This window comes from Tyto alba, unplaced genomic scaffold (genome assembly GCF_018691265.1).
Source record: "Tyto alba isolate M040663 unplaced genomic scaffold, T.alba_DEE_v4.0 Super-Scaffold_14, whole genome shotgun sequence".
Lineage (NCBI taxonomy): Eukaryota > Metazoa > Chordata > Aves > Strigiformes > Tytonidae > Tyto > Tyto alba.
Window position 1 is genome coordinate 60292281 of NW_024881276.1, and position 142989 is coordinate 60435269.

The 142989-nt window shown below is 44.1% G+C and overlaps 3 protein-coding genes across 10 annotated transcripts; 2 read left to right on the forward strand and 1 right to left on the reverse strand.

Moving 5' to 3' along the window:
• Positions 1 to 471: 471 nt before the first annotated feature.
• On the forward strand, positions 472 to 35149 carry USF3 (upstream transcription factor family member 3). 4 transcript variants are annotated; one of them, XM_032995620.2, is made up of 7 exons: positions 472 to 572; positions 15616 to 15751; positions 16618 to 16682; positions 18823 to 18851; positions 21166 to 21248; positions 22805 to 22901; positions 24025 to 31137. In XM_032995620.2, the coding sequence occupies exons 3-7, from the start codon at positions 16636 to 16638 to the stop codon at positions 30495 to 30497; spliced, it is 6729 nt and encodes a 2242-aa protein (XP_032851511.2). In that variant the 5' UTR covers positions 472 to 572; positions 15616 to 15751; positions 16618 to 16635; the 3' UTR covers positions 30498 to 31137. The 4 variants fall into 4 exon arrangements, 2 of the variants coding, with proteins under 2 accessions (XP_032851511.2, XP_032851510.2); XR_004407508.2 differs by lacking the exon at positions 15616 to 15751 and adding an exon at positions 35074 to 35149 and having other exon boundaries at positions 477 to 572; positions 24025 to 30615; XR_006164910.1 differs by lacking the exon at positions 15616 to 15751 and adding an exon at positions 31431 to 34217 and having other exon boundaries at positions 477 to 572; positions 24025 to 30615.
• An 8238-nt stretch (positions 35150 to 43387) lies between these two features.
• Positions 43388 to 90515, reverse strand: SIDT1 (SID1 transmembrane family member 1). 4 transcript variants are annotated; one of them, XM_032995676.2, is made up of 27 exons: positions 90085 to 90141; positions 81898 to 81958; positions 72076 to 72197; positions 70995 to 71165; positions 70752 to 70797; positions 67845 to 67946; positions 66598 to 66681; positions 65898 to 65991; positions 64625 to 64696; positions 64142 to 64235; positions 62267 to 62310; positions 58270 to 58341; positions 56527 to 56675; positions 55828 to 55901; positions 55208 to 55274; positions 54457 to 54530; positions 53753 to 53876; positions 52572 to 52689; positions 51436 to 51572; positions 49645 to 49753; positions 49214 to 49228; positions 48340 to 48416; positions 47148 to 47194; positions 46240 to 46345; positions 45818 to 45928; positions 44956 to 45069; positions 43388 to 44659 (listed from the first exon to the last, which is right to left on the reverse strand). In XM_032995676.2, exons 3-27 carry the CDS (start codon positions 72186 to 72188, stop codon positions 44597 to 44599), a joined length of 2277 nt encoding a protein of 758 aa, XP_032851567.2. In that variant the 5' UTR covers positions 72189 to 72197; positions 81898 to 81958; positions 90085 to 90141; the 3' UTR covers positions 43388 to 44596. The 4 variants fall into 4 exon arrangements, with proteins under 4 accessions (XP_032851567.2, XP_032851569.2, XP_032851568.2 ...); XM_032995678.2 differs by lacking the exon at positions 81898 to 81958 and having other exon boundaries at positions 90085 to 90515; XM_032995677.2 differs by lacking the exons at positions 49214 to 49228; positions 81898 to 81958 and having other exon boundaries at positions 90085 to 90515.
• A 5255-nt stretch (positions 90516 to 95770) lies between these two features.
• On the forward strand, positions 95771 to 120971 carry SPICE1 (spindle and centriole associated protein 1). 2 transcript variants are annotated; one of them, XM_032995609.2, is made up of 17 exons: positions 95771 to 95952; positions 96456 to 96503; positions 97564 to 97710; positions 101613 to 101715; positions 102478 to 102599; positions 104177 to 104268; positions 104586 to 104728; positions 104964 to 105104; positions 105904 to 106169; positions 110110 to 110241; positions 110904 to 111051; positions 113302 to 113526; positions 115598 to 115998; positions 117302 to 117473; positions 118610 to 118712; positions 119047 to 119134; positions 119981 to 120971. In XM_032995609.2, exons 1-17 carry the CDS (start codon positions 95794 to 95796, stop codon positions 120032 to 120034), a joined length of 2544 nt encoding a protein of 847 aa, XP_032851500.2. In that variant the 5' UTR covers positions 95771 to 95793; the 3' UTR covers positions 120035 to 120971. The 2 variants fall into 2 exon arrangements, with proteins under 2 accessions (XP_032851500.2, XP_042644767.1); XM_042788833.1 differs by having other exon boundaries at positions 104964 to 105017.
• The last annotated feature ends 22018 nt before the right edge of the window (positions 120972 to 142989 follow it).

Consider the following 142989-nt stretch of genomic DNA (forward strand, 5'->3'; position numbering starts at 1 on the left):
GGCTGCGGCCCGGGGTAGGACCCCGCGGCGGGGGCTGCCAGCCGGTGCGGGGAGAGGCGGTTTAAACCGGCGCCGAGGTAACGGCGGCACGACACGGAGCACGGCAGCCGCCGCTTCCCCTTTAAGGATTTTTTTCCCCGCGCCTCCCTCCCCTCCGGTCTGCCCTTTCCGCTCTTCTCATTGGCCGACTGAGGTGCCGGTCTCCGGCAGTTCCTGTTTCGGCCACCTTAACTTGTTGACGGTTCGCACGCCAGTCTCCATCTCTCCGGCGCTTGATTGGGCGGTACCGCCAATGTTTCTGGTGCCGATTGGTCCGTGCCGGCCTCGCACCGCCCAGTTGCGGCGAGCAACGCCTTCCCGGTCCCGGCCTGCTTGATTGGCCTCGGGGGCTCAATCCGTGCGCTCGGATTGGCCATTCTGCGCCGAGCGTGCGAGCAGCAGGGTGGGCTGCGCGGGAGGGGCGGTGTGTGGGATTGGAGTGGAGGCAGCGGCGGAGCGCTTGGCACGGGGTGTCCGCTCGGAGGATGGTCCCCGCGGTGGGGCTGCCGCTGCTCAGCCCGCCCAGCCCCGCTGTGAGTGCCGGGCGCTGCCGCGGGGGTGGGCCCGCTGCCTGCGCTCCGAGCGGAGCCTGGGGAGCGGGAGCGGGGAGGAGGAGGAGGAGGAGGAGGGGCGGGCCGGGCCGGGCCGGGCCGGGGCGCAGCAGCGAGGCCGGGGGTGAGGGGGGCGCGGGCCGGGGCTGCCGGTGGTCCCGCGGCCGGCCCCTCCCTCCCCTCCCCCGCGGCGACCGTTGCCACCAGGAGGCAGTTGGCGGAGGGCGCCCGCCGCGCGCGCGGGGCTTCGGCCCTGTCGCCGTGGCGACGGCGGGGCCGCGCCCCCCCCCCCGCTTCCCCGCCATCACCGCCAGGAGCCGCCGCCGCCGCCGCCGCGGGGGGGCCGGGGGCCGCTCCCCGCCCGTTACGCCTTGGGACGCCGGTGGCGACTGCGCCGTGGGGGGCGGCCGGCGGCCCTTTGTCTGCCCGGGCCGCTCGGGTTGCCCAGGTGCGCCCGGCCCGGCCCGGCCCGGCCTCCCCGCGGGGGGCCTCGGGCCCCGCTCGGGTGGGGACTGCGGAGCCCGAACAGGCCGGAGCGGTGCAGCCCCTGCCCCGCGCCGCGGGGAGGCGGCGGGAGGGTGCGGGCGGCCCTTCTGTGGCGCGGGTGCTGCTGCGGGCACCGCCGTGGTGGCGGCGGCCGCCGGGCTTTTGCTCCGCAGAAGTTTTGCCGCTGCGGTTGCGAGCGTCGGCCTCCCCCCCTCCCCTGCCCCGCGTGGGTGAGGTCTCGGAGTGCTGGTGCGTGTGATTGGGGAAAGCGTAACGATGAGGGCACCCGGGTTTTGGAGGTTGGGGTGTTTTTATCCTTTTGAAATCTCGATGATCTGAGGCAATTGACCATAAATGGCTCTTCAGAAAGTTAGCTCTGGAGAGAACAAACCGTGGGCACGGCTTCTCAACCGTGACATCTTTTCAGCATAATCCAGGATAGGAAATGTGCTAAGCATCACCTCTGCGTGCTCTTGTTGTATGACATCTCAACCTGGAAGTTGGGCAGCTTCAGAGTACAGTGTAAAAGTTCAGCTTTTTTATTTAGAATTAGGTCCCTGGAAACTAACTTTTCCTGCTGTGTGTGTTTTCAGCTTGGTCTCCCAAGTAAAAAGGCTTATGGATGCACTCTGTCTGTTCCTTCTCCACCTAGTAATTTTAGCTCTCCTGACGATTTCAATCAAATTTGCCAGCGACAGAGGTCTTAAAGAGATTGAAGCCTTTGAGTTTCATGGAAATCACCATTTGGCAACTGCAGAAGTTCACGGTTATTGCTCACACTAAGGGCAGGGCACCTAGAATCCAGCGCCTTGTGACAGACAGCACGGGTGAACTGATCAGCATACACACCCAGCTGAACACCGCTGCACCACACAATGCCGTTTGTCCAGGGAAGTTTGTAGGGAGAAGGTGGAAGTAAGGTGAAAAAGAAGAGAATAGTGGTGTGTTGAGTCACTGGCAATAAGTACATAGAAAATCTTTATTTTTGCTTTTCACATTGTAGCTTGGCCTTCTGTCAGACTCCACCCAGACATACGATGATTATTAAATACCTTTAACAAAAATAATGTAGCGATTGCACAGTTAAGCATTCAGAGCTCAGGTAGTGTAGTAGCTTGGTGTGGAAGCATGGTTTTAGCTTTGCTTTTTAATATACAATGCACTGGGACGATCTTATTTATGTGATTGCGTTACATAGCACTTAAACTGCAGAGTATCATTTGTCACTCGTGAATTGTATGCAGTTATCAGACAAATAAGAAGGAAGAAACTTCCTGGGGGAAACAGTTATAAGGATTTAGAATTTTTAATTTTTACTTCCAATTAGTGTGATGATAATAATAATTCATAGATACATTTTGGGGTGAAATAGATCTGACAACTGAAAATACTTTTGTCACTGAATGGGAAATAAGCTTAGAAAATGCTCATGTTGTGATCATGATTTTAAGATGCATATATTTTAAATAACATCAGGTATGTGAAGCAGTACGCAAATGTTGCAAACTTTGAAGTATTTGGATATTACTTATTCCCTTAGGTTATGGATAAATGGGAAGATTTTAATGGAGTAGATGAAAAATGGTGGTGGATTGTGGGGGAGTCTGAGAACTTCAAATTGAGGATTAGGATGTAAGTGCTTGATGGCGGCTTTGCTGCTTTGATTCCTGGTTTTCTAAGCAGTGTTCCCAGGAGCTGACCGGGGACAGACTGAAGTGACTGTCACTCAAGTGGCACTGTGATGTGTGCCTGGCATGTGCCTGCCGTGTGCATTGCAGACTGCCTTTGTAGCTGAAGTTTAGTCATAGTCTGAAATTCTAAAGACATCTGATGAACAAGAAGGCAAAAATGCCGTGTACGTGTTCTCCTGACATTGCTGTCTGACCTACCCCAGCTGCTTTTCACCTTGTCTCTTCTTGGGTGAACGTAGAGTACGCCTCCGACTTTTTTAAAGGGAGGAATTAAAGAGCTACTTTTATGTGGGTTGTTTTGTTGTTGGTGGTGTTTTTTTCTCCCCTGTATGCTGAAATCAAATGAGCACCTCCAGCTTCCAGATACTGAAGTATAATGAATTAGGCAACAAATATATTTGGAATGGTGCCGTTCCAAATATTCAAGCATGCTTTTAATTTGCAAAGTGGGTTGGCATAAGTTGTGTGACTTTGTAACCAAGTGTATCCAGCTTGGTTGTGAAGTAATACAATGTATGGGTTGAAGAAAAAAAATAAATAGGTAAGGAAGTCAAGGGCTGGGACGTGCTGGATTTGACAGGAACCATTCTGTTTTAAGTTTTATACAGTAATGCTGGTGTTTTTGTAATAAGTCTTTGGATTCAAGATGGTCTTAAAAATAACTTTGCAAATAACATGTGACTGAGGGAAGGTATAAGTAGCGTAGCACTTGATATGAAGGTATTCTCAATGAATCATAGTTGTTTGCATCGTAAGAACTTGTAAAAAATATCATGAGGTCTATGCCACTTTGAAGGATAGTGAGTAAATGTCACAGCACAGTGTTTCAGCTGAGACAGTTTTCAGTCTTGTTGAATCAATATTGAGTATTGTCCCTGATTATCAAAACTCCAGCGGAGATGTATGGTTAGCTGTGTGTACAAACTATGTTTTAAAATGAAAACAGATATGTAAAATGTGTGCGTGCATAGCATCTGACAGCTGTAATGCTCCTAATCATTTTGTAACGGGCCAGTTATCATTCTCACACTTCTGAAGCAGCATTATACTTGTCTTCAGCCTGAAGGACTGCTCGCCCTTAGTACTACCAGTCACTTTATAACTTAGTTCCTGTTCTAGCATTCTTCATCTCTGTCATGTTTGTGACTCCTTTATTGAAGTTAAGTCCCTCAGAAACACGTTTTCCTATTCTGAAGGGTATCAATCATAATGTGAATGGTGTGTGTGTGTGTGTGTGTGTGTTCTGGAAAGTCGAGTGAAAATATCTCAGATTGAATGGTTGAGCAGTAGGGCTTCCTTTGTTTCAGATTGACGTAAAACATGTAAAGGTCACAACTGCCTGATTAAGAAACGTTGTGCAGTGTCCAGTTTATATAGTGCTAACCTAACTTGCTTGTTAAAATACAATTCCAGCTTTTATATGTGCATATTGTGTGTCCAAAGTATACTTTGGTTTGACCTTACCAGTGCTGCACTCTTGCCATGCTCTGAATAAGCATGAAAGTGGTGTGTGCACAGGATCAACAAATTGTGTGTAAACTAAGTTTCTTTCCTGTATGAAAAGCTGTGGCATTAGTCTCTTAAGGTGAATGAGTGAGTTTTGCAACCATGACATAAGATAGCAGTCTCTTAACATCAGCCACGCTGTGTGCCACTGTGATTCAGATAAGAAAGTAGTAGACTGTTAAAAATGTTTCAGGCTTCCTGTTAACAAGTGCCTTTCTCACCCAGTTACCTGAACTTCTGTCAGGTTAATTGACTGAGATGAAGGCCATGAAGTGAGAGCAATGCCATCTAAAAGCACATCTCAATTATGCCAGTACTCTGATACCAAAATGGGTTCTTTGTGGTCCATCTCTAGTGCGGCTGGACTGATCGGAGTATGGATCCATTAACTTTTAGGTCTAAACGTAGGTTTCTCAGGTCTTGTGATCTGAAAGTCATTGATGTGGTAAGCAGTGCCAAGAGAAAATTATTTGTTATTTAGGCTGCTGACACTATTAAAAGTAGTGTGGAGGTGTTATGGGAAGAAGAGAGCTTAACTTTCTAAAGCTTTGTTTCTCCTTCATGTATCTGAAGTTTAAAGTGAAAATAATGTCCATTTGGGGTGTCTGCCTGCATCTGTAGTCTGTAATGAGTGGTTGGCTTAAGGGACGCTTAATTCATGCCAGCCTTCAACCTTTGAAGTTGGATTCTGCTTTGCTTTCATGCATCAGTGAAGTTGTTACCTAGAAATGGAACACAAATCTTGGATGGGGTGGAAATTGACTTTTGCTCTGTACTACAGGTCTTCTTACTCATTTACTACAATAATGAGTAAGTGCCAAATAATGGTGCTAGTCTAACACTGAGCAACTCCAAATCAGCAACAAGAGAAGGAACACCATTTCATTTTTTTTACTACTAGAGGATCTGTAATATTCAGAGGTGCTGTTTAAATATTAGTTATCTATAATTCAAGTGCTTGGTTCTTCTATGTAAGTCTCTCACTTGTAAATTCTCAGACTTCCTGTGTGATTGGAGAAGTTTAACTAGTTTTGACATCATATTGGGTCATAGTTCCATAAGCATTAAACCAGTGCTGCCACCCCAAGAAGCACTCCTGTACCAACAAAAGCAGTTTCAGTGTACTTGTTTGGGAGTGGGGGGGGTGTCTTTGCAATTCTTTTGCAGAGTAAATTTTCAGTTGAAGTAACGTTCTTGTCTGGCTTCCTGTGTGAGTGCCAGTGAAGTGAGGGAGAGGCTACATTTCTCGGCATTATTCTGGAGCAGGTAGAACAGTAGGGAAAGGTAACCATCTTATAGATTTTCCTATTACTGCTATGAGGTCAATTTGTTACTAAGGATAGTTAGGTAGCTAGTTCAGCATATGTTGCAGTGTAACTCATTGACTCCGTTAGCATTCAGATTTGATAATTAATACAAGCAAAAAAATTTATTTTGCAATGAGTTAGATTTCAACTGTTAGTTACCTTTCAGAACTCTGTGTAGCTTACATCTCAACATAAGGAAAATTAGGTTGAATGTCTGGGCCCAGAGGGTGGTGATCAGTGACACAAAGTCTAGTTGGAGGCCAGTAACTAGCCAGGTACCCCAGCAGTCAGTTTTGGGTCCAGTCCTGTTTAACATCTTCATTAATGATCTGAATGATGGGACAGAGTGGGCCGTCAGCAAATTTGCTGATGATACCAAACTGAGAGGAGTGGCTGGTACACCAGAGGGTTGTGCTGCCATCCAGAAGGACCTTGACAGCCCGGAGAAATGGGCTGACAGGAACCTCGTGCAGTTCAACAAGGGTAAGGTCAAAGTCCTCCACCTGGGGAAGAACAACCCCATGCACCAGTATATCCTGGGGGCCACCCAGCTGAAAAGCAGCTTTGCAAAAAAGGACCCGAGGGTCCTGGTGGACACCAAGTTGAACATGAAACAACAATGTGCCCTTATGGCAAAGGTGGTGAGTGGTATCCTGGGCTGCGTTAGAAAAAGTATTGCCAGCAGGTCAAGGAAGGTGATTCTTCCAGTGGCTCAGCACTAGTGAGGCCACACCTGGATTCCTGTGGCCAGTTCTGGGTTCCCCAGGACAAGAGAGACATGGCCATACTGGGGAGAGTCCAACAAAGGGCTACAAAGGTGATTAAGGTGCTGGAGCATCTCTCAACTGAGGAGAGGCTGAGGGAGCTGGAACTGTTCAGCCTGGAGAAGAGAAGGCTTGGGAGGGGTGGATGTTGTTAATGTATATAAATTTCTGAAGGAAGGGTGTGAAGAGGATTGGAGTCAGGCTCTTTTCAGTGGTGCCCAGTGACAGCACCAGAGGCAGTGGGCACAAACTGAAATACAAGAGGCTCCATCTGAACATCAGGAAACCCTTACTGTGAGGGGACCGAGCACTGGAAAAGGTTGCGCCGGGAGGTCATGGAGTCTCCATCCTTGGAGGTACTCAAAAGCTGTCTGGACATGGTCTTGGGCAACTGGCTCTGTATGCCCCAGCTGGAGCAGAGGGAGGTTGGAACAGATGACCTCCAGAAGTCCCTTCCAACCTCAACCATTCTGTGAATCTGTAATACCGTAACCTACTTCAGAACCTAAGAAACTCTCAGAAGAGCGCATAAAACTAAAAAAGTTAATATTTATAGTGCTGTAATTGCATCTTGCCTACATGACCATTGGTCTGTCATCACTGTCTTTAGTTACAACTGCAGCAGTTACCATTTGTATCCAAACTATAAAAAAATTGTGATGATTTCTATTTGGTATAGTATTTGCATGCATTCAGTCAGCGTGCATGTGCTCTGTACTTCTGAGTTGCAGTTTCCTTGCTCTGCAATATTATCTGGGGGCTGCAGCTCTGCCCTTTGAGCCTCTAACCAATGGTGCCCGTAACCCTTGCGCACCCTTTCTTTCTGTCTAACTCTCCATGGCTCAAGTTCAGAACTTCTGTTGGAGGTAGTTGTCAGGTACTTAGCTGGTGTTTGTGTTCACTTAAATGAAAGTGAGGAAGAGTTGAAGGCTTCTTGGGTTTGTTTTTGTTTAAGTCTGTAACCAAAAGTGATGCACAGTCTCAACATCTGATGATTTGGACTATTAAGTGTTGCCTTTATCTGAAGCAGTGGTGTATGTCAAGGTTGTGTTTCATACTTTCTGTGATTGGCAAGTTATAGAGAATCCCACCTGTAAATTGTCTCAAGAGGCTTTACAGTCCATTTTACTTGCTTTGTCTGTGGTTTTTCAGTTTTATTCTGGGAGAGGATGGGAAGACCATGTGCTTTTTAACTTGGAAAAATTAACTGTTTGAACTATCCTTTGCTAAGGAATGCAATGGAGCTCTCCTTCTAGTTTCACTTCAAGATATTCTTGCCAAGTCAGTCTTGAGTGACAATAGGGAGGTGATTTCAGACAGAGATAGAAAAAGAAGATGGAGGTAAGGCATTTCAATTTTATAGAATGAGTTTCTAATGAATTAAAGCTTGCAGGATCATGATATTAGTATGTCCTTTTTCTTTACCCATTCCTTTCAGAGCTCAGCAAAGTAGTAAGTTGGAAATCTGGTTTTAGTTTTTGCTCCTTTGTCAGTGCTAAATTTCTACAGTAGACTTACTTGCTTTTTCTAGTGCTTTCAGAACTGCTTATTTACCCCTCGATAGCCCATGTACAGTAATTCTCCTAAGCTAAATAAGTAGTTCCTAAATTGGTAGAATGAATGATTTCTGGTTTCCTATGAATTTTAACCTAGTGGTTTCATTTTCTGGTGTCTAACATACATTGATCTTGCTTTTAAATTTCATCTTTGGAAGTGTTAAGAAAACACGCCTGCTTTCGCTGGTCACCTGGGCTCAAGTATCTTTAGTTTGGACCTCTCTGTTAAATCTAATTTAAAACACTTTTCAGCTTTATTCCTGCCAGTATTCAAAACTGTCAAATATCCAGATCACAAGATGAGTCCTTTACTCCTGCAACTGAAGCATTTGCACAGTGGACCCACTTTATATACAAAAAACTCTGAAGAGCAAAGGTGCAAACTAGCATTGAGGTTGTGAAGGAGAGGGAGCCTTCTTTGAGCCTGCTAAAACCTTTTGTGAGAAGTCTGGAATGAAATGTACGTTGCAAAGTTGTGGGGTTTATGTTTGGTTTTGTTGGCTTTGGGGAAAGCTTTCATACAGTTGCCAGTCTCCATGATTCTGAAAGTTTAAGGGAAGCTTCATGAACTAATTCTTATAAAGTCAGTGTACTTAGAAATTGTGTGTCTTAACAGTGGAGTGGGGGAGTAAGTTTGATCAGGTAGTACATTAAAACTGCAATACTGTTTTTTGGTATCTTTTACCTCATCCATTTTTGCCTTTAGTGCCATTAATATTGATGGGGAAATCCTTTACTCTGGAAGGTGAGTGTTTGTAACCAAATCTCAGGATGGATCTCCATGTTGTAAAGGAGCTTTGTAGTGAAGACCCATACAATACTACTTCCTGTATCGTGAACCCTTGACGTGTTCTTAGTTTGTGTCAGATTTCTCAAGCCTATAAATTATTCAAGATCTTGACTGTGTAATCCTTTGTACTTAATGATTTACATCTGAAAAGATGAATTTAAAAAATTGACACATGAACTCTCTGGATGCCCTGCACATTTCAGTTCTAGGATATTTTGCACTGCTTGCTAGTTAGGGTCCTCAGGAGAGAACAGCAAGTCGGTTTACCATGTGTTGCGTCTGGTGTAGCTATCAGAGAATCACTTGATACCTCTTCAATATCTTATGCAATTTTATAAACAGACTATGTGATCATCCTTTGTAGTTGCAGAACAAAAACCAGCTCAGGTTAAAACCAAAACACAAAGCAGAGAACAATATTCTGGCCAAAATGAAAGTTTTTATGATTTGATTCTAAATTGGTTATTAAGCCCTGTGATGAAGTACTGTTCATTGACTAGAGATTTAATTTGGAGATAAGGTCACATCAGAAAGCAGAATTAGACTGGCTCTTGCCGAAATTGTAGGTTCTACATTTGTCCAGTCGGACCTTTGGTGTTTCAAACACAGCTTTCATATGTGGATGGCTTAGTTATAAATAATCATCTTGGTCTCAGTATTCAGAGACCATGATGATTTACATGTTACAGCTTTTTTCAGGAAAAATAAATTATTTGTTGTTTAGACAACGTGCTGACAACAAGGTTTGGCTCACCAACAGATACTCTTGCACCAAAGTGGGAACACACACACCCTCAGCTGTGCTACAGGCAATCTTTGTCATCTAATAGAGGTAACCCAACCCACATAGAGATGCTGACCTGTTCTAGGAGGAAGTTGTCTGCAACCCACTTTCTATCCACTTAGCTTTCACCATCAGAACAGACTTTTTGACTCATTTGTCAAGCATAGCTTAATTAGATATCTATCTTCTATTTGAAAATAATTTTCTATTTTGAAGTGGTCTGGAGATCACCGAACATTGAAAACTAGGGAGATTAATGCTATCTTGCATTTTAGATACATTCGTTATACTTTCGCACTTCCTTCATGAAATTGGCATGTGGTAACTTGTGAATCTTAACAAAATACATGAAGAACATGGGAATAGTGAGGATTGCCTTGGTCACTGTTTTCTGATTTCCTAAAGAGTAATGTTCCCCTTATTTTGATCTAAAGTAGCTGAGGACACTCCTTCAGATGACAGCTCTGGTCTTTGTGATTCTAGCTTGTGCACTGATTGTGTAATTACAACTCTTTAACGCCCAAATGCCTGCTTCCATATAGCAGTTCATCCAGATCTCATGAGATAGTTCACATAAGCATCTTCCTTTACTAGCACTGTGTGCTGTTTCAGTCTCTTCTTAGTACCAAGATCATCCACACAATGTGTGAGGGTGGCAGCAGCTCACATTGGGATGCAAAATGTCCAGAGATACGTCTCCTTAAATAGTTTTCAGAACTTCATCAGCAAGTAAGAGTCTTGGTTCAGTTGGTATGATCTCCCTCTCTCTCTCTCTGCACCTCCTCTTAGGTTTAAAAGTAAGTGAGGCCATACTAACCTTGGAAGTCTTGAGGGGCAACAACAGTAGAGCAAGAAGAATAAACATGAGAGATGGATATTTAGATGATGAATAGAGAAGTTTGGTTTTTTCCTGAAGTTTCTTAAGCAGATCCGGTCAGGATTTCTCAGGATGTCCCTGCAGCTGTGCTGTCCTGAAACTGCATGTTAGTAAATGATCACAAGCAATTATGTCTTTAATATTATGAAAATTATAAATGAAAACAAAAGTGAATGTAGATATGGGGGATTATCACTTGAGTGATAACCCTGCTTCTTCCTCCAGTGCTCTTAACAAAAAAATATAGGAAGTTTTCTTTGTAGTTCTCTTCAGTAAGGCTGTTAAGAACACGTAAACTTTATTACTTTTAGTCATCAGGAAGAAAAACACCAATGTATTTGAGTTTAGATGGTACAAACAAAAGAGGTAAAGAAAAAAATACTAAAAACAGGGATTTTTTTCCATCTGTTGTTATTTGCAGACGCCTTGGGAAAAAAAAAAAAAAAGTGGCTTGTGTAACAAGTTTTAGCTTATTTCCAATGCTTTTCTTTTCCTAACTTTTGCAGAAGCTCTGGGAATACTCTGGTTGCCCTAGGAAACTGTCAGCTGGTTTGCATCGAGAATGTGTATTTTGTGAAAAGTAGAGATGGCACTCTCCTGCCCTTTAATCCTTCGTACATCTTCCCCAGCAAAAGGTGGTGCATGTTGTGACCAGTCTGACACCAGCTGCTCAGCCAGTGCAAACGTGCTATGGAGCTGGTCACAGATCCAAGCAGTACCGTGTCACCACTGACCTCACTCCTCCTCTGCTCAGTTGCAGGTTTTTGTAAACATCTGGGAACTTCATTTCTTTGAGAGGTTTCATTTAGGTCTGTCTGTGGGCCCAGCTGTTGTTGTGAGTGGGTGGATGAAGAGACATGGTGCAGTAACAAGAAAACCTTGTTTTTTTCAGAAACCAAACTGAAAGATATCAAAGGGATTTTTACCCTTATCAGGAAAAACAGTCCTTTTCAATTTCCTGTACAGTAGTCTTAACAGGTTACTTTTACAAACAAAAGTAGTTGGTTTATGTAGGTAAAAATCACAAATGTAAACTTTCGAGTTTAATTTCCTGCAGTCGTTTTGTTAGGTAAATGCAAAATTGGAATAGAATTGTTTCAAGGGGGAATAAAGAAAAGGCAGCAAATTGTGTCTTTTTAATCTCAGGGGCACTCTGCTTGTGATTAAAAGCTTGGATTAAGTCCCTGTTTGAATCAGGACTTGTTGTAAAACATGCATGGAAGACGGGAAAAGGCAGTCCCAGCAGTCACTCAAATGAAGAGGACACTGTCTTGCAGGAAAAAGATTCGCATTTGAGTAGTTATTATCTATGCCTTGGAACTGATCTTAGTTTGCAGCCAACTACATGATTACATAATTATATGGCTAACTATGAGGTGTACAAAACTAGTAAGAACTGCGAAATTGTAGCAATGTAACAGCATAAGCTTGCTGAAATATTTTAAGAGGAAGAAAGATTTGGACTGCTGGTAGTTTTACAGAATATGCATGGTTGCATATTAAAAAGATTCTTTCTGCCTCACAAAGAGAAATGGAGTAGCTTTATTACTTTGAGGAAGATTGGTTTGTACAGCCAAAGATAACAGATTGGAAGAATTATTTTCTTATAAAATTAATATTAAGGTTGGAAACACTTCCTAAATAAAGAGTGAAAAGTTAATATCAAAAAAAATAAACTAACTTTTTCTTAAAAAGCTAAATCTGCTGAGTGCATATGTTTTGAAGAAAATATTTCATAAAATAAGTTGCCAAAAAAGATTATTTGTTTTTGAATCTTCTACCCTATTTTTTTCAGAACTCTAGAGGAGATTAAATTACATTAAATTTACATATCTAGAACACACAATATCTTTTCATTTCTGGGGATGACATTGCATTTAAATTAAAATCGATATTTCAGGTTGATATTGTAACAGCTGTAAACTACATAAAGCTTGAGGGAGCCTTGGTGCTAAATAAATAAAATGTTTAATTGCTTCTCCTTCATCTGGCTAAAGAATTTGGAATGTGCTATGTTCTCTCTGCAGAAGGCTTTCAGCTGAGTCAAGTGCGCGTATTTCACGAGTGAACTTAAAATCCATTTGCCCCTGAGCTTATAAAGCAAATACATGTCGTCTGCTTTAGAGAATCAGTGAAGGAATCTCTCTGTGAAGAAGTATTAATTGAGATGGAGTGAGTAAAGAAAAACCCATTGCCAAAGCTCTGGTGATACAACAGCTGTGAAGAAGAAATTGAGACAGTATAAACATTATCTGTCAGTCCACAGAGGTCTCTACCTAGGCAGCATTTTTTTTTTTTTCTAATTTGCAGAGCCCATATTTTCAGCAGCTCTTAAGAATAATACCACCTCCCTGGTGTTGCCAGCTCTAACTGTTTTGAGGTGCATCAAGTAAAATACAAAGGTTTTTGTCCTTACAGAATAAGACTAGAAAAAAAAAAAAATCAGTTCACTGTATTTCTTGTGGTACAATTTAGCAGTAGAAACCTCAGAGTCATATACAAGTGCTGTTTAATAAACTTAACCACCTCTTTTCAGACAGAAAATCGGAAATTGAAATAAACTAACTGGTAAATTAGATAATGTGTGCAGCCTTGTTTTTTTCCTATTGGTCCCACAAAACTGCTTTGAGACACTTAGGGAAACATTGGTTGAATTGTGTGAATCTTGATAAACTTCTGACCAAAACAAATTCCACAGTAAAATGGAGTTAAAATAATATTAATTGCATTCCTAGGCCCTGTTTTCTATATGAAATGGGCTGTAGATCCCAGCAGAACTGAAGCATATCAAATAGAAACTTAAAGTTGTTTATGTCTAATAGTTTGTGAGGCTTATACACTCAGTGTGGTGGCATCTGGCTTGAAATGTGCAGGGAATGGCATCACTCGGAGAAACACTTAGTGACATGATTTTAAATGGGCAGGGAGGAAGAAAGAAGTGGGAAATCTTTGACATGTTGTAATAAAGAATTTTCTTAGGATCAAGAAAATGTTTACAAACTATTAAATTTCAGCACAACTTCCACTCAGGCCTTGCCTGTCTTCCCAAATGTTGTATACAGTGTATTGCTGAATCATTCAAGGCATCTGCTGAGGAGAAAGAAGTAAGGCAGTTGGAAAATTGTGTAGATCATGACTTTGGGAGATAGGGAGGGATGCTGCTATTAGGAATAAGAATTTTTCTGAGGGGAAACCGATCCTGGGCAGAAGCAGGTTGAATATAGGAGCATGGAGAGCCCATGTCAGGATGACGAAGCGGGTGCTCTGCCTCAGGGTGGGGGGAAGTTGAGGCTGTGGATATGATCTGGACTGTGTGCAGGAAGAAGCAGGTGGAGTCAGAACAGCTGTGTCTGTTCTGGGGGAGGGTGTTTGTGGGCCGGTTTTTTACACCCCTTACCTTCAGAGAGTTGTGATTTATCTGTAGCCTTGCATCGTAACTGGCCATCTGAATTCACACCAATGCTTTCTATATTAAATACACTGGAATACAGAAATACTCCTTTGGTTCTGAGGTTTTATAAATTTGCAAGATTAAAAAAGTATGGTTGCTTGGTGAATGCATGAGTCTTTTAAAAATGCCAAGCTCACCAAAACTGAGACTTACTTCATCATTTTGCTCGGATTTCCAGCATACTTGCCATGGTTTAGTAATGCCCAATAATGGATACATCAGTTCTGTCCTTACAAAAGGTGCAGAAAAGTGAAGCAACAGAGTATGTGACTGCCACATGATGCAATCCAGCATCTTCTTTTTTACTGAGCATAATTTTGTGAGCTTTGCTGTACCAGATCTATGTCCACATACTCTGTGCTCACATCCTTACCCAACTACACAGAAACAGTACTGTATACGCTAACTTAAATGACCTCTTTGCCCACTTGGATAGCTATTTTACCCGATACACAAGGTATTGTCTTAATGATGGATAAGTGATAATTTAGCATTACTGGCTAGCTGCTCTGCTTCTCATGTCTTTGCTGGTAGCCTTAATGGATATAGATTCTGCTGGGCCGCTTTGACACCACTGAAAAAAACCTGCTAAAACGAGGTGTGCTGACCTCGGTCTCTCAGTGTATATGTGGACATCTCTCTGGTTGCCAACAGTGTAAGAGATGGCTGGGCTCTAATCAGATTTACTTCTTTTTTTTTTTTTTTTTTTTTCTTCCTAATAATCAGAATTGCATACCTGCTAAACTCTCCCAGCTAACCCCTTCATCATCACCTGATACAATGAATGCAGCTAGAATAAGTGAGTAAGTACTACTGACCATCACCAGCTACGCACAGGAAGGAAAACTTGTAGTGCCTTGGGTGAGAAACTGTCTTTCGTGGATTTTGAAGTTGTGAATTTTCACTGGCTTGGAGGACCTGAGATACCAATTGGACTAGTCTTACTATGTAAATTAAAAAATAAATTAAAAAATATATATATATGGTTAGTGAATTAAGCTAAATGGATTTAAAGAAGAAGAAATCTGATTTTAAGATGAAGTAACACAAGGTAATTTAGAAGAGTGAACAAAAGTGCTGAAGTTGCACCACTGCTTTCTCTCACAATAAAAGACTCTGTTAACTGTCAAGTTTTTTCATAATTTATGCAGAGCATGGTCAGTGAGAACGGAAAAGGCAAAGCCTGTGGGGAAATACAAAGTGATATGCTCCCGTTGATAGGCTAGGGAAGTCTCTGGTGATTGTGTTTCAGGTAGGCTGGATGTAATGCCCAGTGGAGTGATGTAACATGGAAGTGTGAACATTGTTGTGTAGGTGGAGGAGTTTAATTACGTTCCTGAAAAGTTCAGGCACTTTGAGTTCCCCACGCTGGATCTATTTGCAGGATATTGCCTGTTTACTTTACTTCATGGTTTGCCATTTCCTATGTCTTCACAGGAATAGAGAAAGTACTTAAATAAGTGGTAGAGTGGTAAACAGCATTAGCCCTAATGTTTCTCCTCAGTGAGTCTTTACAGAACAAGAGCGCGACATCCAATTAACCTTTTAGAGAATAAAGACTGGAGAACAGCATCCGAGTTCTGTTCTGGTATGATACAGATTATTTCTGTTAACTTTACACATACATACACACAGATGTGTGCATAGAGCCCTTTCTAAAGTGCATGCTTTGGGAGCTCTATAGATGGCTGGCTTTCTGGTTCATAAGGCTGTTTTGTTCTTGAGGTCAGTGTCAGTAATGGTAGGCTTGGTTTACATTAAGAACTGCTTGGTGTTGAAAGTTATATTAAAAACCATCCCCACTTCCTTACAGTACAAACAAAACAAACAAAAAAATACCCTAAAGATACGAAGCCTGTTAAAAGAAGCCGATGAGCTTTCCAGGAGGAGCCAGGGAGAGGTGAAGTCACGAGGAGTCTGAGGGCCCATGGGAAGAGTTGCAATAACAGGTTGGTTGGTGAGAGAATGAGCAGAAGCATGAAACTAAATACAGAGCTCAGCCTTATCAAAAACAGATTTTTATTTCTTTCTGTTGTCATCTACAATATGCTTCATATTACTTGCTCTCTAAAATTCATTCCTCTGGTAGATGCATGTTTGACCATCACTGACTTAATCTCATCTTTTGTTTATTTTTTTCATAATGTTTGTGTTTGTCTAAATACAGGCTACTGATGTGTTCAAGCTGAGGACAGATTAGGTGCAATTTATTAGGCTGTTATGTATACCTGCATTTCATAACTTTAATTTTAACTGAATTTTATATAACTGAGAACATAGGGTGTCACTTTTGGCCATTTTAAGCTGCACGTGACTTAAATACAAGTAAGTTTTGTAATTTGGTATGTTAATAGCACTCTAAATTTGTATTTAATAAAATGTCCTCATTGTAGCTTGTATTTTGCTTAGCATTCATGCTTTATTTAGAACTAGGAATTGAATGCATATTCAGTTAGGAAGGGCTGATGAGGGAGAGTTCAGCTGTACCTCCTCCCATTCAAAAACCAAACACATACTCTTTCTTCTTGCTTCCTTAAAGTAATTGGGATTATAATTGTTTTTATATTTAAAGTACTTGAGGAAATGGAAACCACTTCATCATAGACAGTGGGGTTCACAAAGCACCCCATTAGGTAACGTACTTCATTTTTAATGCTCACATGACCAGTGGCTCTACATCAAGGTGATGGACTTGTGTGTACATTGTAGAATGGCCCTGTACTTTTGGTCAAAAGCAAAACGTTGTAACAAATGTTGTGTGCTACGAATTCAGAAGAACGCAGGAGTTGTTAATTCCTTCCACAATTTTCTTCAGGCTCTCTTCTCCGAAACCATGCCAGAGATGACAGAGAATGAGACGCCTACTAAGAAGCAACATCGGTGAGTTTCTGTGGGAAAATGGCTGTTTTGTAGTTCTGTAGTTAGAATTTTTAGCTACAAATTCATCAATAAAAATATTGACAAGAAGTTCTGAGGACAGACCAGAGTTGATCCAAAAGTTTTGGAGCTATGGGTACAAAACTCTCTTTTCCTCTATCTATGCTGAATTATTTGTTGAAGACATGTCTACCGGGGCCACCTAGGCAATGGAGATTCTTTGATTATTACACTGACTACCCCAATGTGTATAAAACTCTGTCGCCACCTTGGTTAGAGTGCAACCTGTATTATTGTGGAGACTCCTGGTAGATATTGGAGGGGGCTCACTGTACTAATTTTGACAGAGTAATTTAGATGCCTTCCTCAACTCCCAGTGGAATCTGGATCTTCTCAAATCTCTGCTGGAACAAAACATACATCTTGAAGTTGTATAGCAACACTATGATCAAAATTTGTAACCAGGTGACTTGGATCTCGTTACAGCTTTTCCAGATTTTTATTCCTTTGTAGTAGCACCTTGATCTAACACCTGATTGGCAGGGGAATCCTTCAGTCCCTAGTTAAATACAGCATTCATCGTATGCTAGCTGGCCACATAGGATATGATTTATGATAAGAAAAGCTCAGAGAGAACATAGATTTGTCCTACAGAAATTTTTCCACTCTTTGTGGATTTTGTGACTCTTTCCCCACTAATAGAGTATTTTGAATTCTGTATTGGTAATGGGAATCCAAGGGCAGCTGGGTCCCTCCAGCCCATATATTATTGTGCATATTTAGGATATGTGATCAGTTCTGACTGGCAGATGCTTGTTTTGGATATAAGTGGGAGAACTGTAGTTTACTGTAAAATAAGAAAGCATTTTAAGTGATAGTTTACATGCATTCCTGGTCTGGTGGCACCCGTTCTCAATGTACAGAAGATTCATCACTTCTTGAATAGTTGTAGAACAGATGTGCAGGCTTCAGCCGGAATTTAGTTGACTTGAAGATGTTCATTTTTAGGCATTATTTTTTAGCAAACATCTCCAGGTCTGATCATCAGCAGTAACATTACTGTCTTGTAATCACTAAGTTGCTCAAATACACACTACTTTTGGTGAGTTACCAGAAATAAACGTGTATCAACTCAAAGTGTAAAGGATACGTGCCCCATAGTAATCATGTGTGTCATCCACATGTATCTTGCATTCTCACTTCAGATTTCTTGTTACCTCTGGACTGTGCTATAACAGTGGAGAAGGAGAGCAGAAGATGCTACTCTGCTTTTTACATGCTCTAGCCAAATATCTGGACTGAGAGTGTGCTGCCGGACAGAAATCTTTTGAAAGATTTCTGGAATGTTTCTTTTTACAGAAAACATGTGCTTTGCTTTATGTCACTTCCTGAAAGTATTTGGCTTACTGTATGTATACAGTACATCTGATTTTTGTGTGGAGTACACATTTGGAATATTGACTTCCAGCAAAGCCATTGGAGGTACTGCACAGTGATTCTGACCTGGTTGCCATCAGTCCAGAAATCCCAGGTGGACATCGGAAAACAGTGCCCAAATTATACCTAGACAGAATTTTGAGGCACAACTGCAGTGGAATGGTAATTCTGTTTTCTTTTACACAAAGGAAGCATGTTTGATACCAAAAGATATGATATCTGAAGATAACATGTCTGGAAAATCAATTTGCATGGTAACATTTTTTCCTATTTCATTGATCCAGTGAACATAAAAGCAACATTTCAAACAAATACCTAACTACCTCGTTGCTCAGAAATAGAACTAATTTTTGTACTATTTGGCCTTATCAAACACTGGATAGTGTAATAGTTGCCAGTGAAAAGAAACATAAAAATCAAGCTCTGCCCTATAAATGTGTAACAATAAGCAAATTAAGTATTACACTGTGCCTTCTTATACTGAAATTGATTTAAGTCTGAATACGAATGAATTTTTGTTAGAAAATATTTAATACCAATGTCTAAGACCAGTCCTTGTGAGTGAGGCTTCTACATTCTTGTTCACAGAGCAGAATATAATATTTAGTATTTTCAGCTGTAATGGAAATAATAAAGGAGATATTTGTTCGTGTGCAGATTTTTTCTCTTTTGTTTCACATCTTTGTTTTCCCTTTATGTTTCACAGAAAGAAAAACCGTGAGACACATAATGCAGGTAGGAGCATTATGCTTTGTTGTTGGGTCTGGAAATAACACAGATGTTTTCAACTAGTAAAATATATTTTGAGTGGAGAAGGTTCCTCCGTAGGGGTTTGGTACACTTAAAAAACCCCACCCTACCAAACACCTTTCTCTGTCTTTGCATAGAATATCTGGGCAGAAGGGCTCCTTGATTGTTTCTAGTTCACTGTTTCCCACAGCACAAGGTTACAGTAGCATGCCCAGGTGTGAAAGTAGGACTGTGCCCCTGGCTTTCCAATGCCAGTAATCTAAGTAGTAAACAGTTTAAGTTGTGTTCAATTCTAAAGGAAAATAAAAAGCACAGGCATTCACACACAAATAATATCCACCTCTCTTAAAACAGAGACAGATACTTGACCTAAGAGTTTTAGAGGTTCCCTGGATTAGAAATATCCCTGTAGCCTGTCCCTGAGGCACACACCTCGATGTTGGTATCTCAGAAATTCTGTATGGATACTGACTGTATGTTGCAGGAGTCACATCCCTCCAGCAGCAGCTAGTCAGTGTCTAGCTCCGATGCCATCTTCTGCAAGTAGCAGCAGAAGGATGAACTGGGGAAGAGTCTGAGAGGTTTTAGCCTGATTTATCCTAAGAAATTGTTCCCAGCTCTTCTTTGTTTCCAGTTCTTCTTTTACTAAACAGCACTATTGTGTGGTCTTCACAAACTCAACTGGAAAAATCAGAGTAGTTTCCATGTGAAGGCTGTGGAATATCGTGCTTGGCAGGCTGTGCCCAGGGCATGGCCAGTTTCTTAAGGATTAGGAAGTATCAGGAAATAGCCTTATCAAGTCTACTTTTAAGATTGCTGACCTCATTCTAATTATCAGTTCCTGTTTTACTTGACAATAGCTTTCCAAAGTCTTTGTCTACTGGGCTGAACTCTGCAAGATGTGGGGACCAGCTCCTTCCAACCCTGTAGCTTGCTTAGTCATTAATATCTGGATAATCTGAGTAAAGCATGGAAAGTATTATCAGAACAAAGAATTAAGTCCCAAGGATCATGTGTTTTAATTATTTATACAGCTTCCCTGATTTATATGGTAAATTTCTTGAAGAAGAGACTTTGTCTTTCTGAGCTTAGTATATTTAGGCCCGTCCCTTTCAATGCCACTGGTCGGTCCTGAAGTACAAAAAAAAAATTTAGTAGTTGAAAAAATATAAATTGAAGTGACAGATTACTGACATAAAACTGTTTAAATTAAATCCATATATCCTCTGTAAAGGAGCACAATAAAATATAATTATCTGCAGGTCACTCTGTTTCTGTGTGCTGCCAAAATCAGCCCAGCTGCACAAACCACAAGGCAATACTCAGCATGATGAACGAAGATACATTGATTAGAATCTTGACAAAGCCATGACAGAATTTCTTTTCAGGCTCTTTGGGAAAAAGGCATCTAATAGTTTTAGTTTGCACAGAACACCAAAATAGTCAAAAAAATAACTACATGAAAGTGAACTATATTTGAATGAAGCTGACTATGGTGGGTGGAAAACAGAGATTAATACTATCTGAAAAAAACATGCCCAGAGGTATTTACACAGCTAGGCTTGTGGTATAGAGCCTTTGTGCCAGTGTTTAGGCCTCATGAAAAGGTAAATTATGTCACTGGAGGACTATAAATGAAGCATTTTCTGACCTGCTACAAAATAGGTAATTCACTGGGAATACTGTTCATTCAATATTTTCTTTACTCCCAGTCATAATTAGACCTTGTGGAGCAGTTATACCTTTGAACATAAAAAAGAATAACTGATAGTCCACATACATAGTGCTTCAGCAATATTCAGTGTTGGCTGCTCCATCAATATAGATTGAGAACTGGTTAAATCTAAATTATTTCTCTTGGTGCTAAAGTTGACATTACTGTTTAAGAGAGACAGATTTCCTTCCCAAATATGAAACCGATTCTTTCCATAATCTTTGTTCATTTGTTTTCTGTATGCCTAAATTTAATCAATCTGCTTTGTGAAAAGAGTTTCATAAAACTCAGCTAGAAAGCATTATCAAAACCTGAAATTTGAGTTGCAGTAACTCTTCTTTTCCACAAAGGGGTCCAGAGCATCCCCACCTTTTAAAGATATTGCTGGTTATGTTGCAGCTCTCAATTCCCCTCAGTAACTGAGGTTTACTTTAGAGAACTTTTTTTTTTTCCTCTCTCAAGTTACTAAGGGTTCCAATACATCATGAAATAATGTATTTATGAGCCATTCCATTGGTAGTAGTTGTGCTGCTGCTGTGCTGACTTGCCCAACTGGATGACACAGCACATATTATTTTTGCTTAGTGGAGAGACATCGAAAGAAGAAGATTAATGCTGGGATAAACAGAATTGGAGAACTCATTCCCTGCTCTCCAGCACTTAAGCAGGTGAGTATCCATTCAGACATGCATACAATTTTCTTGTAAAATGCTTGTGTGTTTCCTTGTCTGTAGAAGTATAAATACTTATTTTGCTGTTTGTCTTAAGAAGAAGGCAAAACTGCCTGAATTAATATGCTCAAAAATCTTACCAGTTATTAGTATGTAAAAAATTATATGACATATAATAGAATTCCTTTTTGGAAGTGCGGAGCCACATGAACGTAATTATGCAGATTTTGAACTTTTTATCTGGAAGTGTTGTGTATGACTGCTGAAGGAATGAAATGGTATGAGCTGGACATGTGACTGACTTTCTCCACAGTTCATGCATGCAGTATTTTTGAGCAGGTGCAAGCTAGACTAATTTGTCCATAGCGATTTGGTCAGCTTGCTGATGTCTGCTGGTGTGTCTGATTCACACGAAGTTCTAGTTCAGGGTGCCTGAACATTGGTAACAGAAGGTGAAAATCCTATCTCAGCTGCTGCCAGCCCTGTTGCGTTGTAGCTGTTCACCCTTGCCTCTGTAGTAGGGGTGAGCCAGAAGTAGGCTGGATCTGGCCAGTGGGCTGCTGGTTACATTGTGCAACTCCTTTTTGTCAAGTCATTTTCTACTGATGCTGTTTAATGTCATCTGTTTGATGCTTGAGTGGTAAAAGCCATGGGTTAAGCAAGATCATATTTTAGGTAATTCTCCAGTCCCTTTGCTGGTGATCCCTTCACGTCCTAAGATGTAAATAGAATTGCATGCATGCTTATTTTTATTGTCTTTCATACAATGAGACGAAAGCAATTCAGAAGGTGAAATAATAATAGCAATTTAAGGCACTGTCGTTGTGAAAGATGAAGCAAGACAAATGTTTTGAGATTGATGCACAGAAGCATCTTTTTCAGGACAGAGGAATCTATAACAGAGGCTGTTCCTACAGAACAGTAGAAGAAGAAATTAAGATCGCAAGCAGAATAAGCATAGTTTCATAAAAGGAAGAAGATGGTGAGGTTATGGCATATTTTCTCTTCCCATATTCTCCAGTATATTACTTTCAAAATTATGCATACACCTCCCTGGATAATTTTTCCATGTTTGTTTCTTTGCTAATAAAATATTTACAAGGCAGTATCCTGGAAATTTCATGTGATATATGTGTTTATTAGAGAACACAAATTTCAGGCTGCTCAGCAAGAAATGGTGCTTGCTGTTCAGGTTCTGTGGCCTTAGTATCTAGCTTCAGGCATCAGAAGATGTCAGCTCCAGCACTGAAAATGTCATTCTGTAAAAACTCGTGGCATTTTAGAGAGAGTATCACTCATGAAACCCATGGTTCATCTTAAAAAACCAAAACCAAACAAACAAAACCCCGCCACACACACTCACAAAAAACAACAAACAAACAAAAAAACCCCAACAAAACCAAAAAAAACCCCACCCAACAATATTCAGAGAATCATTCAGGTTAGCACATTTTTAAAATAAAGACCTCTCGGAGCAAGTGCAATCTGATCATTAATGGATCTACCAATGATAGACTCTTCTCCTAATTTTGTATGTATGTTTTCTTTTAAAGAGCAAGAACATGATCCTGGATCAGGCCTTTAAGTATATAACAGAAATGAAAAGACAGAATGATGAACTTCTCTTAAATGGAGGGAACAATGAACAGGGTAAGTACAGATGCTGCTGGAGGCTCTAGAATTTCTGTCACTCACTTCCACTGTGTGTCTGTTAGTGCTGACTGACAACAAAGCCTGGATCGACAAACTCGAGAATCCCAGGAGATACAGCTGCTTAGAATATCTTGAAACAAGAAGCCAACAGAATACTCAAGTGTGTGTTCTTGCACATAGCTGTGAGATAATGAAGCAATCACATTGTGATGTAAAGTAATTACAGAGCTTCAAGGTGATGTGACACCATCTAGTACATTCTGTCCTGATTTATTCTGCTGTAGAGACTTAAATGATTTCTGACAAACTTCAGTGTTAGATTTTTTTTCTTTGAAAATATGGAGTTTCCTTCATGCATAGAGCTTTTTATTTTTCCTTTCAAATGCTGTAAAAATGATAACACCTTATTTAAAAAAATACAATGTATCATGTAAAATATTCTTGAACAGATGCATGAATATACAGTGAAGAAAGTACGACAGAAATAATCTCAGAGCTAATGTTGTGGTTTGTGATTTTTAATTCTACCCATAGAATGCAGTTCTAAATAGTTTATTTTTACCTTGTCAATGTAACTGGGTTTGAAAAAACGATGTGATTTTTCTAGTTAGGTGAGCTGTCTCGAAGTGCATTGCTGGTTTCTGTGGCTTTTCTTAAGTGCTTTGTATTTAATTTTGCATATAATTTTTAGATGTAATGAAAGTTAATTGTCCTTGAAAGTCATGAGTTTATCAATTAAATAAAAACAGTTTTAATATTTGAAAAGCATCAGGGAAAAGAAAAAGATAAATTAATGTACTTGTCTTTCCTTCAGTAATTAAACAATGTGATTAGTGTTCATTTTCATCTGAGTTAGTCCTGATGGTTTTTTTAACCAAATAATTTGACATATCCTGCTACTGGTAACAGAGTAGTCTGAAGTTCATTCACTTTCCCGCTCAGTAAAGAGGCTTATCAGGATAAGAGTCTTCATTTCTGCTACGTTAACCATTTGAAGAGAGCATACATTATTAACAATTTATTTCAATCCTGCTTAGTAGTTACTCTCCAAGTGGTGTGGTAACATTACCTAGTGCTTGCTCTGGTGCTGATGTAATGGAGTGCTCTCACTGTTTTGTAGCTGAAGAGATAAAAAAACTCCGGAAACAGTTGGATGAACTGCAAAAGGAAAATGGGAGATACATCGAACTACTGAAAGCAAATGATATTTGCCTGTACGATGACCCTACAATCCACTGGAAGGGAAATCTCAAAAACGCAAAGGTCTCGGTTGTTATTCCTGGTGATCAGGTTCAAAAGAACATCATTGTCTATTCAAATGGGAGTCAACCCAATGGAAATAACCAGGGAGCGCCTGTCCAGGGAATAACATTTAATGTCGGTCATAATTTACAAAAGCAAACAGCCAATGTTGTGCCAGTCCAGAGAACTTGCAACCTAGTGACTCCAGTGACAATTTCTGGTATTTACCCCGCAGAAAACAAGCCATGGTCGCAAGCTACAGTTTCTCCGCTGGCATCTGCTCAAACAGCTCCAGCAGGGAATATTCTGGAGCTCCCCACCCCAGAGGACGAGCGAGGCGTGCTCACCGCTGCTACTGCCAGCTCTCAGAGCACATCTCGAGCTGGAACAGAGCAGGAGCTACAGTGTTCCTCAAGTAACGCACCACAGAATGATCAGAATCTCCCCAAAAGCAAAAATGATGAGGAGGGCACTAAATTAACAAAGAAAACGCTCCTGCAGGGAATCAGCCTTCCTTCTAGTGCCTCCACGGAAGCCTCCCAGGTTCAGCAGGTGAATGCAACTTGCTCAAGTACACACAGTTCTAGGAGTGACCTTCAGGAAAGCTGTGTCATTTCAACCACAGACACAACTTGTGTGCCCTCTGTGAGACTGTCTACTGCAGATAGTTTTTCCTCTGTAAATGTCCTCAAAAGTACAGATTTAGTAAGTAGTGCTGGCATGCCCGTGACTTCTGCAGAAGGAGTTAAGGCTGTGACGGCAATAAGCACTCTGCCTGCCAGTCCCTTAGAGAACTGCTGGTCTTTTTCAGGCTCTTCAGGTGTTGGCACTTCAGACTTGAAAAACATGAGTAGCCTTACACGGATGCCTTCAGCTGGAAACACACAGACCACGTGGACGACTCTGCAGCTAGCGGGAAATACTGTTCAGCCACTAAGCCAAACCCCGTCCAGTCTAATGACTGCACTATTAAATGAGCCAGCTAACGGTGCTGGTACTCTGTCTTCTGCTCACAGCAGGCCTCTGACTACAAGTATCAGTTTGAATACTTCTCTTCCTGGGGATGGCCAGGCAGCTGAACAGATTGTAGTTACCTTGCCCTCATGCCCTCCCTTACCTATGCAGCCATTAATCAGCCAGCCACAGGTTAAAACTCAGGCTGCAGGAAATATCCTTCCATTAAATTCAGCTATGCAGGTGATTCAGATGGCTCAGCCGGTGGCATCAGCCGTTACAGGAGCACCAGCTAACCAGAATGTCATCATTCTCCAGCCTCCGAACCCAGCTCCGTGCCCTCCAATTGTGAGAGCAGAAGTACCCAGCCAAAACGTTAGTCAGCAGATTGTAATTATACAAGCTGCTAACCAGAATCCTCTTCCCCTCCTCTCCGCTCAGCCTTCTGCTTCTGTGAGAGCTTCCATGAATGGGCCGACTGCCATTGCGAACTCTAGCAGCTCCGTGCAAAACGCCTCTCTTCCACAGACATTTGGAGGGAAACACCTTGTCCATATATTACCAAGACCATCTTCTTTGCCATCTTCTAGTTCTACACAGACGTTTTCAGTTACAGTGTCCAATCAACAGCATCCGCAAACTATCTCATTAAACGGGCAGCTTTTTGCACTGCAGCCTGTGATGTCTTCATCTGGAGCTTCAAGTCAAGCCCCTATGCAAATTATTCAACCCACCACCAGCGAAGATCCAAATACCAATGTTGCCCTCAATACGTTTGGTGCTTTAGCTAACCTCAATCAAAGCATATCGCAAATGGCTGGGCAGAGCTGCTTACACTTGTCTCTCAGCCATCCTACCAATCCCACAACTGGCAATAACCAGATTGCCACAGTTAGCTGTGTGTCATTACCAGCTTCTGTGGCATCTTCAGTACCTGCGGAGGTTTCAGTATTAACCAGTGCATCTAATTCAATAAACGCTTCCCCCAAAAAAGCAGCTGCTGGCTTGCCATCTAGCACAAAATCAAAAAGGACAAACAAAAAGCCAAGTACAAAGAAACACCAAGCAGTCAACAGCAAAATGTCCTGCCCGGCACTTCCTTGCAGAGGCGCAGGGAAGGCGGACTGTGCTCCCGTGGAAATGGTGGCAAAGCATTCGACCGGCGAGGGGCTGCTTGAAAACGCTCCAGCGGTGTCCGTGTCGCAGGCCTTAACGACGTCGCGGGTGAGCGGCGTTGTGGCGTCGGGTGGCGTCAGCGTTTCTGAATGCTGTTCCAAAGAGCCTGCGAGCTCCGAACAGGCAGCCAAAACCCGCTCGGTCCCCGAGCCGAGCTTGGCAGAGGCCCCCGCTTCCTCGGCCCTGGGGTCCGGGGTGCCAGAGCAGCCAGCGCTCGCCCCGCCGCCTGCCAGAGATGCTGCTCCTCACCAGCAGGCCCAGGGCTCTCAGAACCGCCCGCCAACCAGCTCAGCCTTGTCAGAGTCCCCCAAACCCTGTGAACCCCCCAGCACCTTAACGTCCTCTCATACCGAAGCACATGCGACATGTTCTGGGGTCACTGGGATGTCAGCAGCACAGAGCAGCACAGCAGGTCATGCTTCCAAGGCAGGAGCGATTTCAGAGTCCTGCAACATCACGGGGGATTCCTCAGTGGTAATGCAAGACGCGGACTTGTTAGAAGGACAGGGTCTAACCAAAATGCTGTCTGATCTCACAAAAGAAAGAACAGCTGTGGAAAAACCCTCTTCCTTTACTGTTCAGGGCGAACATTCTAATTTTCCCATGGAAAACTCTAAATCAACAGAATCAAATGTTGATTTGCCTGAGAAGCAAGAACTCTTGCTAATGAACACGGAAGGTGATACTCTTCCCCAGCATCACTCCTGCATTTCTGATCAGGAAGTAGTCAGTGCTTCCCTTATCGCTAGCAGGCAGGCAGACTCCCCGATGTCAACTAGCTCTGGCAGCAGTCGAGGCTTCTCAGTTGCATCTATGTTGCCGGATACCACGAGAGAAGACATCACCAGCAGCACCTCAACCAGTACGTGTAACAGCTGCACGTTTTCAGAACAGACTGACATCGTAGCTCTTGCAGCAAGAGCTATTTTTGACCAGGAAAACCTTGAGAAAGGTGGAGGAGGAATACAGGTTAGCATGAGGGATGCCATCTCTAAGTCAGCTGAGGCTGCACCTTTGGAGAGAGAGCAACAGCCTTTTAAACCTCAACCAGTGAAAGAAAACAATGCAGGGCCGTTGGAAGCGGCACCAAGCAAATTCAGTGCTCAAGATACAGTACAGACAAATGTTGAAAGACAGGTTGAAAAGCCAAGCTGCTCTGTAGGAGGTGCGGTAACATCAAACACTTCTTTGCACATTTCCACTTCCCAGTCAGCAAGCATAACCAGTTTAAGCGTGAATAATCTGATACACCAGAGTCGCATTGTCCATCCCCTTGTGAGTTGCTCCACCTTATCCCAGTCTTCAGAGCCACCGAGTGTCCCTGCAACTGTGAGCCTCTCCCTCCCGTCTAGCACATACGTCAATCAGTCTCCAGGACCCGCTATGCTGAGTGAATATGCTCAGGAACAGCTGAATGCCATCAGGGCAAGCACCATGCAAGCTCCCCAGCTGCAGGAACCACACTTAAAGCAGCAAAATCATGAAGGCCGCAAAGACTCTGCCAAGCGGGCTGTTCAGGACGACCTTCTGCTTTCTACAGCAAAGAGGCAGAAGCAGTGCCAGACAGTGCCCATACGGCTTGAGGGGATGGCACTGATGAACCGAACACCAGAGAGCATTGCTGATCAAACACAGATGCTAGTCGGCCAGATTCCTCCTAATTCATCCAACCCGGTGGCATCAGTGAGCAACCAAGGGCACCCCGATGGCCTTAACAGGTTATTCCCGCCCAACAGCAACTTCGTAACGCCAGCGTTGAGGCAGCCTGAAGTTCAGTGCAGCTCTCAGCCATCAATTTCAGAGCAGCAAGGCCAGGCAGGGCAGCACTTGCAGCCAATCCAGCATGTTCCTGCTCAAGGCGTATCTCACCTTCACAGCAATCATCCATACTTAAAGCAGCAGCAGGCTGGTCAGTTAAGAGAAAGGCACCACTTGTATCAGCTGCAGCATCATGTCACACACGGGGAAAGCTCGGTCCACTCTCAACCCCACAGTGTCCACCAACAGCGAACAATACAGCAGGAGGTGCAGATGCAAAAGAAGCGAAATCTCATCCAGGGAACACAAGCCACTCAGCTTTCTCTACAGCAAAAACACCACGGGAGTGATCAAACACGGCAAAAAGGTGGTCAGCCTCACCCTCACCACCAGCAAATGCAGCAGCAGATGCAGCAGCACTTCGGAGCTTCCCAGCCTGAAAAGAACTGTGAAAATCCTGCAACAAGTAGAAACCATCATAACCACCCTCAGAGCCATATAAATCAGGATATTATGCATCAACAGCAACAAGATGTTAGCAGCAGACAGCAAGGTTCAGCTTCTGAACATGTGTCAGGGCACAATCAGATGCAAAGGCTCATGACCTCAAGGGGCTTAGAGCAGCAGATGGTGTCCCAGGCCAGTATCGTAACCAGACCATCAGACATGACCTGCACCCCTCATAGGCAGGAAAGAAATAGAGTTTCCAGCTACTCTGCTGAGGCGCTCATTGGGAAGACACCCTCTAATTCAGAACAGAGAATAGGAATATCTCTTCAAGGCCCTAGGGTTTCTGACCAGCTTGAAATGAGAAGCTATCTTGATGTTTCTAGAAATAAAGGGTTGGTGATTCATAATATGCAGGGCCGCTTATCTGTCGACCATACAGTTGGCTCAGATGTGCAGCGGCTTTCTGACTGCCAAACGTTTAAACCAGCGGGACCCAATCAGCAGCCAACAGGCAATTTCGATGTACAGGCTTCAAGAAACAGTGAAATTGGTAATTCTGTGTCATCTCTCAGGGGAATGCAGTCACAAGCATTTCGAATTGGTCAAAATACTGGGCCATCCATAGAGAGACAGAAGAGATTGCCCTACCAGCCAGTACAGGGTATTCCAACAGGAAATACCCTGCCATCAAGGGAAAATGAAAACACGTGCCACCAAAGTTTTATGCAGAGTTTACTTGCCCCTCACCTTGGAGATCAAGTGAGTGGAAGCCAAAGATCAATCCCAGAACATCAGAGGAACACGCAGTGTGGTGCCTCCTCCACAATTGAGTACAACTGTCCCCCAGCGCGAGAGAGCGTCCACATCCGAAGAGATGGTGACGGCCAGAGCAGGGAGAGCTGTGACATGTCTATCGGTCCAATTAACACAAGGAACAGTTCTCTGAGTATTCCTTTTTCAAGTTCTTCTTCCTCAGGAGACATTCAGGGTCGCAATACAAGCCCCAACATCTCTGTGCAGAAGTCCAATCCCATGAGGATGACGGAGAGTCATGGAACTAAGAGCCACATGAACACGCCTGTTTCTAGCAACATGCACGGGGCTGTGAGGCCGACTCACCCTCACCCTGCAGTTTCTCATGGAAATGGTGAGCAAGGGCAACCTTCCGTTCGTCAGCCAAATTCTTCAGTTACTCAGCGGTCGAGGCATCCTCTGCAAGATAATGGAGGTTCTAAAATACGTCAGCCCGAAAGGAATCGATCCGGAAATCAAAGGCATGGAAACGTCTTTGACTCTAGCCTTCCCCATCTTCCCCTGTCCACCAGCGGCAGTATGATCCTTGGGCGCCAGCAGCCCGCGATAGAAAAAAGAGGCAGCATTGTCCGATTTATGTCCGATGGCCCTCAAGTGTCTAATGATAATGCAGCCCCTGACCAACATACTCTCTCTCAGAATTTTGGATTCCCTTTCATTCCGGAGGGTGGCATGAATCCACCAATAAATGCCAATGCCTCTTTCATCCCACCAGTCACTCAGCCCAGTGCCACTCGGACACCAGCTCTAATCCCGGTTGATCCGCAGAATACGCTGCCATCCTTCTACCCGCCTTACTCTCCTGCCCACCCTACCCTTTCCAACGACATTTCTATCCCTTACTTTCCCAATCAGATGTTTCCTAACCCAAGCACGGAGAAGCCGAGTAGTGGAAGTTTAAACAATCGATTTGGATCCATTTTGTCTCCTCCCAGGCCTGTTGGGTTTGCTCAGCCAAGTTTTCCTTTGCTTCCAGATATGCCGCCGATGCACATGACCAACACGTCGCACTTATCCAATTTTAACTTAACATCTTTGTTTCCAGAAATAGCCACAGCTCTTCCTCCAGATGGTTCAGCAATGTCGCCTTTGCTTTCCATTGCAAACACATCTGCTTCAGATTCTTCCAAGCAGTCCTCAAACCGACCTGCCCATAATATAAGCCATATTCTAGGTCACGACTGCAGCTCAGCAGTGTGAAAACTGATAGACTGACTTCTAGTCTGATGCATTGTTTATATATTTAAGAAGAAGAAAGTGGATCTTACTGGCATCCCTGAAGAGACCATTCATAGCAACACTGTTTATTTGCCTAAATGTATGTATATGGGTACTTTTCGTATTTATACACACACTGTATTTCCATCCACCTTACTGACTTTAAAGCACCAGTGCCTATAGCAATGCTTACTTACTAGTAAACAGTAAGGATGCAACATTAAGAGCTGTGCAAATATTGGTTGTTGATTTTCCAACAATCAAGTTTGATGTCTGATTGTTCCAGGGTAAGGGCCACCCTCAGTAAAGAAAGGAGTGAGAGCATCCATATGGGAGACAGGAAACAAATGCTACAGGTTTCATTTTGTTTCTGATGTGTTTACCTGAAATTACAGATGAATTTGAAGTGGCTTGGGTTTCTCTTTTTCCTTTGTAAAATATCTTCAGGAGCCTCAACACAAGTCAAGTCTCTGTGAACCCAGCGTTAATTGATAAAGGCGTTTGTTGTGCAGCTTTTGTCTGTTTGAAGCTTGTCACATGCACTTGAGTTAAGGCTGACTTTACCTGGCAAAAATTACTATGTGTTTCCGTGGTCAGCAATTAAAAATACTGGTTTCGAAAATTCAGATTTCTTTAACCCATGACTTTCTGTTTCTAAGAAGGATTTTGTTTGGAGCTGTTTTAACAGTTACTGCTAGACTTGGTCAATGTTTTAATGTAGCTTACAACTCCTTCTGGTGTAGTCAGCAGAGACAGCAGTCGTATTTCTTGCCATTTCATTGTTCATATGCTGCAAGTTACCTCAGGGTGGGTTTTGTACCTTGGTTAGCACCTTCTTAATGTCTGTTTGCCTTTTTTTTTTTTTTTCTTCTTTTTTTTTTCTCCCCTCTTCTTTGGCCCATGCTCAAACACCAGCTTTCTGGTTTCTGTGAGTGACAGCCCTTTGTTGTACCAGGCAGCACATGGGAGGAGGACAGAGCCTGTGGCATCCTGCAAAATGAGGGGGGATCCCTGGGGGTGCAGTTCTTACTTACCGTTGCTGACAGGAACGGCCTGAATTAATATCAGTATTCTGCACTTGAATGCACCTTTTGTCTAAACGCGTATGATTGTGGAACATGAGTGTGTCAAGACTGAAACGGCGTCGTTGTGATTTGAGCACCAGGAGGAAGGGGGGTGCGTTTGTGTGTGCATGAGAGACGGAGTGAATGCGTGTGCGCCGAGTCTCCAGTACTTCCACAGGTTTCGGTCCTGTTTCTTTTAAAGGAAGGGGAAGAACTAGGTAAGTTTTATTTATTTAATGGCTCTGCAGTGTGCTTTTTTTTTCAAACAAGACAGAAATATTTGTCTTTTATTTTTATGTGCTTGGAAATACCATTCTGGTTTTGATTTTTCAAAAAACCGAGGAACTTCAGGTTTCCCTGTATGCAGTCCTCCTCCTACCAGCCAGGGAGTGGCAAAAACTGCTCTGGGGCCTCTTCTCTGGTCAGGGAGAGCCTGAAACACTTGTGTGTTGCCCACCAGTGCATTGTCTTACTGCTTCTGGGACTTGTCACAGGTTCTTCCCCAATGCCTCTGCTAGCAGGGGGCTGGGGAGGAACAGGCTCCCTGGGAAATTTTTTAGGGATTTTTTTTAATTTGAAAGTTAGAAAGGAAGGTATTCCTCCATCTCCAAGAATGGGATCCAGAGAGAGGGACCTGGAAGTTTTTTCCATAGCTTGACTGCCCGGGCCACATTTTTGCTGAGTTCTTTTATACTGATCCAGGAAAGCAAAGAGGCTTTAGCGTAAAAAAAGAATTGGGCTGTGTCTGTAGTCTGTCTGGACAATGTCTCCGCTCTTGAAACCTGGGGTCTGATGTTTTCCTGCAAAGCTAAGTAAAATGGTTCTGATTTAAATTGGGAATCACTTTTTAATTCAGATGGAGCTTCTCTTAGGACACCAAGTCTAAGTGGTGCATCAGTTCTCTGTGTTTATTAAAAAACCCCAGATTGAATATGTATTTCATTTCAAAGCAAGGCAGCTTGTGTGAGTGTGACAGTGAAGTGGGCTGCCAAAGTGCAGCTTCTGACCAAATGGCAGCAAGTGGCCTGTGCAGAGCAGGAGGGTTAGGAATTACCGCCGGTCCCCAACTCCAGACTGACTAAGCGCACCGCAGGACTGGGTGTTCTCTGATGAGGCTCTTGATCAAACTGGTTTCCCTAAGTCACTAGGTCCCAAAGGGGCTTCCTCAGGTGGGGAAATGAGTCCCCTAACAATGAGCATCTCCATGGGCTGTGGATGATAAAGACAGGGGTATTGAAGCAGCAGCTACACTATATGTTACTTACTTGTCCGGGCCTTAGGGCGGGAAGCAAAACAGCCATTCTCACTCTCTTTAAATGGCATTGTGTGTGCAATGGTGTATTTGGCTTTCAACACAAAGTAGTGAAAAATTAAGCCCTGGCTTCCAAGACTTCATATAAAGATGTTAATCCTGCTCATCATTCCAGGCATTCACATAGTACCATATTAGTTTCTTCTGCTGGGAAAACTACTTCATGATTGTCTTTGAAAACTGAAGTAAGCTTGTAAACTTGTACGGACCAGTTGCAACAGCTAAATGTTCACCAGTCCATGGGGCCAGATGGGATTCACCCGAGGGCTGAAGGAGCTAGCGGGTGTTACGGCAGGGACCCCTCTCAACCATGTACCAAAGGTCTTGGGAGTCTGGGGAGGTCCCTGCTGACTGGATGCTGGCCAGTGGTTTTCCATCTACAAAAAGGGTGTGAGGGGAGAACCCAGGGAACTACACACCTGTTAGTCTAACCTCAGTTCCTGGAAAAATTGTGGGGAAGATTATACAGGTTACTATTGAAAGGCATTTAAAAATAACGTGATTATCAGGCACAGTCAACATGGGCTCAGAAAGGGAAAGACCTAAGTAATTCGATATCCTTCTACAATAAGGTGAGCCACCAGTGGATGAAGGGAAGAGAGTGGAGGTAGTTTTTCTGGATTTTAATAAGGCTTTTGATACTGTCCCTCAGAGCATCCTTCTGAACAAGCTGTCCAACTGTGGGATGAGCGGGTTCATGTTGCGCTGGGTGAAGAACTGGCTGAAGGGCAGAGCTCAAAGGGTTGTAGTGAATGGGGCCACATCTGGCTGGACCCAGTGCTGTTCCTCAGGGCTCAACTCTAGGGCCAGCCCTGCTCACTACATTTATCAGTGATCTGGGTGCAGGAGTTGAAGGCACCGTTAGCAAGTTTGCTGGTGATACCAAACTGGGAGGTGCTGTTGACTCTCTCGAGGGATGAGATGCCTTGCAGAGGGATCTAGATAGATTGGAGCACTGGGCTCTGATGAATGGGATGAAATTCAACAAGAACAAATGCTGGATTCTGCTCCTGGGACAGAGTAATGCCATGCACAAGTGTAAACTGGGAGAGGAGTGTCTGGAGAGCAGCCCTGCAGAGAGGGGTCTGGGGGTGCTGGTCGGCAGCAGGCTCAGTGCGGGTCAGCAGTTGTGCTCTGGCAGCTGAGAGGGCAAACCCCATCCCGGGGTGCACCAAACACAGCATGGCCAGCCAGGCAAAAGGGGTCACCATCCTGCTGTATTCAGCGCTGGTGCGGCCTCACCTTGAGTGCTGGGTGCAGTTCTGGGCCCCACAATTTAAGAAGGGTGTCAAGGTCCTCGAATGTGTCCAGAGGAGGACAACTAAGCTGGTGGAAGGGCTGGAAGGAATGCCCAGTGAGGAGCTGCTGAGGACTCTGGGCTTGTCTAGTTTGGAGAGAAGGAGGCTGAGGGGCAACCTCATTGCTCTCTGCAGCTCCCTGGGGAGGGAAAGTGGAGAGGGAGGTGCTGAGCTCTTCCCCCTGGGATGCAGCGATAGGACGCATGGGAATGGTTCAGACTGGGCATTAGGCAGCATTTCTTTACCAAGAGGGTGGTGAGACACTGGCACAGGCTTCCTAGAGAGGTGGTTGATGCCCCAAGGCTGTCAGTGTTTAAGAGGCATTTGGACAATGCCCTTAATAACATGCTTTAACTTTTGGTCAGCCCTGAAGGGGTCAGACTAGATGGTTGTTGTAGGTCCCTTCCAACTGAAATAGTCTAGTCTATTATATTTTATTCTATGTATTTATTTCTTCATATCGATTTCACTATTAATTTCACTGGTGTTATATCAAGGTTAAATGCAATCCTGAGTGTTCACAAAAGAGTATGTCGACTGAGATTTTGGAGGTTGGTGGTTTTTCTTTTTTTTTAATGTTGTGCAGCATTTTCTGAAGAGGCAGTAGCTGTGTCAGTACCCCTTTCCTATTCACAAAGACAGCCAAAAATAGTCACCTGTTTCACAGGATGCCTGTAGTGCAGGCAATCACAATACAGGCATTTTAGTGATACAAAGATGATTGTGATTTTGCAGGAACTGCACAGTGTTGTGGTGTGTGGCTTAAAAGTAATAAAGTAATTACCAATGTGACTCTAAGTTTTCTCTAGAGGATTGTACCTCACATTGTTGTGACAGGGCATGATTCCTGCGTAATCACCATGCCACTTTGTTGTCCTTCTCAGGACTTTTTCTGAAACCTGCCAAGACCAGGATGGAGAAATATCATTTCATTACCCTCCCTGAATATGGCAATTTCTGTTGAAGTTCAACCACATTCCAGTGTGAGTCTTTTTACGTGCCATAAGTGATGCTAAATGACCCTGTGGCACTGGTGTGGGATCAGGACGACTGCTATGAAAAGAAAGGTAGGCAGACCTATCTGTGAGAGCTTCATATAAATGCATTTGTCCAAATGCCGTTCTTTACTCCCAGATTGTACTATTTACCCTGCTGACTAGCTTTTAGAAGAATTTAATTAAAGAAAAATTGCCTCTGTTGTGCAATCTTTGGTCTAATTGACTGTCCAGGATGGTCTTTGAATGCTGGATCTGGCCAGGTCCCCCTGGTTTAAGAGCAACTTGTGAGTTTGCCACAGATTTCAGCTTCTCACACGTCCGTGCTCATACGCCGTTAGGAAGAACAAGTGGCTAGTCTGGATATTTCACATTAAAGAGAGGAAATGAGATGTTAAGTAATTTTTGTTAATTTTTAATTGCTAAATTGTTTTGGTTTTCCTCTCCACTGTAAACTAATCACCCCTGCCATTCCACACTGGCCAGGCTGCTTGTGTTCAGTTTTGTAGGTCAGTTTGTGCCAGTGACAGGTCGGTGTCAGCTTCCAGCCACTGGCCCTTTCCCAGGGCTTCAGGCTCTGCTCTCAGCATCAGGAGCAATTGCAACATCTTGCCCATTGAGTGGAAACTATTCTTTATTTTTCCTTTTATTTTTCCTTTCCCCTGCCACTGAAGCCGTTGTGTTTAGGTATCAGGTTGGTAAGATGTTAAGGAAGGCTCATCTTACCTTGATCTGTGCCTGGGGCCACAGGGGGGTGGGAAGGAGAATTTGAAAAAGGAGCTTATGTAAGTTTTGCCAATCAAATAATTCTGTTTTACTTGGTATAATAACAATTTGACAAACAAATACATTTTCTTCAGCAAACATCTATGACACCAACAATTTATCTTTTTCTCCTAGGAATTACCTGGGAATTAACAGTTTTTTTGTTTTTCAAGATACATTTGGAAAAGATTTTTTGGTTTTAATTGCAATTTGTTAGCCCGAGAATGGCATTTTCTCATCCATAATACCTTTTTGAAGGTTACTTACACTAAGCAGAGGTTTGTTTTGGCTTTGAAGAAAAAAAAATATACTTAGTACTGCTTAACTTAGCAAAATAAGCAGCAGAAGGGAAGGGTTCAGCACTACCTCTAGGGTGGGGGTGCCGCAGCTGGCAGGCGTCGTGTAGCTGTGGCTTGCAGCATGGACGGAATGGCTGCAACAACAGCAAATGGTGTGGGGCTGGATTGCGTGCGTGTTGGTGTAGTCCCTGATGAATCCCTTAAGAAGTCAGGAGAATGAGAGCAGAGTTAGACTAAATTGAAAGCAGGCAATAAAATAGTAACGTATTAATATTTATATACTTTTCATTGAGAGAAAGTACCTTATTTAAGAACAGCTAAGGAAATGGAGAACCAAGGTGACTTGAGCTGGTGGCTGAGCCTTAGTGGAATGTGTTTTCTAGCTCCTGCTCCCAGCTCTAGCCACTATGCTGCTGCCCAGGTAAAAGAGCACCTTTCTGGGAAAAAAAAAAAAAAAATGCTGTGCTAGTGCAGAGCCTCCTGAATTTTGCACAGATTTCCTACTGCACTTTAAAAGCCACGCTGCTGCTGCTGCTGCTGTGGTTGGTGACTGTAGTGCTGTTACAGGAACCCAATCATGTGGCAGGGCAACTGCAGAGGGCATTGCTGGAGAAAAGGGGTCATTTCATTATTTCTGATCTCCTGCTGTCTTTTCACTTTCTTCAGAGGTACTTGCACAGTCCTGGCTCAAGGACTTGGTCACAAGCTCACCCTGGTTTGGGGTGACTGAGTGTAGTCAGCTGTGCTAAGAGCTGTGATCTTTTGCTATTCCCCAAATAAGTTTCGTGCTCATCACTTTAACAATGATCTCACTTTGACTGGAAAGGCAGAGTAGCATTGAATCTATTTATACCAAATCGGTCAAATTTGTGTTGTTTTCTGATACAGTGATAAAAGGAGCTCCATTCTTTACCGTCACCTAACCCAAGTTCCCTACTGCTGCTCCTCCCCTCTCCCACTGCCGCTGATCCAGCACAGGCAGCAGCCACATGGACAGGAGTGCCAGTGCAGGCACAGGTTTGCGTGTGAGTGTGTTTTCAACCTCCTGCCCCCTCTGCGATCCCTCGAGTAAATCTAGAACCTCGGAGCACCAACACTTTATTCCCTCTAGTTACACTGAGAGCAAGTTACTGTGTGAACTGGTGAAAGATTTAGCAGAGGTTTTTGGTCAAGATGATACAAAACCATCTCTCTGCGAACAAGCCCTGCTTAGTTACACAGAAGCCATTTACTATTTGCTGATGCCAGTTTTTATGAGATAAATTAAAAAAAAAAAAAAAAAAGGGCATTTATTTCTGCCTCACCAAAAGTATTTTTACAAGTAGGTTCCAAGTTTGCAGTCACAGATGTGAAACAACCAAGCTCGCCGTGGGTTGTACCCCTGTTCTAGCCTGCTCACTGTGAGAAGGGAAGCAAATATGGGTTTTGCCACAGGAGATTAATCAAAGTTGCTGTTGCCCTCCACAATGTAAATTATTTATATTCAGTCCAGAGTTTTCTGGTGTGCTTCTGTTTTATACAGCTGTAAATTACTTGGATACAGCCCCCATGGAAAGTCCTTAATATTTTGTAATGGAAAAAAAGGAACTTCGCAGTAGAAATCTATAATGAATGAACAGGAACATCATCTTCCAATTGTAAATAAGATCTTGTTCTGTTTATTTTGACATCTTTTTACAAATGTGTTGCATTCAGGTGTAAATATCCCAAACCATGATCTCATTCAGAGTTCTGAGATTTCTATTGTTAAATGTAATACTTTAATAGTTGTAATAATTATTTGTATAGATATGAACATGATAGTATTTTATTAAAAAAAATAGAAAAACACTCTTTGAATACTGTATTCTTGTTGGTACAGCTGCTTTCCCACTGAAAACCACACATTTCACTCTTCAAGATAGGTTAAAATAAAAGCTTTGTTTTGAGACCAGGAATTAAAGCTTCCCACTGATGTAGATTCTCTGCATATAACAGAGTTATGCACCACTGTTTGGATATATAAAACTACTTAATCCGGAAGAAACATATCCTGATAAGGAAGTATCTAAATAATGCATGGCCAGCACTGTCCGTGCCCTGGTGCCAGCAATCAGTGTTAAGATACAACTTCAGCTTTATAAAATGCTTCTCATCATGCGCTGCCACGGTGGTTGTGAGGTGCTCTAAAATAGTTCTTTTGTCACAGTTTGGCTCTAAAGGATGTGGTTTGGATGAGACCAGTACAGAGATGCTGCAGGGTAAGTAAAGGCTTTTGGGGAAACTGCATAATATAGGAAGAGCTGATATAATTGCTATGAAACAATTCCTTTCGGAGGCTCCGGGATACCTTGCTTGTAAACCTCAAAATTCTTGTGGATGCAGATGATGCCATTGTGGAAGATGTTTGGGTTGGGTTTTTTTAATTAACTGAGAGAGAGATGAGCTTCTCTTTTGTTACTTCAGTGACAGCCAGTAGCTGTAGTGGTACATGAGGGGAAACCACATGTGACACTGGCTTAAAGTGTTTCTTCCCCCATCTTTAGCTAGAGGTGGAGCACAGCCATGGGCAGCATACCTCAGTCTCAGATACACCCTCTTAATGGCATGGATAAACTCAGCAACAGGGAGATGCTGTCATCATTAAATTCATGTGTCTGTCCCATCCCATTGTGTCCCTCCCCCCCTCCCTGCATCCCCCAAGAACCTTTTGCTCGGTGTTGATGCCGCTGTTTTAATAGGCACAAAATCTACACTTAGCTGTGGACAAGTTAGCATTTCTCTTAAAACCATGCTGTCACATTTCAGAACACAGCAGACTCCCCCAACTTGTCTGTTCTTGTACCATCCCAGAGGTTTTGGTGGTAGTTTTGACAGTGACAGCTTGCATGACCCTAATAGCTTCTCTAAACTGTGAGGGGGAGTTTATTATTATACAAAAAAATGAGTTCTACCAGGCAGAACAACAACTTTACGTAAATATCCTGAGAAAAGAGGGAGTATAAAGTTGCGTCCACCTCCTTTCTGTGGCTTAGGTCATCACAGGTGTGGAAGAACGGAGACACCCTCGGGCGCCGGGGGGGCTGCGTGAGGAGAGGAGCATGGCAGGGGCAGGAGACACGGCACCGGTCACACTGCTACCAGGGGAGGTGGAGCAGAGCCTGCTCGGCAGCAGCTTTCGGGCATTGCACCACCCCAAAAAAAAAAACACTTGACCCCACCCCAGCACTGCAGTGGCTGTTACCTGGGAAAATGGTCCCGGCCTAGGCTGGGGTAGGCCTGGGGAAGGCAGTGCAGCAGGTGTGACACAAAAACTATACGCAGCTGAGCATTAGTAGCTCTTTTGCTTATAAAACCAGCAAACACACCTCATGACTTGGCAAATACGTCTGAGTATTTAATGAGCGACTGCAGAAGGGTTAGGGTGGGCGTTCCTGGGCAGGAACACTTTCCACACCCTGTGGAAGTTGCTCTGGCCACCGCCACTTCCAGCCAGGCCAGCTCCTGCTTCCTTCACGTTCCTCAGCCCCTGCAGTGAGCCACTCGCTGAGGAGGGAATTCACCAGAAAACCAAAGTGTTTGCTTCCCTTTCAAGAGTTGTTGCAGCAGTTTGTGCCAAGCATAGGAGGGATGAGCAGGGGGAAGCTGGGACCCCACTGCCTGCCCATGGGCAGCAGAAGGGCCCCCACCTCCTACCCCAACTTGCACCAGCTGCTCCGCTTCTCTCCATACACACCTCCAACCAACACTGTTTTTCCTCGGTGAGCAGAGGAAGATAAACCAACAAAGTGGCACCTGCACGTCAGGGGACACAGGTCCCCCACCCACCCGGGGAGCTGTTCTTCCTTCCCCGGGGGCAGCCGCCTGGAGAAGGGCAGTGGGACTGAAGGCACCAGCCACATTTCAGGGGCTGCGCAGCCGAGCTCGACCGGGACGGCTGAGAGCCAGAGCTGCCCCGGTGCCCGGCCAGACACCCCACCAGCCAGAGCCAGAGGAACCCCTGTGGCCACGAGGTGGGGGAGTTGAAGTACAAACAGAAACCAGCAGGCAGGGCACAGCTAGGAAGAAATTTTAAAACCTGATGCGTCAAGCTAGAAGCGTGGAAGGAGCAGGGAGACGATGCCAACCCCTCCCCTCATCTCTTAGGCTTAAGGTGCCTTTCCTTGAATTTAATTTAATTCTCTCATGTTTCTCTGCTCGTTCTGTGCTGTTCTTTACCCTCCTCCAACGTCTCTCTCCCTCACTGCTACCACTTTGCCATTCGCATACTGTGCTCATCTCTGCTTAGCTCAGCAAGCCCATATGTTGCTCTTTACCTCCTACACTGAGCCTTCCAACTGCTGTTCAACATTAGGGGTTTTTCTTCACATTCTTATTTAGAGAAGATAACCAGCTTCCTGGCTAGAAACAAATACGAGCCTGGAACAAGGTCTGAGACTACAGACTATGGAAGACACAAACAGAAGGCATATCTTTTATGAAAACGTGTGCCCAAAACCGGACAAATTTTGGGCCATACAAGCCCTTCTTCAGTCTGGCACAGAAGCAATATTCCTACTACCCCAACACCTTGTTCTGTGTTCTTGACTTCTGCACACTACAAAGTACACCAGGAGCGGAACATACTTGTACAGGAGGAAAAGCTGCCCATCTTTCTCCACACCTAAACACAGGGTGAGGGCAGTCCTGCAAGGTGAAAGCCCATCCTGCACGTGGCTAAGCAGTGGAGTGAAGGCAGCACTGTAAGCAAGGCGGACTTCAGACAGACTCACAAACAGCAGGATCCAACACTGAATCCTCCAAGTCTCACTCCACCCCCAAATACCTGCTTGTACACTAGTTCTAATGATCTGCCAAGATCAACAGGTTTTTGAACTAGTGTCCCTCTTCTCCTTATCTCTCTGGCTCAAGGGGACTGAGGGAGGCAGCATCTGCTAATCCTAGTAAGAAACCACACTGCAGTCTCTGGCCAGACTTGCTCACTTCATATAGAAAAATTCAGTGGGCTCTGGAGTGCTTTACATGGTGCAACTGCAGCTGCAAGGTGTGATTGCAGCATGGACAGGAGAGAAACCGGACAGTTAACAAATTAAAGGCTGGTGAAGTTCCTACGGGGAGTCAGATGCTCTAACTGTCAAGCCTCAGGCAACAGCAGGGCAGTATCTCCATTTCAGGCACGTTTAACCACCGCAGCATAGCCTCCCATCTTAGATGAGATCTACACATCTCCCTCTGGGTCCCAGAGAAGCAAGGCAAGCTTTACCTCACGCAAAGGCTTCCTTTGGTTTAGCTCTCCATGGGAGTTGGTGGTCAGCCTGCTGGTGCTGGCAGGCTGTGCTCAAACCCCACATGCCCCCAGCACCCAGGGATTTATCCTGCCCACCGCAGCACTGCTGTCAGGCAAGCACCTCCCCACACAAAGCCTTGTAGCACAAAGCCACCACACTGCTGGCACACACAGGGCTTAACCTGAACTTTTCCAGGCACTCGCTAGAGCAAGAGACAGTTCATGTGGGGCCTGTGGTGAGGACTCCATCAGGAAATTTTCTCACCTCCTTCTCCTGCTACCTCCTCCAATCCTGTATCCAAAGCTATACCTCATTTGCTCCCCAGCTCACCTCAGCAGCAAATGTGACCATCACATGAGCACATCACCTCTCAGCAGATCTACTGCTGCAGCTCTTCATGCAGCTTCCAGGTGGCACCATGCAGCTGGACTCTGTGAAGCCCTGCCTCAGACCTCTGCTCCTGCTGCTGGGGCCAGGACTAGAGAGGCAGAGAAGGGAGGGAACGGATGGTGCCAGCAGCGTGCCATCACTGCACACTACCACTTGCCCTCCAAGTAAAGCTTGGACAAGAGCACATCCTGCACAGCCTAGCCTCCTGCGCAGCCCAGATATTATTACAACAAATTTTGGTTTCGCTAATTAGAGAACTGGAAATGCAGCACTTGGGCTCCTACAGCAAACCCTGCATTTGCAGGGAAGACGACAGGACAGCACAGAACACGCTGCAAAAAAGCTGTCAGGTCGAACATTCACACACCTTTGGGTACAGAAGCCCAGATGGCTCCATCTGCACAGCATGTTCGTAACCATGCTGGACAAGACCAAGGACCACAGCCTCACCAGGAGCCTCTGATGGGCAGCAGCTCAGTCTTGTTGCACTCGCAGTAAGGATTTTTGTTTGTTTGTTTGTTTGTTTGTTTTTGTTGTTTTTGCACCTCAGACTTCCTGGCAGTCTTTCCTTATGGGAAGGAAAAGGAAGCTGCAGGCAAGCCTATGTGGCTAATATTGGATTCTACCATTTTAGACAACATATGGCAAGGCTGCAGGGTGGCTGAATGGACAACATGGACTATTCTCAGCTTGATGCTACTCTGCTGGTGCTACTCAGAAAAAAGCAAGTGTCATCTCCAATGTCAGTATCATGTTGACACTGTTAAGAGAAGCTCATGTTTTGCAACAAGCCTGAGAAACCTACCCCCATTTCAAACACGAAACATTCACAACTCCGTCTACATGACAAACCTGTAAGTCAAGCCCAAAGCATCGTAGTACAACACAGCACACAGGGCCCACCACCACCTTCTGCATGTTCTGGGCACACCCCACCTGAAATGCAGCTACATCTCTGGAGATGTGCAGCTCTGCTCGGGAAGATAATGGCTGGCAGCCTCATGTCATTCCTCCTCCAGCCCACTTCTCACTCTGCTGAAGGGGCTACAGCAACAAACAAGAGTGTCTGTTCTTTATTTAGCCTCACAAAGGCAATTTGGTTAAGAGAACAAGCAGGTCATCTGCACCTACGTTCAGGAAAATGATTGGAAGGGTCGCAAGAATGACAGCAGCTGTGTGACACCACTGGGCACCCCTCTGCCCCGAGTGCTCTCTGCTGCTGCTGAGAGCTGGAGCAAGAAGAATTCAGATCAACCTGCAGAGCAGGGAACCAGGAACATTAATTTTATTGACCATCTTGACAAACTCCAACTTAGAAAAAAAAAAAAAACAGCTATTGCAAAACCTTTCTAGGAGATACAGACTTCTCCAAGTAGAAAGTTAGCAGTCTTCTGCTTTGGTAAGCAGAAGTGCAATGAAGCCTTTGCATCACTGGGTACATGCACATAAACAAAAGGAAAAATGCTCAGACAATGACAGGAATAAGGACAGCAGGCCTCAGAGAATAGTTTTTAATTCAGAATTAGCAAAACAGGTCACATTTTAGACGCAAGGCCTGAAATAATTCACACCTGATTCTTGTTTTTTAAATAACTAAGAACTCAGGAAGAATGCAGAAGCCATTTAAAAAAAAAACCCTTATTTCAGATGCAGAAAAGTTGAAGAGGAAAGAAGTTTGGTCCAGATCTTTAGGTAAAGAGCTCAATCCCAACTGCCCCAAAACCTTCTCCACACCCCCAGCCCATGAGGGAACCCGCTTTGCCAAGTTTTCCCAAAGCAAGCTTGTGGGAGGAAGAAGTGCGAGGCTGCTGGACAGCCTCCCCCCACCCCCCCTTCAGCAAGGCCACGCAGCAGGAACCAAGGAACTGCCCAGCACACGAGGCTACAGCTTCACCACAGTGTCTCTCTCAGGGTCAGTTGAGGACAGCACTTCTGGTGCTGTGAGGGAGACCGTCACACTGACACGTGCCTGTGCAGGAGCTGCCAGAGAGAAGCGGGGCTGTTCAATACGAGTAAGTGAGAAAGGCTGCAAGAGCAAGGCGGGAAGTTCTGCCTCTGGCAGAGCGCTCACGGGCAGCTCTGATCCCCCACCTCCCTCCAACACTGCAGTCTCTTGCTACCGTGGCTCCTCGTCAGCCACAGGAGGAGCCTCCCCAGCAGAACAACAGGCCCCCGCTGCCACATCACCTTGGAGTCCTTTGCTCCCTGGCAGCTGCAGAACAGGAACCCAACGCTCTCCCCGTGCTGCCAAAGAGATTCTCCGAGGGCAGCAACCTGCAGGGCCCAGGCCCTGGCTGCCATTGCATGTGTCAAGCGGGCTCACCGGAGGGGAAGTGGAGCTCTTCAGCAGGGAGAAAGGGAAGCAAAGGTCCCAAACACCCCTTCTGCTTCCTCCCTCTTCACCGGCTCCAGCACCCACTGCACCTACAAGCCAGAGGGCTGTCCACTGGCCTCAGCTGCTGCGTCGTGCCTGCCGCAAAGGACGCGGCGGGAAGGGAAGCAAACGCCACCTTCCCTCCTGGTCCCGCCTCAGTTACCACAGCACCACTTCGTGCTTGCTGCGGGATCTGGCTCCCCTGCTCCCATGGGGTTGTCGGCCACGGAAGCAGGCTCATTCCCCACAGACGCCAGCGGCCCAGTGCTTTTGGCTGAGCGGTTTGGGACGCCCCTACGCCCCCATCCTCTGGGGGCTCAGAACACTGGGATCTTGTCCCTGTGCACCGTGTCCAGGTCATCATCCAGGGTCAGCAGGACCTGAGGAGGAAAGCACGAGGCAGCTTCAGGTCTCACTAGCCAGCCCGTGGCTGGAAGGAATGCCCAACTCCTGATGGCACAGCGACCAACAATCCAAAGGAGAAAGCCTGATCCCTGATCCCACTGATAAGGAACATCCCAGTGTGAAGAATGTCTGGAGGCAGAGCCAAGCAGAGGAGTTGGGGCACTTCTGTGGGGTCCTGGGGCAGCCACAGGTCCGTGCAGATAGAGGGGGACAAGGAGGAAGAGGAGAGGGAGAGCCCATACGGCAGAGCGGGAGGCTCAGCAAGACTCACCAGAAAGGAGAAGAACAGGGCAGCTGCGGAGAGGAAGTGCCAGACATCATGGTCATCAAAGAAGCCCAACAGGATGCACGGACGGTTCTTTTCCCGGGACTCTGCTGGAGTCTCCTAGGGGAGCAGGCAGGGAGTCAAGACCTGATTGATATCCACTCACACCAGGCCCTTGCTGGCCAAGTTGGACCCTCTGGAGTTCACCCTGTGTTAACCCTCTGTGCAGGAGCCAGGAAAAAGTGCTGTGCTGGCCAGACATGTGGTGGGAGCAGGGTAGGAATGCCATGTCATACTTAGACCTAGAGATGGATCTGAGGCCACAACCCACGGCTGGGGGGAACCTTCTGGTCTCCACAGCATAGCACAAGCTGCACAGCCTCCACCAGACCACCCTGCAGCAAGCCCCTCACTTCCACGGAGATGGACATGGTATCTTGCTAGAAGGCATCCAGTCATGATTTGAGAGCCTCCCAAGGAAACGGAAAGCCCCCACAACCCCAGGCAGATTATTCCCCACTGGCCATTTGCTCCGGGAAGAAGTCTTCCATCCAGCACTGGTCAGGATTTGCTCAGTTTTTACTTTCAGATCCCCAGCTCCTCCTCTGTCCCCTGGTGAGGACCAGTCACCTCCAGATCACCTGGGTGATAAACAGTCTCTCCACAGCTACACGTGTACAGCCATTTTTGGCTCAGCACAGCTTCCCACTCTCCCTTCCCAGTTTGCTGAAGGAGTTAAACCCTTTCGGCCCTCCATGAGCAGCCCAAGACTCTTCTCTGGAGTATTTTTTCGTGTATAGCAAACAACAGAAAGGAAAGATGACAAGAGACAGAGATGGACAGAAGGACAGTGAAAGAAGAACTTTACCTCCCAGCTGCTGAGGGTCTGGAAGAAGAAGTAGAGGGCAGCTGCCCACACCACTGCTGTGGCCACGATGCAGAACAAGGGGATGGGCAGGAGCTTCTCAGAGCTGCGGAGCTGCAGACAGGGACATAGCTTCACAATGTGCCTCGAGGGGCTGAAGCCATGCATAGGGCTGACAGGCCAGCCCGGACCACCCACATCTGCAAAAAGCTGCCCACCCCAGGGAGGCACAGCCCAGCCACGCCCAAGATGGCTACACAGCAGCCCTGCCCAACACCAACACCTTGTCCCACCCTGAGCCCCACAAAGGCCCCTCCACATCTGTCCACAGCACCACAGAAACCCAGACTGCAGTCAAAAAGGAGGACCATCCCTTCCCCTTTGGAGACAGACACTGCAGAGACAGCTACAGCTGCCTACTTTACCTTCATGATGATGTAGAAAGCCAGATACAGCAACAGGTTACAGATAAAGATCCCCAGTATGTAGGAGGCGAAGTCTCTGGGCCGATACACCAGCCCAAAGATAGCACTGAGAGAGAGGGAAGAAAGGACATTAGACAGCCTCTTTCACTGGGGACAGGGTACACTCTCAAACTGACTACCACCCGCTGCTTCCCCAGACCACAGGATCCAGCAACACTGCAACAGCATCCCAGTTCCCTAGAGGAAATGCACCATTCACCTCTGCTCCCTGCTGAGAAGCAAAGCAGAGCAAACTTGACCATGGTCAGCCACCGAGAGCAACCAGAGACCCCAGAGGGCAGGCACGGGCCCTGGGTTGCTTCCAACCCACAGCCAAACATCTCGCTCAGGAGGAGTTGGCCCCATATCTGTACAGTTAGCAGAAGGCACGTCCTCGAGAAGCAGCTTTAGCGAATAGAGAGAGCTTGAGGCAATAATTTTAGGTCTCATCCAAGAGCTGATCCCTCCATCCGTTCAGTTACTGCTGAGCCAGGCTCTGTGACTAACGAGTGTCTGTCAAGTCTCCTGCACCTTGGCTGTGCCAGAGACCTCCCAGCTATGTGGGAAGCGCATGTACAGCGCAACGTGGCACCGACCAACGTGGTCTCAGACATGAGCCATGAGACAGCACCAGCTGAAACGCTTGGGGATGCCTCACATAGCTCTGTAGAGCTGCACAGCATCCCGTGGATCTGCCTACCATCCGTGCTCATCAGATCAAGCTCCTTGCCAAGACATGCAGGAAGGGCCCCAGCACAGGATTATTGCACAGACACTGCTGCATTTCCCCATCACGTCAGGCCACCTGTGTGTCCGTACTGAATCTTGCTGCCCATGTGTACACAAGACACCGACACCTCACTACTCACAGGGACCAGTTGACCAGGTTTCCAACAATGAGAAGCACCATCCTGTCCTGAAGAGAAGACACTGATGATTACATGAAAGCAGAAGGAAATGCACGAAGAGGCCTCTGCCTCATAAATTCAAGAGATCATTATGTGAGGATCTGGAGTCTGGTTCCTGCAAACACACATGCACCTGGCTCTGAAGCTTGCTCTGTGGGAGCTTTTACCAAACAGGAACTGCTCTGGCCTTCACAAATTTGAGAAAAATGCTGCCAGAAGGAGACTAAACAGCTAAAAAAGGACAAGCCCAGCACTTAAGGATCAGCCTCAGGAGGTTCTGCAAATCTTTTGTCTGTTTCCACTGTTTTTCTATTTAGATTCCTTCCCTTCCACCATTTTACAGGGGAATTATTGCACAGAGCAAGGACATGCTTGAAAGAGGCAGCAGGAAAAACTTTGGATCACATCCCACACGGATCCACAGAGCTCTTTTTCACCTGTCTCGCCATTAGCTGGGGAAGCACTGTAACTACAGCAGGCAGAAGTGTTGCATCTGTGGGGCATGTGCATTTATGCTTACAGCTGCTTTCATGATGTCGCTATTTCAGGTCAGCTAGACTTACTTTATGCCTGAGTGCAGCAAGTTTGCTTGCAAAACTCAGCCTGACATTTATTCAGCGATGGGAGAATACATAAGTAAATGATGCTCACGGATAAAAATATCATTTGGCTTTAAGCTCTAATTAGGACTCTGCCAAGAAAAAAAGTAATCAGTGGGACACAAGGTAACAGCTACTGTTTCTTACTTCTTTGCTGTCTGCCCTGAGGTGCTGTAGAAATAGCAATAGCCGTTGCTTAAGCCACAGAACCAAAATAGTCACTGCCTTCCCCCCAGAGATGCCTGTGCTGCACAGAGCCTCACACCCATTCCTTTGAATGCATGCCCCCAGAGAGCAAGAGCAAAGGCAAATCTCCTGTGCTCGTATCACCTTCGCTCTGATGTTTTATTCACCAAGCCTGAGATCAGGGGAGGCCTGAAGGCAGGGGGTAAACCACTCCAGCAGAGATCTACATACACCCAGACGTTTTGGGAAAGGGCAAAGAAGAGAAGCAGGGAGTATTGTTTTTTCAAATAGCCACACATCTTTCCTCTGCATATTGCCTGGAAAGTGAGCAATTGCTGAGAGAGGTTCTGAGATGAGAAATCACCTACCATGTACATTGGTCGACTGCACTGCTGGATGCAGTCTGTATACAGCACCATCGCTGCCCGTCGAAATATCCCCACGTCTGTCAAAGAAGAGGATAACAAGCCATAACAGCCAGCAGAGTGAGCTCCAAAATGCCTACAGGGTAAAGATGTGGACACCCTCTGGCTGACAAGAGGACCCAGCCTGTGGGTGGTAAGGGTGTCAGACTCATTTCTTGCCCTTTGGGAACAGTCTATACTGAGCTGAAGGGCAGCCACCACAGCATGTGGATGACATGTGGCCAGAATGACAGGTTAAAACAAAAATAATTAAAAAAAAAACCCAAACCAAAACAAAAACACACAAAAAAAAAAAAAACACCAACACCCTTGACACTGCCCAGAAGTCAAATAGGCCTGCTCTGTACACGTAAATAGGCTGGCTTTGCAACTGCATCTCTGGGAGACAGATGTGTGTGCAGGGATGGGGAAAAGCACTTTCCATGGAACAAGCTGCCAGAGCAGGGAAACAGAAAAAACAGATCCTGCAGGCCTTAGAGACAGGATACTCCTGCTGCCATAATCATTGCAGAAACTTCACTGGAGAGCTACCAGTGGCAGTGGGGATGGACAGACAGGCATGCACACATATGTCCCTCTTCAGCTACAAATGTAGACCTTGAATGGGCTCCTGCCCCAAGATCAGAGCTCTTCTGTGCTATATCACCCCCTTCCTGCCAAGGAACAGGTCTGGCACTGCTGCTGGCAAACTGACTTTCCCTCCCAAGAGCTGACCCCGGGTGGCACGCAAGCCTGCCTCCCCACACACATCCATGCATCCCTAGCAGCCGCTGCTCCATCAGTTCAGCAGAGGGAGATGAGAGCTGCTGAGAGTTACCTGAGTCAGGGCCCTCTGAGGCAGACAGGAGCAGAAGAGGAAGGAGAAATATGTTTGTAAGTAGAGCACAAGAGCCAGGTTCCCCACCAGACCCTTCTCTCCCCTCACCCCATGACAGGGTTTCACATGGCTCACGGCTCTTAGCACAGTGCTAAGGAGAGCTGTAGCTGAAGGGCAGGCTCCTTCACAGCCCAGCTCCTCTGCCACCACAGAGCAGACAGGTCCTGCTGACTCCCGTGGGTCTGGGAAGCAGCAACACGGGGACTCCAGAGGCCAGGAAGAGCTTCAGATGGGTGAGAGGACAGGATAACCCAGAATGCAAGCACAGGCCACAGGAGTGTGCTCACAGGTGTGCTGCCTGGGTGCCTCACAGGCGAGGACAGGAGGCACCTGCACACCCCAGAGCAAGATGGTTCAGGCACAGCACTTACCGATCTTGAAGCGGCCCATGTAGTAGATCTGGGTGCTGAGAGCCAGTGAGGCCAAAACATGGATCATTGAGAAAATGACCCAAAACCACATGTCATTTTTCCCAAACACCTGAAAGCAGACATATTAAAAAAGAAAACTGAGCCCTGTTATCAGCAGGCCAATCCTTTCCTCTCCTGTGTGACTGTGGGGCATTAGACAACCTCACTGAACATGGGAGAGAAACCCCCAAATCTTCCAACCCAAAACAAGATCTATCAATCCAAAGCCCAGAGAAACAAAAGGAGCCCAGCACTTCTAGAGAGAAAACCATTCTTTCTGAATGCCCCTTCAGACAAGGATGACATCTTGGAAGGAGTGCGGCTGGCCCAGGGAGCAGAAACACAGGGACTCCCAGGCTAGGCAAGCTCCCCCTGCTGAGGTGGGCAGCTGCTCTCCAGCCAGGATCTGGATTTTTACAAAGGCAATCAGGGAACCAACCCACTACTTTAGGAAGTGCATCATAGCAGTCCAAAAAGGACAAAGCTGCTCTGCGGGCAACTGCACCTGTTTTACACTTTCAAAGTGAAGTGACCTACAAAGGCAGGCTAATACTATATTAAAATTTTAATTTTTCAGTTATTCATTAAGGAGTCCAGAAACTCTGGTCTGCCATCAGGCTGTGACCACACACTCCGCTCCCCTGGGGCACAGCACATGCCTGAGCATTTCTTTTTGTGTGGGGAAGAAAAAGCAAGCCGAAAAGCTACCTCTGCATGAATGGAGCAAGGGAGACATATAATTTATACACCTCACTACAGCTTCAAAGCATCCCACAAGAAAAAAAAGTAGCATCCCATAATAAAACCCCAGTGTTTTGAACCTGGGGTGTGTAGATCTAACACAGCTATCAAGAGATTCTTGGAAAATCCCAAGTTCACCAAATGCTCCTGCATGCCTTAACCCAGTCTCCTACACAGAGGCCTTCGCAGAATCAGTTGTTATTCTGTGTTATGTCACGTAGTGAGGGGCTGACAGCCCGTTGGGACCCAGCTGCTAGTTCAGAGCAAGAATTCAGTGGACATTGCCTGGTTACTGCCAAATGAAACGGACTCCTCCAAACAAAGAGAAGCAGAAATCTCCAAGGTAAAAGCACAGGCTGGGGATTCAGGCAAGCCCAGCTCAACACCTGCAATGCTACGAGCACATGGGCAAAACCCTGTACCAGTCTGACCTGCCAGTGACTACTGCTGCACAGGAGTGACCCTCTCGTGATTCCTTCTGCTCCAGTGCCCTTCTGTGGGCAGGTACTCCAGAAACTTGCCCAGGAGCCCCCCAGCTGTTATTCTAGCCCTCCACCTCTGCAAAGATAGCAAGGCCAACTTGCAGGAGCTGTGCCCAGCAACACAGGGTTTCCCAAAGGGGAGAAAGAGGCAGAAACATCTAGTTAGAGGACACATGTCTTAGAAGCTCTGCCAGCCTCACCCCACTCCAAGATGAGCCACCCCACAGGGCTCCAGCTGCATGCTTGGTCATGGGCATCTGGATGCATGAATTACTCCTCTGGAGGGCATGTGGTAGGCAAAGCTCAAAAAGGAGCCTACCTGGAGAGAAACTGCCCTGTTCTTCCCCTCCCTGCAAGCCCAGGGGAACAGAGGAGGAAAACCCAAGAGTACTGGGAATTCAAAGGCTAGCAGCTGCTTAACGCACTCTTATCCTCCCCTGCTGCTCTCCCATCATTTGCCTACCTAAGCTATGTTTCCCAGCCACACCATCTCCTTCCCAGAGAAGCAGGTAGGTAAGAAGAGCCATACCACTCCAAGGACAGCCAGACAGATCACCACAGCAAACGAGGCATAGGCAGAGTAGGCGCTGGCATTGATGTCTGGGTGGCGGGTCTGGTAGAGCTTGAGCATGCACAGTCCTGCGATCATGTACATGAAGGAGGTGTCTATGGAGGGAGCACGACAGAAACAGTGAAAACAAGTACTGCCAGTAGGCTAAGAAAGCTGCTCTGAGTGCATATAAAGAAGTGCAGCAGCAAGGCCAAACCCAAGGCTGGCAAGCACAAGTTCCCTGGTGCTGCACTGCATTGTACAACACCGACTGCCGTCTTGCAGCACATCTACCATGCTCTGGGGCATCAAAAACGGAAAGGAAAATAAGTGCCCACAGTGCAGCACAGAAACGGGCAGGGAATCACAGAGCCGTTGAGCTTAGAAGGGGCCTCTGGAAGCTATCTGATCCAACATATTTGCTCAAGCAGTGTCAGCTACGGGAGGGTTGTCCAGGACCATGTCCAGTCAGGCTTTGAATATCAACACAGAAGGAGACTTCACCACCTCTCTGGGAAACCTGTTCAGCCTTTGACCACCCTCAAAGAAAAACAAAAAAAGAAACAAAAAAAACACCCAAAAAACCCCAAACAAAACACCCCAAACTATTTTCCTGTGTTCAGATGGAGTTTCCTCTGTTTCCTGTGTTTTAATTTGTGGCCATTGCCTCTTGTTCTGTCACTGGGCACCACTGAAACAAGCCTGGCTCACTCATCTTCATTCCCTCTCACCAGATATTCACACACAGACAAGATCCTACCTGAGTCTTCTCTTTCCCAGGAAGTCAAAGGAGCCCACAGAGGAGAGTTTCCACTGAGATGGCAGGCTGAGGCTTCCTAGGCTTGAGCACTCTAACAGTTACTGTCTTCAAACACTTTGCAAAAGCAAAGGGAGATCTTGCCAGCAGTGCACTACCAGAGTCCCAAGGTCTGGAGAGGAGGCTAAAATGTTAAACCCTGGCATCCAAAGCCTCACTGCCTCCTGGCTGGGTACTAGAACTGGCAGACTTCAGAGAGGTGTGCAAGCATAGAGGGGTGGGAAATGCCAGCAACTCCGGAGACAGATCATGGCAAACCCTACCTCCAGCTCAAAAGAAGAAAGGAAACTCAGCTTACCAAACTGGAAATTGGAGTAATTAGGGCAGACGTGGTAACAGGCACTGAGCACCCCTTCCATCATCAGAGCGATGCCCATAGCATAAAACAGACCAAAATGCTTTGGGATCCCATAGTCCTGGAAGAGAGCAGAGCTGTATAGTAAGTACCCTCACTGACAAGCAAGCTTCCATTCTCCATCACTTCATCCCTCCTAACCCCTATACATGTCCTTCAGTCACCAGTGCAGCACAGCACGCTGTGTGTAACCATGGGCTCTGTATTTAGCCACCTTGCATAGCCAGGTGAATCCACAGACAGCAAACCCAAGCTAACCACACAGCAACTTCTGGTCTTAAGATCTCAGTGCTTTGGAACCCACATCTCGAGAGTAAAAATCTGTCCTGTACCTTTTGCCATGCTACATCCTGCCCAAAACTGAGAGAGCACAGGGGACCCAGAATAGCAGCCTTGGTCAGTAGGGGTTTAAAAGCACCTGAGAAGCAGAGCCCATCAGCACAGGTGAGAAAGCATCTCCAGCATAATCTGGATGAAATCTCATCTGAAAACCATAAGCATCAGACCCTTAAAACTGCTAATGCCTTTACTAGCTACCAAGCCAGTGAAAACAGAGCTGTTTGTCTCCAGAAACCACCAGCATCACTGCCTGCAGGGCTGCAGATTTCTCCATTCTTTCCTAGAAGATACCGAAGAGGCTGCAGAAGCTGCAAACAGCTCTGTTTTGGAGCCAGAAGCAGCCAAATTCCTCTAGGTTATTATAGGCAGCTCTATTCGCTCTTGCTAACAAGAGTGCCAAGAAGTAACTTTTGATTATATAAGACAAATCAAACCTCACTATAAACAAAAGCATCTTGAGACACTCCTACTGTCCCAGTTCCTCCACAGCGTGTGTTGGAGGAAAAGCCACAGCCATAAGGGTTGTTCCTTCTACTCCTCTTCTTGTCTTCACAAGCCCAGGCTGGGTCACCATGGCAGTATGGACATACTGCAAGCTGCAAAGTACTGGGGTGCGCAAGAACATGAGTGTCTCATCTAGATACTTTTTCAGGGGATGGAAAAGAGAGGAGGGTTCAATCCTCCAGCAAGGAAGGCAAGTGGGAACCCACTGTGTAACACTCTGGTTTTCAAGTTCTCACTGTCTTTCCTCCCTCCACTGAGCCCCATGCATCCATGCTTCCTACCAGGGTATAGACATCTTTCATCTCCATGGCCCGACGGTGAAGAATGTCCCTGCGCAACACAATGAGAAGGAAGAGGAAACCCAGCAGCATGTGGCCCACATTGCTGAGGATGTTGTTGAAGGCACTACAGGGAAAAATAAGGTTTAAGACAAAGGCAGCACAGCAGCAGGAAGCTGACCCCTAGGCCATGATAAACTGAATTCATTTCACTCCCCCCTCCCTCCAATCTTCCAGCTCAGCAGCTGCCAAACACCTGCCAGCTTTACACACTGGATGACAATTTTAGGTCGGGTAGTTCACCTGCCCCAGTGGATTTAACACTTCCTCTGCAAGATGCCCAACTCTGGGCCTTCTTTGCACTCCCACATTAGTTCTGAGAAATGCTGCACTGAAAGGACTGCTCCAAACTTCTTTGCAGGGCTGCTGCTCCTTGGGTACAAGTGAAAGTGTTCAAAAGAGCACGGGAGCACCTTATTTCTGCGCTGAAGGTTTGCTAGGGGAACCCAGGTGCCATATGTTTCTGGGTGAATGTGTCTCACTGCAACAGAAAACTACTGCTGAGCAAAACAGAAAGCTCAGAGCCCTATACTCTCAGTGGTCTTAACAGTTACTGTGAGCCTAGCAAGGGTGTTAATGTGAGCAGTAACAGCACAAACACTCAGGAGGCATGAGACAAAAATGCAGTGACCGCAGGGCTCACTCACCTCAGCACCCCAAGGGGATGAGCACACAGAAAGTTGTAGTAGCAGATGTCCTGATTGCCCGTCACATTCACTACCTGGACAGAGAGGAGGTGGGAGACCTGGTATTAGCAAATCCACCCTGTTGTGGTGGGTTTTCCTTGTGCAAACACTGTATGTACACAAGGTGTACCAGGACACAGCCCAGCTCTAGCACTGACACAGGGGAGTACAGACATCTGCAAGTGATGTTTTTTGGGGTGGGGGGGAAGGAGCAAGATGTTGCCACAGGCCACAGACTTGACAACAGTCTTCAGAAGAAACGTATTGTGTGCTCTCAAGCCCACCACTAATAGATCTGGCTTGCAGATATCTGAACAACAGCAGGATAGCAAGGGTGGGGAGAAGAGAGGACAAGTCACTCCTATCACAGCAAACCCTACTTGCTGTCAGTTGTCTTTTAGAGATAACAGCAGATTCCTCCTGCCTCTAAAATGAAAGAGGCCCCAAATTAGACATCAGATGAGCAGGAAAACAGCTGTGGTCCCATTTCCCAAGCAAAAATAGCAGAACCGCAAGCTCAGCAAGCCAAGCCAGCAGCAACATTCAATGCACAGTGCAGAGAGCAGCTAAGGCAAACTGCCCCTCAGACTGAGCAGGATTCCTGGGCGATCACAGTTTCACTGTGACTGTCATCCTTACACAATGTGACCACAGAGCAAGTTTAAAGGCAAGAGGACCTGAGCCCAGGGGACAGCCACAGAGCCAAACTCACCGTCTGGTAAGTGATGACGAGCTGGATGACTGGCAGGGCATAGAAGACTGCAATAGTGATAATGTTCCTGCAGAGGAGACAGTAGAAGCAGTTACACACATCAAAACAATTGTTGCACACCCAGGACAGAGCCCCACAGTGCTTGTGGAGGAATGTACACCTTAGTGCCCAAGGGCACAGACTCTGCTCTCCCAGACAGAGCTTTAAACCGCTGGTTATGATCTCCTGAAGCAGAAGAGCAAACTGTGCTAACGCAAACAGGAAGAAAATTATAAGGGCACAAGGAAAGCCAGGATGTGGGCCACAGCTCATGTGTTTGAGTGCCGATTTCTCCCCTTCCCCGCTATGTTCCAGCACCCTGGTTGTTACCACACTTTAAATAAATTATGCAAATGAGAATCCATTACCAGGATCATGTGTGCACTGGTCCATAAATATCCTTATTTGAGGTACATGGGATCTGCAGTTACTGGTTGAAACAGGGTCAAAATGTGTAACAGGATGGCTCAAAGAATATCCTTAGGTCTAAAGTATAGTTCAGAAGAAGGGCATGTGGACAGACTCCATAACCAGAGACTGGGTCCAGAGCTTGGGACTTACCAGTTTTGTCTTCTCCTTACCAGAAATAGATTTTGTATTTTTTGCTCACAATCCTTCGGTCCTTCCTGGACAAGTCTGATAGGTAGAGGAACACCTAAAACATTAGTGGGTGGGGAAATAAGGAAGAAAACAGAAAAGAACTAATGAAGACTACAGAAGCCAGTAGAAGATCTTGACATATTTGGACAATATGCAGTTTAGTGCTATTTGGACCATTTTTTACACAACAAGCTCGTTATGTCCCTTGATTCTGTGGGGAGTGAGCTCTGCAAAACCCTCTAACCTTCAAATACGGCTCTGACCATACAGAACAGTGCAGAGCCACGAAAGGAGGCAGTTGGAGAGTTGCTAGCTTAAAGCCCCTCTGTACATTCACTGCAGTCACACTGCTTGTACCAGATAACTACCTACTATTGCACATTATTTTCTCCCTATGCTGTTGTACCTCCTTGGACTGTCTGGGACACTCTGGGCTTCTCCCTCCTTTCTCAGTAGTCCCCAGTACATTCTGAGTTTCCATATTAGATCACTCATTTCAGCAGCACACTTAGCACATCAGAAAAACTTTCTGGACTCTGAAGAAAACACTAAAAAGCACATTCGGCTTTATTAGATTAAATCCACCTAAAAGGGAAGCGGAAATTTAAAAATCCTGGTAAGTGCCTAGTGCTGGTCCTGGCCCAGATGTGCCCCTGACCCAGCTGCAACACCAGCCATACCTTAGTGCGGATGACATTCTTATCACTTTCGATTTCCGGCATGGTGTCAAAGTCGCTCTCCTCCTCCACAGAGCTGTCTGTGTCAGAACCAGCTGGTGGCCCGCATGCAGAGGAAGACAACTGACGTCCACCGCTGGAGCTGGACTCATCTGGAGCAGAGCAGGGGAGGAGGAAACAAGCAGAGTAAAGGCTAAATCCCTCTACGCACAGTGAGAAGAAAGCTGCCCCAGATATCAGACGCAATCTGCTGGGATAAATTGATACAAGTTTTTCCATGATCACAAACCTTCCTAAAAGTCTCAGGTCATCAGCTAAGAACACTTTCAAGGACCGTCTTTCCCCCTCTGTAGCATTGTGGTTTTTCCTCTGCTTTTTTTCCATTACTTTTCATCTATAACATTTCCTACTATTTACTATCCCAGGCTCTGAAATCTGGAAGTCTGAGACAAGCCAGAAAGCTCTAGTGAAAGCAACAGGCTGTTCACAGGTCAGAAACAAGCTGACCTAGTTTATCTCCAGATTTTATATAAGCTTTATATATAAGCTTTTCTAAAAATATTGTAGAACAAAAATCAAATAGAAAGAAGGTCAATTTTTTCAAAGCAGGCAAAGAATCAGCTTTGCTCCCATCGCATCCACAGTATCAGTCACCTACAGGTCATCAGGACAAGCCTGCACTTCCCACAGGCTGACCAAGCTCCCAGCAAGCCCATTGCCCATACTGCCATGAGCAGAACACAAGTTTCTTCCTCATTTCCAAAATGCTTTTAAAGCATTTCTTTGGGATTTGGGGAAAGGTGGTAGGGTGGCACTGAAGCCCTCAACTCTTTTCCAGGAGTTACATTTTATGAGGTTTGGGAAAAATTCAGAAGGATTTAAGTTCTGTGTTTCTTTGTCAGAGATATCACACCTTCACAGTCCAACAACTGGATGACATCTGGAGTGTCAGGGCTGTCTTTAAATCACAGTGAGCAAATGCACCCTGAGCAGGGACCAAAAATTACACAGACCTGTCCTCCTCTCTCACTTGAGCAGCTGCCTCACATTGTCCTGGACCTGCACCACCTCACCTTGCAATCTGGGTCCCCAAGCTGTCAAATTCAAGGATTATATCCAAAAGTCCACAGCACTGAGCTATTCAATACCAATCCCTTCACAGAAGGGGAAACTGTTGTAAGGAGACAGAAATACTCTGGCAAAGACAGGCATTCCTCATCATCCCAGATTAGCAGGACCCTTGGGAGTTTTTTGTCCTTCTCTGCTGTCAGGGCAAGGTTCACCTGTTGGCAGAATGACATTATTTCTACCCAGTGAAAACTCTGGACTGCAAGAAGCTCTGATTCTGTCTTGCCTTGCAGCACACAACCCTTCAGCCTTCTAGTGAAAGGCACACTTTGGTCTAAAGGCAGGCTTGATAAACTAATAACAGACTCCTAGAAGCTTGGGTCGAAGGGACCTAGTCAGCCTCCTGCCTGAAGCAGCACAAAGTCTCTCTGGGCACATCTTCCAGAGATTTGACACCTTTCTGATGTAGATAGATGTTTTGCCCTAATGTGCAACCTGAACCTCCCAAAGCTGCAAAATATATATATATATATTTTTTTTTTTTTTTTTAAATAGTTGCAAGCTGCTCCTAAAGCAGCTTGGCACCTTATTCCCTTCTGGTTTTAAAGCACCTTAAAGTGCCTTCCCCTGTCCCAGGCAGAACTCCCCCCATGTTCCCAGCTCTGGAAGATACTATACCAATAGCACCATAGCTGCTTCCCTCAGGAGTGCTGGCTGTAATGGGGTGCGAGGAAGTCATAATTCCAGATCCTGCAATGGAAACAGAACCAAAAGGGACAGTTAGTTTCATGTCAGTGCTTCAAAACACATCTCTGAGGTGAATACAAACAGCTTGAAGAACTGGAGGGGCTTGGGAAAAGCAGCATTTCTCCAAACAGATGGCAGTCTCCCTCTAGAGCATACTGTGCAAATTGGAAACCCTCGCTTTGCAATGTGAAGCAAACAAACCCATCACCCTCAGTCTCTCCTCACAGGCTGCCAGTTTGACTCACCACAGCACAAGCCTCCTTCCAGCACCCTTTAGGGAACACATTAAGGGGCTACAAGACATGGCAAATTCTAGAGCACGTCTCAGTATCCAAAGCATACTTCTATAATTTCTAATTCTTCACTTTCCCCCTCCTCATGCATGGATCTATTCAAATATTGCTACCTCCAGTTTTCCCTGGAAGAGTCATACCCTTTGGCAAGACAGCTGCTACACAGTTTTAACTAAGCAAGGAGAAATCAAATAATGCTCCACGCAAAAAGCAGTCACAATCTTGTGCTGATGACAAGAAGGGCAAGCCTTTGAGGGCTGAGAAGTCCCTACCTCCTACCCACACACCTGAAACAAGGAGGGCTGCACCACCCAGTCAGGTTGCACTGGGACTTTCCCCTCCTGCCTCCACATTCCCTCTTTTTGCTTCTGTGATGGGGCTCAGCTGCTGAACTGACATCAGAAAAACACAGCAGGAAACACAGCCAGCTGAATCCCCACACCGATGGGTCAAACACCCATCTCACCAAAAGGGAGGGAAGGAAGAGCAGCAGGAGCAGGACCATGTCTTCCAGTGATGGCAAACAGCGAGACAGGTCCAGCTGCTTATAAAGCTTCAACTTCGTGCGGCCAGTCAGGAGCACAGGGACACAGGACATGGGATAGTGTTTAAAGCCAGGCAACTTTACTGCAATGGCCTGGCTTCCCAAGCTGCATCTCTGGTTTCCCAGTATCAGATCTGTCCCAAACTAACAGGCACGGGCAGACTCCTCTTTCCAGCTGGCAACTCTGGGCACTCCTGTAACACCTTGCATAGGTTTATATGCAATTTCTATTAGCCACGTATGTAAAGAGCCACAAAACTTTTCCCTGCCCGAGCCCAGTTCCTAGGCAGGGAAGCACCCATACAATAATGACATTTGATGTTTCGAGTCCAAATACTGCTTTCTTTTGACATGGTCACTGTGCTTGTTGGGCTGTGGGCTAAGAGTTGGTCTCCATTTCAGCTTCTCTACACTCCTGCCCCATCCCCCTAACAGGGCAACAAACAGCTCAGAGGAACATCAGAACAGGACATCAAGGCATGGACTGAGCACCAGAGGGGAGGCTCTGGCTCACCACAGCCCCCCACATGACACGCCTTCAGCCCTGAGCTGGGATTAGCAGGATGTTGTTGAAGGTCATTGCAGGAGCAAGATCCACCTTCTACCTGTCACGCACTGTGCAACCCTCCTTCTCTCATGGTAATTTTTCCTGTTGCTTTAAAGTCATTTGGAAATCCAGATCGCTGGGAAGAGAGCAAAAGAAGCGTTTCCCCATGTTCGCTGCACCAAGGCACACTCACAATTCCTACTCCTGTTGGTCCTGTCCCACTGGGATTCTCCCTCCTTATTTTAAATCAGGCTTTATGCTCTCAAATGACCTTCTCTCCCAAGCAAAGATTTAAATCTAGACAATGCAGAGATGCCAGGGAGAAGAGGTGCTCTGCCCTCTTTGGACCCAGTTCACTCATTAGTTTCAGTCCCACTTTCCAGTGTCTGAGTCAGCAAAGCAAATGTACAACATTAGGTGTGGTTCCTCCAGCTATTGCCTCCACCAGGTAGTGATTATGTGGAATGGGAAGTGTGCCATGGGATAAAAAAAAGACAGTTAACCACAGAAGCCAGGCATAAGATGGGTGACAGGAACAAAGGGGCACATGGTGTTGGAGGATATTCAAAGAAAAAGAGCAGAGACAGATTGCTCAGCACCTCCATCCACACTTTCTTGGTGGGGAAGGAGAAAGAAAAGGGGAGAAAGGGGAGTGCTAGAGAAGGCAAGACCCACGGGTACTTTGGAGGAAGAGATATTCCAGTGGGTGGTTAGAGGAAGAAAAAAATCAAGAGAAAGCCAGCATGCCCTGGGTGATCTGGAGGACAGGGAAGATGTTAGTTACCATTTTATAGGCATCGGTCAGACACACACACCCTGAAGAGACACAATAGAGAAAGAAACAGCACATGGGTAGGACATGGATCCTCCCCAGAGGAAAGGACGTGGCTGTAACATGCAGTGCCAGGCATGTGAAGGTGACACAGAAGACAAGGGGGAGGACAGGTTAGGTCAACAGAAGAAGCAGGTGCTTCTCAGAGGAAACCTGTAAACCATGAAGGAACTGTGCTCCTTTGTCCTTTCACAGGGATGCTGTTCAGCAACCCTCCCTGCCCAAGAATCCAGTTCTCTGCCATCCAGGTCCATGCTATGCATAGCATCTGTGCCCTGCAGCCTCTTTGAGAACTTTCCAAGTACCAGAAATTAACTTCCACCTCTTGCCAGGGCAGCTTGGAAAGCAGTTTCTAAGATGCCTTCAGCACATGAGCCCTGAGCTGCAGCACCAGCAGCACTCCCTGGGGCTTCTGGTCTCACCTGGCTGAGACTGTGCCTCTGTATTAGACAGTGATCCCTTGTCACCACCCTGGAGCTCTTCCAGCGCCTTGGCCAGGTCCTTTCAGCTTTCCCAAACACCCCGACACAGAGGCCCTTCCTGTTTCTCAAGTGCCCTAAGACTTGCTGTTGTCTCACAGCAGGATCCATCACAAATGACTTAAAATGAGAATATTTTAAGCATATTTTTACAGTTCTCTGCTCAGTCAGTTGCAAAGAAAATCTTTCACATACATTCCACATACAGGGACTCATATGTGGGTCTCAGTTGCTGAAGAAACCACTCCTGAGATTCCAAATGTCCTCAGATTCTCTGCAGAAGAATCAACCCAGGTAATGCCAGGTCAGAGTGAAGTTCCACTGCTGATCCTTTAAGCACAGCTCAGTTATACTAATATGCTTATCTGGTGGTATGTAGCAGACCAGAGAGACTGAAGCAGCTGGGGATTAAAAAAGGGAACACACCAAGAACCTTTCAGTGCTGCCAAAACATAACATCCTCCCTTCCTCCTAGAGAGGTACAAATGATGATAGCTTTATCCTCAGACCAATGCTTTGACTACTTTGCAGGCACTAAGAATTTAAACAAAACAAAACATTCAGCTTCTCACACTTCTCCAGAAAGCAGAAACTCCCAGTACCCCCTCCCCATCCACATGGCAAAAATTTCCATCTTTCACTGACAGCTTCTTAGACACAGATATGTTTTTATAATGAAGAAATCTGCAGTATTTTGATATGTGGGTGCAGCATAAAGTCAACTGAATCCAATACCAAAGTAAATAACAAACACTCATTACCTAACTGTATTAGTCATTCATTCACTTGGTTGCCTGCAACTCCCATTTAAAAATAAATTAAAATTTAAATTAAATTTAAGAAATTAGAGACCCCATGTTTAAACCAGGTGTAGGAAATCTTAAAGTATAAGAGCTGACAAACTCAAAGTGCCTTGTTTAGGAATGAACAGACCTGGCATCAGGAACATTAGCCTGTAGCCAGGTCTATCCAAGGCTTGCCTTTCCCCCACCCCTCTAAAAGCCAGATCCTCTGGGTAGGGCTCAGGACCAGATTCAGGGTAGCCCGATTCAAACATCTTCTCTTGTGAAGACAAAGAGGAAGCTCTAACATCTTTCATCAGCACCAGAGGCGTGTGGTACATGCTAAGGAAAGAAGGCTTGAAGGAACAGAAGACTGACAGACTGTCTCTTGCCAGGCCTGGGACGTGTGCTGTTCACTTAGAGCTGTCACACAACAGAAAAGAGACCTTACCATCCTCAGGACTCAGTCTCCCAGCTGAAGCCTTCCTCCGAACCCTGAGAAAAAAACCAGGCAGCACTCATGAGATAGCCAACAAACCCCATCACCTGCCAGCCATGGCACGATTATCTAGGACACCAGAAGGTAAATATGGAGCAAGCTCTAATAAACAAAACAAACAAAAATAACCCACAAAAGAAACAAACAAAAAACAACAAAAAAGGGAAAGCTGTTTGGACTAGACATGGTTCAGCCATGTCTGCTTGCTTTTCACCCCTCCAATTCCCAAAGCAACAGAGGTTGTTTTTTCACCCTCTGAACTATTCACCAGAGGCAGGACAACCAGTTCCACGACCGTCCCATCCTACAGTGCACAATGTTGGGAGACACTCTCAGCCCACCTTCCTAAACCCAACTGCCCACACTCAGGGGACCAAGTGCATAAGAATCTACTGAAAGGGCAAGCAGGAGCTAGAGGAGCACCTAAGCACAATGTTTAAGAAGCCAATACCACCTCCTTCAGTTCAGGTGCTGAACAGAAAGAGGGTAAGAAAAAAGCCACATATGCCCACAACAAAGAAAAAATAACAGCAAAAAAAGAGCACACACACACTTAAGTAATTTAATTAAGTTGTTCCAATGAAATGTTTCATTGATGTGCCTTGAAGTTAAGGCATGCCCCCATCTTGAAACTCTCTTGTTTCAGAGCACCAAGCTTTTAAGATCACCTCTTCTGAAGCAGCTGAAAACTCTTTGCCACGTTCAGACTGAGGAGCTGGCTGACAAGTACCGATCCATTATTTGATGAAAGCTTTGTATGGTTCTTTCCACACCAACCTTTGCCCAGTAGGGTGGGAAACAGTGTTGAAGGGCCCTCCCTCCTCTCAAGCCTCCGTGCTTTGGACAGAGGACTTGCTTAACTTTTGTTACAGCCTACACAGGCAGCAGTGATTGATCTCAAATTCCACCATCCCCACCACCTTAAGAGCACCTGCTCACTGTCCCACCAAGGCTCTTACCCTGTGCTAGCTGTTAGCTGCCCTGCAGAGGCAAATCTTACCACCCTTTTAGGCTACTGTCCTTCTTCCTGCCCCTCCAGTCCTTTCTCTCACTCAAGGACTTCAAGGTTGCCTCCAGTGAGCAACAGAGGACCCTGGGGCAGCTGAGAAGAGTTTTGTCTTTTGGTGTTTTTTGGGGGTTTTATTGTTGTTTTGGTTTGGGGTTTTTTTTGTGTTTGGGTTTTTTTTTGGTTGGTTGGTTTTTTTTTTTTGTTTTGTTTGGTTGGTTGTTTTTTTTTGTTGTTGTTGAGCTTTTTGTTTGGGGGTTTTTTGTTGCTGTTTTGGGGTGGGTTTTGGTGGTTTGTTTTTCCCCCCCACACCCCCCCAGACTAACCTGTCATGGTAGCTGTGCCCAGGTTCACCTCAGATGCAGATATTCTCAACACAAGCCCAGGCACCAAGGTCTGGGGCAGGGGAGGCAGGTCAGGAAGGAAACCAGCACTCTTGGGACTCCAAGGCCCTATTTGGGTCACCGCCACTTATTGCAGTACTCTGATGGGCACTCTTGGTTCCCCAATGCTCTGGCATCCCATATCCCAGACTGGCTCCATCACAACTCTCACCTGCTACCCAATGTCCTCATATAAAGAAACCAAGGGGTAGGGCATTATGAAAGCTAGAAAGCAGAGCCTTATGTTTTCATCATTGCCATGATCCTCACAGCAGAAGAAAAATTAGTCAGTAGAAGCCCTTTGAGTAGTCATGGATTACTTTGGCTGCTCTGTTCAGATGCTTGCTGCCCTACTCACCCCAAATGTACTGCAGGGTGAGGCATCTCTGAGGATGATGAGAAACAGGAAGGCCGTTCTTGTAAAACCTCTCAACTCACCTGATGTAGTGCACAAAAGCAACAACCATTGAGCCCAAGTAAAAGGAGAGGAAACTCAGGAAGCTGAAGAACATGGCCTGGACATAAGTGGACTCTGAGGAAAGAGAAGGCATCAGTCAGCTCACAGAACAGGGACAACCCCTGTCAGAGCCAGCACTCCTGTCCTGCTCTTCCCAACATCTGGTAACAACACCCAGCCCTAAACAGCTCTTCAAAACCCATCTGCTTTCTTCAAGAAGAATTGCCAAAAGCTTTTGCAAGGTCTCCCCTCATTTCTTCACCCTTAGTGCTAGCTGCTGTGCCCATGAGACCACTCTGTGTCACACAGCACCTCCTGGAAGGGACCAGAGCTCAAATGGGTTTTGACTCATTTGCTGGTGCTTTCTGCACCATCCCAGAGGGCTGCTGGCCCAGCCATACCCTTCTATGCAGAAGGGCCATGTCACCCTGTAAAGTTGCATTGCTCTGCCAAAAGACACTGACTTTTAATAGAGGGCACAATCGTCACTTGAAGGTTCTTCGTCCGCTGCAGGTTCCAGGTACGGTTGACATTCCCTGTGAGATGCAAAGTGTAGAGCAAATATAAAAACAATCAAACACTATGATCTCTGGCCCTGATCTTAGTTCTATGCACTTGCAAAAACATCAGGGTCTGGCTTTTAATTATAATCTGTGTGTGGTTTTGCTCTAAACCTCTCTCAGACTTGTCAATATACAGACTTTTCCATACATTTACACCCTCCTACCAATCCACAACCTGTTTTTCAGACTAAAAATCTCTGCCTGAGCCTTCCATACATTGATCAAGTCTGGATGCCTGAATCCCAAGGACATCTCATCTCCTATTCCTCCAGTCCCCAAAGGGCAGTTTCTCTCACTACAGGTACTGGGACACCATTTTTGCTTTTGGCCAAAGGTCTGCTGGCCAAAAGTCCGCTGCACTTCTGTGCAGGATGCCATGCTAGTGACTTGCTATGTTTCAGCAGGGCTTAGCACATCCTGCCAGTACAGCTCTGCTGACGGCTTTAAGATAAAAGACAGACACCCAGAAGGTGACAATTTTTTTTAGGGGAGAAACTGGGGTTGGGCCTGTTGGGAGAACCCAGTATATCTGTTATTTGCAGTCTTACTTATCCTACAGGGAGGAAGCCATATGGCTTTCAGGATAGGAATGTCCCCACTCCAATTACAGCCACCACATGAGTGGTGGAGGCTTTGCTTTTACCACTGCTCAGGAAGTGGACACAGTGTTTTCTTGCTGAGAAAGGCACTAGAACAAGTCTCTTGTAAAATTATTCTCCCAAAATTACTAGTTTTTCTTGTTTCCCCAGGGCCAGGGCTGTCATAGATCCCAAGACAGTAGTAGGACAAGATGCTCTCTGCAGGAACTGCCCTCTGGGCCTACCATGAAGACAGGTAGGAGAGTCAGGTGGAGGGGAAAAAACTAAGACCACAACCAAAAAGCTATAAGCATCGTTGTCTGGGTGTCTCTTATCTCCCAAGACACCAGTGACTCCTGTGAAAAGCACATAACCACAGCAAGACAGGCACTGTACTAGCCAGGTACCTCCTTGATTGATCAAGACTATTAACCCACCTGACAATATAAAATTTATACTTCACTCTTCCTCACAGCTACCTGGATAAGACACAGCTATACGGCCATCCCATGTCATCCCACAAGAAGGTCCCAAAGGGCTCCCACTGCTCCATCACCCAGATGCAGCAACCAAATCCACCTTCCAGCACAACTTACCATGAATGGAAGAAGGCACAGAACCCCCACAGGCATAATCCTCTGGCTTGATGATGAATACCACAAAGAACTGCTCACCTGGGAAGTCCTTTCTCTGCATGGGAGGACAGAAGAAGACAGAATCCATGAGACATGAAGGAGCCTCTCCCTCCAATGCAAAGCAGAGGCAATGCTCCAAAGGCCTGAGATCAGGTTTTAGTTGCTACACAGGCACCAGCCTTACAGAGACCTGTCTGTTCTGGACAGAGATTGGTTTGTGAAGAAGGCTCCCCTCATCCTTGCTGACAATAAGCTGACCGAGTTCACCAGTATGCAGTTTGCAGTGCACCAGTACAAGCAAACCAATACTAATGCATTTATTATTTTACTTTAATTAGTGCAAATCATCTACTTAAGCTTTGCTTATTATAAGGCCCTACTACCACCACTCAGTGGTAGAAGAGCCAAGGTTAAAACAGAAGACACTTGGCTGCAGCCACTCTGATCTAGAGCCTCAGTACCTAAGACAGAACACAAACAAACACAAGCAAACACAAACAAAGTTTTGTAATATAAGTTAACACCACTTCTTCCACCTATATTAGATCATCTAATAGAAGCAAAATCTCACAACCGTACCAGAATCAACAAAATAAAACTAGGAATACATAGGACAAACCACTGAGAAAACCCAACACTGGGACAAAAATCAGCATCTCACCTGCACCGTTATGGCTGCCTGCTTAGTCATAGACTGGTAGACACCGTTGAACTCCACATTATGGTCCAGGTCATATACAGGGCACTAAAACAGAAGCAACTAAGGGTTAAACCAGGGACAAAATCTAAACTAATTTTGCAGGGAGTCAGCAGAAGACAGTGCAGAGCAGCAGAAAAAGGCCCCTCTCAGGGTAACAAATGGAACAAAGCAACCAGGACCCACTGAGAAGATAGAAAAGCTGCTCTGAAGACACAGTTTTGGCCTGCACTCACTGATCTTGACATGCTCACGAGAGGGCTGCAGTTTAATCCCAAAAGAGCACTTATCCAGATTGATCACTCCACCGTTCTCACAGGGCAGTGCATACACTCAGCTGTACACTGGTTGTGTCACACACTTTACAGTCTGTACTATATGCCGAGTGCTTACCCTCATTTTACTCTTTCCCACTACTCTCAATACCAAATAGGTTGAAAATCACCTGTCACAGTCTCCCTTTCTGCCCTTTGACCATTCAAACACATAGATGTGGGCAGGAGTTGATTTTACCCATTTCTCTCCTCACCCCAGGTATTAAAGGTGACTGCCAGGACTTTGGAGCCAGCAGCCAAGGCACCTTGCACCTCTGTCACCATCTTGCTGCTCCCACAGTGCAGGTCCATGCATCAGTCAGGGAGGTGGGAAAGGAGGATAAATATGGGGCTATTTCTCAGCTGCAAGCAACAGCCAACCTCCATGGCAGGTAACAGCTGCTTTGCCCTTCCCAGGGAAGGGGAAGAGTAATTGCATAGAGGAAATTGAATTGGAAAGATGGAGAGACCTCTTATCTGGAAATCAGAAGCTCCCCATGCTACCTTGAGCCAGGGAAGAGTCAAAGGAACAGCACTGCCCCCTTCCTCAGCTACCAGCATCCCATCCAACACCCCTCTGGGGAGAGACAGACCCATGTCACAGGGCAGCAGGGTATTAAATCTCACCAGGGGAATGTAACAAATACCCTATGGATAGACTGGAGAGGAACAGCTTGTTCACATATTTGCAACAAAAATCTCTGTACGAGTTGCTTGAATTCAGCATCTCTGCCTCCTTCCCACAGGATTTTCATTCCTCTTTCAGGGGCTCCATCACCACCACACTAGGGTGAAGCCCTTCTTAGGGCTTTTCTTCCTGTGTGGGCACAGACCCTCTTCACAGCAGGAGTCAGAACTCCAGCAGGCAGCTTCTTACCCTTCTCTGCTCAGACTTACCACAATATCCTGGACAGAGACAACTGAGCATGGGTAGACTGCATCAGACACCACTTCAATAACAACTGAATCGACATCCTCAGGAAATTTGTAGAGAAAATACTGGGAAGAAAGCAGAGTGCTGAGAGTTATGGTCCAGAAACCACCCCTGCCAGTAGCTTGAGAGCTTCCCTAAGGAAGCTTCCAAGCTGGGCTTTGGAGTTGGATGTGAAAGGCTTTCATAAATATTCAGATTTCAAATATTCGGACCTTACACTACAGAAGAGCAGATTAAACATATACAGACAAGTCTCCCACTTGCACACCACACTGTTAGTCACAGATATCTTCAACATGCGGGATACAGCATAGCATCTACTCCTCCTTAAGCTTTTTTCCACCTGATCAAGCTAAAGTGACTTCATGTTATACCCCACTCTGTTGTCTGTTGCTATGAACAATTTCCAGGTGTTTCCATACTGCTGGCTGTACTTTATATGGAACATATCATGGAATTTCTCTCAGATGGGTTGCCTCAGACCGAAAAATATTAGGTCAAATGGTTGAAATGCTGTCAAGAGTTTAATAAATAAATGCCTGATACAAGGTTTAGGATTTAGGGGGTTTGGTTTTAAGAGCAAAGAGTAATAGAGATTTCTCTTCTCACTTCAGCTTTGAAAATAATTCAGCTATAGCTCTGAAAAAAATTTGGGAGAGACTAACATCTGCTAATATTCCTACTTTTCCTGTGAGGGCAAGGAATGGTGTTCCTTGTGCTTCCATGCTTTGAGCAGGCCCACAGGACAGTCTGTGGATCAGGAAATACCCTTCCCTGTCCCGGCAAGGGCCTTTTCAGATTTGGGCAAAAGATGTCACAGGAAACATCATTATTTGTGTACTTTTCTAGTAAAAGTTTGATATACTCTACCAGCCAGCTGCTGGAAAAATAGGGTGCCTGTGCCTCCCCCAGCAGGCAGTTTGTTGCAAGGGGTCCCATCATCCTGCTTGGAGCCCAGACCCCAAGAGCTCAGGCTCAGTCACAGCTACTGTGAGGGGCTGATGGGCACCTCACTCCACCTCAGAGGGGACACAAGGCTGAGGACTGCCACCAGCCACCTTCCTCCCTTCCTTAGGGGAAGCCACCCCAGGAACCAGCACGGCTCCTGCTCCAAAACAGTAACCTGAGACATTCCCAACTGGTAAGTTCCCTTTAGGTCACATAAAACTTAGTGCTGAGCAAGGGCCGGCTGTTTCTTATTTTCCTTCCCCAGAAGTAGAGCCCGCAGCTGGCAGGGCAGGGATAAGCAAGAAAACACCAGGCTTTTTTTAAGTTTATCCATTTCTACCAAAGCATTTATTCCCACCACCCCCTTCCAAGCATGGTCCCTTCACTGCTGAGGGAGTGCTGGCTCCAACCACAAGTCCTTACAAACCGAAAACTCACCAAGCCAGTTTCTTCAGCAGAGCGTGTTTTATCTCCACCAAGCAAGGACACCAGTGGTCTGAGCTCCTTGGTTTCCCAGGTGCACTACTCTTGGAAAGCTTTAGGTCCTTGCTGAAGTCACTCATGAGGGCCCTTGCATAATTTTCTTTTCAAGGCACGCTTATACCAGAGTACAGAATTAACGTAAGGGGCATTGAGATCTACAGTTCTCTGCTGCACAGACTAAGTGGTGTAAATACATCCACACAACACTCCTGACCTGTAGTAGCCTAATTTCTCCTGCCCTCAGGCATGAGTTGGGATCATGACAACAGCTCCTTCAGTTGTTTTGTTTGTCTTTTTTGTCTTAGGGTTATTCCAACACCCATTTAGATTCTGTATTGCCTTCCCCCCCCCCCTTCCTCCCACAGACTACTTAATACTTTGATTTACAAAAACCTCAACGTTATATCAATTAATAAGCACTCATCATCTACTCTATGTCTGGTCTATAATTAAAAGTCACCAATGTCATTATTAATTGTGACAAATAACAGACCAAAGTCACAAAGTTAATTCCAGGCCAGATCCAAAACACTCAACATCCAAATTACAAGATCTTAAGTAATGGAGGTTTATAAAGAGCCACCACCATTCCCTATGCTTCTATAGTATAAAACACTGCATGTATCTGCAAACCAGCTTAAGACATTTGACAGCAAAAATTATTAGCTGGGATGCCTGGTAATAGGAAACCTAAAATTAAGTGATGTTACTAACAGTGATAGCAACAACAAAAATGGACTACCAGACAACCTGGGTAAATTACATACTTCCCCAGCTCTACGAGCTCCTGTATCACTATAGTTACTGCGAACAGCATTTTTATTCAAGAGAGGACTTGGAGTATCTGCAGGGCTCTAAACAAGGCTGCTCAGCAGGATGTGCTGTACATGTGTGCTCTCCAAACTAATAACCAGACTTACCAGGCATTTAATTTATCACCTCACGACTTGCTGCCCTGAGCAAGGAATAGCAGTCTGAGTTCTGCTGTACCTTTATAGCTTATTTATTTATGTATTTATTTTTCTCCAGTAAAGACTGTACCTTGGCAAGTCACGCTCAGGCAACTGAAACAGCACTGCCTGGAACAAGACACTGGTGCACACCACATCACTTCCCATGAAATGTAGCAGTCCAAAGGCCTCTGGACTTCTGTACATTTCTGGATTATGCTGAACTGCAGATACCATTCATTTGCTCTGGTCGTGGTTTTTGGTTCACTTAATTGCTTTGCAAGAGGACCCAAAAATGCCCCTAGATGGGCTGAGGCACTGCTACCTCTGCTATATCCACAGAAAATTCAACAGTAAGGAAGTTTCCCTGCGTCCTAAGAGGGAAATGACCTAGTCACATAAGACATTTGCTATCCCCAACAAAGCGTCACATCAACCATTTGGATGTGATAAGACATACAAGCAATGCCACATAGGACTCCTCCTTACCTGGGGCTGGGAAGGACTGGCAGTGAAGTTAAAGGCTTTGTTGGTCCTAGAAAAGAAATGCCAGCATGTTGAAGTCTAAAACTTTCAGAGTTGGAATACACACCAAGTACCTTCAGATTAAGCAAAATAAATAATCTATCTTTTTTCTTGGAAGGAAAGAGGGGAAGAGTAGGCAGACGGACCAAATCCCTGTATAACAGATACATGAAGAAATTACATTTGTATTCTCACATCCCATCTTACTCAAGTTGGAAGTTCTTGAGCCTGGTGACTAGCAGCTCATATGCAATGTTAAATGGTGCCATTGAAGCGACATCCACAAATATAATCTGGTCAGAGGGTCCTGTCTCAGGTGTTGGCTCAGAGGGACAGAGGGTCCGACTCACTTCTTGGTAATTGTAGGTCCTTTGATAGCTATAACAGACAGGGGAAGGAGAGAAGGGAAAGTTGGATGGAAAATAGGGAGAGATAGCAGTTAAAAAGTTGTTTGGCAGTCCTAAGTGACATAATTTTTCCCCTGTTACCTCTTGTGGTCTGCACAAGGGACTGACCATTCCCAACATTTCACTTCCCTTGAGGCTGCCTATGCCATCTACAGATCTGGGACATCTGCCATTTGCTGGAGGCAGAGATAATGACAGCCTGGAACAGCCACTGCTGTAACCATCTCCTGCATCAGGCAAGGCACTGCAGGGTATCTGCTGCCCAACACCAGTCACAGTATGAAGCTTCACATCTTAGATGGTCTAAGGTACCTGCAAATTCTCAGTACTTGCAGCCTAACTAGTTCTGAGGTTGCTGAAGATACACAGCAGCATCACTTTCACAAAGAAAAAACACCAAACAACCATCACACCCCAGAATAGACTCAGCTTAGGCATACCTAGGGTGAGAAATGGAAGAGAGCCCTTATTCCCCAAATGCACTGTAACACAGCAGCTTAGGGTTCTCATCTGGGAGCTTGTTCAAGCCCTACTCCAAACTAGAGCCCAAGATCTACTTGCACACACTGTAAGCAACTGTGGAAATGACAACAATGCCATGTGGTAGATTCACTGTCTAGTGACAGGCAGATCCCCAGCAGACAAGCCTCCAGGTACTCAATGTACATACTCGAGAAACAAAGAGACAAGACCAGGCTGCCAAGTAGAAGGATACCTACCAAATCCTGGTCTTCCTATGTTCAGCTGACAGTGAGTAAACATGCTTTGCAACCAAACCTTGCAATCTACACAAGTAGCAAGATCTAGCACTTGAGCAAGGCTGATGATGGATACAGCTGGCAGACAAGTGTGTTACAAGGAAGAGACTCCAGTCTACTTACAGGCCTCGAAAAATTAGTGGGACCTGCCACGACAGAACTCCCTTCTGTTGGCGAACTACAAACAGTACAGGATATTGCAGGTTCTCAGAGCTGCTGTTCACATATACCCGCATAGCATCTACCTGTGGGAAGAGAAAGGAGAGTACAGATAAGTGTTAGCTGAAGGTAAAGAACAAGACAACTTCAAATCTGGGTGGGAGAAGCCTGTCCCCCTTCCTCAGTCTGACCTAGATGCTGGCAATATCCACAAGATCAACAGTGTTTGTCACTGGACTGGTTATTCAGATCCAGAGGTCATTTACCAAAGTGACTCCCTGCTGCTGCTCTAATCCAGAATCACAGCCCCGTTCCCAGGTCAGGGGTGACTGTCAGACAAGACACAGTGGACAAATTCAGCAGACTTAAGAGAGTTCAGTAGGTTCCACTTACCCAGTTGGGAGCAACCTGAATAACTGGTGTTAAAGAATTAAGCAAACACACATAGACCCAAGGCTACAACTGATAATTTTCTTGCTTAGACTCTTATGCATACAACTCAATCAATTATTGGTAAAGTCACAAAGGTGACTGAAGACAATGTTAATAGTTAGGAATGAAAAAGCAGGTTAGCAGCTAGCACCTCGTCCTGCTGTAAATGATACCGAGATGACCATAACTCATATATACCCACCTAACAAAACAGAAATGCACTGATCACTGCTTTCAATTGGACGAGGAAGGCTGCTTTGGTTTGTGAGCAAGGGGTTTAATGCAGCCCACTGCAACAGCAACTGAAATCTCTCCTTACATTATCTGGCCACCACACAGCTGCAGAGGTAGGACAGCTGTGGTGTAGGACAGTCGGTTTACTATTTGCTTTGAGAAATAAGCAAACAGTTTGTGTGCGCCAGAGGAAAATGGCACCATTTCCACATGAATAGGACATCTCTTCAGTCACCTCTCCAGAACTGCACACATTGCTCAAGAAAACAGGGTATGAGAATGCATAACTCATCAGAAGAGATATTACATCTCTATTAAAGGCCTTTAATTGGTAAAAGCATATTAGGCAGATAATATATACACATTTTTAAGCCCACCACGTCTTGAAAGATTAGAGTGGACTCTGAATAGATCAGTGACTTTTCACAGATGTCTCAACTTCATACCCTCCAAGAAGTGTAAAGGTAGAAGGGGGTGCTACCTTCTGAAAAAACATACAGAGTTAGCAAGGTAGCAGAAGGGCAGCTACCTGACATGTCAGCTTATGCTTACACTGAGGATACCAGGGTCAGAGAAAGGGCTTGCATCTGCAATCACAGGTCTGAAAGAAAATTTCTTATTTATTCTTGTGTAGTGATTCTAAGCTCACATGGGAGTTTAGTTTACTGAAACAAACCACACTCTTGATAGCCATAGTCATTATCAATTTTCCTGCCATCATCACCATGGATACAGCCACCAATTCCTGAAAGATAAAGTCTTCAGCAAAAACCATCATTTAATTAAAATCCCCTTGAGATAGAAGGGTGAACACTGGAATCTTTCTTCCATTGCCTTCTGGTATCTAAACCTTTGTAATTCTCTTTTGGCATGCCTTCCAGCTTTTCTTTCTGAACACAGAAAATACATATTCAATTTTATTTCAAAGTAAATTTCACCATAGGGTGCTAAAACCAAGTTAAGAAAAACACCATCACACAATAAGACTCACAGGTAGCATCTGAAGGGCATCAACACACTAGGCCACCACCACCAGACATCACTGGAAGGTTATTCTGTGGTTTCCTTAATCTATGGGGCTGTCCTGCTTGACTGGAGAACCAAGCCAGCACGTGTGGGTATAAATGGGAAACGTAGGGACTGGGCTGAACAAGCTGCTGCTTGTTTGTGTGTTTGCAGTAGTCACTGTGACAAGGAACAGGGATCCAAGTGAAGCAACATTGGAACTGAACGAGAAAACAAGTCTAAGGAACATGAAGGCATGATGGTCAAGCCAGAGTCCTGCAAGCATATGGAGGCGTTCTCCATCCATGGGGAAACCAACTGTCATTGCAGAAAGGATGCATTTCAGCTACCTTCCCAGCAGATTTTTGCCCATGAAACGATTAAAATAAGCCCACTTCCACAGGTGAAGTGATTCAAACAGCCGCTGTCTGGACACTGCTCAGCACATCAGCACAATGCAATGGAGAGCTCCCATCAGACTCCAAGCAAATAGCACTACTGCGTTACGCATCCTCTACTACTCAAATACAAGCTAGACATCGGGAAATTCTCTTCTGCGCTGACTTCACAAATACAGAACATAAGCTACTACATGGGTTATGCATACGTTGCAGTCAGGTTTGCTTTAAATGAGTACAATTCACCTGTTTGCATTTGAAGAGAGTAAGTTGCATTGTTACTTCTTCTAAAATCTCAATTTAAGAAATGTAATGGCTATTTAAAGTATATGCTAATGTTAGTGCTGTTAAAGAAAAAGTACCACTTTTACAATTTGCCCCGGATTTGGACACAGAATTGAAAGCTGCATACACATGAGAATGCCTCTTCTTCGCACCTCAGATCTTCTCTTTCAACAAACTGAGTATTTTCAATATTTATTCTAAAAGGAAAATACACAAACAGAAATTCACAAACTGTTTACAAAAAGTCAGCCAACAGAAAAAACCTGTTCTGAGGTATCTTACAAAAAACAGGACAGAGGTCCATCCTTCTGTCATTAAAATAAACAAGTACAGCTTTTGATATCTATTAAGATACAGTAAGAATAATTCTATGATTTAATCTCAAGCCTCCTGGAAATCCCAGTTCTTCCCACTATTTCATTACAGTGCATACACAGCAAGTAATTTATCTCCAGTGGCACAGAATATATTTTCCAGCTTTATTATTTTCTCATGCATGCCATTTGGCTTACACAAGAATACACACTGCCTGCATTCTACAGTGTATTATTTGAGGAGCCATGGCCATGTAATCAAATACTACTTCATAAGCAGACAAGCACTACACCGCCAACACAAGACCTTCACTAGACATTTTAGGTGATCTTAAATGTCTGTTGGGTCAGTTTGTGGAATTCCTAGATTTTAATCTGGAGAGGGGAACACCACAGCAAGGCCACATCCTTCTACGTATGCTGATGCAAGGAAGTGTTTTCTTAATATTCACCAAACAAAGTATAGCCTTCCAAGTCCTGTCCAAAAAGGAAGGATTTCCTACCCTAATGCAGTTTGCAAGGTATTGAGGCCTGCCATTGCATCCTTCCTCCCAAAGGAGCTTTGCTAGACCCTTGTCTACCTCGTAGAGCTCTGCAGCAGATGTGAGCAATGTGTTCTGCTTCACAAATAAGCGAAGTTTCACATGGGCAGACCAGAATGACTGATGCCTACCACTTTCATACAGCTCGTATCCAAACAGAAAGATGAGAAAACAGCCCTCATCTGCTTTGAGAGTACATAGCAGTAGGGGCTGGAGCCTTATAGAGATGTAATCCTAAACACACCTTTGGGTGAATGAGATCCTTCAGCCAGTGAGGCTTCCCATGGAAACAGCAGCTGGAAGCTTGTGGCTGGAATTAGGCTAGCTTACAGAGGTACCTGTATTGCAAAAGTTGCAGCACTATTAACTTGACTTTCCTCCCCACTAAACCAGATTGGAGAAGGGGATCAGAGCACCAGCTGAAAGATTTACACTCAGACTCCACCTCATACTCTGTAAATCTCAGCCGAAGACAAACCTTCGTGACTGTGCCATGCTTCCATCTCAGCCTTCGTGACATTCCGTGACATTCTGCCAATGAAGCCTAGATCCCAGGAGCAGCAAGTACCTGCATATCGTAGCTTGCCGTGGGACAAGGCAGGCCCTTAAATCCAAAGAGGACAGGCAAGTCACTTAGAAAATTTCCCTTAGAAACCTCTGTTAAGAATCCACTTTGAAATGGCGATTCCTGCCCTTGCAGGAGACAGTAACTTGCAGTGCTTAACAGAACATAAGCATCCCATCCTCATCCTTTGTAATCCCATCATATCCAGAACCTGACTGAGCCCTGAGCAGGGTGTCTCCCCAGATGGAGACTCCACAACCTCTCAAACAACCTATTCCTGTTTTTGATTGCCCTCACAATTAGAAAAATAATATAAATAAATAAATAAAATATACAGATGGAATTTCCAATGCTTCAGCTTGTGCCCATTGCCTCTTGTCCTGTCACTCTTGCCCAGCCACCAACTGAGAAGAACCCAGTTTCTCCTTCTTCATTCCCTCCCACCAGGTATTTATACACACTGATGAGATGCCCCTGAGCCTTCTCTGCTCCAGGCTGAACAGTCCCAGTCCTCTCAGCCTCTCTTCATAGGAGAGATGCTCCAGTACCTTCATCATCTTCATAGCCCTTCATTGGGGTCTCTGCAGTATGTCCATGTCTCTCATACTGGGGAGCCCAGAATTGAACACAGTAGTCCAGGTGTGAAAGCTTTGTAACTGCCCAAGGCAAATCTGTAGAGCATTACTCCCCCATCTTTTACAAGACAAAGCCACCTCTGTAAGAGCTTCCTGGACAAGCCCAACAGTCAGACTTCTCAAACAGTGACTCATTAGTGCTCCATTCACACACATTTTTACCCTGACACCCTCCTGCAAGCCTTAAGGACCATCCCTGAATCTTGCCAAATGATTTAGCATTTTTATTTCCTGGGAAAGGAAAGCTAATTAAGAATATGGCTGCAGGTACAGTACCACAACTGAAAAGTTTTGCAAGCTAGACCCAGTCAAGGCCCTACTCAGCACAGGCCTCCCGCTGCTGCTCTACATCCCAGTTTGAGATCCTGCTGTTCCTCACCCAGGGTGGCTGGAATGTCCCTGAGCAAGAGCTTCTGGCCCTTATGTGCACAGGATTGCAAATTGCTTCCGCTTTGCTGTCAACACCGATACTTGTTTCTCTTTCTGTAACCTGTAGGTGAGTACACTGAGCATATATTTTTTTGAGATCTCGGGGCTCTTCCAGATTAGATGCTTTACTCATCGGAGCAGTCAAGTTTCCTTTAAGGAAGGGGAGGCAGGAGGAGACCTGACTATGAATCAAAGACTATTAGAAGCTTACTTAACTAACAATACACAATGCCAAGATCAATTAATTCTGTTAGGGACTGATCAACTATTTTCAGGCAGCCCTGCTGTTGTGGCAACTGCCACACCAGATGCCTGCAGGCCCTGCTCAGGTAACCAGAGACTTTTGTGAGTTTTAGCTTCCGCCATATAGTTAATATGCAACTACTGAAAGGCCTCTTCATTTTGCAAAAACATGCTATATGACCACAGCAGTAACCATCTCCATTTTACAGATACTGTGACTCAAGTGTGCACAAATAGGTAAAGGGGTGCACGCAACATGTTTGGAGCCTAACTGGGGACAGTGACTGAGTCATTCAAAGCCTGAGATCAGCTCCCTGTACAGTTTCTACTGCATGATCCTCAGAAACATCAGATTAAGAGGGACGGTGTCAGAAAGCCTGCAGCTCACAGCTCTGTTACCCTCCTGCTGCAGTACTGAATGGCCAAGAAGCTGCCTCACTTGCAAGTACTTGGGGTGCATTCTTTCCACCTCACCCGCCCAAGTCACATCCCTCTGACTCTTTCCAGCAGCTGCCCAATGATGCTTCTGCTTCCCAGATGACAGATCTGTAGTCTCTCTTCTGGGCAGCACTCCATTATCCTGCTCTCCTCTTCTTTGATGCTCTGCTGACATCTCCCTTGGAGACCCTAGCCTGTTTTTCAAACTCTGATGGTCCTCAAAGCTTCAGTGTTTTCAAACAGACCTCAAAGCAATTTTGTTCATGCAACTACATGAATTCTGATCCCAAGGTTATTATGAAATTAGTAAAACTGACCTCCCCAAGATGATACCTCCATCTAGCCTAGTCTTTGATCCTGATGACCAAAGCTTGTGCAAGATGAATCTTGGAGGATACTAAGGGCGTGGCTTACTTGTAATCTTATGCCAGAGAAGGGCTGCAGCATTTCCCTGGGGGTATCAAGGAGCAACAGCTGCTGTAGAGCAAACATTCAGGACTGGGATTTCTGCTCTGCATCTAGGACATTATCAGGAGATAAATTCTGCAGCCCACATCTTACTACAAGAAAAGATTAATCACAGTCCCTGTGCCACCTCTTCATCACAAAGGCAAAGATGCAGGCCACTTAAAGGTCTAGTGCCCACCGTGGTATAAACCTCAACCATGCAGCACCTTTCAAAAGGACATTGCTGTAAATCACAGAATGGGTGGAGGTTGGAAGGGACCTCTGGAGATCACCTAGTCCAATGCCACTGTTCAAGCAGGGTCACCTAGAACCAGTTGCCCAGTCAGGTTTTGGATATGTCCATGGATGGAGACTCCACAACCTCCCTAGGACACCTGTTATGGTGTTTGACCACTCAGTTAAAAAAAAATAAAATTCTTCCATCTCTCCTAGAGAAGGGCAAGGGAAGGAAAACAAGAGCTTTGGTGATTAACACTTTGATGGGGAGAAGCCTGAGAAGGAAGAAAAGGTCCCTTCCCTCTGCTGTGATCCAGCAGCTAGACCCCTCATTTGGTCTCCATCTCTACAAAACTAAACTGACCATACACACAATTACTCAGCTTTGCTGACATTTCCATTATCTTATAATATTTCTAGTGTTATACTAGTAAGAAATATGATTACCAAAAAGAGGGAGGCAAGATTCTCAAGGCTCAATATTCTTTAAAATTTAAGCACTTACTCTCATTTCTTACCCAGATGAAAACTGGTATATGCTATATTACCACCATACATGACTTCTCTCCATCTTTCCTGGATTCAGCACTCTGTATTTGCTGTAACCCTTTAACCACTGGTCAGAGCTCCTTTGCTCTGTTCCCATGAAAGCCCATGTTCAGGTGCCTTGAATTCTTTTAGGTCTGATAGTATCTGAGGCAGCATTCAGCTGCACCAAGGCAGGACTACCTCTGGCCTAGGTATGGACTCACAGGTGTGATCCCATTACACTTTCATCCACCTCACCTTTCTCTCTGCACTCTCCACAGGCAAAGCTGCTTACCAGGCCACACTTAAATAGGGTGCTTCAGACAGAGAGGAACATCAGAAATTCGGAAGCAACATTTACAGAGCAGCTCATTAAGAAGATCCCAGTGTATTTTACATTTCACCTCAATATATTAACAATTCACTTGCAGCGAATACCTCTGCTCTTCCTGTGTTTGCACACAGCCCAGATCAATCAAGAGCATCACAACACCTAGTTCCATCAAAATCTTTATAATAAAAGCCCAGGTAAAAACCAGAGTGATTAAGAATTTGGACAGATGGCAACTGAGGTTCCAGTCCATCTAGTTAGTTACTCTGTCATCATCGCCACAGTGACACAGGGCCTCTCATGGGCAGATCCTGCATTCCAGTGGAGGTGCCAGATCCCAGCCCCAGGATGCAGCTTCACTGTCCCCTCTCACACATCTCAGGGATACAGCAGCAGCTCCCAGCAGCACAAAGCTTTGATTGATGGACCTCTGCCTGACATAAAAGCTGTTCCTCCAAAACATGGCAATAAAACAGGTGGGATTTCTCTGGGCCAAATCAGCACAAGAAGTTCCCAACTAACAGTCCCTCCAGATCCTCCACACCAGTTGCAAATGAGCTTGGGGATATCACAGCAACAATGTTCAGCAGAATCTTGGTGCAATTATGAGGAAGCTTGGGAAAGTAGAGAAAGGATTAACATTTAACCGCAATCAGGGCCTCTCTTATTTGCTGTCAATCACTCTGATTTTGTGCTACAGAGTGAAAGAAACCCTAATTAGTGTGATATAGAAGAACATTTTGCCCTGCAGGGTGGACTGTCTAGCAGAAGCATCAAAAGGGACAGGGATAACAATGTAGCACCTATGAGTTGATGTTTGTGCTTTTTCAGGATTTCTTCCAGTTAACCTACCTGAAACCTTTAATTCGTGTTTTGCTTCTAGATTCTGTTGTCTTGATATAGACAATATACACATTTTCATGCAACAGATTTAATGAATTGACCACTGAGCAAATGCTAATAGTACCATCTTTCCCTTTGAAAGTCAGCACTTGGCATTTGCCTCAAGGGCATTATTTCCAGAAAAGTATTTTTAGAAGAGTGTAAAAAAAGCAGGAGGTGAAAAAAAAAAAGGTGAATTACTTAGTTCAAACATGATTCTCCCTCCACACCTTTCCAAAGATTATTTCAAGAACAAGCAGTTCTGACACTGACACGAGAACCCCTCCCTGCTGCTGAACCACTGCTCCCATCACATATAGCTCTCCCTCCCAACAGAGAAATAAGATCCTAATGTTGCATGTAGAGACAAGAGGAACTCCAGCTAAAAAGCACAACTTTTATTTAAAAATTATAATAATACCACACACTAGAACAAAAGACTACGAGCCTCCTCTGCATCCACCCCTACTCATTTAGCATTGCTGAGATGAGGAGGAGGCTTTGCCTGGGGAGTAACAAGAGTCAAACAGGCTGTTGTCACTCCTGCAACACCACTGCTGCTGAGGGACTTCACTTGGGAGCAGACCATTTCCATCACTGCAAAAAAAATCAGTTGCACCTCTCCCTTCCCCTTGTACACACACAGAAGGAGGCTGTCTATTTTGGTATTACAATATGGTGCTAGATTACATCTGTACCTTCCAAGCTGGAATCCTCACCTCCTGCAGTTACCTGTGATTAGGTTTGAGGTGGGACAGTCCAGGAGGAATCTTGGGAAACAACCTTGGGTACCAAATACTCCTTTGGACAGCCAGGCCTTACACAAATGTTTGTCAGCAATAACCACACTGCTGCCTTTCGTGCTGCGGGGCTGACACAGGGTCAGGACTGCTTCAGAAACTTCTGTCCCTCACATTCCTTCCCACTGCCAAGCCTCTGCCATGTGCATCTCTATTCACCAGCCAAGCTCACGACAGTTTTGTTTCTCTGATGACTGACCTTGAGCTTTTTTCTGTACTTCAACGTGGACAGAGCAGTTAAACAGCTGAATAAAGACAGAACTCACAGCACTGTATAAAAAACATGTTAGACCAGGAAAGACAAATATTTGTACTTCAGTTCTATCACCACCCTTGAGATAGGGGAACAAAAAAGAAAATAAATCAAAGAAAGAAAAGAAAGTAGATCTGAATTCCATTCTCTAGATGGGATCAGGCAGAAGGAGCCAGTCCCAAATTCACACAGCTGAACTGGACCAATATGGCTGCAAACACTGAGCAAAATAAACTGGGCTCTTGTTGACATGAAGAGTCCTTGAACTAATTATTGAGTTTGCACTTCCCATAGAGATTACACATCAGTTTAAGACTGTGGGGATGTGAATTTAAGGGCAGGCAGAAGGTTGCAACAACAGTTTCTGCTGCAAGTAAAGGTTTTCAAGAGCTCTACTGTGAAATCCTTTCCACCACCTCACACTAAGCAAAACCTTCAAATCACACCCGGGCTTTGCCACGTTGTTCGCCGCCGCACCCACACGCAAGCCACTCCTTGTGAGAGCGTTGGGGATTATCGGTCCACATTGCGACAGCACTTGGTCGTAGGCCTGACAAGGCACCAAGCCAAGCCAGTGGGCAGGGAACACATCCGGCAAACACACGCACAGGCTGCTAGTTACAGTGGAAGGTCTCAGAGTAGGATGCGTCTACAAAAGCCACTGGATTGCTGCTGTCTACTGTCACACAAGAAAGAGGTGCTTCATTTTCATACAAACCCTGAAATTAAGTGAAGTAGGATTCGGCCAGATGGGCTAGAGGGAGGGAGGCAGTGATTGAGGCACATACCTGTCAATGCCAAACTCGGCTGCTCTTCCCACTAACAACGCAACATGGGGAAACTGAGACCCTGAAAGAAAATAGTTATGAGAGTGACAGGTGTTACAGAACCTCTTTCCTTCCCTCTTATGAGATACAAGCGCCATTCTTGACAATAAAACAAGCGGAGCTCAGAGGAGCATTCCCTTCCAGCCTTTCTCTGTCTGACTTTGTGTCTTAATGTCAATAAGTCTTAATTGCTAAAAGCAGTCTGTCAAATAACCTTGGCCCACAGTTTTCTTCCAGCATGTCTGCCAGGAGTATTAAATACCTGAAGCAGCATAAACTAAGCGACAGACTTTGGGTATGTCAAGCACAATCTCGGTCACATTAATGTAATTGTTCCAGAATTAATATTTTTCATTTAAAACTTCCACTTTGAGCAAATACGTTGTGTGGACTTATGGTCTGCCATGGACATTCCCATGAGTTCAATTGCTTGCAAACAGTATCTGTGGAGCATAAATGGAAGACAAATACAAAACATATTAATATTTTTCTTTTTCCTTTTTTGAAATTTTGTCCTCTAACCAATGTCACTAGGGAGTCTCCAGAACAGTCATAAAGAAAAACTAGGAGTCACCAGCCTAGATAAAGTAGGTACCTGTTTCTGAGCACCCTGAGACTTCAGGAAGATGTTAAAAATAAACAAATAAATCCTTTTTTGAGCGGCCAGTTAAGGAACAAACTACTCTCAAATAAATAGTGTCTTCCTAACCCACAGCAGCTGGAACTCTGGGCTATGACAACCCTTGAAACAAAAGGGTTTATAACATTTCCAAATTTGCTGCCACCCCAAGCTCACAGAAATAACTCCAGGGATCACTGTCACAACATAATATCTGGTTCTTTCTTGGCTCCCAAAGTCTTCATCTCAGCAACACTTTGGATGTGGATTAAATTACGTATCTTACATGTTGTCCATTTTTGTTTTTGAACCATTGGTCATTTGTTTAAAGCCACACCAGAGCAGCTATTTCTATGCCCAAAGAAAAACATCAGCATAAAGAAAGTAAGGAAGGTTGTTTCTGAAATTCTCTGTGTTTCCCTAAGTATACACAGCAGGAAATAACGCTTGCTTATGCAAACGTACTAAACGATGTGTTCTCAAACCGAGCAGATGGCACACCCTTGCATTACAGCTTTTACAGACTGCACTTTCATTCCTTAAATATCCCCTGAAACAGCAGATGAGGTCTGTATAGGAAAAGCATACCTTCCTGCCCAATAACTTCTGCACAAGTTATTTAAGGACATTTCAGCCTCTACTTACAGTGCAAATGTTTGTATTATAAATTGCTGCACTGTTCTTGGAAAGGGTTCAAACTGAGGAGAGACATTTTGATGAATTTATTCTTATTCAGAAAAAAATTTCTTTTTTAATCTAAATATCTTGTGTGATAGAGAGACGGTGACATGGGAAACAACAAAACCTGGTCAGCTTTGATTTTAAACAGGACAGCCCAACAAGAGTGCGATTTTAAGATTTAGAACAACATCCAAATTCAAGAGAGCTTTAGTTCAATGACAATTTATCTGGCTTGAAAGCATTAGATTACACATTAGAAGTAAAAACAAAATTCTTGCCAGCACCAAAGTCACCATCTGAAGGTCTGCAGGCCACTCTGCAAGAAACTGGAGCAGACCTTTCAGGCTTTTTTCCTAAAGCCTAAAAACTGATAGTCTCCTTCAAGATGTACTCTTTCTTGCCCCTCTAGGTAAGGAAACCCACAGAGAACAAAATCCTAGAAAGCCAAAAAAAATCTCAGGTGGACACGTGATTCTTTCACTTAGGGTATTCCATTTTTGCCAGAGCCAAAGTTTTCAGGACTGTATTTTCTGCTGTAGAAAACAAGGGTCAAGATTGTGTTTTCAGCAGATCCCCCTACCATTTCTCTTATCGTTTACTTTTGCTTTCTGCTGTAAGTAAGAGCATTTCGCACAACGCTGGGCAGGGTGAGGAGTGGTCAAGAGACCCCACTGAGAAGCAGCAAGAGCATTCCAAGTGCTGTGAGCTCTACACTGCCTATGCTGTCACCTCCTAGGGTTGGTTGTTTTCTTTAGAAAAGATAAATTATGTATTCAAAAGTTATTCCAAAGAGATTCTGTTGAACCTTGCTTGGCTTCAGATATCATATACTATAACTTGCTTTGATTTTTCTGGATTTGACACTATGCCTACATTTCTGCCTCAAAGAATTTCATATTAGGCTCCAGAAGTGGTGTGCTGAGGCCCTTTCAGTGTCCTGTGGGGAACAAACTAGAGCCAGCAACCAAAAAGCAATTGTGTTCAGGCCATGGAGATTCTGCAATAACAGAAGCTCTAGTGACCTTAGGAGATCTGCTGATTTAAACATCTGCAGTCTTCCCAAGTTTTTTTTTTTTTTTCTTTTACCTTCATCTTTGTGGCTAAAATGATGGGCTTCCACTCAGCATTAAGGAAAGACAGAACCTAACCTGTCCCCCTCATCATAGCCCACATTCATCTGTCTCCGAACAGGAGACTAAAGCTTTATTGCATGCATGATGTAGCAGTGGGCTGAAACTTGGGCTGCAGCCAAGACTAACATTATGAAGAAGACACACAGAAGAGCAAGGGAATACTTTAAGGTGCTTTAGATCCAGCCTGAAGAGTCCTAACACGTGAAGCCCAAAACCAGCTCAGAAGCAAGAGGTGAAAAAAATGCTCCTAGAGTTATAACAGACATGGGTGCTGCTGGAGTGGGAACTACATTCACATGTGAAACAGCAGAGAACAGTAAACACAAATTTGATCACCACCACTTATTAAACCAGGTTGGCCTGTGTTCCTGCTCCTGATCAAGGAGTTTCCCTGCAGCTAGGACAGATGGCTCTGGTCTGAGCAAGTGACTCATCACACAATCCCAGAGGAACGTATGGGTGAATTCCAGTTCTGGCTCCTTGCCTAGCGCAAAGCAGGTGCAACTTCCATCCACAGCTAGGATATGAGACACGCATTCATCAGGGGGCAGAAACACTCAAATGCATCACACTCTTTAGGCTGGAAAAAGAACTTGGTCTCTACAAGGGGGTCGTAAAGTTTAAGTCATCTGATCGAAAGACTTCTGTTGTTCTTGCTACTGTTGATTTCCCTCTTCCCTTAGATCAGTCACCTTTTTATCATCTGCAATCACAAAAGAAGGAAGGGTAACATTGTTAGCAACCTTCCATGGTGGCCCACAGCCTTTCTCACTTATTCACTGAGGGTAATTTTTTACTCATCACGCCTCAGATAGACTCCATGTAGGAAACAGCTACACATCCTCACATGACACAAAGGCTCAGCAGAGAAAACACATCTTAATCTACTGCCTACCACACCTTACAGTAAGGCTGGGCCATGTGGGATCTGAGATTGGGGCTCTGTTCCTGGTCCTGGCAAGGGAGGAGGAGGAGGAAAAAAATATCACCCACTCTTTCTCCTAAAATAGGTGCAGCCCACTGCTCAACTTTTGAGCTCATCGCAACCAAGATGCACTGCATGAATGTCCAAGAGATGTGCCTGGATTGCAGCAGCTTTGCCTACAAATGGAAGTTGGAAACTTGTTCTCCCAAGAGATACTTGGTTTTCTAAATCTAGTCCAGGTATCTCCCAAGTCATGCATTCAGCCGATCTGAGCTCTGATTAGGAAGAACTTTCATTGTCTCCAAGAGATTTCTTCCTCATGATACTCTCCTGAATCACTTAGGACCTGGTACAGGAAACACCCACAGGCACAATATTAGTGGCATTTGTGTTTCCAGCAAATTAACCATTAGCAACTGCCACAGTTTACAGTGGTGAAAAAGAGTCATTCACTTTGAATTCCCTCAGTATTTCTACACACATTTATTTTTTTTTTTTCCTTTTTGGAAGTCCTTGTATTATTGCAGTCATGGAACCAAGCATGTTTTCTCACTTGTCACATAAAACCTTCTCCAGTCAATGATAAATCCAGCAGAAACATTTTACAACTCTTGTTCAGTCTTCTGGGCAGGAACACACTGCACAGGCAGCTCCAGCAAATCAGTTCTTTCTTCATCCCTCCCAAGTAGGGACAGGTTAAATATGTGGAATTAGAGATGATCACGAGCGTGATTATTTTCTAGCCCCTATCCTGGATGTCTCCAGTTTAAACAACCCTAAAATGAGATAATCCTGTTTTCCTAACTAATTCTTCACCAGAGTTCTAATAGTGCACATCTGCCTTCACTGTTACAGCTTGGGTGCATGGTGACAGGCACAACAGCTGGTTTTATTACTGGATTTTTTAGACTCACAGTTAAACATTAAACAGCTGTGCAGAGGGGAGAATTTCAAAGTGCAGCTAGGAGAAGGAGAAGGGAACTAGAAAAGCATTAAGACTACTCCATAACAAATTAAGGCTTTCCACTGAGAGGAAGGAGTTTGTCACGCCCCTCTGTACACAGACCAACTCTAGAAGACCCTTGCAGCAGAGGTGGCTGTACTTCTCAACACAGCTTTACTTTTACAGCTCCACCTCAGTAATTAAGGCCTAAATCCTAGTTGCCAAGGAGAAAAAAGCCTGACTGCTCTCCTGCCTCAGGACACAAAGTGAAGTGTTTCTACACAGCATGTAGGAGGGCCTTCCCCCTCTGCACACACAGAGAAGAGACCTGGCAATGTATAAAAGCATAAGTGTTTCAGCTAGGTCACTTGGTCAGCATATAAGTACCCTTATTTTAATTTTACACACCCAGGAGTTGCACAGAAGGGATGTCACTTGCCTGTCTCAAATCAGCTCTGCTCCAGAGCCCTATGTCATATGTTCTTCACCTTGTATACATCTGCTCATGAAAAATCTCACAGGATTTGCTTGCACACCCATAGGACTTCCTTTGTGCATGCATACCTGTATCTCAAGGGGTAAGGAAGATGACGTGGGTGAGGAACATCCTCTGACATCAGGCAAGCACAATGCTTTTCAGAAAGTGTTAAGTCTCTAAAGCACTAAACAGGAATAACGGTGCTGTTCCTTCCTTTCTCTCATCCATCATTCAAACACCACTCATTTTCAGATGTGCCCTGGCAGCCATAACACATGAGCAACCAGAACATTTACAGAGGACTGACGGGTCACAAGCCAGCCCTCATGCCTTGTCCTTCGATCCAATATATCCTTTGCATTGTAGGCCCAACCTCATGAGAGGGTGGCAGAGAAGAGAAAATAGCAAAATTCACAGCAACAGAAAAACAAATCCCTGTCTCAGAGCCAGACCATCCCAGACCTGGATTTGCTTCAGAGGAAAGGTGATTAAACTCACCCATTGCAGACCTTCCATAGGGCTCTTTTTATTCAATTAATTTTCCTGTAACTAAGATTAATGGTCCATGTGATATCTGCCTCAAGGGATCAGAGGCTTCTGGCTGACCTGCCATCAGCACAGAGACAGGAGGAGACTGAGAACACCAGGAAGAGCTGAGAGCTTACAAGTGTCAGGCACTGGCAAACACTGGCTGATGGTCCACTCAGAGTTTGAGGCTAAAAATTGCAGCGAAAGACAAGAACTAATACACTGAGTTTTTGCAGGACTTGCGTTCCTTCAGAAGGTCCAATGACTACCCAGAGGACAGCATGCCCCTAAGTATCTTCACAACTCTTACACTAGAAAAACCTGCCCACAAGAGCACAGTCCCAGATTAAAATCAAGATTTCCACTACCAAGCTTCTAAACCTCGAGCAATCCTAATCAACAGGGAGATGCAGGACCACCAGAATAGATCAACCTCTGCCTCTGACCAGGCTGGCAAGAGGAGACCCAGCCAGGAGTCTGATCAGTTCAGGGCTGTGGCTGGGGAGGGGGGCTGCATACACCCACAGGCAATTATCCCAATTAGGCCAGACACCTTCTTGCAGGCTTCTGATGGTTCCACTCAGGAATAACATCTGTAGGGCTTCTCAGTGAGGAATCATAGAATGGTTTGAGTTGGAAGGGACCTCTAAAGATCATCTAGTCCAACCCCGCTGTATGGGCAGGAGGACATCTTCAATAGATCATGCTGCTCAAAGCTCCATCTGACCTGACTTTGAATACTTCCAATGGTAGGGCATCCACAACTTCTCTGGACAACCTGTTCCAGTGTGTCACCACCCTCACTGCAAAAAATTTTTCTTATGTCCAACCCAAATCTACCCTCTTTCAGGTTAAAACTGTTGCCCCTTGCCCTGTCACTATAGACCATTGTAAAAAGCCTCTCTATCCTTCCTGTAAGGCCCCCTTTACATATTGAAAGGCCACAATAAGATCTCCCTGCAGCCTTCTCTTCCATAGGACCTTCTCTATCCTCAGAACCTGTTCTGGGCATCCCTCTCCAGAAAGCCTCCTAAGACAGTTCATCTTTATGTAAGTGAGTTTTCTCTTCCAAGCTAGTCTTTATATCAGGTGCTGGCTGCATGGCCCTTTTAAAGAGCATTCATGGCAGCACTTGAAGAGTTCTACATTAGAAGAATATTAAGCCTCAAACCTGACATTTCCCTTCTTAGATATGGTCTTGACTAGATCGGTATCTCTGCAGAGATTTCACGTTCCAGCATCCAGGAACATGGAGGTTAGTCCACCAGTTTCTACTTAAACGCAGCAGTAGCCTGGACTGGGTGGCTCTTCACAGCCATGGGAATGGCCTAGTGTCTGAAAATAGCCATCAAGCCGAAGATGCATTTAAATACCTGCAAGCATCACCAAGCAGTCCTGTACTCCCTCCCTCCCTGCCTCCTCCCTCTCTGCTATCACTCTCATTCTCCAGAAGAGAACATTTCTTTGTGGAAATGTCTGGCAAAGCATACAACTTCAAAGGGACCATTAAATCAAATGAACTAGATACATTTTAGCTGAAGTCAGTACACATACTGTCTCTCCTAACAAGCCCCAGACAACATTTGGTCTGCCAATAGGCTCTCATGATAATACTCAATACCTGTAATACCTGAAGAAGCCTAACTTCTCTCACCACCAGCTTCTCTATGGAGGCTCATGCCCAAAGTGTACTTTTGACCTCCTGGGTTCAGTGGTGACAACCCAGCAGTTAAGTAATGCTGGGCGCAGTTGCATCATAGCCCTGACACACAACTCCTACTCCATAAATACCAGGTACATTTTATTACCTAGTAGCACACATAGCAGAAGAAAGATGAGCCTTTAAAGGTCTGGATCTTTTGGAATTTCTGAGTAGAGCAAAGCAAGGGATGATTAACGCCACCTCTCCCCGTTTCCCCCCTCCCCATCCCCCCATCATACTTTCTACCAACTCCTTTTATATTGAAGCATTAGAAATATAGTGTGGAAAAAAGCAATGTTTTCCATTTTCTCTTGTCCTGGGCAACTGAGGACAGGAGGCAAGATTCATTTGCCTGGTTCACCATCTTTTGGTACATCAGAACATCTCACCCAGCAACTAATGCCCAATCCAAACAATGGGGGCAGAGTTTCCAAGGTACCACTTAGCTACTCAAGATAAACACGACATTAAAAAGGGGGGAGGGGGGAAACCCGCAATAGCTAGGCATACATAAATGACAGGTTTCCTTCCCCCCAACTAACAGTCATGGCTTTAGCAGCCGTGCCCTGCTGCCTCCTCACCTCGCACCCCACCTGAGCAGCCCTGTCTCACCTCCTGGGCTCCCAGGGGAGAGCACCCTGATCCTACAGAAGCACTCAAGTGTGGAAAACGGTACTTAAAAAGGCTTATTAAATGTACACACGCCCCGTTTTTCTTTTGGTTTGAGGGGTTCTTTTTTAGGTAGTGCTATTATCCTCATAATTTCCTCCCAGTCTTCAAACCCGCTTTGCTGCTGGCAGCGCTGGATACCAACCCCGCCATCCGAGGGGTGCACCCACCCCGTGCCCTCGGGGACACCTCCACCCTCTCGCCCCGCGGCCCCGGGGCGCCCTGGCCGGGCCGAGGAAGCCCCGGGAGGGCGATGGGAGCCCGCCGGTGCAGTGCACCGCGGCTGGACGAGGACAGCACCGCGGGCGCGGAGGGAGAGCCCGGCCCTCTCCCGCGCAGCGGCGGAGCTGCGGCGGCGCCCCCCCCCCCCTTTCCCGGCCACACCGGCGGCAGGAGGGAGGGCGAGGGGGCCCTTCGGTGCGTTTCCCCGCCGCGGGGGAAGCCGGCGCCCCCCCGAGGGACGCTCCTACCTGCCCGGGCTCGCTGCTGTAGGCGAAGGCGTAGACCCGCTCCGCGCTGACGTTCACGGCGCCCCGGTAGACGCGGCCGAAGGCGCCGGGTGCGGGGCTGCCCCCGGGGCCGCCCCCCCCCCCCGCCGCCGCCGCCGCCGCGAGCAGAGCGCAGAGCAGAGCCCCGGGGGCCGGGGCCGCCGCCGCCGCCCCCCCCCCGGCCATGGGGTCGTCGCCGCCGGCCCCGCGGGGCAGCCTCACGCGGGGCAGCCTCACGCCGGCGGGGCAGGCGCCGAGGCGCTTTATTTGCAATTTAAATAAATAGCTCGGCGACGCGCAGAGGCGCCGGGGGAGGCGGGAAGGCAGCCCAGGACACCCGCCGCCCCTCGCCCGGGACGGGGGGGCGCCGAGCAACTTTTCCCGGGGAAGGACCCTCCGGCAGCCGGCCGGCGTGGAGGGGAGGGCAGAGGGAGGGAGGGGAGGGGAGGGGAGGGGAGACCGGTGGGCTGGGCGGCCCCGGGGAGGAGGGTCTCCTCCCTGTGCCCGGCCCCAAATTCTGAGCCGGCCTCGGCAGATGGTTGTCAGGCAGCTTTTCCCCTGGGGAAGCCGTGCTGTGAGCTCAGGGGCACGTCGGCACCGCCAGGCACATGGGGACGGCATCCACGGGGCTCCAACGCTCCCGGCCCGCCGAGTCAGGGGTGTCCTCGCCCCGCGCTCTGCCGGCTTGCTGGAGTGGCAGCTTGTACCTGCAATGCATCTCGCACAGGGCCATGCCCAGCCTTTATTTTCGGTCGCTCCTAACTTTGGGATATATGCCCTTGTCTTTTAGTTCAGTCCAAAGGTGTGAAAGGCTGCAGCAAAATGTCATTTCATTAATTCAGGCATGGCTTGCTGCATCTTACGTGCTTTGAGTCGTTCATGAAACTGCTACAAGCAATGCCGTGATAGTCAACCTTTTCAGCAAGGTGAGGGCGTTACTGTTTGGGCTGTGAAAGGGTCAGGGGTCTCTCTGTCACAGCTTACCCCTCTTGTGTTCTTCTGTTGAAAACACATCTGGGAAATGTGTCAGATCCCATGGTGGAGGGGTGTACTTTTAAGTCAGAGAAGACAGGGTGTTACTAGAAAGCAACCAGAAAGGTTTTTCAGACCGAAGATGAACTTGTAGAAGCTGCAGTTCTATAAACCCAGCCTGCAGTCTTCAACTGTGGTGACTTTGGCCACAGAAGCTTTCCAAGTTGTCGGTTTTGTTTTCAAGACAGAGATTTCCAGGGGGTCACTCATCATCTTTGGAGAAAAAGTTGCAAAGCGCAGCAAAATGAGGCAGTATGTGTTACGCCATCATTTTGATCTTCAGACCTTTGTGTGATTTCTGCCAAGAGAAAAAAAAAATGTTTTTTTCAGTGATTTCTGTGTTCATCTTGAAGCAGGCTGACATTCAAGTCACCCTGCCTTTTGTCAGAGTCCCAAGAAGTGGCATTAAGGGCAAAAAAAAAACCATGTGAGGTCTACTGGCAGGTGGACACTCCAACACAAAGAGTTTGCCTTTCAGCCTGGAGTATCATGTTGTGCAGACCAGGAGACCTGTGTAACGTCACCCCTGAGCTTTTGTAATCTCTGTCTTGCCTCTTACTGGGACACAGTGTCACCTGTCCTGGAGGACTTCAAGCAGTGGTGGCGCTGGGAGACTTGTGGCTTCCCCATCCCCACCCTGTAGAGCCCAGGGCTCCTGAAGGCCACAGCTCCTTTCTCATGCAGTGCCCTCTGCAGACCTGCAGGTCCCTCTAGCAGGGCTGACAGCCCTCTAGCATGTGCCGGAGGGAGGAAACTGGGGAGCACATCTTCTCCCAGAGAGGAGAAACTTCAGGCAACGGGAGGAGGTACGGCAAAGCAAAAGCATGTCAGGGCCATGCCAGGTTGCTCAGAGCAATGTGACAGAAGGCACAGGCCAGTATTCTGCAAACCAAGGTAGCTGTGGCAGCTGCAAATAATTTTTGTGTATTTCAAATCAGGAGATCAGCGTGGTGTTGGGGTATTGTCCTTCCCTAGTTGTGTTGTCTTCATGACAAAGCAGTGGCTCTTTATATAGTCCACACATTTCTATGCAGAATTATGGATTTCTTAAAGTGGTTGCCTTGAGTGGATGTATGCTTTGGTATCTTACCAAAGACTACACGTTTTTTCCTCATTTTGAATTTGAGAATTCAAGTTTTCATTTCAAACTATGATATGTTGTTATTGTCTTTGTTGATTTTCATCTCACTGTTTTGAGGCTCTTTCTGCAATTTAGCAGTGTTAAACCTTTGTTCAAATCTTTGCCTCCAAAGTGCCCAACTCAGTGTTAACTGAAGTGAAAGGTCAATTTCACCACTCAAGTCACTAATTAAAGTAATCAATCTTAGCAGACAGATCAGATCTCTTGGTTTGATAAATCTTCCTGTCTAGGACAGAAAAATATCCACTGCTACAGTGTTTTTCAATCACACAACCCTCTCACGTTAATACTATCTGAGACCTATTTGCCTTTATGAAAGTGGTGTTCAAGGCAATGTCAAAAGCCCTACTGAAGTCAAAATATGTTTCATCTATTCCTTTCAGCACCTACTAAGTCAGTTATCTCAGCAAAGAAATAAATTAGGTTACTTCAACATGATTTGTTATGGACAATGCATACTGCCTGTTTCTCATCACTTTATTGTTATTTAGTTGCATGCACACTGATTGCCGAACAGCTTGTTTCATTATCTTTCTAGATAACAAATGAAGGTTGGCTGGTTTACAACTCCTTGCTCAGCCCCTTTGATAAAGGTGGGTAGCCCATTTTCCCATTCAACTTCCACCTGGATCTTGCTCTTGAATGGCAGCATGTATTCTAGAAGAAAGAATTAGTCCCTCTAAGAGTCAAGATGCTGATTCAGACAGACCATGGGTCTTGGTCAGTGGAAGTGGCCTGGTATTCTTTTATGGTGTCAGGGGCCAGTGAGGGCTAGCTGCTTCCCAAGGGACAGGGAATCAAGCACCATAACACAGCCAGTAAAGCAGGGACCTCACTGGCCAGGGCCACATCCCACAGGATCTGAGCAAGGCGAGCAGGACAAGGCCTGGAGATGGCAGCTGGGGTCAACAGAGAGTCCAGATTGCCAGACAAGTCCATGGTGATGGGCTAGGTCTGAGGCAACTGGGGATGGACACAGCCCCGTGACTAGGAGGCAAATCCATAGCAGTGAGGCAGGTCCAGGTCTGGACAGGAAGGTGGTCAGCAGGTCCAGGTTGATGGATACAGGCACAGCTGTCTCACAGCTGTAGCTGCAGCTCAGGCAGGACCAAGCACTGGAGCCTCAGCTGAAATGCAGCTCCCATGGTAAGGGGGAGGTCAGCCCGCGCTGGCGTCTCCCACAGCCCTGCCTCCAAGGTCAATAGAGGGAAGGGGGGACAGCCCTAAGTTGTGCCATCTCTAGGCTGCCAATGAGTCCAGGGTGCCAGACCTCCAGGAGGGGGGATGATGCTCACAGGGCGCTTGCCTCTGGCGGTCTTGGGGGCACATACTTCCTAACATGGCCCATTTTTCCAGTATAAGAAAGCTCAGGGTTGTGAGTGTCTTGGGGAAAGAAGGAATTGTGATGAAACAGAGGCTCACGAGAGTGTGGTTTGGGGATTTTTTTTTTTTTATTTTTTCCCCTATATCACAAAAGTAAAAAATCTCATTGCTATCGGGAAAAAACACAGTAAAGAAATTACATTTCTCCTGGTAACCAGGGCTGCAGAAACATCCAGAATAGAGGAAAGATCTTCATTACAAAGAAATTCCCCACATCATACTAGCTTGGAAGAGGAATGAGAAAGAGTATAAAAGTATAACAAAACAAATTGTTTGGAAACCTGATGTTTTTAAATAACTGCTGTTTGAATATGTCATCTCCATCTTATGTAAGCTTCACTGTGAGTTAATAGATGCTGTAGATGCTCAGCTGGCTTCTGCAGATAACGCAACATTTTCAGTCTGCTGTAAATGCAGTATGAAGAACAACAAGAACTGAAAGGTAGACAGGTTTTTAAGACACCTGTTAGAACCTGCTCCTCATTTTCTTATAGGTGGCTAAAGTGTTTGAGAATAGGCTGGTTGAATGAAAATTTTCTCGGGCTTGTATTGTACTTGCTTGTATTAGGTATTTAACATTTATATTTGATTGTAATTAATAACAGCAGAGAGGTTTCAAAGTGGACAGTGTATTGATCTATTTGTGCCTTTATCGCTTTCTTCTTCAGTAGACCTTCTTCTTCAAGACAATTGAAAGCCACGTTAGGAGAGAATTCCAGATGAGCCCTTAATTTATGCTTTTGTGTTCCAAATTTTCAAATAAACAGTAATTAACCCAGTGCATTGCCTTGTGCACGTGCCTGGAATCAAGGATTTCTTTTACCACAGGCTGAACTCTGATGTTCAGTTTCAGGTTGCATATGGTATCTATGTTTAGTGCCTAGATGGAAACTGAAGTTCAGGTGCAACCTCCAGTATGAAAAAAAAAAAAAAGATTTAGCCACATTTGCAGCACTGAAGCAGAGATGATTGCTGACACTTTTTTTCTCCCCTCATAATTTCAATCTTTTTCTTTCTGTATCATATGCAATGCAATTCCTACTCTCAGCACATGAACCCTCTGTACTTTCACATGAATCTTTTTACAGTGATGTTGATAAGACCACAATTAGATTGATGAGGAACTTAAGCACTAGGAAATATTGGTGAAAGGGAATTTTTCTCTACAAGTAGGGAAAGAGTTTTGAACGAAAGGCTGATAAACCATATGTCTTCACTTTCCAGCTCCCACAGACAAAATATTAAGCCCACACTGTAACACAAAATTTTAACTCTTAACCCTTCAGAGTAATTTACATCTTGTCTCCACCTATGTGATAGGGGATTGGAGGATCTGTGGCATATTCATGGGGCAAGTCTATAGGAAATATATTACACTCATGTGAAAGCTAAATGTCTGGTTTAAGAACAGCTAGCTGCTTTGTAGAAGCTAGAAATTCCTTGCGGGTAGGGAGATACACCCTTCCTCAGTGGCACAGCTAATGCGATCCGTTTGTTGAAACAGAGTTAAGGGCCACTCTTTAATTTGATGTCGCCTTGATTTAATGGTTTGTGTGACATTCTGCTCTTAATCACCCATAATAGGATCTGAAATACATTATCGCATGGGGACATTTCCAGGGCTTCCTCAGACGGACATTGAGAGATGGATTGGGAGGGTATTTGAGTCAAGGAGGGATACTAATGAGTAAGAAGAAAAATTAAGGTGAGGCGTGGAAGACATGGTAGAGCGACATTGCTAGGAGCAGCTCATGCGGATTTTCCCGGTGGAGTATAAAGAGCCCCCGCCTCGCAAGGTTGGAGTTGCCGAGGCGCTGCTCTGTTTCGGCGGGTGAGGGGTGTCCCCTGCACCCCTGAGGCATCTCCCGGGGGCGGGCAGGGGCCGAAGGCTCGGTCCTCACGGGAAACCCGAGAAGAGAGGGAGCGGCAGGGGCCGGGAACACGGCGTGAGGGGCGGGCGAATGAGGATGGGGGGCAGGGTTAACAGGGGGACACGGCGGGATTCACCCCGGCGTGCGGCGGTGGGGCTCGGGGGTGCCCGGAGGGGGAACCCGTCGCCGCGTTCCCCGCCTCGGGGCGGGGCGGGGCGGGGCGGGAGGCGGAACCGGAACCGGAAGCGGAGCGGCGCCGTCGCCATGGCGGCGGCGGGCGGCCTGCTGGAGCCCCAGCCGCGGCGCCGTTCCCGCTCCTTTTCCGCGGCGGGGCCGGCCGTGTCGCTGCTGCGCGGGCCGCGGCCCCGCGGCGCCGGCAGGAAAAGCGGCAGGAAGCCGGCGGCGGGGAAGCGGGACTGGGACGTAAGTGGTTCCCCACCTCCCGGGCGCCGGGCCGGGCCCTGGGCCTGCTCCGGCCTCGGCGGCTCTTCCCGGTCCTCCTCCGGCTGGCCGGCGGCAAAGCGGGCCCGGCGGCGGGGTCGCTCCAGCTGGGCGACACGCAGATCGCGCCGTGGCCTTAGATACCCGGTTTGCGTGTGGGTTTGGGCGGGGAGGGACAGCCTGGCGGGGAGCTGCGTGTGCGTGGTGTGGACGTCACCCTTCTCGCTTCCCTGGTGCTGCCCGAGGTTTAGGCCTGCCCGCTGGCGGCCTGCTCTTGGGGCTGAGCAGCGCGCCCGGTCTCGCTAGGGGTGTCAGTGCTGCCGATTCCCTGCCCCGAGGAGGGTGGAATGCTTTACATTGCCATAAAAATGCACTGCTGGATAGTTTTATGGTAATCATATTGTAATTTAGAGGTTTTTTAAAATGAAACTTGAAATAAAATCACTTCATCCTCAGTTCTGGCTTTTTGTATGTTCTGTTTGCAGAGTACCGTCCAGGATTTGACAGTCTACCGTGCAACTCCTGAGGATATTGTAAGCTTAATAGCAATCACTGCTCCTTCTCTGCAGCAAGGAGATTTAGCTGGTTATCTGACATAAGTGCTTACCATACTTATGCGGATATTTTCTGCCAATCTCCCTTGTTACGCTTCTGAAAATATTGGCTCTTTAGTGTTAGTTCTTTGTTTATGATGCCATGCATACCCAGCTCTGGCAGTTGGTGTTTTTCAGTTTTCTGTTTCCTTTGGGAAGCAGTAGCTGTAGTTTTTATTACAATAAAATGTATAGCAGCATAAAAATATAGATACGTAAAAACTCAGTGGAGTAGTTCAAGTTAAGCCTCATCTCTGCTGGAAGGACTGAAAAATAGGCTTTATTTTAGGAATCTCTCTAATTCCGAGGATAATTATTTTTCATTTAAGTAATTTAATTTCTTTATACTGAATGACCCGTGCATTACCAAGTATGTGAATTCCACTTCATTTTCTTCGGTAGCACTGATTTCCAGGATGGAATATTCAGTATGAGCTGTTGTTGCTTATAAATTTTGACAGGTTAGTAAGGGCAGATGGGCACAATAGAGGAGAGAGACTTGATGCTCTAAATAGTTGGCCTGATGGCCTCCAGACACTTTAGAAAACACCTCACACATTTAATTTGTTTAATTCATATTTAAACTGATTATATATACATATAAATAATTGTTACAAGAAGAGAGAGAATATCTCCAGTGATTGGCATTAGTGTTAAATCAGGAAAATATGTTATGTCTTATGCATTTTATAGGTGGTAATGTTTGGTTTTTTCCTCCCTTTACAGCTAAGAAAACTGTCACTGAGTCAGTGGTGTAGGGCAGATAGAAACTGAGACTTCTCTCCATTCACCTTTGCTGCTGCTTTAAATTTGGCTGCTATTTTTGGCATTTTACACTTCTGGATGTTTGTGAGGCTGTCACTGGTACTACCATGAAGTTAACCTAAATAGTATTCATCACATGAAAGATAAAATCAAGAAGAGCATGTTAGAATTACCTTGCAAATTTTACTTTAGATTGTCCCTTGATTTTGAAATGGTTTCTTTCATGTTTCTGTAGCTGCGTCGCCATGAAATACACAAATCAAAAAACAAAGCACTGGCATGTCTGGAACTGCAAGAGAAAGCACTGAAAAGAAAGTGGAAGAAGCAAAACCAACTGAATGCTGATTCCTTGGAGAAAAGGAAATTAGCTTTGATGCATGAGGTGAGAGCTAAATCTGCACTTTCAGCCTGCTGCAGATGATTTGCAGCAGTAGTGGAAACTGCTCTTGCACACAGGTCAACATTTGCTCCTCTTGTTTTATAATTTGACTTCATATATGCTTACACTCTCCCTCCTCTATGTGATGTGTGCATGTGATGACTGGAATTGGCTGTGTAACATACTAACTGATCTATGTAGTTGTGCATTTGATTCTAGTTGCCTGGCTATGCCCTCTAATTCTGCAGGTGTCTGTGTCTGAACAGGAACTGTTTGCAGAACTAAACCGTGTGTTGTAAAAAAGGATGTGTGCTCTTTGTGTTCTTATTGCTATCTTGCTTCCTTCTCCCTCTGCCCAGTGTGCTTTGATGGAAACATGAACATTTCTCTTTCTGGGAGGGGCATCCTTATTTGTGATTGCTTAAACAGAGAAAATAGTCATAGGGGCTGAAAGGGTGAGAAGCTTGTCATCCCTTGTCATCTGGGGATCAAAAAGCTTGTTCTCTAAGCATTCTGAAGCACTCTGACTGAAAATACATTGTTTAATTTGCTTTTGAAAATTGAACTGTAGCAGCAAACCTAAGCTTAGCTAACAGAGACGGTATCTGTCACTGTCTGAAAATGGTTTTCAGTGGTAGACATCCTTTTGTTTCACAGGGCAGGTGACTCCTTGCCAGGTGTTAAGAAAACTAATCTCAAAACATAGTCGTTGGCTTTCAGACCTCATTAGCACTTGGACAAACTGAGTATTGGTCTTGTTGGTAAAGAGCGATGATGAACAATGTTCACCTAGCTGTTAAAATAAACATGATTTAGTAGTCCTTTAAATATGCAGTGGATTAAGCATCACAGACCTCTTCTCTCTTTCATCATTTGTAAATTTTCAGAAGTCTTTTTCTGATCTCTAAGAACATTTAAGCATAGCCAGAAACAAATCAAAGCACTTAGATTTGAAGATCACCTTCTAGTTTCTTGTTTGATACATATTTCCTCTGCAATCACAGTAGAATTATTGTGTTGAGGTTATTGTGCTAATCAAACCTCAAACTTTAATTTTTACCTTTGTTATTTTCATACTTTTCTGCCAAGTGCATTTTAGTGGAATATTAAAAAAAAAAATGTGGACTTTTATACAGATTTCCCTAATGTAATAGCAGGCTAGTTTCAGTAAGACTTCCATGCAGAAATAAATGATGTATCACAAAGGTAAATTTGGCTGGATTACCTATTATGTGACTCTTTCTCACATGTGAAACTCATAGTTAGGAAATAGTCTTCTGTATTTGTTGCCATTTCTAATGACAAGTCAAATTTCAGTTCCTCCAGAGTGTCTTTCCCCTTTAAATTTAAGAGATTAGTTCATTCAACATACTTGAATACCTTGAACATACTTCTGAATCAGAGAAAAGGTGCTTCCAGATAGGAGGACAAAAGGAGATGATGCCAGGCAAAACAAAACCTCATCTGGCTGTTGCTGTTTGAAATGCTGGCATCTTCTTGTGTGTAAAGAAAAAAAAAATAGATGGAGGAGAGTCGCCATTTTAACCTGTGCCTAGCTTCAATCTTGTTAATTGCTGGGTCCTGTTGTTCAGAGTAACTGGGGAGACTCTTTCGTCTGTGTCTCCCAGTACAGCACAACCACTATGGATTGTCTCCTTGTCTCTGTTATCTTGGTGACCTTTTTACCTTGTTTGCTGTTGTTAGAGTGTAGCTTCCTAAGCCCCTTGAATCCTACTCAACTGCAAGAGACTCGGACAAGAACTAGGAAGATGCTGCTATTAGTGTGTTTTTCTTGTAGTTGTAGGTTGAGGAGAAGGACAGCAAAGGTTATAAAATGGATGAGCAAAAATTTTATCTTTTGGGGATTATCTGTCTAAAAGTCTGAGTGAAAAAATAATATGAGTTTGTCTCTGTAATTGTGGATTGTGAATGTATAGGCACCACACTGATTGGTCCTATAACAACTTGGTTTTAAAATAACATTAGTGTATTGCACTGAAGGGTAGGTTGTGAGTGGGTTATCATAGTAGGAAGATTTTAGGATTAGTCCCATTTAAATATCTGTAGTAGCAATCTGAAACAGGAGGGAAAATGAATTTTAATGAAATTCATAAGTGATACTGAACTGGAACAAGGTACAGCACTCGGTGAACTTGTCGAGGGCATATAAGTGGGCCTAGAGGGGTTAGAAGCTGATATCACTTTGTTTTCTGCAAATGTGAGCGAGTTACCTTGAGAGCAATGCTCTCAAAATGTTCATAACGTGTTGAGCGGTAGGATGAAGCTTAGGAACCTGCTGGTGCTGAAAGAGATCAAGTAGGGAGGCTGCAAACAAATCAGGTTAATTTTTGTCTGATTAAACATGTCACTTTAGTTTTAATTGTGTTAGGGAAAGGAATCATGTTTTGGGACATGTAATTTTTTTTTCTTTTTTTTTTCCTTATGAAGATTGGAATAACTGTCGAAAAACCTACATTGTTTTGACATCAGATGGCTAAACGGAAAAACTAGATTTAGTTAGTATCAAGTGTGAAAATTGAATAGTGATTTGGAAAAGTAGATATGTGAGAAGATTGGAAGATTAATATTTACTGATTTGTTAAATTGGTTATGGGGATAACTGTAATATACTGCAGTGTAATTCAGGCTCAAAGGACTAGATGTGGAAACTAGGTGTATCAGGAAGCTTCTTGACATAACAAAAAATAGTAAAATGGGGATGGGGGGAAAACAGCGAAATGCCACTGCCTAGAATTTTTTTGAAGGAGGCTGAATATAAACCAGCAAACTTACCAGTGGACACTGAAACACTGAAAGAAACATCATATTGTGATCTGAAACAGCTGCAAACCAGTCCCTTTTATGATTCCTGAGGGAGCAAAAATTGTCATTGAGTTCTCACATTTTGGGTGGGAGGATATACATGAGCCTGTCTTTTCTGTGGGATCTGCTAAAGTACTTGCAGTCTCTCTGGCTAAATTTCATTAACCATGATGAAGTGGAGGTTATTTACATACCAGGTCTCCTTTCAGGTGTTTAAGAATAATTATCTTCTTCCCAGGTTGTGGGATATAATTTTACTAGCTTGCCATTTCCACCTTTGTGAATTAAACCACAAGTTGGTGAGGAGTTTTGAATGTGTTCTGCCCACAAAGCCATGTCCAGTCAGTGCCATTTGGCTCACGGTAGCTGAGTGCCTCTTGCTTTGCTCTTCAAGACCTCTGTCCTTAGGAAGCAGCTGTCGTGGTGCCAGTGATGGACTTCAGATGCTGGGGGAGAGAGACCTTGAATACAGAAGCTGTGCCTTGTGAGAAATGTGTGGAGATGCCCAAAACGTCTTTTGATACCAGATGTAGTCCGTTTGGCTTATGTTTGTTGAAAATTTTATGGTGGTAGGTGGCTTAATTTTTAGGCAGGATTTTCAATAGTCAAGGCTGAATGAAACAAGTCTGCTTGAATTATTTTGGATCTAATCAAGCAGTGCAGTTTTGGAGTGTCTCAGATGTAGGTAAGTGTTCTTTGACTCGACAACATTGAGATCAAAGTATTTGAGGATGCATACTGTTTTTTTTTAATTTCCAGATACTTGTCTTCATTTTGATGAGTGTGTTGTAAACACCCAGATTGTTGTTTGTGTCAGGCTGGGAGCAGAAGGGCGTGAGAGGATTGACTAAAGAGAAAGAGCCGGTGTTCATGGTGTCCCCAGAAGTAATAACTGTTTAATTTTTCAGTAAAACAAGGTGAATTGGAGTATGGTTTTCTGATCTATCTTAATTGGGATTTAATTGCAGAATACCAACTTTGCAAACACTGTCTTGTTGGCTGTTTAGAGGAACAATACCAAAAACAAAGGAAAGAATCAGTCTGCTCAATATGAAATATGTCCTTATACACTATGCTTTCAGATTCTGTCTGATCAATACCATTTGCAAGATGTATTGGAACGATCTGATCAGGTTATGGCTGTGGCAAAAGACTTGTTTGGGGATGCTCCTCGCACACGAACAGGTAGACCACCTCATTTATATGTGGTAGTACATTTAAGACTGTCTCCTTGCTTTTCATAAATAGCCTTGCTTTGCAAAGCATTCTTTTTGACTGTTTTCATCTCATCATCTGACATCGTAGGATTGATCCTGTTCATGTTAAGTATAACACAGATGAGGATAACCTCTCCCGAGTCAGGGGAGAGCAACCTGTGGCTGGTTGTTCTACTGTATCAGTCCACTGTGGAATTTTGAATCACTTACTGTGAAACACCTCCCGCTCACCATTTCCACAGCCAAGCTACTGGCCTATACAGAGCACCAGTTTGAGCCAGTGTAGTAGTTCTGATTCTCGTGGGTTGACTGCTAGCTCTTGGGTATAGTTGAAGATTTATCAGCAATTTGTGAACAAGGCTTTTTGTTTTCTTACCCTGGTTTGTGGGTCCTTACACTGCTGGAAGGCAGGACTGGCTGTTTGCATGCAAAACCATAAACTTCGGTTCTTTCCTCTGTAGGCTGCCATTCTCTTTTGCTTGTAATGACTGTTTCATCGTACATGCTTCTGTACAAGCATATTTACACAGGGTGAGAAGGACAAAAGCCTGGTACATGACCAAATGTATTAAGATAACTCTGTAGTTGGCCTTTGGCAGTTGTTTAAAGCACCGTACATCCCTGCGACCCTTTTTGTGCAAAATATGGGAACTTGCTTTTTGGTACAAAGTCCTGCAACATACTACAGACCGAGTCCTCTGTTCTTCCCTGTTTTGTCTGATTCATCTAGGTTTCCCTAATGTAACAATGGCTCCTAACTGTGACCTAGAATCATCTCAAGGACCCATTGTACAAAAATGTGATCCTTCCACTCATCTTTCCATCCTTAGTGAATCTGTCACGGATGCCCAGGTAATGTATATTCTGTTCCATGCATGTCCTGTAGCCTTTTTTGTTTGCAGAAAATAAGAATATTTAAAGGTAAAGTTTCCAAGCAGACATAAGCCTGTCTTTCGTGTATTGTAAACCGTGTTGATAACATACATAGAAATTAGTGTTAAATGGAGGTGAGTTTGTTTTGTGAGACTCTGAGAATCATGATTTTTTGATTCCTTAACCTTTGAATATGAGTAACAAACATGTCTCATAGAAGCTTTTATATATTAACATGCTCTGCCTTTTAAATTCTGGAATTATCAACAAGAGAATGAAGTAATTGCAGACTACAAAAAAACCTTTTGTGTCATTTAACTAATCGCTACATATCGAAATGTGGCTCTGATTTTCTCATTATGTCTGCATATATGGGAACATAGCCAGTTGGGCTCCAGTTTTTTTCTGCTAACACACATGTAAATGCACCTCAGTTAACTCCACAGCCTTGATTACTCCTACAAGTTTAACTTTTAATACTTCACGTTCTTTTACAATTATCTAGATTTGTTTAAAAAGTTTAAAAATTGTTTAATTTGTTTAAAATTTTGTCTAGATTGGCTTTGTGTTCTGTTCTCATAACATGAGTTACACCAGAAATGCTCACTGTGGTTTGAGAACAGGCATGTGACACTCCTGGAAAGCAGCTCAGCGATGAAGACCAAAAGGGCTGTGGGAGTGAAAGTGATGGTGTCATATTCTCACGATTCTCTAAGCCTGTTTCCTACTATCTTGCACAAATATCTGCAATTTGAGTTGCAGTACTGCTCTGTCATGTATTTCAATGTGGTATTTGTTTTTTTTTTTTTTTTTTTTTAAATATGAATTGTTAACTGTAGCATCTTTGTAAGCTGTATCACTGGATGCATGCTGCAAGATAGTCTTAAATTTTTAAAAGAAACGTGTACTGATAATTGTATGCTGAGCGTCTGTGAGATTTGCTTTTTCTTATGTGGCTACAGAAATCACGGTTAAGGGCTATCTGGTGAAGCCTTCCCAGAAGCGCAGAAACCTGATAGTTTGAGGAACCCTAATTTCAAATTTGATTGCTTAAGTTTTGCTATGAATGTGGTAAATAAGGTTGTGTTTTGTTCTGGTTGCTTTTTATACATAGAATATAAATGTAATTTTGCAGATCCCATTACAAGGTTGTTTAGCTTATAATGTCAAATGGCTGAAACTTTAGAAATGCTATAATTTAGCTTGCTTTTTCCATCTTCTGCCTGATGTATTTCTGTATTTCTTCTGGCACAGTCTTTAAAGCTTTTTTTTATCCTACAGTGTGTGGTCTTTCTCATCCAAATAAAACATTGGATGTTGAATTCATCACTTGCTGTGTTATTTTCAGAGATAATTATCAGTATCTGTGTTTCTTAAGTACTAAAGTCCCCCAAAACTCTTCCTACAGAATTTTGTGTTTTAATTTCTAGGGACTGAAACAAATGTTTTTGTTTTTCCTTGAAAGAATTTCAAAAAGTTGATCTCTAACTTATTTCTAAAGACAAATAGAAATTTTTCTGAAGTCCCTTTTGTTTTCTTTGTTGTTTCCTAAAAAGGCTCTTAAGGAAGTGGAAGAGGAAGCAGTCTATCAATCAGAAGATGGACACCATGACTCTCTGAATTTCAAATCCAGCATCAGTTCTGACAGGTCAGTACAAATACATACATTCAGGTTTCCATCATCTTAACACTGGAAATAGATAGTTAACAGAGTTAAAAGGGTGTTTCATGGGAATAGTTAAGTTACTTTTTCTGTTCCCCTCCTCCCCCCCCCCCCCCACTTTCTTGACCTCGTAATTCTACAGAGACCCCTCGCTGTAACATTCAAACTGGGAATCAATACCAGCAGGGAACTCACCTGAGCAGTTATGGGTATTTTAAAAAGCTCTTTCTAGACTGTACAGATAATCTAGAATCATGCTATTATCCTATTGCAATTCACTGTTATGCTTGTTTTGAATGTAGGCTACTTCAGTTACTGAGAGAAGAAAATTCCTTGGTGAATTCTCAGTTGTGGGCTGAAAAGGATATGAGAAAAACTACCTTATCACAGGAATCAAATGTGCCTTTGACTCCAACAACTGTTTCTCCATCGTTGGATCAGTCAGGTTGGATTTGCCAAATCAGAGCCTCTCGAAGGTTGTTAGGCTGTTCACAGGGTCCTGTCTGGAATTCCTTTTCTGGGTGGGGGTGAGAGACTGAGATGTGCTAATTTGGCTCAGATGAATTTCCAGACTAAAAAGCCAGGTCTTCAAATAAAATTACTTTACAACATATTACTGTAAGGACATAGCTGAAATATTTTACGTGTGTATTTTTTGTTTTGTTTTGTGTTTAAATCAGCCCTCAATGCTACCAATGTAGTCAAGAGAATCCATTCAAGACTTCAGAATGAAGGTGAAGAAGAGACTGTAGACTCCAGTTACACTGTGAGACAAGTGCTCAACCCAAATTCAAGGAGACAAAAGCAAATTGCAGCAAAAAGTTTAGTACTTTAAAAATAGCATACCTCCCTTTGACCAAGGTCTTTAATATCATAAGAAAACGTAGGTTGAAAGGGATCTTTGGAAGTTGTCGCGGGGCTAACTCCGAAGTCTGATGGGGACGGGGGGGCTTGTCCAGTTGAGTCTTGAGCATCTGTAAGAATGGACATTCCACAGCCCCTTGTGTAGTGCATTCCGCTGTATTTTGTACTTTCATTGGTGAAGCAAAGTCCATAGGAATCTGGGAACCATAAATACGGCCCTTTTACACTACCCGTTACCTTTCTAGCTGTGGAGTTCTCTCCTGTGCAGGGTTTTTCTATTTCTGATATAGCTTTCTATTCTATGCTGCACAGCCTTATGATGCATTTCTGTCCCCGTATTCTACACACATTTGTATGTGGGGGCTGACATTAGCTACAAACTGTAACATGAAAGGATTGTTGTAAAACCGTTGCTCACTAAATATGAGACCTGAAAGTAGTTGATATTTTTCACTGGCTGTTCACTGGCAAACTGTTCCCATGCTTTTAACTGAGAAGGAGGAAAGTATAAACAAGTATCTAAGATAAAAGCACCAAACAAAGCTCACATGAGAGGTACTAATGTGGTGGCAGAAAATATGGTTTTTGATGAAAACTGGAATAACTAGGAACTATCTTTGATGGTCCATTTCAGCTCAGGGTAAGAGAGGGCCTCTCCTTTGATTTACTTCAATAAACACTGTAATTTCATTGGTAATGCAAAGCTTTCTATATGAGTTGAAATTCCAATGACACTTTCTTTTTTTCCCCCCTTAGTGAAAAGAAAACAAACTACACAGAACTCTGCAAGACACAGGGGAGATGATTATCTGGCTAATTCAATCTCCGTTGACCTTCAGAAGGACAACAAATCCAGCCTAGATGTTCTCAGCCGTATGATACATGAAGTGGAGCATGAATTGGAGGAATATGAGCAATGTACAGGTCGTGAGGTTCAAAAAACTGAGGGAAATGAAGGCCTCACTGGGTTTACCTTGTCACTGGTGAACGCTCTCTGTCGTTTGATGCGCTACCTCAGAGAGGTGAGAGGACTTTGAATTGCTTTTTGTAGAGTGAATAGAAAAGGGTACACAGTTACTCTACAGCTGTGAACTTTGCTCTTTCTTGGCTCCCAATCAGTTTACTTTGAAGTCTGACTATCATTGCTTATTATTTGGATTACGTGCAGTCAAGAGTTAAAACTTCTAGTATGCTAGAAACAGGTATCCCTGGAGAAAAAGGAGTCCTTGGCTGCAATGAAAGTCTCTCAGTGCTATTAGCAGAAAATACCATTTGGAATCGTTTTAAGTTTCTTACTTAAATATGTTCAGAGTTGTAGCAGGGTATTAACTACAGCCTTGCTTACAAATTCTTTTTCTTCCCTTACCTCCCAAAGGCAATGCTATTGTCACTAAATCAGCGGACCCAAATCCCCAATTTTCTTTGAGGGGTTCCTTAGTTGTCTTTTTCTATTCATGGTAGCAGCTTCACCTTAAACAAGAATGACCCAGAGTGTTCACTATAGCGCTGCACAGCTGGGGATCAATGGAATTCCATAAAGACTACCTGTAAGCTGTGTAGAACTTCTTTTTTAAAAAAGAAAGAAAAATAAAAAAGTGTGGTTTATTTAATCTCTAACCTAGAGCTATTCAAGATGCAGCGGTGGCTCACAGTTTCATTGGGCCTGTGTGAAGTTTTGAACCAGATTATTACAGTTCCTGCGCTTTTAATAGATACAGCAGAATGTTATCTAAATGCCAGTGCTCCATTTCATAGCAAAAGCAATAGATTCCTAGTGAATGTGGAACTATCCTATTTTGGTCCCTTTTCAGAGTGTATAATAATTGGGGGAAAAAAAAAAAAAACCACTTTATTTTAAAATTTGTTACATATCCAGATAAAAAAAAATATTCAACTTATTCTTTGTATTACCCTGTATTTAATCTATATGGAATAATTTAAGACCTGTCTCAGAAGCATATGGTAAATAACCAATTCAAGAGTGACAAGCCACTACCATCAGAAGATGGACTTTGGCTGAGGAGATCTTATGTTTTAAATGAAATCAGGAATGCTTGTTCGCTGTTAAAGTTGTAATACCAAAGCAGGTTATTAAGTTTCAGTTGTTTGCAGTTATGGGGACGGATCTTCTGGACTTCCAAAAGAATGTTTTTCATTTATTAGAAAAACATCAATTTAGTAGCATCAAATTAATATTATAAATATAATTGCCATTAGAAAACTATTTAGATTGTCTTTAATTAGTGTTCTACAGAAATGAGTTATTCTTGACCCTCAGGCTTCCTTCAAAACTGCTCCATATTTTCTTTGTAATTTTTTTTTTTCTTTCTTAGTTGCTACTTTCTCTTTATGAATGTAACATTCAGTGTATCTTATGAGCTTTTATGCTAATCAGACCGAAGGCCAAAGAGTCCGAGTGTTTAAGGAGACTACTTATTCTGAAAGATGTATGCTGACTTTTACTTGTATTTCCAATTTTTACTGAGCACCTCTATGATGTTGTTTCTACTTTAATTGTTACCTTTCCTTCCTTCCAGGAGCTGATTGTTGCTTGCAAAATTATCTGCAACTTTTTTAGATTTACTACCCAAATTCATGAGTAGAAATACAGAGGTTGCTCAAGCTACAAGGTGTGGTTAATCATATTCAGAGTTAGTCGAGATACTGTACATCCATATTCTTCACTGACTTCTCCCCTTTTCATGGAACTGTAATTACAATTAGAATTTGAGAGTTCACTAGGAAGAAGCACAGCTTGTCTGAGTGTTTCCTAAAACCTGGTCCCTGTGATGCTAGGAATAAGTCAAGTGCTTGTGTGCACTATCTGTCTTGCCTAGTCAGGAGAACTATCAAAGTTCCAGTGCCTGAATTATAGCTGGCAGTGCATTTCAAGAAAGAGACTTTGCAGCAGATACTTAAAAAGCCTTGGATTTCAGGTAAACAGCAAGTCTTCAAGAGGTTTTGAAGCTTATAGAAAGATTTCCTTCCACTTCTGGGGAAAGAAAATATTTTCCAGCTTCACTACAGAAAAGCTGAATGCAAAAGAATTATGGTCAAAAGTGTTGCTTAATTTATTCTGAAAATTATATATAAAAAGTAGGAAGAGGAACTTGAATTATTGAATCTTCCATGAAAGTTGTATTAATACAAGTGATTAAAAAATCAACTCCTACAAGAAGAAACTACTGAATATAGAAGAGGCTAGAGAGAAGGGGAAAAAGAAACTTCCAAAATGTTTGCCAAGCTATACAAAATTCTTAAAGGGAAGTGGATGAACCTGACTTGGTTCCTAAATGAATTTCAATGTCATCTGCCAAATGTTAAAATTAATTTTTTTTCCCCCATTTTACTAAGAATGCTATTTCTCTACCAGACTTACAGAGCAAAAAGTTAGAGTATGTGCATACTACATTAATCTGTGCCACTATGTTCTCTCTTTTTGCCTCTGCATGTTCTGATGCAGTGTTAAAACAAAGCTTATGAGGTTAGAGGTATACCTGGCAATGGGCTAGAAAGAAGGTACTTCTTTCAAGGCATACCAAACCCAAATCCTACATGAGGGTGGGAATGGATGTATTATACAGCTGTTAACCCTGACGCTTTCCTCATGCATCAATATAAGACACATAGCTGCTTGGAAACTTTTCCTCCAAGACTAGGTTAGTACCACGTAGAATGAGTAGATACAGTAGCTCATCCAGATGATCGAAGGCATCAATATGCTTCATCACAGCTACCAGGGTTAAAGTTCTTTTGTGCTGTCTTTGGTTTCTAAAAAGATAGGACTGTCTACATTTTTTCCATTTTCTGTGCCAGCCTGATTTCACTTGGATCAATACAGAAAAGCTGTGGAAGAGAACCAGAAAATAGATGGCTTGTCTGTGATATGCTTTAAGGAGGTATATCTGCCTGTCTGTGTCTAATGACAATATTGGTGGTTTATTCTCAAAATTTACTTATTCATTCGCTTTATGTGGCTGCCAAGCTGTTGTGTCTTAACAGTGCTTCCTTGGTGGTGGTTTTTCACTGGTCCCAATGCCAGCAGAAAATAATCTGTAGTAAGTTATAGGCAGCTCATGGTTTAATTTTGTCTGTGCAGCAGAAAAGAGTACCCTAGTTGCTTTTCAGGATCTCTTGTGTTTTGCAGGTGGGATGTGTATCTCTTGTTCAGGGATTCTTTTGAGTAAATGCAGGCCACTATCTGGGGAGGGGTTCCATCTGCTAATTCTGATGTGTTTAAGTGACTTTGTAGCCTCCACTCTTAGCTACAGTGGTCCAAAAAGTAGCAGTTGTAGGTGGAAGGGACTCTTTTGTACAGGAAGTCTGGCTACTGCAGTGGTCTGTCTTTAAATAATAGATTGATAATATCTTTTGAGGGCAAGAGGTTCTACAGTAATGTCCTTTTTGCCTCATGCTCCAGTAGAATACTTAACAAATAAAAGCCTTTCTGTCTTCTTTTAAAAAAAGTAAAATAAATGAAACCCTCTAGAACTTTCTCTCTCTGAGGGAAAACATTAGAAAGCAGCTGCTTTCTCCTCTATTTAGTCAGATTTGTCTTCATTAATGAATTAAGGAAACTAAAGAATAGGCACAAGTAGCAAAGGATACTGACAAGCATCAGCACACTTGGAGTTATTTGATTACTGCATACAGATTCAGTGACTTACAAAACGGTATCTGTGAAGAGAAACATTGCCTGTAGTTACAGCTTGTAAAAGTTGTAAGGGCAGAACAAGGGTGTATAGAATTCCCTCCAGTGTTCTGGAGTAACGAAGAAGGAACAGTAAGCTCTCTGACAGTTCTCAAGCCCTGAAAATTGGATTTTGTTGTGAAAGTAATGAAGTCTATTTAGCAAAAGGGGGGAGAGCTGTTACAGTACAATGTGATATGTTCCCATTTCCTGTTTCCAAATATGAATCTGTATTGGTTTTGGTAGGGTTTTAACTTTTTCTCTCTCTTTAGAGTGAAATGCAGCTACGTGAGAAAGAGGTTATGAGACAGCAGCATGAAGAGATGTTGAAAGAACACAGAGAACTGATTGATGCTCTGACTGCAGAAATACTTCTAGTGAGGGAAGAAAACACTACTATACAGGTACTGATTCCCCATTCCCCTTACAGTGACTTGTTAGAATACTGAGTTCTGTTGCAAATGTGTGCTGAAATGCATTGTCATACGTTCAAGGGATTTTAAAAATAAACAGAAAAAAAATGATAAAATTGAATGAGGAGTCTGAGAATGATAATAGCAGGAATGGGGGTGAGGAGAAGGAATGTTTGGAAAGTCAACATTTTATCTTCCTGTGTGATATTTAACTTTAAAGCCTGAGAAAATGCTAGTTCCATTACACTGAGCATTACTTTATCAATCTCAAGGTTTAAGCATCTGCCTCCACGCTTCTATACTGTTAACACTACTGGAGCAAGAGTAGATGATATAATACTACATTTTTATTTTTTTCAGTTTGAAGTAGAGGTAGATTTGTTCAATGGGAAACAATAAAGCTGTGTTGGAGATGAAGTGGGGTGATGAGTTAGGAAAGGGAAAAACAAATAATTTCTTTGAGGCAGGAAAGAAAGTAAATGAGAAACACGGAGACACCAATATTTAATACCTTACTGGAATCCCACGAATTCGCAGAGTGGTATTAAGAGACCAAATTTCTTATCAGATCTGCTTGTGGTATAGAATCTAATTCTTGTTGCTAGAATACAGATTTCTGTATCTCTTTCTTTTGTTTTTCCTTCATCCTTTAGAAGAAGCTTGAGCAATACATGACAGTAACAGATGAACAACTGATCTCTCTCACAGAAGCATTTAAAGGCCTCCCTTTGGTAGAATCTAGAAGAGAAAAAAGTACAAACCATTTCGGAATTGCAAGCAAAGGTCCAGTGAATGGCCAAGGTGTGTGCATGCATGTGTGAAGGATGAAATGGGAATTGTGGCTAGTTTATCCCTGTAGTGGAAAATTTGTTATTTAATAGATGTCTATTTGAATAAATTCAGTCTCACTTCTGGAAATTCATATGCCATGGGTTCCGCTGTGCGCACAAGTGGTTTGCTACATTTTATTTTTTAACTGTGTTATAGGTTGTATTCCATCCCTGCTGGCATCCTTCTGTCTGGATCGGGACTTCAAGATTAAACTTTTAGCCAAGTCCTGGGCTTGAGATTTAAGTGATATATATTACATAGTATTAATATGAAAAAAAAAAAAAAAAAGGGCAGGGAGGGGAGTAACCTTTACTCATTAAGATGGCTTCCAAGAAATTCAGGTTTATTCAGGTCAGGTTTATTCTGAGGGCGCTAAAAAATAAAAACCCAACTGAATGAGCATCCTGCCTTTCTGTTATTGAGGCAGCCTGGCAGTGTGAGATTGGTTCTTCTGTAAGACACTGGAGGTCGCTGCTGGCCAGACACAGCAGCTGCTGAGGCCTGTTCACTAACCAGGCCTTTGATCTTTGGGACTTCCTATCAGAGGTGAATGACCAGCTGAGTGATAGCTAGCAGAGATGCAGGTCTAGTTAAGCCAGTAGCATTGGTGGCCAAACTAACCAAACATAATTCACCTTGTATTTTTTACATTCTTTGACCACAGAGTTTTTTCCCAATTGTCTTCCCCGACTGGTTGCCTAAATGCATCATTTTTGCTCTCAAGATCAGTAACATCTTGTGAATCCCAAGATTCCTTGGAGCATTTTGTATTCCATAGTTAAATGTTGCTTTTGTGGCCGTTTTTGTGGTCAGAAACTTTCTTCCTGACTGTTTCTATGGGGTTCTCAGGAAGAAGCCACATACCAGATCCTGTTTTTGTGATCTATCCAGGCTTTGTAAAAACAGACAAAAAAATCCCATCCCAAAATATAAAACCCAAACAATCAGAAAAGCAGTCTTCAAAAAAGCCCCCAAACCTCAAGCATTCCTATATGATAAGTCTGCAAGACTAGAATTTCCAAGTCTTTTTTTCCTTATTGATCTCTCTTCTCAGGAAAAGACATTTTCCTGAGAGGAAAGCTTCCTAAAGTTACAAAAATATTTCTTCCTCCTCCTCCTTTAGAAGGAGATCTCTTGTACCCTTAAGACATCTGACTGGATATGAAACATTTGAGATAACTTACACATGGTTTCTGTGGTACAACTAGCCAACATAGGGCTTCTCTGGAGAGACAGGAGTGGCTGAGAGAGGAGTGGGGGGCGTATCATAGTGACAAATAATATGTGAGAAGGATACTTTGGAGATGCAGTTCTGTACAGTGAAACAGATGTTTCTCATTTATTGCCATGGTCATTGAATAGTGGGTGGCAGGCTTGAAGTTCACTCTCAGAATCTCAGTAGTGTGAACCACAAGCAGAATCTTATGTGGATCCTCCTCTGTCTCTTTGCCTTTAAAGAGTGCTTTTTGTCTCCTGTGTTTTGGCATCAGGTGTGTTCTGCTTAATTTTCCACTAACTTTTATTTTGGGAACAAATGTCCTGAACAAAAGTGTGAAGAATTCAAAGATAGCACTGATGGAACAGTGGATGTAAGCATATTAAAATTGCTGTGGTCTCACAGCTAGCTACTACTTTGATTTCATGCTATTCATTTTGTGCCTTCCTGGTATGTTCAAAATAGATGGCAATGTAGTCACAAGCTAGGTGTAGTTAAATAGAGAAGAATATTTTTTTTTTTTTTTTACTGAAGAGATGTCTGATTTGAAATAATTCATTAAACATCATCAGAGAGCTCAAAAAAGCTTTGAATTGTTTTCCACTCCACCAGCATTGCCATGAAATTTATATAGCTTCATTAGGACAAGTGCATAGGTCTGCTTTTCTCTAAGAGAATATCGCCAAATGCAGCTCACGAATACCCATGCCTCATGAGTCAGATGTCTGTGAGTCTAGTGCATGGGCTTCAAACACATCTCTTACTAGTATCCTGAAATTGTGAGGCTACATATAAGATCTCTTCTAGCTCTTAAGGCCAGTGAAAATTTGTGTTACGCTCCAGTGAAAGAGTTCTGTACCTGGGGATCAGAAGGAAGTTGTCAGTGAGTGGGGAACATACTCTAGTCTATCTTTTTAAATACCTGAAATTAAGAGTTGTTAATGAGAATTTTCCCTAAAAGTTTTTATTTTTAAATTCTATCTCTGCTTTGTCTCTTTCTTTAGAAAAACCTGATTTGAGCTATTTTGAGCCTAGGACTGGTGCAGGCAACAGGGATGGTATGCTGAAATTCCCACAGGAAGAACTGCCTTTCATGTTTCTCCAGAGGTCAGGTGCTTCAGCTGGCATGGGAGCTGGTAGAAGCTTGCCATCTCACATCTTCCAGCCAGCCGTGCTGTTGTCACCCCCTCGGCAGAAGAGCAATCAGGAACTATCTCCCCTCCAGAATGGTAAATCTACTACAGCCAGAGAGATCTTAAGAGTCTGTGTAGTCTGTTATTGTTTCCATCTTGCACTTTTCTATGGAAAATTTCTAATCTATATGCTTAGACACATTGACCCCATAGCTGGAATATCCTGCTTCTGTACCCAGATATGTATTTCTTTTCTTTCTACGCCTGTTGCTAGATTTCCTTTAGATTTTTTTTATACCCTGCAGTTCTCCATCTACTGTCTGCAGCCCAGTTGGTGGCAATCCAGACTGTCATTTTATTTTGTACTGGGTTTGATTGTCACTTCTGTATGATTTGCTGTAGTTCTTTGTCTATGACATACAACACATCTCGGATTTCTATCTACTGGTGGTGTAATCCAGCCTCCATCATCTTTAATGAGTGTGACCACTGAAGACTGGACATTCAATGCCTGTGCAGCCCATGCTGCAGACAAACCAGGATGTCTGTAGGCTGCATACTCTTGCTTTGAACCAATCTTCCCAGCAGAAGTTTTTCTAAAAGCTTTGTGAGCAGGTTTCCATTGGGTTTCATTTAGCACATAGGAAGTGGCTGAAAAAGTTTCGGGTGAAATTATGTGGTGTAGGATAACCAGATTAACTCAGTCTTTTGTCAGTATCCATAGACTTCAGGAGTTTTATAGGTCAGTAGCTCAATTTGGATTGTTGGGAGAAAGAAAATTCATCAGGGGTGATTGGGGAAGGTATTTCTTTTTTAAACTTAATGAAGTGAGCAGAATGAAGGACTCTTTGTGACTAAAAATCAGCTGTTTCCTCCTGCAACTGTCATTGTAACCACATGCATCTTACTGAATGTGCTGGGGCCCTGTAACCCTCTGTTGCTGAGAGGCAGATAATTATGTTTATGGCTAGCTTGATGGTTGCTGACAGGAAGTAGGGCAGAGTATTGGGGTTTTGTGCCTTCCCTCCTCCTTTTTTCTCCCTCCCCCTTTCAGCTTTGCAAATCTTTTCCAAGTCAGAAAAATAACCCAAAAGTCCTTTTGATTTTTAAGGAGTTGGCAAGGCAATTGGAAGTTTATATCTAGTTCAACCTTTTGATGGGCTGATGTGCTGTGAGGAGGCACATAATAAATCAGGAGGAAATGAACTAAAGGTAGTGTTCTGTAAAGAGTAACATCTGGTTTCAGTCCCACTGAGAACTGTCAGATGTTGTCTGTCATTTGAAACAAGAATATAAAACTGTATTCCTCGATTTCACTACAGTTTAGCTATGTGAGAAATGTGTTGTTACTCTTTTAGGACTGTTAAGGATGCTAAATGACTCAACAAATGTTAAAATTCTTGAATGAATCTTGATCTTTATGAAAAATTATAAAACAGATTTGTGTGTAAATTTTTCAATGTCATGCTCTGCTCAAGAGTCAAAAGCTCAAGTGTGGGGAGGAATGGACTATTTGGTATATAAAGCATAGAAAATCTGGTTTTGATCATAAAATCCATCTTGGACTTAACATGTAGCATCTGACAGTGCTGTAACATATTTGGTTGTGTGTGTGTGTGGTCTGTTAACTGTTTGCTAATGATGACCACAAAAAATACCTAAGTACTTTTGTTGGACAGAGTGCTTCCCCTTTTTTTAGGGGCTGAGTAAATATCTAGTTTATTACTATGCCAAAAGTCTTGTGTTATTTTGTCTTACTATTCTAAAAGTTTTGTTACCAACCCAGTATAAATATCAGAGCTGAAATGCAAACTTAGTTTGTTATGTAAGGTAACAGGATATTGGAAAATGGAGGACTAACTCAGAAGTAGCGTTTGATCTATCAGCTAAGAAATTCAAACCAATTTATATTCTTTCTGACTTTTGTCTCAATCTGTAATTAAGTAATTTAAATGTAAGACTACAATAGGAAATGTTAAACTTTGGGTTCTTGCAGCAGGATCTCGCATAGAATGATTTTGATCAGCAACATAACACCATTCAGGCCAGATGACAAGTCAAGATCTTGCTTGATTATTACTAGCCTGATGCAATAAAGTCACTGTTAGTTTCCTTGATGGGGATAACATGACTCTTTTCTTACTGTACCTTTATTTCTTGTTTGTAGCATTTACAGCCATTTCTCAGTCTCCTGAAAACTCTGAAAGAGAACCCTGTAAGGAAAGGAGCTTACCTTGCTCCCTGAGAACACAGAACACAACTGAGGAAAACTGTCTCATCTCTCAAAAGCAACCAGTTCCTCCTGCAGACAAAGACTTGGAGAGTTCCCATGAGAAAATCAGTCTGTCCTGCCCAGGTGACACTAGAAAAAACAGCACAGCTGAAGAGTTATTTCAAAATGGTGATCTGCTGGGCCAGATAGCTGAGCTCGCAAGGCAGAACTCTCTAATTAATGCTCAGCTGAGCAAATTCAGAGGTTTCTCTGAAGATACAAGTGAAAGTGACAGTCTGCATCAGCCAGACCCAATACCAAATGCAAATCCTAGTCCAGACGCTTTGCAAGGACAGGTGAGAATTTAACAGAAAAGGAAGCCTGGATTCCCCTTTCTGCTGATCTGCTTTCCCATAGCTTACTGATGCTTTAAGACTGTTTCTTTCCTGTTGTCAGTTGTTGTAAGGAAGAGAGTGTCAAAACAAATATTCTTTTAATTCATTTGCTTGGAGATTTTTATTGGTTGTGATTTTTATCATTCCCTAAGCAGCTCAACAGTAGCTTTTCATAATGGGCCTATGTTGTATAGGAGTGCTGAGAAGTGTGCAGCACATCCAGAAGAGAATAGGATAAGGTTATGCTGCAAAAAGAGGTGTGACTGCAACACGGTTGGTATACCTCTTGTAACTTGGATGATATTAACAGTGAAAGCGCTGCACCAAACACCAGGTTCTTGTCAAGCTTGTAAAATACATATTTAAATCCATGCCATACACCTCTTCTGCTATTGTGACCCAAAAATCCATGAAATTGAAGTTAGTGTATGTACATCTCTTGCACATACTTGATTATAGTGTATATACTGGTTGGGTCTGTCTTCTCAGTCCTGCTGTGTGGTGAAAATCCTAAAATCTTTGGGAAAGGGAGAAATTGAATGCTTCAGTTCCCATAGAAAACCTTTAATCTGCAACTAAGCAGCTATTCAGTGGCACCCCAGTAAGTGGAGTTAACATCACAGAAATGCCTAATTCCTGCCCTTGCTATTGTCTTTACTTTTGTTCCATCACAGTAGATGAATTACAGTTCAATTAAGGTTCCTAAAGATTTTAAATTTCCTCAAGTCTGAGAGTGGTGTCGCTTTCCACATTGTGTTACTTGGTATAATACTTAGCAGTACAAGATGGTGCAAACTTTGTGTTGTTTTTGTGGAAGCAATTACTGAAGGGGACGGGGTCAAAGTGGATGAAAACCTGGTTTAAAGGTGAGTTCCAGGATACTTCTGCTAGAAAACTGCTTTTGCTTCCCCACACCATCCTGAATATGTGTGTGTCTGATTAAATATTTTCTTAATTATGGTTAGTTGCTGGATGGTTGGGACTTTTTTGGTTTTTGGGTTTGTTTGTTTTAATGGTACAGACAATAGCTGTTTTTTCTTATTTTTAGGAAGACCAATTTAAAATATTGTTGTGTTTAGTCAGTTAAGGACCTGGATACAGGACAGTGAAAGGGACAAAACCTGATTTTTCACAGGAGGTGCTATATGATTATGTTTTCTTTCAGTTTGAAAATTAGACGCATAGTACTTGAAATACATTGCATGCTCTACCTGAAGGTTCAAATTACAAGTTTTTAATTGGAAATATCCAATCATCCAAATAGACTCATCTTGTGGTATCAAAGAGCTTGGAGGAAAGAATAGCAGAGCTCAATCGCCAGAGCACAGAAGCACGTGATAAGCTGTTGCAGCTAATAGACCAGCAGAAACTAGCAGCTGCCGATATGGTCCCTCCGATGATATCTCCTGTTGTGCCCCCATCCCTAAATTATACTGGTAAGTTCCGAGCTTCAGGAGAAACAAAAACTAGTAAGACAACGTTTTTGCCCTCTGGGGAGTTCTTTGTCCTTATCTGATTGGATCAGCAGTTGTGGTCAGCAGTACACTTGCTGTTAGTGACCGTGTGGTACAAACGCTCCTTACTTTAGCGAGCTAAAAATATATTGGCTAAACTTCTCCTGAATTTAGTTTATTAGTAATTAGTCTGCTGCAAAGGTCATGCTTCTTGGTAAAGCTGTTCTTTGCCATGTCCTTGTCTGCAGAACAGTTCTGCTACATAGTTACTGATGGGCAGTACTAGTCTTTTTAGTCAGTCCTCTCTGCTGGAGAGTCTTTTATAAAAAGACTATATCAGACTTCTAGAAATCATAGCAGAGTAGTTATCCAATTCTCAACCACATCTTTGGTTTTGGTCTTTTGGGTGTTCTTTCCATGAGACTACCTTGCTGAGTTACTGCCAGTGCTGATAGAAAGAAATAACTGGAGCTTCCAGTCATCTGAAGAGGTGAATTAGTGAAGGGAATATTCTTGCCGATTCTTCATAAATTAGCTGCCATGTGTAACTGAACAAAAGTACTTTCCAGCAGGTGAAGGCTGTTTTGTCCTTTTGTGGAGTCATTGCAAGTACAGGCAGAACTGCACGTGAGCGTGTACCCACGCTCTGTCTAGGACACCCGCCCTTTCCCCCTTCCTCAGCCACAGAGGATGGATAAAGGGAAGGACTTAAGGGGGAGGAGAGATGACGTGTGTGTGCATATACATGCAGGTGCATATGCAATGACTCGTGCAATGGGATTGTAACACTTCAAACATTTCTACCGCTGTTGTAACGTAAATTCAGCACAATAAGTAAAATCTTAAAGGAACAAAGTAGAGAAAACAGAAGTCTCTAAGCCTCTGATTGCCGAAGACCAGAAAGTTTATCCATGGAAGAATCCTTCTCTATCTATGCCTGTTGTCCATAGTAAGATGGGTATGGGGTTGATGTTTAGCCTGATGTTTTACATCTGCTGTGTATATTCTGTGCAATTGTGAAGAGTTATGTGATGTCTCTCAAAAAATGGGAAAATTAAGTGAATGTTGTGAAACACTGCTGTGTTCTCATGAGAATCAAGTGATCGTTTATTGCCTAGAAAATACAGGGAAAACAATTGAAGTGTCTATTCCCGTGGAAGTTGCTATGGACAGCTCCAAAGAAGATAGTGTTTGCCCTGCCAGTATGACCAGTGTAAGAAGGTAAAAGTTAACCCTTTTACTATTTCATTTTTGTAGTATCTTGATTGCCCATGCAGCAGAACCTGAACACAAAGGAAAAATTGCCATGTTTTTCTTTGGCTGCATGGACTTTCCCTGACTTTATTATGCTCAACTCTGTGGAAACAGGACAAAGGTCCAATAGCTTTTTCGCAGCTTCCATTGTTTGTATTTAGAATACCTGCAATGTGACATAAGACAGATGACACAGGTTTTTGAAGACTGTTGATGAGGGGTCCTAACTCAGGATCTGAGACATGATTCTCGTAGTTGCTTACATTTTTCACGTTTTCAATCTCATTTTGAATGTCTGCAGGTCTGTAGGAGACTCTAGCAAAACTTGTTCACCCCTAAGTGCCACATCAGAAAATGTGAAATTAACTCCTGTCAGCCAAAGGCAAAAGGTAAGACTGAAAAATCTTCAGCTAGAAAGTTTGATTGCAGTGTCATATAAGGAAAAAGCAAGAGAGATAAAGAAGGGGAGAGAGCTCTGACCTACCTTCAATCTACCAAGGCTAATACCATGGTAGTTTGGATTCTGAACAATGGTAAGGGGAGACCCAAGTGCTAGTGACATTAATCATTTGCAGCCACAGAACTGTTATTTACAGGTGAATAATCCTGTAACTACATTTTCTGCTGTGGCATCTTCATGCATTAGAACTGGGAACCTCTGGCAGTCTTTCACTGGTGGCTCCAGAGAACTTCAAATAATTGTTCTGATGTACTGATAGAGCCACATATGAGGCAAGTGAGCTCTTACCTAGCTGCTGCACAAGTCCAAATGCAAACTCCCCAATCTAGATTTCTAATTCCTGATGTACAAAGGGAAAAACAGAATACAGCAAGATGCTTTCACGGGAAACTCCAGGGTGTAGTCCAATCTGGTAGTTCTGTAGATCTGTTTATATGCTTGAAAGCAACCATGAGGAAATATTAATACTGTTTTTCCCAATGTCCAAAATAGTCTAAATTTAAGAGTAATAAAGAGAAACAAAGTTAGGGTCCAAGGCTCCCTATCCTGGCAGCGAAGCGCGCATCCCCAGAGGGGAAATTTGGAATCCTTAAGGTAGATGTGGCTTAAACTAAGCGTCTAAGTAGGTGGTATGACTCCCTCCATAGTGCCAATGGCAGACAATTGCTATATATCAGTGAACTGATGTGTAGCAATCCTACACGAGCCAGTACTAACTAGCAAGTGCGTGGGAAATTTATGATACGTGAATTTCAACTGTTCTCTTCTTTTGCAGGTGGAAAAGCAAAAAGAAGAAGGCTGGTTTGCACTGTCAATGCACATTATGTAGAGGAATCTGCAATCAAGTCCTATATTTTAAAAATTTTTTTTCCATGAACCACAACTAGATCACAGTAGTCCCCCTCTCCAGATGTACAGTTTAACTTTGAAGTGCATTCATATTAGTGCCAGTAGTATTAAAGGACGATACGCTTATTATATTTGTGCCATACAGAGCACTGTAGGAAGTCCTGGGAATGAGTTTCTGAACTGGACACGCTGCTGTGACATCACGCATTTTCACCAAATAAATCTTTCGCTAGATTGTAAACTGAGGCTGGTGCAGCAATATAAATGAGCATCTGATATCTGTGTTAGATACACTGAAGACAGGAGGTTTTAGAAATTGCATGTGAAACTTTCTGGAGCATATATTCACACAAGATATGGGAATGAAAAAAAACAAGAAAAACCAAGATGAGGGAGTGTACCTGTGCTTAAAAGCAAGCTGGAGATTAAGAAGCCAGTCTATTCCTGCTGGTTAAAAATTTGCATCAGAAATAATTTGTTTCTTCTGTGGTTTACGGTTGCTCCCAAAAGTTGTGTTTTCTGTGCAGTTAAAACATCAGGGATTACATCTGGACTTGAAGATTGCATTTTAAAAATCTCATTTAGTATTTTTATCGTAAATATGACTGTTTGAAATCAGAATCTCTATTTACTGTGTACTAAAGTATGTTCTTTTTGATACAATAGAAAACAGTCATATGAGTACAATTGTATTAAGTTGTTTTATGTGTATATAATACTCTAATGAGAATGTTTTTATATTGCTTTTATTTGACTTTTTAAAGTAGCCATCATTTTATTATTAACATTTAACAATAAAGTCTAGGAATGTGAGGAAATGCTTATATATCTGTTCCTTACATTGTAGCAAACCTGGGCAAAACCCTTTATAATAGAGAAAAGAAAAAAAAAATTAAAAATTCTGCAAGTCTCAAAAACAGTTTTTGAGTAAAGTTGTTTTAATATTTTTCTTTTTTTAGCTGTTAAATTTGCCCCTAAAGATACTGATAGGGTGGGGCATTAAAAGGGGCCGGCCCATATCCTTTCAATCAGTTCGGTTTTAGGAGAATGAAAGAAAGATACTTCTCTTTCTTTATTTTCCTTTTTTTTTTTTTTTTTTTTAAGGGAGGGATTTCTTCTAAACAGATTTAGAAAAATCTAAAAAACGTGGAATTCAAAAGAGGACCTGTTCAAATATTCATTGACACTTCTGCAATTTATTTTTTCCAGTGTTAACTTCGGTAAGCGAAGAAGGCTTGTAGTCCAGTATTTTGCGAAGTAACAGTTAAAATTGTGTGGAAGAATTCTCCCAACTCAGGCAGAGGCAGGAATGCCAAGGTTGGGAGGGACTGCATAACCACAGTGCCCGCACATTAATACAGTTGCCTTTGACTTCCTACAAGCTAATGGTTGCTACAAATGCTCTGTAACATCCGAGATGTCCTTTTGGAATACGGGATTGGAATTAATTTTTTGAGTCATCATGCGGTTTCCTTAACTTGGAAGCTGCTTTATCAAATAACTATTTTTTTAGAAGTTGAGTCATCCAGCTATGTTCCAGTCTAAAACCACTCGGTGAGATGAGAAATCCTGCTGGTTTTCCTTTGTGCTGTTAGTGAAACCTGAGCCTCCTTGTAGAACTCGGGTTCAGGAGGACTGCAGGTCCTGCTTCAGAGTCCGGACTGGCGGAGGGACCCGTTCCCCATAAACCAGTGCCTGCGGTGCAGAGCACCGAGCTTCTGGCCATCTGAAGCAGTAGGACCATGCAGAGCTCCAGCCTGGCTCCAAAAAGCCACTTAGATGCGTTAGCAGAGCAGCCGCCTTGCTCTGATGTGGCTAGCAGGGGTGCCAGAGCTCGCCGGCGACAGCTGTAAGGGCTGAGTGCTCTGTGCTCATCCCAGAAGGCAGGAATGTGTTACTGGGTGTCTCCAGTCGCCTTCCCACCAACTCCTCCTCGACACGCTGGGGTCACGCCGTGTGTCATGCCTAAAAACAAGCTGCAGCTGAGATGTGGGGGAAGCGTGTGTGCTGGAACTCCCTAGGCTAGTGTAAAGCTGAAGGCAGCTGCTGAAGAAACTACTCACTGCTTGGTTGTTTGGGGTTTGTTGGTTGTTTTTTTTTTTTTTTTTTTTTGGCCTCTTCTAGACCAAGCAACAACCAGCAGCTGTCACTAGCAGTGACACATCTGATTTTTCATATCAGATGAAGGAGGAAGTTTTAGTGCTTTATTTTATCTATTTTTTAATTGCATTAAGTCATAGAAAGGCAGATATGGTCTAGCCCCAAAGCTTTATGCGTGTGTTTTATTGCCAACGACTTTTTGATTTTGCAAGATAAACATTTTACTGCCTTGTTTTCTTTTTGTTTTCCAGGCCTTTTATGTTCTTCCTTTTTGTCCTAAATGTCAGCAGAAGGACATTTGGCCACAGACCAGGGCAAGAACAATAATAAAGAGCAGGTAAAGTGAAGACCTGCAGCATTTGTTTTCTCTTGTCCTCCTCTTTTACCAGATGCACTGCCTAGGAATTGGTTTCCCTTTGAAAATATTTCCCTTGGAAAGCAAGCAAAAGGTTTCTATACGTATTTTGATTACAAAATTCTAAACTAAAAACTTCATTGCAAATAGTTGTTTAATTTTACTTTTGGAAATGGGAAAAATCCATGGAATTTTCTTGGGTTTTCAGCTGTTTTCTCTTTCACAGTTATTAACTATTCTGCAGTTACATGATGGAGACTGTGCAATCTGTTGCCTTGCTTGGGTTTTATTTTTGTTTTGAAATATGAAGAAGTTGATAAATAGCTGAGGGTAAGAAGATGAGACATAAGTCCAGAAACAGATCTTGCTTGCTGTTTTTAAGCTTACACACACTTGTTCCAGTTTCTAGAGGCAAGCTGAAAATTCTGTAGGTCTGACAATGTTTAACACTAGGCTTTAGGAGGACATACAGAGTCCATACGTGCTGCTTTTCCCTGTTCTATTTCTGCCTCTCTCCCTGTCTGGCTCCCTGTCCCTGGTTTTTCAATTCCTCCCTCTCTGCCCTGTCGCCCTTGCGATCTTTTGCCTTTCGCTGTCTCTGTGTGGCCAGCTCTCTGTCCTTGTCGCTTTTTTTTTGTTTTTTGACTTCGGTGTCCCTGGCTCCTCGGCAGCCCTATTTTAGAATTTCCCCCCCCCCCCCTCCTTCTTTGTTCACACATTGATATTCTTTCTCCTCTCCAGCTTTTTTTTTTCTGGTTCCCTGTCCCAGTTTCTTAATTCTTCCGTCTCTGCCCTGCAGCGTGTGGGCATGTGGTTTGTTTTGTATTGTTGCAGCTCCTTGCCCCTTCCCTCCGCTGTCGGCTGTCCTGGCTCCCTGTCCCCGTTGCCTTTTTCCTCCCTCTCTGCCCTGTTCTTTGTCGCTTTATTGTCTTTCCCCGTCTCTCTCCGGGTCCGGGTCCGGCTCCCCGCCCCCGTTCCTTTTTTTGTCCCTCTCTGTCGTGCTGCCCACGCCAGGTTTTCTCCGCATCCCCGTCCCGCTCCCCGCCCTTTGTTGTTCTGCCCTGCTCCTTGCCCCTCTTGCCGCCTCGCCCGGCGCTTCCTCCCGGTCAGGAGCCGCCGCCGCCCCCCCCCCCCCCCCGCGCGCGGTGCCGCCGGGCGCTCCGCGCGCCGATCGCGGTCCCTGCAGCCCGGCGGTCGCGCGCCGGCTCTGGCCCCTCCGGCGCAGGCGCGGTGCGCGGGAGAGAGAGGGGCGGGGCGGGGCGGGGCGGGGCGGGGCGGGTGGCGGTGAGGGGAGCGAGCCCCTTGGGCGGGGGGGGGGGTGTCTCCTGGGGGCGGGGGGGCGGGAAGCGGCAAATTGGGCTGTTAGCGGGAACGTTTTTGTTTCCTTTTTTATGATACTGCTAGATGGGTTGTTCTTTTTTTCTCTTTTATGCTCTTTGAAATGTTTGGGTTTTTTTTTTTTTTTTGCTACTTTCTTTTATTCTATATTAAAATTGATAAGTGTTTATAAAAGCTGTGGGATTTTTAAATAATTATTTTCTGGTGGATTTAACTGTGCAGGGTTTTTTTTTACTTTATTTTTTTTTCTTGTGTCAGCTTTTCTGTTTTTCTAGTGGATGTGCATAGTGTTTTCAGCTCCACTGGATTTCAGAAAAGGGAGGGAGCAGGGGAAAGCCAATGCATGATGTAGTGTAGACGTTTGCCCCAGCTCTTTCTGACTTTCTTTACCGATGTGTCTTCCTTCACCTTCCTTCCTCCCGTGTACTACTTTTCTAGGATACTGCTTTGATATGTCTCAGTGGTTTTTGAGAAACAATGATGACCATCATAAACTAAAGATCTTGGCACTCTTGGCTTGCCCAAAGGCTTTCTTATACTCTGAATTGCAATGGCATAGCTATCATAAAGAACAAACATTGCAGGAGTTGCTAGTGGGACTGTGAACAGTAAATGGGACAGACCCGTGACACTAGCAGTGTGCTGCAGCTGGATTAGGCTTCATACCTCACCAGCACTGAAGGAACCAGGCCTTTGTGAACTCAAACCGTGAAAGGAGATGTCCAGATACAATTTCCAAGTGGGTACAAAATGCTGATCACATACATACACTCTGAAACACTGTAAATATTATCTGACAAGGAAATTGTGACAAATTCACATTTCTACTGACTCACACTGCTACTGTAATGCTTTAATAACAAAAGACTACAGCGCCCACAGTTTCCTTCCCACTGGAAATGGAATAGACTGCAGCATATGCTTTCACTGATAGAAATTAAAAGTAGTCTGACATTAATTGTTAACATTTAAATCACATTTTAAATATTAAATACAAGAGAAGTCATATTATTTCCCTGGGAAAGCTAACTGCTTTCAGGGTTTAATGACAGTGAAATGAGCCTTCAGTGCTGCCAGCCTTTCGGCTTCTTGCCCTCCCAGGGCCGCAGAGGCCCTCAGTAGATGGTGAGGTGTCCTGCCTGCAGTGGCACTGAATGTGTTTGAGCCATTCAAACATGTTCATGTCACCTAAAACATTCCACCGGTGGTGATTAGGCAAAGGATACAAAATGTTCTCCTTTTTCAGAAAGTCAGTATTCAAGATACTCCTGTGGGATATGTAAGTATTTTTTGGTGAGTGTGCTCTCCCACCGTGTGTTCTGTGGGTCTGCGTGTGCCTTTCATCACACAAGTGAAAAGGCTGCTGAGTAAAGGGCTGCAGGGTGGGGAACATCGACAGTATTTGGTTTACACAGCTTTTCGTTCAATTATTTTGCTTAGTTTAAATTTTTTTTTGGTAGTGAAATGACAACACAAGCTGAACCCATACAATTTCTTTCAAGATAACTAGAATTCAGTAATTCAGTTACTGTGGAGGAACGCCTAGTGATTCCCTGTACAATTAAAAATCATTAGACTCAACATTTGGCATTTTAGTGCACCAAAATCAGAGGCATTAGGTGAACAGGATTTTAGATACTAGAGAATCTGCCAACCAGGATGGCCCTGCCCAGTCAAACCTTCTACGTACTGTAGATGGAGATAAAGTCCCCATAGGGCACATTAAAATTATGCGGGGGAAGGCAGTCTGGGTTATTCCTGCCTCTGGTAAAGGTAAACTCATGTGTGGGATTACTTTTGCCCAAGGACCTGGGTGCAGTTGGTGGGTAATACAGAAGGATGGGGAACTCAAATGTGTGCCTTAAGGGGATTTGGTTTTGGGTAAAAATAGCTGATGAATTGAACTGTATGTTAATTGCTAAATAACCCTGTTATTGAAGATGGTCATCACTACGGTTGGTACATATTATACTAACGACATCATATTAAGAATCACCCAGGTTAATGAGAAATGAACTTTGATAGATTCAGGACTGAATTGGTGCCCAGCAACTTCCCTGAGATCAACATCTTCAGCCCGCAATCTGTGAGCATGGACCACACCAGATACAGCTGTTAGGAGCTCCAGATGTAGCAGAGGCTACGTGCCCTCCTCCTGCTGTGCCCAAGACCACCCGCTCCACCCACCGAACCAACACCACATCACCCCTTCTGACTTAACAGACTGTCATGACAGTGGACCCCAAACTTATGGACTATATGAACTCACTATACATGTTGGAGGGATGGCCTAGAGCCTAAGGGAATGATATCTGTGTGTATACCTCAAAAACCAGTTAATGGGATGGTGATTTATTAGAACGTACTGGGAAACGTGGAACCTGAGCATAACGTAAATGGTATGGAATAAGGGCTGGATACTGTCCTGGTTTTGGCTGGGATAGAGTTAATTTTCCTTCTTAGTAGCTGGAATAGTGCTGTGCTTTGGATTCAGTAATGGGTTTGGTATGAGAAGAATCTTGCTAATACACTGATGTTTTCAGTTGTTGCTGAGAGCTCAAAGACTCTCCAACTCCCAATGTCTTGCCTGTGCGTGGGTGCACAAGAAGCTGGGAGGGAGCAGAGCAAGAGCACTGGACTCAGATTAGCCAGTGAAATATTCCATATCATGTAATGTCATGCTCGGTGGATAGAGGAGGGGTGGTCAGGAAGGGAGAGCTCCCGCTTCTGGGATTGCAGTTTTGGGATCTTCACTTCTGTGGGATCACTGGCCAGGAATGGGCTGGGCATCAGTGGGCAGGTGGTGAGCAATCACATTGTGCTTTACCCCTTTGTATTTTACTGAAAAAAAAAAAAAAAAAAAATTACACTGTTTTTATCTCAACCTATGAGTCTCTCTATCTTTACCCCGCTAATTCTGGATGGGCAGATGCCTTACAGGACGTAATCGATGGGCATCCCTGAGGCAGGGGAGGGTGAGTGAGCAGCTTTGTGGTGCTTGGCTGCCGGCCAGGTTTAAACTACAACAGTCACTATCTCAAAAATCATTATTGGATTAGTTAAGATATGCCCACTCACAACTTGAAAAGCAGTTAGAAAAAGAAAAAAAAAATAATCTTGGTATTGCAATTACCATAAGGCAGTATATTTAGACATCTGTAAGGTTCCAGTTTCCAACAATGCTAGCCGCCTTTTGTTTTTTTTGAGATAAGTACTGTTAGCAGTAAAATAAAATGATTCTACTGGAGTTGCGTTCAGGGCAAGCATTCAGTATTCAAGTAGTTTGTATTTACCGTAACAAGTCATTCACTCATTCATTCATTTACGTAAGGGCTTTACTATTCTACATATATTATGAACTCCCTTGGCTTTCTTTCCAGTTTTACAAAGGACTCTTGTGAGAGGTTTCAGTGATAGCAGATACCACAGCCTGCAAGGGAGCCGTTCCTTGTGTTGCCCTCGCTGCAGATGAAAGCCCTTCGTAACAGATAAGGACAGAAGCAGGTAAAGCTTTATTCCTATTGGACAAAACACTAAAAAATGTCTTCCACAACCTCAAAAAACGAGAATGGAGTTGTCTTTTAGATGTCATTTTGTTTTATAAATAAACAGATGAGGGTATTTATTGAGTTTTCGGTATCAGCACCTAATTTGTCTCTTTTTTTCTCTATACTCAGCTAAAACAATGTAGAGCTTAAAAGAATATTGTGTTTTGCACCCCAGACTGATATCAGATATTTCTATATGTGGCTTCGGATGACTGCCTACAATCCATATTCTTCAAAGTGAACTTCTATTAACTGTAGACACTGGTATGGCCTGCAGCATTATGGAAATAGTTCTCCTTTTTTGCATATTAAGGGAGCTTTTAGAGCCAGCATCACTCCCATGGGGTCTTTGCCTGTGCCTCTTTCTTTAAAGAGAATGTTTCTTGGACCATTCTGGAGATCTCCTCCCACCTTAATTGTATTGTGAAGCCAAGAGAAATTTTACTTCAGATACTTTCTGTCAGGAAAAGCTAATGAGATTGTTTGGATTTAAATTGTAAGAAGTGTTCTTGGCCTGTAAAGTAGCATTGCTGGAATTGAAGGGTGCTCGCACAGTCATTTTCCTTGGAGCAGAGCATTTTTCTGCACTTCATCACCACGTTCTCCAAAGGTTACTCTCCAGTCTTAACAGGTACCAATGTTCACATATGCAGGAGAGGAAGAAGTGCAAAGCTGCATTTCCAACTTACACTAATTAACTAAGTGTATATCAGATACATGTTACCCTCATACTGCAAATAAGCTACACTGCAGCAACTGGCAAAGAGCCTTAAGAAAATCACCATTAACGAGTTCACGGTGCCTGGCATTGGTTTTCTGTCTGGTATATGGAATAAAGCCCTGAATCAATCAGTGATCAATACTGTTTTCTCCAGTTTTGTTAGATGTATCAGACTGAGCTATAAATACCCAGTGTGAATTCCCCTAGTATCATTATTTTGTTTCTTTTGCCAATTGCTCTAACTATCTGTGAAGGATTAGTCAGTGGAACAAGGGCTGTGACCAAAGTATCACTCTCCTGATGGGGTGTGCTGACTGTCATGCAGTGCAGTCATTACTACACCTGTTTATCCTAGCGTAATCTTGGAGTGACTTTGAGATGACAGATTGAGAGTCCTTCTCCAGTGTGAACTGTAGCCATGGAGTTAGCGCACTTGTCTGGGAAGCAGAAGGCCAGTGTTTAAATCCTTGCTCCAAAGCCTTAAGAGGGCATTTGAACCTGTGGGGTTGTTCATGGCCAAGATGTCATGCGTCCTGTGGAGAGCACTGGAGTTTCCGTGTTCATCAGGCCTTTTCTTTCCCAACTTTTATTGCTTATGTTAAATGCTCATGCTCCTGTTCAATACATGCAATTGAAATGAAACAGTGCTTTGGGTGGGAGAGGGGAGGATTGGACAATGTGCTATTTCTAATGCGAGTGTTTTTATGTTACCCTGGAATATTCTTAACTACAGGTGAACTTAAATCGTTTATTCACACAGGTTGTAGTTTGAAGGGATTCAAAGTGGCTCTTTTCATGTTGCTTAAAGGGAAATATTCTATCAGCCCAAGTTCACTGAAAATTTGCTGGAGGTTCATCTGAAATGTTCATGAACCTTAGCTAATTTGTCAACAAACTTGCCTTGGTTTTCAGCCATGTCACACCATTTAACACCAGCAGACTCTTGTATGTGTTTGGAGCAGACAAAAAAAAGTTTCACCCCTGTGCCCTGCTGTATTAACTGCATTAATTAACTTAATCTGTAAACAAAGATGCTCGTAGGTGATCTCTAAATAGTCCAGCAGAGAATACGCATTAAGTGAAATAATGGTAACACAAAATGTGTGTTTTGAAGGCTTAAACACTTACAGATATTTGCATAAAAACCCTATGCAAATCCTACCCTGCAGAGTGTTATTCAAGTTACAAATTCACTGTTAGATTTATTTAAGAAATTATCTGCATCATCAGAAACAACAGAGATGACAGCAAATGCGCAGGTGAAGCAAAGTCTTGCAGAGAGGTGTCATGAGGGGCTGAGACTTGTAACAGGGGGAGGTGTCGGGGAGTTGCAAGGCATGACCAATGAATGTCAAGCAACACAGCCAGCCTGGCTCACCCAGTACCGTTCTTTCTGAACTCAATTTCAGAATCCAGATTGGACAGAAGAATGGGCACGTGTAGAGTAAAATGCCAGTCAAGTCAACACAGAACAACACCACAGTTTTCTGATGGGAACTGTAAACAGTATTACAAGCAACTAGTGAAAGAAAAAGAATTAGAAATCCATAATGTATGAGAAGACCATAACCATGACTGTCTTCTATTCAGGTTTTATGTCTAATGATAGACAACTGATTGCAAGGCTTCTCTGTATGGAAAATTACCTTCCTTGCATGAATAACTAACAAAAAGATAACCCTTTCACTGCTGCCCTTCTTTGTTCCTTATATTTCATAGTCCTCAGTTGTTTGAGGAGCTGCACCGTACTTGGAGCATTTTCTCAAGAAGATGGCAAGGAGACTAATGCAATTGTTGGGTTTAATGATGGAGCATGAGCAGTGTAAATTACATGCTTTGGAGAAGGTATTGGAGAAAAATAATATTCACCCTGATTCCTCAGTTGAAATGGGCAATGCTTCTTAAATTTCACGACATTTTGAATCAGTTAAATATTTTTTGTTCTTCTGTCGTGGTTTAGGCCTGATTGGCAGCCAACCCCAATGCAGCAGTTCTCTCTCCCTTCCCCTCCGGCAATGAGAAGGGACAGAGAGCCAGGCTTGGGGTTCAAGATAGGACTGGGATGGGGGAAAATCCCCCTTTTATGATCACGAGCAAAAGGCAGACTCGTTAGGGGAAGAAAAAAAAAAAAACCATACATTTATTACAGACACTAACAACACATAACAGAGTAGGACAGTGAGAAGCATTGCCACATCTTGAGAACACCTTCCCCCCACCCCTCCCTTCTTCCCGGGCTCAGCTCTGCTCCCGATAGTCTCTACCTCCTCCCCCAGTGGCGCAGGGGCAGGGAATGGGGGGTGCAGTCAGCGCTGCCACTTCCTTCATCTTCGGTGAGGGGAGTGTCCGAAACTTGTTCTTCCTGCTCCATCGTGGTCCCCCTCTCACAGGAGACAGTCCTCCACAAACTTTCTCCTGACTTGAATTCCTCCCATGGGCCGCAGCGTTCCCCACACTGCTCCGTCATGGGTCACTAACTTCCTCCGACTGGATTCCCTCCCACGGCTGCAGCCCTTCCCGAGCTGCTCCGGCGTGGGACTCCCCCGCTGTGCTGCAATCCTCCCAGCGCTGAATTACAGCAGCGGGGCTGCCTTTTCCCATGAGACCCCGGCCTTCTTCGGGCACAGAACCCTTGATTATGCCAAGCAGAAGCCACAGGCCACAAATCAATGTCTGCTCCACCGTAAATCTCCATGGGTGGCAGGGGTGGCCGCCCTGCCGTCTCACCACAGGGATACAGGGGGGTCTCTGCTCCGGCACACCTTCCCCCCTCCTTTCTTCCTCCGTTCCTCCACTGACCTTGGTGTTCACGCAGCTGCAGCAACTCCTCCTCACAAGTCCGACTGCCCGTCACCACGTCCCTTCTTAAATACGTTATCGCAGAGGCGCAGCCTGATGGGCTCAATTTCCCAAACAGAAGTGGAGCTGACTTGGAGCTGGGGGAGCTTCGAGAAGCTTCTCACAGGGGGCCTGCCCCGATAGCCCCCTCCCCTGCCACCAAAAAACTCCACCACTCACTCAACCCAGGACATCCTCTCATCTAGAAATTGTAACACTCCAGTTTAAAAGAGAGCTAGCAACTTTCCCGTGTATCATAGAATCATAGAATTATAGGATGGTTTGTGTTGGAAGGGACCTTAAAGCCCACCCAATCTCACCCCCCTTTAAGCCCTGGGAGGCCACTCTCAGGTTCCCCCAGAGCCTTCTCTTCCCCAAGCTGAACCCCCCCAACTCTCTCAGCCCAGCCTTCCAGGGGAGCTGCTCCAGCCCCCCGAGCGTCTTTGTGGCCCGATCCCTGGCTGCTCAGACAGTTTCTCTCTACTCCTCCCAGGCTCCCTGTCCTTGCTTCCACCTTCTATAGGCTTCCTTTTTGTGTTTGAGCTCATCCAGGAGCTCCTTGTCCATCCATGCAGCCTCCTGGCCTTCTTACCTGGCCTCCTCTTTGCCAGGATGCATCGCTCCTGAGCCTGGAGGCAATGATGATCCTTGAATATCAACCAGCTTTCTTGGGCACCTCTTCCCTCCAGGGTGTTATCCCACGGCACTCTGCTGAGCAGATCCCTGAAGAGACCAAAGCCTGCTCTCCTGAAATCCAGGGTAGCGAGCTTGCTGTGTGCCCTCCTCACTGCCCTAAGGACCTTGAACTCCACTGTTTGTGGTCACTGCAGCCAGGGCTGCCCTTGAGCTTCACAGTCCCCACCAGCCCCTCCTCGTTGGTGAGGACAAGATCCAGCACAGCACCTCTCCTCATTGCCTCCTCTGTCGCTTGGGTAAGGAAGTTATCATCAATGCATTCCAGGAACCTCCTGCTGCAGTGTTGTCCCTCCAACAGATATCAAGGTGGTTGAAGTCCCCCATGAGGACCAGGGCTCATGAGAGATGTAAAAATGCATAAATATATATAAAAAATAGACTTTTACATTTGTTTAGGAGAATGTTTATATCCCTAAAATGTATCGAGAGGTAAATGCTCAACATTTTCATAAATGTCAAAATATATTCTCTTGAGTCACTGTCAAATTCTAGTTTCATTCTTAAAAGAATTTCTGAAGGAATTATTTGGATTATTTCTTTATAATAGGAAAACTTTTTTTTTTTTTTTTCAAATAAGGTTTTATCAAATAGCAATCATTTTTTTTAACTGAAAAAAAAAAAAAATGGTTCTTGTGCAGATACTATGTGTAGCAAAATTGAACAGATGAGGGACCAATTCCTGGACCAGGAATGAACTGGTTTGCATCCATGCTGTGCAGGGGAAGAAGCCTCTAAAACAAACTGTCCACATCCACCCTGCACAGAATTTCACTGTGGCTCTCCTCATGTGGTTCCAAGGTAATAATTATTATTATTTTATGTGTTTCAGTTCAGTGTCTGCAACACTGCAAGATCTATGTTGCAATCTGCCAGGATGTCCTTATGGCACAATGCCGAGCGCTGGCTGCCTGTGCTGTGGTGTGGCCTGCAGACCTGCTGGAGTTTTAGGGTGTGCAGATCATATGGGAGAACGGTGCAGGGAAGAGGGACTTGAACCTCACACATTCCTGCCCATGCCACCTTTTTGGAGTGTTTCGTAAGTAAACTAACACCTGAATTTGCCCAGGTGGAGTGGTGGTTGGAACAGCCTAGAGTAGGGGCAGGGACACATCAATCAGTTGCGTAGTCGAGGGTTGTGGTGTTGCAGTTACTCCTCAGCCCCTTCATTGAGTGGTGTGGTTGCATCCATTAAGATTGAGACAACAAAAGCTTTCCCAAAAAAGTGCCTTCAAACAAGAAGTAAGGCAACCTGATAATGTCAATGAAAAAGCTGCTTTAATGTTCTTATCTCTTCCTGAAATACATGAGATACTTCTGCTTTGGAGAGTGATGACATATTTGAGGGTGGATTATAGCTTGCCAGTGTTTAAGCTCCATGGCTCAGTTACAGATCCATGGCTTCTCATGGTTATCACACATGAAGGTGGGCACGCTGATTTTGAAACAAAAGGGTTGGTTCCTGCAGATGCTTCTTGCATGTGCCAAAGCAGAAAACAAATCCAGAGGCATTTTTCAACAGTTTGGCCCATAAACTTTTCAGTTTGTGAAAGCCATAGGGGATTGTGAGAGACTCTAGATTAATTTTTAAAAGTTGGCATATGAGATTCAGCTTGCATAAATTTAAGGGTAATGTGCACTGACAAAAACAATCAAAATCTCTCATGCTGATGAGCTTTAAAGTTTACCGTTCCTCTGAGAATAAGAAATTCTCATTGTCACTAGTAAACTAGCAAAGTAAAATTCTCTCCAGAATATATCAACAGTAGGAAAAAGCAAAAATTAGATCTTCAATTCATTAGGGAAATGGAAAGCAATGCAGAGAAAGTTAAGATTTTATTGTCAGTGACAGTCATGAGCCTTTGTTTGGAATGTGAATTCCACATTAAAAAAATACAGGAGTAAAATTCAAAAATAATTCTGAAAAGATCCAGAGGACAGCAAGGCTCATGTTATGTTTTGAATTGCTTGTAAGCACTCCTTGCAAGTCTTGTCTTAAACAGCATGAATGAAAAAGACCCTGTATTAGGAGAATCAGTCATAATTCAGTGTAATTGGTGGCAGGTAAAGTAAGATCAACTGAAGAAGTATTTCAGTAGAGTACATACAGTCAGCTTGTGAAATTCACAGCCAGGTAGAGTGAGAGCTGAATGTTATAGCTGAATATTATCGCTCTTCTTAGGATAAGACTAGTGTAATTTTTATGGCCAGTAATAATATTCATAGTCGTGTCTATTAAGACATGTAGAGAATCAAACTGAATGTAGTAGACTATAAGTTGCTTGCCACAAGTATCAGCAAATACTTTTTTTCCATCTCTCTGTATAGGAAACGTGACACAAGTTGTCATTATCACTGACCTGTTTCCTTTTTAATTTTTCTCATCCTTTTTTCTACATCTCTGTACCCTCCGAACAGGAGATTGTTTCTCAAAGAACCTGCAACTGTGGGTGTTTTGTCCTGTGAAAAATGCAGTTGTTCCTTGCCAGTTGTGAAGTGTGCATTCAGTCATGCAATGAAGGACAGTTTTGTTCACCTGACAGAAGGGTTGCCCTTCATTAGGTGAAACTGCCTAAATCTCCTGTTGCATCTGGTCATGTCATGCGACACAGAAGGCGCCCCAGTGACAAACTAGATGTACGTGGGTACACTTCATTATATTACAAGGGAGTATTTGCATTTTCTTAGTCACGCAGAAGGGAAGGGGTACAGAGCACTTGAGAAAGGATCTGTCAAACCTACCATCTCTTCTTCATTTATGCCAGAGCCACCAGTTATAAAAAGGCCAGATGACCTGCTTTCAGCATAATTGCTCTAATGACTGCTCAGATCAGTACTATATACTATTCTACTGACACATTTCTCTGAGCTGTGGGGGAACAATGACAAGGATAGGTTCATGTTCATGTGGTTGTTTTATTTTGCTTCACTGCTGGGGCCAGAGTGTTAACAGTAAGAAATGTTTATCAGAAGATATGAAGGACACACTGTCCTTGAAGCAGGGAAGTTGGTTAAAGTTATGAAAAACAGGACGCTGAACAGGGATGTGCTTACCGCAAAAATGCTGAAGTATTGCAAAGTAAGCAAAACATTGTTATCCAAGCAGAATGTATGTTATGCTTGTGTTTATCGCGTGAACAGTAGTAATAAGCCAATGAGCTTGCTTGACAAGGCGCGTGCTTGCATTAGGACATTATAAAAAGAGAACATTTCACGGAATAAACCGAAGCTTATTTATTCATCATATTGATGTGTCTTGCTTCCCCGTCTCCGGCTGCGGCACTTCACATCAAAAATGTTGAAAGGCAAAAAGCAAAATCATCTTCCTGAATGTGTTTAGGGAGGTGGGGCTTTTGCTGCAGTAAGATTTATCTGCTTGTTGGATTTTACCATTGCTGTTCTCATAAGTATTCTAAATTACTGGAGTATAGATTAGCTTTTGCACCTTCTTAAGGAATAATCTTTTCAGCAGTGAAACATGTATGTTCAGTTATTAAACCTGATGATTCTAAACTGCCGAACTTTGGGCTTGCTGGGGTTTAAAACGTGTGAAGATCGAGTGGCTTTCATAAATAACCCCTTCTTAGCCCACCATGTCTGTAGACCTGCAGATCTTGTACTTATTTTCTCTTCCCATGCAGCGTGGAGCCCTGTGCAGGCTTGCTCAGAGATCCAGGGGGCTAGACCTGTTTTTAGTAGACTGTTAACTTCTACCTAATCTTTGCAGTATGAAATGAAGAATCAGTAGTATTAGCTGTCATTCAACATGGACATAGGTAGGAATGGTTCATGTAGGGAGATAATTTTTTCCTACTTCAGCTTGCTTCATATTTCCAGAGCAGTTAGGAATAACGAACAGTGAATTCATTAGCAAACTACCCACTGACTCTGTATTACATATCAGTAGTAAACCCTAATGCTGAGGTGAAACCAGAATGTCTGATCTAGGTGAAAGGTAAACTTGGTTACTCTTTCAGTCAGTCAGTAAGCTCAGACAGACATTCTGGTCCCAGGCTATATGAGGCTTGGAGGGATTAACTTGCACAGTAAGAAGTGCGTGATAACCCTAAATCTCCACGATTGTAACTGACACTGCTTCACATTCCATACCAGGATTCAAACTCCTACCAGATTCCCCCACCTAATCACCCAGTCCCTCTTCTCAAAATTCCAGGTGCTAACAGAATAAAATATTCAACTGAATAAAGGGATGGTAACTAGTAACATACTGAATGGGCAAGCCTGGTGTCTCAGCTGGTCACTGACCAGCGACCTTCCTTTCCAAGGGAAGTAGGAGCGTTTGTGTCTGTGAGCACTGGACACCATACAACTTCACTGAGAAGGAATCAGAGTTCTTATTTCGTAGTAATGAATTATTATATAAATACTGAAAGTCATCTGCTTATGTTGTAATTTCCCCAAAGGTTTCTCCAGATAAACCGATAGTTTAAGTAAACATTTCCACAGAAACTAGGTTTTTCAACTCTAGGCCTCTGCATGCCTTCCTGAATGACTTTAATTCACTAAAAGAAATCAAACATAGCAAAATACTTAAGTAAAAAATACCACTGTGTTTGCATTGTAATATTAATATATCATTAAGCACAATAAGCATAATCGTAGGATAGAATAGAATGACAATAAAAGAATGCTGAAGAATTCTGTGGACTTCTGCTATAGTTAACATCATGGATTAGTAACTGTTCTAAAACATGCTTAAATTTGAGATTACAGAACTAAATGTACAGAAAATAAACATTTCAAGTATAGCGGTTTGAAATACAGTTAAACTGAGCTTGTGACCACACATTGAAACATGGACATTAACATGAAACAAAAGGAAATTTTTTTTTTTTTTTTGTAGCATTTAGTACCACCCATTAATATTTTTGTGTTTTCCACTAGAGTTTAAATTGTACTGAGACATAATTACTGTGTAAATGCATATTTAAGCTGAATTAACTTTGGGACAAGCTTTGGCTAAGAAATCTTCAAGCTTGAGATAAATTGAGCATATGAGTGCTTACTGCAGTGCAAAGAAATTCGTCATTTTGTTTGACTAAATGTCAATTCTTTTTGAGGGATTGGAATGGTTTTAAGTTGAAGTCATAAAATTATGAGAGAGTGATTAAAAGATTTGCTGTCATCAAAATTTAGAGAAATATTTTAAGTTGAGGAATATATCTTCAGGCCAATGAACAGGGAAATGGTTGGATACTTCTCCATTCAAGTACAGTTAGTATTTATGAATTATTAATTCAATCAATTCATTTGTTGTGTATTAATTTGAAGAATTATGTGGAAACACACACATTTCTTACTTCCCATGATGCGAAGGCCACTGAAGAGTGTGTACTTGTCAAGGAAAATACTTCAGCAAGGAACAAAGCCCATGGAAACTTTTCTAGTTCAAGACCACAAATAAAGAAATGGAGGAGCTGAGAGAAGACCCTAGTACCTGTCCCCTTGAATAATATTAAGCTTTCCTTTTACCCCCTTTTTCACCCTTCAGCAGAGTAATTCTACCTTGAGACCTCATAGATTATGTGATTTCTCTCTACTCTTGCGGCCCAGGTCATCGAGAAGATGGACGAGGCAGCTCCAAAAAAGGGCTAATGGCACCAACCACTGCACCTTCATGTGCACAGAAACCCCAGTGTTCAGCAATTCAGACAGTTAAAGCAGTCTTTTTTTCTTACTGAATTATCAAATTTGCTATTGTTGCTTTGTGATCTTTAATTTGGAATAGAGCCTCAATGTCTTATCCTCTTTGGTAGAAAATGATTCAATGTCTTATGTGTTGCTCCGTGGAGTGGGAAACCCTTCACGCAATCCTGCAGCCAAAAGGCCGACAGCGAGCGAGCACCAGGAGCCCGCGATGCTGGGAAGGAGGGAGGGCGGCCCGTGTGCTGGACCAGGCACATCAGCATCTTTTCCAAGCTGAGATCAGGGCTTCTTCCTCCTGCACGGAGAGTTGTCAGCCTGTTTCTGTGGTGATCTCCAAGACACTGAGGGATTTGCTGTGGTTATATAACATGTTCCAAAAAAAAAAATCAGCTTAACTACCAGGATCTATGAACACTGTCAGTATTTTTGAGTGTATCCTGGACATCATGACAGCCAAAGGGTTTTGTCTGCTTAATGGTGTGGGTATGTAAATAGAGAGAGAGGAAGGCGATCTCTCTGAGGTAGGCTTTCACCAGGCATACATGTCATCTGGTGACTGCTGCCTCTGGGCTTATCAACTGTAACTTGTCCTGCTGAAGGCTCTGCTACAAATCTGCATGGAGATTTTTTTGGCGAGTGCAGCTCATGCACGTTTTCTCTGATGGATATGAACCATGAAGTGCGTAATCCCCGGGTACTCCCTTTGACCTGGTGCTCTCCTTCTTTTTTGCTTGCTGGATCCACAGAGTTACACACCAATCACATTGGTTACATTCCAGCATTCTCCCTATACCTTTGTCAGATGATTATTTCCTTCCTTTCTCTTCCCTTCACTTTACCAATACTTGTAATTTGATTGTAGTTTGCACTGTATTTGGGGCAGGTACTTTTTTTAAACCATGCTCTCCTTCCTCCACCTCCCTCCCTGCACACACACACCATCTGCCATTCCTGGGTGTATTTGGTTTCATGAAAACGTCAACTTTCTTTTTAAGCAGACGGGCCTCTCTGATTCAGGTGGATACTGCTCTGAATTAAATGCCAGGGAGGGAAAGCGTGCTGTGCAGCCATGGGGATGTGGCAGCGTCCTGCCATGTGGCAATACATGCCACACCAACCAATGCTACCGAAGTGGACACTTTGCAAAGCCTTCATGTCTCCTGTTGGTAGCTCCCTGTTTCCCTGGTCCTAGTGGTGACAGAGGAAAAGCTCAGAAAGTTCAAACCATTCATAGTTGTCATGATCTAAATTGTCAGCTAAATGCTTGGATTTTGGCTGTCTTTGAGGCCTTTCACCTCTAAAGTGCTTGGTTGTTCTGCATGTCGCCCTGAGAAAGTCTGCCTGCATGCGTGAAATAAAGGGCTTGTTTTATATTAAAATGCAAATTCATCAGTGGTCATCATGGCATACACTTCACACTAAATGAACAGTGTGGCATGTTACTATTTTTAGCTGTAGTTAGAACTTCTTAACAGGGATCTACTCCTATCAGACTATTAATGGGTGTTCCTAAATTGAATGACGAGTCCTTTGGAAGAGAATGAAGCAAGATCTGAGAGGAAATACAGATGGGCAGATGAGACAGGCATGTTTTCTTAAAATACAAAGACCTCCCAAGTTCCCTCTGAATGTGTCACTGGGTCAGATAGCCCACAGCCTCACTAAATACAGCTGCTCTTGTGTTCTTACTTTCTTAACAGATGTTGTATAGTAATTGTATTTCTGCTCCTTCTTCCTTACAGGTACATTTAAGCACAGCTTCAGCACTCTTTTACCAAAACTGAGGACCATTGTTGACAATAGCACTGTGCGGCTGCCGTGGTGTGCCGTCATAATTTAACTTTCTAAATAACCAAGTTTTGTACATTTAATTGAATAATCTTTTCCCTAGTTGCCTAAGGTAAATATGTTGTATCTCTGACACAAAAGGGCAATAAATACAGGGCCAGAAAATCGTTTGGTACTCCACATCACCTGCATTAAACATACAGTCTTAAATTAGTCTCTAGGCAGCCTCCCTAGGTGGTGGAAGGATAGCTGTTCTAAAGGACAATTTATCCCACATTAAAATTGTTCTCTCTAAGTCAGGTGAGTCAAGTTGCCCTTTCCATCCAGAAGTGAGCAAGTCCGAGTGAGTGGTTTTGACTGATGGTTTAATCCATAGATGGCTAAAGTAAGACAGAATGGATCTGCTTATGGAAAGGAGTGAAATTCATAAGAGTATGCAATTGAATCCTTGAACACCTCTTTCTGGGCAAATGTTGACCCTTGATAGTGACTGGGGAACTGTTTTGCCAATCGACGGGGTTAACACAAAGGACACAGACACCAAGCTAAAGAAATGGGCTTATTTTACTTTAGTTTAAAGCAGCAGAAAGAATAAGCAAGGTAATGCACCTAGTCATTACTGCATAAAGCTAGCTATAGTGATTAAGAAAGATCCATCACCAGTTGCCCTCCTACTTTACCATCCCCCCGCCCCGTGCACCAGCTGGGGAGCCCCGTCCCAGCGAAGGGTCGCAGAGCCTTTCCCGGCAGCTGGGAAGTCCCACGCAGGGCGTCCGCTCGTAGGGGAGGTCTGCGTCTGTGCTGGAGAGGGGCCCGGCTTTTGTACAGTTTAACAAACAAGTCTAAACAAAACGCACGGGAGATAGCTGGTAGATTGATATGCCTCACTCAGGCATGTCCGGATCTGGCCAGGATCTGGGCACGTCTGAGGAGTTTCTGTTTTTCTTTACATTTGGGATTTATAGTTACTTCCTATTGTTTACTTATAGTTCCCAGGGATTGTTCCCAGGGTTGCAGCATTTTCATGCTGGTAAGATGCTGGTTGCTTCATTCTGATGATAAGATGCTGATTGCTGGTCGGGGAATTCACTCAGAAGTCAACCTTGGTTTGAGGCCTATTGTTTGGGCCTTTTCTGTTTCAGGAACCAGTAAAAAAAGGAAAGTCCCACTGGCATCACTTCAGCATGGAAACAGAACCTCCTCCTCCTCCACTGCTGGGCGCAGGGGTGCATGGCAGTGGTCGGAGCTGTGGGCAGCAAGCAGCTCACCCAAGGTGAGGAAGAGCTGAGTGCCAGTGTTGAAATGCAGATGAGCAGGGAAGCGTGAGAGAGGCTTTCCACCCCTCGCAGGCCGCAGCCAAATGTCTTTCCCCTCCCCTAGGCTGCCCTGTCAAACTTACTGTTGCCTTTTTCCTCTGTACCCCACACACTATGATTTTTGTACACAGAAAAATGACCATTGCCTAAACTTCCTTGTGTTTTTCACTGGGCTTGCCTGCTCTAACCAAAATGAGCACCATGAGCAGGGGGAGATGCTAATTTTCCATGGAAACGAGTGGAAAATGAAGTTGGGTTCAAAATAATCTCTCCACATACACTTGCAGCATCTTAGTGCCTGTTGTGTTTGTTTTAGAGATCGGAAACCAGGCACAGCATGCTCAAATGACATGCTTGGTGTCATGCAGTATTAATAGCAGGAAGCTGAGGACTTGAATCTATGCCTGTTGTCTTAGTCACAGCTTCTTCTTAGTAATTTTGTGGGTTTTGTTTGAATTTTTTAAACATTAGTGGTTTTTTTCTTTGCAGTATTGCTTCAGCCTATGTTGTGGTTTTTCATTTGAATGATATGCACACATCCATGAATAATAAAATTACTCATCGTTTCATAAGTAACTAGATCAGGTATTGAAACAGGGGGATGGAATAGGATTTAGGGAAATCAGGAATTTATCAGTTGCTGTTTTTTATCATGAAGCAGAAAACGAAGTTTTTTCAACGATGTCATCCTTTCTGGACTGGAAAATATTTCTTTGAGTGTACGCAAACTGGATGTGTTTGCCCATAAAGGCAAAATCTCCATGCATAAATCCCTCACAGTGGCCAAAGAGTACTTTGCTAATACGGAGTACGTGTGCTAGCTGGGCAGGTTCCTTCCACGCCAGCGCTGCTGTGTTGGTGTCAAAAGGTTCGTACTCATGTTCAGGCAGCGAAAAAGTCATCCCTCTTAACTCATATGCTGTGTTGGAAAATGCACCTACCCCGTGCAGGCCGGGCCTTAGCTTTATACAGAGACTGCATTTTGGAGCAGCTTTCCCTAGATGCTGCTCGCTCTGGTGCTGCAGCTGCTTTCTAAGTGGTTTCAGCTTCAACTAATGATAGTCGTGAAAGCAAGAGGTAGTTCTTCCTACAAACTGATGTTGAACACTAAATTGGTCCTGAGTAGTTATTTATATAACAGGGTTTTTTTCATATGGCATGCTTTAACAAAGCGCAGAACAATGATACAGAGGAAAAGCAGATAGTGTTTCATTTATGTTGTACCTTTGTCACTACTTTGGAGGATAAAAGCAGTGGTGCTGTATGTCCAACACTGCAAACAACTTTCACAGCTTGTTAAATGCTGAAAAGAAGCTTGAGAGTTTAATCATTTACAAAAGCTGTTGGGTTTATAGCAGATAAAATATTTCCTGCTACAGAACACATTGAAAATGCTCATTTTCATAATATGATAATTCAGAACCAATAAGTTGCAGCTCCATCTTTTGATGTTATTACAGTGATGCTGAACTTTCACTGCTAACACAAACCTTTGTCACTAACTCAACTCCAGGGCACTGTCCTTGGTTTTTGCGTGATGGCATTGCCTTTCCACTCATAGATATAAGGTCTGTGTGTGCACGATAACCAGTGGAGGAAGTTGCAGGCTTTAACCAATCTTTTGGGTTTTGTTTTGTTTTGTTTTGTTTTTTTTTCACAAAAAGGGAAATGAATACCAATTAAATATATAAAAGCTTAATTTCAGTTGTGCAGATTACTTAAGTGCAAAGACAAAGTGAGTTGTAATTAGGCACTTGAAAATAAGCACAATGTTTATGCCAGGGCCATTAACTCAGAGGTACTAGGTAACAGTTGCAGTGATTGGAGAAGAAAAATCCATGATTATGTGCACTGAGAAGTCTCAACTGACCAGATTCTGAAGTGGCATTTGCTTTTATTCGTATTGGTAATAATCATCTGCTAAAAATGACTTGTTTTCATTTTGTGTGTGGTCAAAACTCATTACACTGTAGCTTTTTGACACTACTGCTGACTTTTCTTAGAGCTGGAGAATCTGGAAGATTCTCTGTGTTTGAGCTGCTTCCCTCTGATTTAGGTTGTTCAGATTGTGGAAAACATAGGCATGATTCGTGCCAAAATAAAATACGGTGTGATAAATGTAATTATTGTACCCTGTGTGGGTCTGAAATGATGTGTGATCACTATAACCTGTATAATAATTGTGATGAATGTTGGAATCAAATCGAGAATATGCAAGAATAAAATATAGATGAGTGTGCTTCTTGCTCGGAACAATGTAACCACTTCTTAGAAACTCCACCTTGAGCTGATGCAACCTCTGCTGAGGAAAGCCCGCTGAAAGACAAAACCCCGCCACTTCCAAAAGATCCAATAGTACAACAGCGCGCCAAGAGGCAGAGACCTCCAGACTTTCAAAGGACCCAACAAGGGACGGACATGTACCCCAGCAACTCGAATGATCCAACGGAGGAAGAGCAGGACGACTGTCTGGTAAATGGGGATTGGTCAAGACGCAGGTACAGGAGTATAAAAGGCACTGCTGTTAGAACTCGGGGTGCGTGTGGCAGAGCTGAGACTCCCCACGCGCCC

What these genes read in the sequence shown, in the direction of transcription:
- SIDT1 (XM_032995678.2), bottom strand. Translation starts at nt 90,288, where the DNA reads ATGGCCGGGGGGGGGGCGGCGGCGGCGGCCCCGGCCCCCGGGGCTCTG. An exon ending in CCAGTCCTTCCCAGCCCCAG is followed by an intron (nt 67,947 to 70,751) that starts GTAAGGAGGAGT and finishes CTTTCTTCCCAG; the next exon opens with TATTTTCTCTACAAATTTCC. An exon ending in GCTTTTGTGCACTACATCAG is followed by an intron (nt 62,311 to 64,141) that starts GTGAGTTGAGAG and finishes TTTTTTTCTCAG; the next exon opens with GGTTCGGAGGAAGGCTTCAG.
- SPICE1 (XM_032995609.2), top strand. Translation starts at nt 95,794, where the DNA reads ATGGCGGCGGCGGGCGGCCTGCTGGAGCCCCAGCCGCGGCGCCGTTCC. An exon ending in CGGGGAAGCGGGACTGGGAC is followed by an intron (nt 95,953 to 96,455) that starts GTAAGTGGTTCC and finishes TTCTGTTTGCAG; the next exon opens with AGTACCGTCCAGGATTTGAC. An exon ending in CTGTCAGCCAAAGGCAAAAG is followed by an intron (nt 119,135 to 119,980) that starts GTAAGACTGAAA and finishes CTTCTTTTGCAG; the next exon opens with GTGGAAAAGCAAAAAGAAGA.
- USF3 (XM_032995619.2), top strand. Translation starts at nt 525, where the DNA reads ATGGTCCCCGCGGTGGGGCTGCCGCTGCTCAGCCCGCCCAGCCCCGCT. An exon ending in TCAGCCCGCCCAGCCCCGCT is followed by an intron (nt 573 to 16,617) that starts GTGAGTGCCGGG and finishes AATTTTCTTCAG; the next exon opens with GCTCTCTTCTCCGAAACCAT. An exon ending in TGGAGGGAACAATGAACAGG is followed by an intron (nt 22,902 to 24,024) that starts GTAAGTACAGAT and finishes ACTGTTTTGTAG; the next exon opens with CTGAAGAGATAAAAAAACTC.